We start from the raw sequence: 135392 nt of genomic DNA on the forward strand, positions 1-135392 counted from the left end.
CCTGCTGGTGCAATGTGAACCTGCAGCACATCCTGCTGGTGCAGTGTGAACCTGCAGCGCCTCCTGCTGGTGCAGTGTGAACCTGCAGCGCCTCCTGTTGGTGCAGTGTGAACCTGCAGCGCCTCCTGCTGGTGCAGTGTGAACGTGCGGCGCCTCCTGCTGGTGCAATGTGAACCTGCAGCACATCCTGCTGGTGCAGTGTGTTTCTGCAGCGCCTCCTGTTGGTGCAGTGTGTTTCTGCAGCGCCTCCTGTTGGTGCAGTGTGAACGTGCAGCGCCTCCTGCTGGTGCAATGTGAACCTGCAGCACATCCTGCTGGTGCAGTGTGTTTCTGCAGCGCCTCCTGTTGGTGCAGTGTGTTTCTGCAGCGCCTCCTGTTGGTGCAGTGTGAACCTGCAGCATCTCCTGCTGGTGCAGTGTGTTTCTGCAGCGCCTCCTGCTGGTGCAATATGAACCTGCAGCGCCTCGTGCTGGTGCAGTGTGTTTCTGCAGCGCCTCCTGTTGGTGCAGTGTGAACCTGCAGCATCTCCTGCTGGTGCAGTGTGTTTCTGCAGCGCCTCCTGCTGGTGCAATATGAACCTGCAGCGCCTCGTGCTGGTGCAGTGTGTTTCTGCAGCGCCTCCTGTTGGTGCAGTGTGAAGGTGCAGCGCCTCCTGTTGGTGCAGTGTGAAGGTGCAGCGCCTCCTGTTGGTGCAGTGTGAACCTGCAGCGCCTCCTGCTGGTGCAATGTGTACCTGCAGCGCCTCCTGCTGGTGCAATGTGAACCTGCAGCGCCTCCTGTTGGTGCAGTGTGAACGTGCGGCGCCTCCTGTTGGTGCAGTGTGTTTCTGCAGCGCCTCCTGTTGGTGCAGTGTGAACCTGCAGCGCCTCCTGTTGGTGCAGTGTGAACCTACAGCGCCTCCTGTTGGTGCAGTGTGAACCTGCAGCGCCTCCTGCTGGTGCAGTGTGAACCTGCAGCGCCTCCTGTTGGTGCAGTGTGAACCTGCAGCTCTGGGATCAGTTTCTCTCTCTCATTGAACAAGTTGTTGTGTGCGTCTCTTGTTGTCGCTGCAGAGTTTAAAGAGTGTTTCTCTCTGTACGACTGCCAGCGGAGAGGAAAGGTCAAAGGTCAGGAGCTGATCACAGTGATGCGATGTCTCGGCTCCAGCCCCACCCCCCCCGAGGTCCAACGGCACCTGCTGAGCCACAACATAGGTAAATCTGTCAGCTCACCACACCAATAAGGTTTTAAAACAAAGTAAATCAATAACCAAACACTTCATCAAAACGTCCCTGCTCGTTCTCCAGCAGCAACTGGGATGATTGTCATGAACCCAAAGTTTGATGAAAGTTGTCGTTAATAATTGTGTGTTTGCGGATTTGTTTGCTCGTCTCGTTATCTTTGTGTGATTCATGTTTAACGAAGTTTCATTAACTGCTCAGTTTATTTAACACGTGTAAACCGTCACCAGCTTTACAGCAGCTCCTCTCTTTACATTGTGTTTTATTGTTTTTCTGTTTGCACAACTTATTTCATATGATAGTACACCCCCCCCCCCCTGTTTCTGAACGTCTCCTCCTGCTGTGACCTCGTTTCTCCGGCGTCGATCAATAAACATCTTCATCTCTCTGCAGGTCGGGGGGGGGAGCTGGACTTCTCCACCTTCCTGAGCATCATGCACCGGCAGCTTCAGCAGGAGGCGCCGGAGCAGGAGATCCTGGAGGCCCTGAAGATGGCCGACAAAGATCACAAAGGCTTCGTCCTCGCCACCGAGCTGCGAGCGACACTCACCGGGAGCGGAGAGAAACTGACCCACAGAGAAGGTGAGAGATGAATCTGCCTCTTCACTCAAAATATCATCGCTCCACCATCGATCGTGTGTAATCCTCTGGTTTCATGGACCTCAGAGGTTCATTGTTCTACTTTCTACTGAAGCCACAATATTATCTTTCTTAAATAATTCGGTTCTGTTCATCATTTCCTAAACTTCGACTTGAACGTGTCACAGTTGTAGAAACAGAAATATGCATCATCGTCGTTTGGTTAGAAAAATGTTCACTGCTTCCTTAACGTCTTATTGCCTGAATTAATTTCCAATTATATAAACTAAATATTATTGGTGTTTTTGGCCTGTCATGCAGATGCTAAATTAAGTGGAGATTGTTAATTTCAATGTAGCATATACAATAGATATAAATTTAGGTATGAGGCAAATTAGCGACATTAGGCATAATGAGTTATAACCTTAATTTAACAAATTTTGGTATGTAGATTATTATATTGATGTTGCTTTTGCTTGAAATTGAATAACAACATATGTTTTCTGTACAATCATTGCTGTTCCATCATAACAGTATTTCAAATACAGCTTAATACCTCAAAATAACTTTGCTGGACAGTCCCAAGGGGCTTGTATGTATTTTCCACTCCGACCACTAGATGGCGGCAGAGTGCTTCCAATACCTTCCTTGGTATGTGTAGTATTTGCACCATCAGGCACAATCGTCACCTCGGGGGCATTAAGACCGGAATGGGGTTTGAGGCGTTCGTCTACTAGGGGTTAAAGCAGATGTTGATTGACAGCTGTGTCTGTGTTTTCAGTGGACGAGCTGCTGAAGGAGGCGGGTGTTGGGCCAGATGGGCGGGTCCATTGTGAACACTTTGCTAAAGCGGTGACGCGCTCGTCTGCAAAACGCTGAGGTCGCCGCCCACGTCATCGCTGCGGTGACGACCTTCTCCTTCTAGAGGTCACCTGTCATCAGACGTTCATCTGGTGCACGAGGATCCATCGAGTCAACGGTTTCAGTTTCTTCAGTTTGTTTGATCGTGCTCAGTGTAGGTTGAGAGTGAGCGCCCCCTCCTGGATCATAGGGCAAAGTATACACTTGTAGAGGTATATTTTTAATATGAACAAATATCTGTCAATTTAACGAATTAATAAAAGGGAGCTCCCCAGGTGTAATGTTTGAAAGACATGAAGAGTCGTCGTCCTTCTCCTGAGGTGAATCGTTTCTTTCCTCTGCTCACACAGTTAGGAACATGAAGGAGGATTTAAACCATCCTGTCGTTTCCTGTTAGCACAGCTTCATGCATGGAGCCACTGGGCCGTGGTGGGAACACTGGAACCTCCTGCTGTAATTCACTGGGACGTCTCTCTCCGCTGTTATGTCAGCGCTCAGAGAGAAAGTGGATTCACGTCTCATATTTCTGTTTGAACCTGTTTCTGAAGGACGTTCCGAAGAGGAGGCTGATCTCTTCTTCATGTGGAATCTGCTGCTTTAAGCCTCAGGATGAATCTCATGGTCCTGAGGAGGCGGCTCAGAGCCTCAGTGATGATCAGTCTCAGGCTTCAACACTCAGATCCCTGAGGAGTTCATTCACACCTTCAGTGGAAAACACAGATTCTGAGGTTAATCAATGAGGCACAGCCGATTCTTTACACCTGTCACATCAAACTACAGGAAGTATCTACTGAGTCTGTCTCCATGAAACTCTGAACCCAGACGTCTGCTGCAGATGAAGAGAGAGACGATGAGTTTCACTGGTAAATGAGCGAGTGAGTGAGTTGCTGTTTGTGGATCAACCACGTTAAGATCAGGAGCTGCAGCAGGAGGTTTGTACCCAGGATGCACTGCTGCAGCTCAGCCTCTCAGAGCCTCTCATCACTCACAGCCTGTAAGAGGCTGGAGAGATGAGACAAGGCCCGGAGGTCCACCTGAGTCTGTGTCTCACTCCCAGTCTGAGTTCATGACCTGAGGAAACCAACACAGCAGCAGGGGGCGCTCTCACAGAAGAGAAACACTGCTGCCGTCATTAGACACATTTCAACAGTAGATTGAAGATTCTGTTCAGGAACATTAAGAACAACCGAGACACAAAAGACAACTATTTAAAATCAGAAGGTTTGAAACCACTTCAGGATTAATAAGAGTTATTAAAATGAGAAGGATAAAAGAGGTGTGTGTGTGTGAGAGAGAGAGAGGGAGAGAGAGAGAGAGTGTGAGTGAGAGAGAGAGAATGTGAGTGAGTGAGAGAGAGAGAGAGTGTGAGTGAGAGAGAGAGAATGTGAGTGTGTGTTAGAGAGACAAAGAGAGAGAGAGTGTTTGTGTGTGTGTATCTGTGTATATGAGTGTGTGTATCTGTGTATATGAGTGTGTGTGTTTATCTGTGTATATGAGTGTGTGTGTGTGTATCTGTGTATATAAGTGTGTGTTTCTGTATATGTGTATGTATATCTGTGTATATGAGTGTGTGTGTGTATCTTTGTATATGAGTGTGTGTGTGTGTGTGTATCGGTGTATGAGTGTGTGTGTGCGTGTGTATCTGTGTATATGAGTGTTTGTGTATGTGTGTGTGTATCTGTGTAAATGAATGTGTGTGTGTGTGTATCGGTGTATATAAGTGTGTGTGTGTGTGTGTATCTGTGTATATGAATGTGTGTGTGTGTGTGTGTGTGTGTATCTGTGTATATGAGTGTGTGTGTGTGTGTGTGTGTGTATGTGTATCTATGTATCTGTGTATATGAGTGTGTGTATCAGTGTATATGAGTGTGTGTGTGTATCTGTGTATATGAGTGTGTGTATCTGTGTATATGAGTGTGTGTATATGAGTGTGTATTTGTGTGTGTGTGTGTGTGTGTGTGTGTGTGTGTGTGTGTTTATTTGTATGAGTGTGTGTTAATGGCCAGCTGGATCTTCACACACCAGGCGTTTCCTGTTTCTGGGCCTTTTGCACTTTAATGTGATGAGCGAGTGACGGAGCTGCGTCTCAGGTCAAAGTCCTCGTGTGAGTTCACAGAGGTTCTGCTGACATGTCAAGAAGCTGCTCTGGATCATGTGAAGAAGCTGCTCTGGATCATGTGAAGAAGCTGCTCTGGATCATGTGAAGAAGCTGCCCTGGATCATGTGAAGAAGCTGCTCTGGATCATGTGAAGAAGCTTCTCTGGACCATGTGAAGAAGCTGCTCTGGATCATGTGAAGAAGCTACTCTGGATCATGTGAAGAAGCTGCTCTGGATCATGTGAAGAAGCTGCTCTGGATCACGTGAAGAAGCTGCTCTGGATCGGAGTTCATGTTCTGATCCGGCCCCTTCGACCCTCTGAGCTCATCAGAATCATAAAGACGTAGAAAAACCTCCTCCGACGCTCAACCCCCCCCCCCCCTTTTTTTTGGTAACTGGATGAAATTTGGAAATGAATAAAACTCATCATCACTACACAAATGTTGTTGTTATGTCTCTGCTCTAAAATGTTTCTCTACTCAAAGTCTTTAAGTCTGAAAATCAACAGCAGGAGTTTTTACTTTCATGATAAAAACTTTGGGCTGTAAGTCAGATCAAGTTTTTCATTAATGGAAAGGCTGTTCCGTTTAATTACTTCAAATGAATTATAAATTAATATGTAAAGTACATGATTATTTAGAATTGATGTTTAACTGCATTTTGACCAATAACTGACATAATTCTAAATCATGTTCCTGCTTCATGTGGACAATGAGAGCAAGTTCTCGAAGGAGGCCTCGTGTTCTTCAGGTTTTATTTCAGGGAAGTGTTTTGGTAACATTCTCTTCAACACTAATTATCATGACAAGTTATGAGAGATGAAATAATGTCGGGAAATGTCCGAAAAGACGTCAGAACACTGGTATTGCTAATTGGTTGAATGGTGTTGCTAATTGGTTGACTGGTGTTGCTAATTGGTTGACTGGTGTTGCTGATTGGTTGACAGTGGCGTCTGATTTGAAACCATTGGATGAGTTTCTCTTTAGATGCTGCTGGAATGATTTGAACGAAGCAGAAGAAGGTGCAGCAGAGTGGAGGAGAAACTTTTCATTTTAAACTGAACTTCTCAAACGAGATGGAACCTTTAAAGAGTCTAAACCGACTTGGAGACGTTTACTTCTCCGCTTCTCCTCCATCTCTTCATCAGTGAGAGATGAACCCTCAGGAGACGGAACCTGTCACTCCACAGCACGCACACTGGAATCCACGTCGACACAAATTAAACATTTTATTCAACAAACATTGACATTAAGGTCGCATCGGCAGGTATTTTTTTTACATTCAGTTACTCAAGCTTGTACATTTTACACATCAACCACAACGAACGTCAATAACTCCACAGAAAGATGTTTGAAGCAGCAGCCGGATCCTCCTGGGGCGGACTGGGGCTCCTCTGCTCTTAAACCAGGAAATACATCAGCAGCAAGAAAATACTTTATTTCCCCCATAACCCAAAATCTGCTCCAGCATCGGTGTCACGTCACAGCGCAGTCAGACGCGGGGGCAGCGCAACGCAGCTGCTGGAGGATTTTACGCAACTGCGCCTTTTACGCACAGTCGTGGATAATCCCCGTTATTGTTTCACACCTTTAAATTGTGATAAAAAACATATTAAAATCCAGGACAGTCGCAGAGTGAAAGGTTTGAGTCCCTGTTCGTCGTCAGTGGCTCAGAAAGTGAAACCAGTTCCCTCTGAAGCTCTGTTCACCGCTGCAGCGCGTCCGTGTCGCACTGGTCCGTTACCACCGACAGTCGGCAGTTGTCCGTCTCCACGTTGTTCAGCGGGATGACGATCTGCGTGTCGTCCGGCTCCGCTCTCACGGTCCCGGAGAACGGTCGCATGTGACACGTGTTGGTCCCGGTGGGCGACGAAATCCTCCAGAACAGATCCTTCATCTTCTTCCTGAACTCCCGGCGCATCAGGCAGTACAGCACCGGGTTCAGGCAGCTGTTGGTGTGCGCCAGGCACACGGTCACCGGGTGCACGTACGTGTGCACCATGTAGTACGTCCGGTCCCAGTTGACCAGGTTGAACTTGACCAGCACGCCCCACAGGGTGATGGCGTGGTTGGGCATCCAGCAGATGAAGAAGGAGAGGACGACGATGGTGACGGAGCGCGTGACCCGGGACCTGCGCTTCACCTGGTTGTTGTTCATGCTGCGCAGGCGGACGAAGCGCAGCAGCAGCAGGTAGCACACGGTGACGATGAGCATGGGGAACACGAAGGCCACCAGGATCTTCTGCAGGTGGTACAGCGCCAGCCACGCCTGGCCGTCCGGGAAGCCCAGGAGGCACAGCCGCTCTCCGGCCACGCTCTTCACCGTGGAGAAGATCGCTGTGGGCAAAGAGGCCACGCTGGCGGAGACCCAGAGCCCGAAGATCACCCAGCGCACCGGGCACACCCGCCGACGGGTCCGGTCCTTCAGCGCCGAGGCCACCGACCAGTAGCGGGTGACGCTCATGGCGGTGAGGAAGAACACGCTGGCGTACATGTTCATCACGGTCACGGACAGGATGATCTTGCACATGGCGTTTCCAAAGGGCCAGCTGAAGTCCAGGGCCGTGTCCACAGCCCAGAAGGGCAGAGTGAGCACGAACTGGAAGTCCGTCACCGCCAGGTTGAGGATGAACAGGTTGATGCTGGAGCGCTTCTTCCGGCCCCGGCGCACCTTCATCAGGAAGAGCACCAGCAGGTTCCCGACCAGCCCGGCCGCGCACACCACCGAGTACACGATGGAGATGAGGATGCGCAGGGTCGGGGACCCGTCCGCCGGCAGGTCGATGTCATCCAGGCTGCTGAAGCGGTCCTGTCCCGCGGCGGAGCGGTTCCAAGAGGACGTGGAGTTGTGGTTCAGCAGCTCCGCCATCGTGTCCGCTGAACGAGCCGCGTCCCGCAGGGCGCATCACCTGCTCCCGCAGAGAAGAGGCTTCCAGCGCGGGCTCACGCCCCCCCCCACTGGGTCCGTCTCTCTGCTCGCACCGGGCGCGCGGGTCCAACCGGAGCTGCGCGCTGCTGCGGGTCACTGCTGAGCCCGGCGCGCGCATGGCTCACTTTATACTCTGCTGGTGCTCGAGGAGGCGCGTGCCCGACAGAGGAGGAGGCAGCAGGGCCACACAAAGAGATTCAGGGGCCCCAGAAAGTCCCCCCCCCCCCCCCCCCCCAGCCCCTCCACACACAGTTTGAATGAGCGAGACAAACTGCTCAGAGACAGAATCACAATTCTATTATAGATTATTATTTTCTTTTGATAAGACTCATCCTGGATCAATATTTGTCCTGTTTTCACAAACGTGTTCTTCAGAAACATTCTGACTATTGAAAAACATACGACTTTTAACTGTTGTGATGACAAATGATCCAAATGTTTAGTTTTTAATTTGTCTTCCGCTCGTTGCATCTTTGAGCTGTGACTCTAGTGTGTAAAGAGTTTGCGTGTGTGTGTGTGAGTGAGTGTATTTGTGTTTGTGTGTGTGTGTGAGTGAGTGTAGTTGTGTTTGTGTGTGTGAGTGAGTGTATTTGTGTTTGTGTGTGTGTGTGAGTGAGTGTAGTTGTGTTTGTGTGTGTGTGAGTGAGTGTATTTGTGTTTGTGTGTGTGTGAGTGAGTGTATTTGTGTTTGTGTTTGTGTGTGTGTGAGTGAGTGTATTTGTGTTTGTGTGTGTGTGTGAGTGAGTGTATTTGTGTTTGTGTGTTTGTGTGTTTGTGTGTGTGTGTGAGTGAGTGTATTTGTGTTTGTGTGTGAGTGAGTGTATTTGTGTTTGTGTGTTTGTGTGTGTGTGAGTGAGTGTATTTGTGTTTGTTTGTGTGTGTGTGAGTGAGTGTATTTGTGTTTGTGTGTGTGTGTGTGAGTGAGTGTATTTGTGTTTGTGTGTGCGTGTGTGTGTGTGTGTGTGTGAGTGAGTGTAGTTGTGTTTGTGTGTTTGTGTGTGTGTGTGAGTGAGTGTAGTTGTGTTTGTGTGTGTGTGTGTGTGTGTGTGTGTGTGTGAGTGAGTGTAGTTGTGTTTGTGTGTTTGTGTGTGTGTGTGAGTGAGTGTAGTTGTGTTTGTGTGTCTGTGTGTGAGTGAGTGTATTTGTGTGTGTGTGTGAGTGAGTGTATTTGTGTTTGTGTGTGTGTGTGAGTGAGTGTAGTTGTGTTTGTGTGTTTGTGTGAGTGAGTGTAGTTGTGTTTGTGTGTTTGTGTGTGAGTGAGTGTATTTGTGTTTGTTTGTGTGTGTGTGAGTGAGTGTAGTTGTGTTTGTGTGTGTGTGTGTGTGTGTTAGTGAGTGTATTTGTGTTTGTGTGTGTGTGAGTGAGTGTATTTGTGTTTGTTTGTGTGTGTGTGAGTGAGTGTAGTTGTGTTTGTGTGTGTGTGTGTGTGTGTGTGTGTTAGTGAGTGTATTTGTGTTTGTGTGTGTGTGAGTGAGTGTATTTGTGTTTGTTTGTGTGTGTGTGAGTGAGTGTAGTTGTGTTTGTGTGTGTGTGTGTGTGTGTGTGTTAGTGAGTGTATTTGTGTTTGTGTGTCTGTGTGTGAGTGAGTGTATTTGTGTGTGTGTGTTAGTGAGTGTATTTGTGTTTGTGTGTCTGTGTGTGAGTGAGTGTATTTGTGTGTGTGTGTGAGTGAGTGTATTTGTGTTTGTGTGTGAGTGAGTGTAGTTGTGTTTGTGTGTGTGTGTGTGTGTGTGTGAGTGAGTGTATTTGTGTTTGTTTGTGTGTGTGTGAGTGAGTGTAGTTGTGTTTGTGTGTGTGTGTGTGTGTGTTTGTGTGCGTGTGTGAGTGAGTGTAGTTGTGTTTGTGTGTGTGTGTGAGTGAGTGTATTTGTGTTTGTGTGTGTGTGTGAGTGAGTGTAGTTGTGTTTGTGTGTGTGTGTGAGTGAGTGTATTTGTGTTTGTGTGTGTGTGTGTGAGTGAGTGTAGTTGTGTTTGTGTGAGCCTTTCAGCACAGACACAGAGGAAGAGAGTCGGGGTTTGAATAAAAGAACGAATGCTCAGCTCTGAATGAAGATTTGATTCTTTGAAGAAAAGTCTCGATCATGATGTGATGATTCAATTCAGTTTTATTTGTAAAGTTCCAAATGATTTGATCCATAATCTGAAGAAACCAACAGTTCCCACCTGAGCAGCACTGAGAGAGAATCATCTCCTCATGAACTGGAGGAAATCTGTCACTTCCACAGATCAGTGTTGAAGCTGCTGCAGGTCAGAGACGTGTCCGTGTGAGAGAGAATCTATCACTGAATGAAAAGATAACATTTAATATAAAATATAATAACTGTTCCTGATCGTAGTTGAGTTGTGATACGTCCACAGTCACGTTAAACACATGTGACGCCACCAACAGGCCACCTCATGAAACGCTTTTGAAAATACAAAGTAAGAGCAACTCGCTGTTTATTATAAGGATCCTGTTTTTTATTATCTCACAGGTTGTTCACACTCAAGTCGTCTTTCTAACATTCACTGTGGTTTAGTTCAGATTTCCTCATTTAGAGCTTTATACTGAGGATTTAATATGTTCAATGTCCAACGTCCAGGTCATTTGTTGCTTTACTGACCCGCTTCTCCCTGAAGGGACCATTAAAGTCCTCCTTTATCTTATCTCCCATCACGCTGCTTCAGTCTGAGCCTCATTTAAAACCAGTGTCTCCACGGATCCACCGGTAAAGGTCTGAACATTCTGTCTCAGACTCTTCTCCTCCGGTGTGAGGACGGCAGATTAAAGACGGCGGCTTCACTTCTCTTCTCCGCCCTCGTGGAATCGTGTCTCTGTGCAGTTTGTGGGTTTTCTCTACCCTATAACCCTTTCTATAAACTTCTATAGAAACTACCAGTGGAGTCGCCCCCTGCTGGTCATTCCTATTAAAGAAACCAAAACACCTGGATCGCCCCCTGGTGGCCGACTGCAGTATAAATCATAAACCTCCTCCATGTTAGCAGAATACTCTTCATCCTGTTATTTTTTGTTTTGTTCGGGCCCAGGCTGGAAGCCTCTTTATTCCAGATCCCAGAGGAACCTCAGGTCTTATGTGAGGAGAAGCTTCCTGAAGCCCTCGAACAGGAAGTGACCTCCTGCAGCCGCCGCAGGGACGAGGACGCTGCTGCTTCTGTCTGTGGCAAAGTGTCACAGATTGGTCTCTGAGGGACTGAGGACGGTTCAAGGACGTTTAACACACATTCAACGAGACAGAACTGCTGACTGTGAATTAAGAGGACGACCCCATCTGCTAACATGGAGGAGGCCGCGCCCTCAGGACACGTTGGCCTCACTTTCAGGAGCTGTCACGTCTACTGAAAAACTGATTTTTCCCAAACTAAGAAAACTAAATAGCACTCAGTGTTGAGAGGTTTCCTCCTGTTAACGTGTCTGTACAGAATATGATCAGGTCCCGACATTAATCTGTTAATTGCCTCCAGATAAATTTCTGATTTGGCGCCAAACAAATAAAACTAAAGAGATTGAAGCGTTCAGGGCCAAAGCTGTGTGGAGCTTCACTGGTGTTTACACACTGGTCAATTAAATTGGTTTGAATTAGTTACTGCACAGACTCTTTTGCTAATGACGTCATCGCCACAAGATGGCAGCGTTTGTGTCGTCGTCTGTGATTCAGTCTGTGATTCAGTCTGTGATTCACTCTCAGAACGATCAGCCTAAACTCTGCAGCGTCTGAAGTGACAGAGTTTGATCTCGGTGTCATAACTTTGAATCATTTGTTCGAAACTCGTTTACAGAGCAAACAAAGATTTCAGAAGTTTCTGCTGAGTCACTCTAAACACACAGATCTCAGAGGATCCGGGTTCACGAGTCAGGTCATTTTCATCCGTCAGGACTCAGCTCGTTACCCAGAATCCCCGGCTGCTCTGCTCTCCTGTGGAAACTAACAGGCTCATAATGTTTAGTGCTCCCATAACAAGTCATTCAAGAAGTTTAGTAACAAAACTTCCAGTTTCTTTGTGTGTTGTTGTGGTTGTGAGGCTGTTTATCCTATGAACACAAACACTTCATTAAATCTTCCACCATTTGTCCAATGACGTTAATGTAAAGTTACATCTGTCGTGTGATTGGTTCAACTTTGACCTGGACAGTGGTGAAGTACTCAAATAAAAGTACAAATAAACAGACAAACGTACTCAAGTCAAAGTATTACATTGTACTTGAGTAAAAAAATAAGTACGTAGTTAATATACACACACTCACACACACACTCTCTCACACACACACACTCACAGACACTCTCTCTCACACACACACACACACACACACACACACACACACACACACACACACACACACACACACACACACCGAAACGAATCCACTCTTATTTCCAGTTATTTTTTGTCTTTCTGAGATGAAAGATCAAAGTTTTCTGTTGAGAGAATCGATGTTAGCTGAGAATAAATATTTGGACTAATGAGCGAAAGTGCAAACATTTACCATAATGGAATATTAATAAGCTTCTTGAAATTATGTTGTGTTACTAATTTATTCAGGAAGCACAGATTGGTGCATCTCCTGTTTGTCACTGGATCATTTGTTAATCTGAGCAGATCTACATTCTTTTCATAGCCACAAAAACAAACTCATTTTTTATTGACCCTTTTTTTTATTGTGTTGAAGAAACGAACACAGACCAACTCTGTTTGGTGTGTGTGAGTCACACACATCCACGCACAGCTGTGTGTGTGTGTGTGTGTGTGTCTGTGTGTGTTTGTGTGTGTGTGTGTGTGTGTGTGTGTGTGTGTGTCTGTGTGTGTGTGTGTGTGTGTGTGTGTGTGTCTGTGTGTGTTTGTGTGTGTGTGTGTGTGTGTTTGTGTGTGTGTGTGTGTGTGTGTGTGTGTGTGTGTGTGTGCCCGGCCCCCTGTGGAGGCTACGTGCTTCCCTACGACCTCCACGCTGAAGTAAGAATCAAACTTTACCTTCTGGCCAAATCGTCCACTGAGCGCTGAAGTTGTAATATTGAGAGATTACTTCTGAAGTATTACGAGAAAATAAGTTATAATTTTACATTAAAATTTTACGAGAAAAAGTTACAAAGTTGATTCTGACTTTTTCTCCTGTTTGTTTTTCTCCTGTGTCTGAAGGTGCGTCCACGACATCTGGACTTTGTTCCTCATCTCAGCTCCTGGAGAATCAGTTTCATGTTTGGTGTGAACAAAGCATGAGGCTCCAGAAAACCCATTTTCACTGCTTGTATTCGTGACCTTGTTCTTTTTTAGGTTTATGAGCATAAATACGAAGTTTGTAGCTCAGCTCCTTCTTCACCACGTTCTGCAACAACACCTGCTTCCGTGCTGAGGCTGCACTGATCCTTCTCACGCTCCTGAACCCTGACACACTTCACCTCCTGCTTCATCCTCCTGCTCACGGAGCCTGAGTGAGAGATCAGACAAGTCCATGAAAAGTCGGCAGCTCAGCGGATCCAGAGGACGGAGACGTCAGGTGCAATTAGTCCTCGACTGATCCGGCAGCTGACCGCTTTTATTTTTGGCCCCTGTTCAAAACCCAAAGTCTGTTTAAAGTCTTTTGTCTCTTTTCTCTCTCTGCACAGTGAAACTAATCAATAAGTCTGGAGCTTTTCCCACAGTTCCACTGGTTAGCGTCTGTTTTCATTCTCTCCTCTGTGTTATCAGAGCAGCGCAGAGGGAAACAAAGCAGCAGCTTCCTTCTCCAGCAGCACTCTCGCTGGCAGAGCCTAATTAGAAGAACACCAGTGGTTTGTGACTGGTTCTGTGAGGCTCAGCTGCCAAACAGGGGCTGAGCCACAGGGATGGAAGTGTTTCATCTCTTAGAGGAGGAGGAGGAGGAGGAGGAAGAGGAGGAGGAGGAGGAAGAAGAGGAGGAGGAGGACGAAGAGGAGGAGGAGGAGGAGGAGGAGGAGGAAGAGGAGGAAGAGGAGGAGGAGGACGAGGACATGTGACCTGTCTCCCGCTCTGCCTAATTCAACCACACCTTACAAAGACAATTAAAAAAGATAACCTGTTCTTTTCGGGTCTTTCTCCTCCCATCACATCACTGAAGTGGTCTTCAAGGTGATTTCTGGTATTTTCCACCTGGTGCTTTTCACAAAGATCCCTGTGTGTGTCTGTGTGTGTCTGTGTGTGTCTGTGTGTGTCTGTGTGTGTCTGTGTGTGTCTGTGTCACGTTAACTCGACACCTGCAGAGATTTAGTTTAACAACAACATACGTCAGGACGAGCCTGAGGGAACCGGCTGCATGAATTCAAATGAGCCATTTAATGGAAAGAGATGAACTCTGCCTCTGATGACAGTCAACATCTGGAGTCACAGCTGCCTCACTGGATAAGAACATCTGAAAGGTGCTGGAATGAGACGCTGTGCAGGTTGAACAGCTGATCTCCTCCAGCTGGATCCTCAGTGAACATGTGACACAGGTTTATCTGGATTAGAACTACTGCTGTTACTGTAATAACTTGTTAACGATAATGAAGCCACGGCACAGATGTGTTGTTACTGAGTCGCTCTTCCCTCTGGATCATAAATGGAGATTGTGTCTGATGTGGGTGAAGATTTCTGGAAAGATAAGATGGATGAAACTCTTTCAAAATTCATAATGAGAATAATACAGAATGATATTTCTTTCATATCCCTCAGAATGATTCAAACTCTTCTACAATATTCTATCACTTCTTATAGTTTGTGTGCAGAGAGAAGTTAGAAAACTTTGTGTTCATCCTGCCTGGTTTAAATGCACTGAGGATTTTAAACTGAATTTTTTCATCAAATCAAACTGAATTTTCTTTATGACCGTTCACATGTGTGGTTCATTTATAAGTTTGAATGATTTAGTGTCACGTTCATCAGATGCAGATGAAAGGATCACACAAAACAATGGAGGAGGGTTCAAAGTTCCAGGCTTTAGAGTCAAAAACAGGAAGATAGTGAAATGTGTATGGAGCTGGTTTACAGCCAGTGACACTCAGGTTTAAATACAGTTCTGTCTGATGATTGGAAACAGGTGAGCAGATGAAACTGAAGAGTAACAGGAAGTAGAATGAAGACTTCACACTAAACAGGAAATGAAGTGAAGCTCAGTCCATAATTTGAGATGTGACAGTTTCACACAGAATCATAAACTCTGACGTGATGTAATAACACATTCAAATATCTCCTGTCACACAAAGACAACAACTCAGAGTCAAACCAGTGATTCAGAAACACGTTAAAAACCAAAAGACTGAATGGTCTATGTGTTGTTTCCCAGTCGGAGATGGACGGGTCTATCACCTGGACCTGAGGGACTTCAGGATGAGCCCTGCGTCATTAACAAATAAAATAAAACCAGTTAAATGAATCAACTCTTCACCTTTAGTTCAACTATTTGATCAGTTTTACAAACTGCTGTAAATCTTCAGGAAAAGCTCCTAAAGAAATGGTTCTTTAGAGCGAGTGGGAGATCTGTATCCATGAGGACACTGGAAACATCAGACTCAAATCTGTGATTGGCTGATGGGTCCCTGGACATCTGGAGAGGAGGCGAGCTGTCGATTACTCCTCCTCATCCTCCTCTTGAATCAGTTGAGCCTCTTCATCGTGCTCCTCACGCAGCCGCAGACCAATAAACAAAGTGTCTCAGCTGGATCTGTTTGGTTTATTGTGTGAAGTCGACCCATCAGACCTCCTCCGCTGAGCTGAACCAGCAGATACAAGGAAAAACAAGTGAGTTATTGAAATGAATCACAGTTGATATGGGTTCTTTGGGTCGGTCAGTGTGAAGCAGTGGAGACATTAACATGCTGTTGTTTCCACCTTGTCGACCTGATGGAGGCGAAGCGCTCGGCTCGCCCACCTGACGGCCCGGGGGGGGGGGGGGGGGGGGGGTTCTCCTGCCTGAGAGGCGGAGGTGAGCGGAGGAGGCGATGGGGTAAACGTCCCGGTGGAGCTCCGGTGTCTCACTGCAAAACTCTTTCATTCAGAAAGTTCTCTGGACATCAGTGTATTTCCTGAGATCAAGTCAAAACATCTACTTCTACAGTGAACCAAAGAAAAGTCAAAGATAAGTCACCATTAGAGAAGAAGAGCATGTTCATGTTCTCAGTGAGGAACGTTCCTCTGGATGTGAAGCAGCAGGAGGCGTGGTCACCACCGGGTCAGTCTCTCATTGGATGAAGCTGTTCTATCAGACAGTCAAGTGGATAAACAAATCTAATGTTTTGTCAGGAAATTATTTTATTATCAATATTTTGCCACAGATTCTTTAGTAAACATTTCCTCATCGTGTTGTCAAATTGAATCTCATCATCTTTACATTCCCTTTAAATAGTAAATCAGATGATTGCATCATATTTGAGGAGGTTGATGCACTGAAGCGTTTGTTGGAACAGATTCATCAGATTTCTGCTCTGATGAATCACAACGTCTCTGAATCGGATTCATCTGGAAGAAAAGATGGGGATGTTCAGGGATTATTCAAGAACCAAACACCCTGAGATGTAAAGTGGAGAGATGTTAGAAAAGGATCTCTGGAGAACGAGGGGAGGAACTCTGGAGAAGGAGGGGAGGAACTCTGGAGAAGGAGAAGAGGAACTCTGGAGAACGACGGGAGGATCTCTGGAGAATCTGAAGAGGATCTCTGGAGAACCACAGGAGGATCTCTGGAGAACGACAGGAGGATCTCCGGAGAACGAGAGGAGGATCTCTGGAGAACGACGGGAGGATCTCTGGAGATCTCTGGAGAACGAGAGGTGGATCTCTGGAGAACGACGGGAGGATCTCTGAAGATCTCTGGAGAAGAGGATCTCTGGAGAACGAGGGGAGGAACTCTGGAGAACAAGGGGAGGAACTCTGGAGAACGACGGGAGGATCTCTGGAGAATCTGAAGAGGATCTCTGGAGAACCACAGGAGGATCTCTGGAGAACGACAGGAGGATCTCCGGAGAACGAGAGGAGGATCTCTGGAGAACGACGGGAGGATCTCTGGAGATCTCTGGAGAACGAGAGGAGGATCTCTGGAGAACGACGGGAGGATCTCTGAAGATCTCTGGAGAAGAGGATCTCTGGAGAAGGAGAGGAAGATCTCTGGAACAACGGCTTCAGATGTTCTGCAGCTCTGACCTTGTGACTGCAGCAGCTTCAGGTTCTTCACACAGAACATCTGAAGCTGTTGTTTGCTCTCAACACGTTTCAGCGTCACTTTGATGCAGCAGGTTTTCATCTCGAGCTCCGGAGGAAGAATGAGAGCAGAGACACGAGAGAGTTTCCTCCTGAGGTCTCACATCGAGCACAACTCAGCCGTCATGTCCAAAGCATCCCATAATTCAACTGGAGAAGCAGCTGACGATAACGACTCAAAACACACACACACACACACACACACACACACACACACACAGACACACACACACTCAGTTCTATCACATGTCTTTGTCACATTATTTTCAAGCATTAAATATATAATTAACTTCATGCATTTCAATCCCAAATTAATTTTCATGTAACTTTGTAACATAAGCTCAAAGTTAAGAGTCACGTTTAAAGTGTTTTCTGTCCAGTTGAGCGAATACATCAAATTAACTTGAGATGTTAAATATTTATTTGATTAATTAAATGATTCAGTTGTGTGTCTAATGTTTATTTATCAATATAAGTTTAACTTCATGTAATTAAATTACTCTTGAGTAATTAAATGTATTGTTATTAACTCAACATTATGGAAAACACCTCATTAAATGTGACCCTCATCATTGAGTCGTTTGTGGACTGAGAATCTGAACCTCAGCAAAATATGAACCACAGCGACACTGAGTCCACAGGGAGTTCTACACAACATGCACACAACACACAGACTCACTAATGTGACCCAGTTCCTGCTTGAGGAGGACGAGGGTGAGGAGGACGAGGGGGAGAGGAGACAAAGAAAAGAAAGAAGAGTGGACGTCTGTTTGTTCCCGTGACGTGATCATCAGGAGAGCTTGCTCGACTGTGAAGAAGAACTCGTTACATTTTAATTCAGATCCAAAGAGGAGGAGGAGGAGGAGGAGGAGGAGAAGAACAAGAAGAAGAAGAAGAAGAAGAAGAAGAAGAAGAAGAAGAAGAAGCAAATTCTTTGGAGTTGGATTAGAAAGAGACTAAGTCCTCGTTCCATCACTTTGAGAGCTGTTGGTTCTTCAGCACATCTCTCCACCTTAACTCCTCCCTCCCGTCTCTCACCCTCTCACTTTACCCCCCCCCCCCCCCCCCCCCGTTTCCATACACTTTGCTTCAGGTGGATTCAGCTGATTTGAGCTTCTGTGCTGAATACACAGAATTGAAGGAGGAGCTTCACAGAGCTGTGCTCCGTTGTCGTGAAATAAATCCAGGGATTTCGGCAGGGCCGTGCAGAGACCTTAAGAGGGGCAGGTGCTTCAGCCCCCCCCACCCCCCCCCTGCACATGCATGGTTTCAGACCCCACACGAGTCTGCTGCCCGTTGATTTATTGGAGGACGGAGGTGTTTCTGCTGGCTGGTGTGTTTTTGAATGTAGTAACCCACTTGTATCAGAGCCAGTGTATTTTTAACTATTCTCTCGACTCGGGCACATTTACAAATCGTGAGGTTCAGACCGAACATCTGTGCTGTTCACCACCACGTCAGCTGACTGGAGGGGGCGTGTCTGTGTTTGATTGACAGCTGCAGCTGCTCTCACGTTTAAAACACAGAGGTTGTAATTTACATATTTGTGTTTAAATGACAACTTTGACTTTGACTCTTTACAATATTAACATAATAATGACGATTAAGGAGAAGTTATTCTCAGCTCTGCAGGTTCACACTGGTGTGAGTCTTCTCTGTCAGAAGCAGCTTGAAGATTCTTTTAATTCTTAATTCACTTTGAGTGGTTGTTTCCATCAGCTGCTTTCTCAAAGCACGTTTTGTCTCCTGTCACTCGTCTGATACTGAGGAGCTCATCTCCCCCAGGACGTGAACCGGACTCTGGGTTTGCTGTGAGTCGTCTTTCCAAGGTTCAGCGGCTCAGTCGTGTGACAGAGGAGGTGAAGCCATCTTGTGTTCTCCTGTAGAAACACAGCTGAGGTGTGAGATCAGAGCAGCAGATGTTGAGAGAGCGACAGAGGCTCAGAGGACACAGAGGGACGACAGAGCGACACCAGGACGAGCTGCTCCTGTTCGACCCTCAAGTCTGTTAATCTGTTGGATCCAGTGGCGGCTCCTGACAAATTTCTCAGGGGGGGCAATTGTTGCGATGATGGCTAAGATCCACGGTACAATCAGATTGTTTTCTGCTTACCTCATCGAACAGCTAAATGGCAACACCAGACATCGACTGCATGTTCTATATGATTTTTTTGATACAGCTAAATCAAGTTCATAGTGAATGTTAACATGCTTTTGGCTGATGAATGAACTATCCCACTGTGGTCATCTAACGGTACATTTTCATCTACCATTTTGCCTCCTTAAATACCTCGGAAAGTTAAAAGAGACTGCTTTACAATAAATCACAATACTCTTTCTCCATCTGATAACATTTATTTTAAGTGCAGCAGTTGTGTTCTGATTTAACAAAAAAATGGATGTTAGCATAGCCTAGTAATTATAATATTTACAGTTCTCATCACACAACTTGATGACAGCATATATAAAAACTAGTGGCATAGCCTACTCATTGCAATATTTACAGTATTCCTAAAACAAGAATGATCCAAGGTGATAATCAAAACATTGGGTGCTATTTAACAAGAATTTACCCATAAGACACATGTACATTACAAAGCAAACAAAAAAATTGGCTAATGATATGCAATTAATACAGCTATTTCCAATTCAACATTTGAGGATTGCAACAACACAACAACATTAAAACAACATTTCTCACTTGTATTGAAATTTTGCTCGTCTCTCTTTCAAAGCAGCAAAGTGATCAATGACCCTCTCATTAAAATCAGGCATGTTCCTGACTAGTTCCCTCTCCATGGAAAGCATGGCCAGAGCATTGAGACGATCCTGTCCCATTGAGTTTCGCAGGAATGTCTTGATTCTCTTTAAGGTCGAGAAACACCTCTCAGCTTCAGCAGTTGTCATGGGAGTGGTTATGAGGATGTTCAACAGAGCCACAGTCTCAGATAGGGTCTCGTGGAGGTTGTTCCTCTGTAGAACCTGGTAGAGTGCCAATGCACCACTGCAGCCCTTGAAATCTGGACTCTCGTAGATAAGGGACAGTTCAGTCTTGAGCTTCGCCTTATTCAGCATGGGGTATGCCTTGGCAGTGGTGTTCAGAGCCTCATCAGGGAACACATGGCAGTACTGCTCAAACAGGTCTCCTTGTAGCAGCGTTGCACTCTCAAGGTGGCTTGTGAAAGAGAACCTCTCGTTTGCATGGCCCAAGATGGTGTCACAGACCTGTCAAAATAAAGAGAGTATATCACAAATTGGAAGTACACTATGAGTTAAAAACACTGCCACCATCCATCCTTGAATGTAACTGTAAATACAGAAGGGGTGATTTTTTAACACTAGGTTCCAGAGGCCTTAAAAAGGAGGTCTGCATGACTTTAGAATACAATACAGTAAGGTATGCAATGAAGTGAAGTGAGAGAAAAATAGAACAAAAAAAGAAAATAAACAAACAAAACTACAAAATCATCTACCTCCTTAGACAGCCTCTGCTTGTCTTGCTCTCCCAAGGCCCTCATTTTTCCTGTAGTTCCTGCTGCTACTTGCTGCTGCTCTGGAGATGAGCTCTGGTCCCTGAAACAGACAGACAAGGAGAGTGTGTGTTAGTATATGAACGTATACAGTATGTCAATGCAATTACCTACAGTTCCTGTCTTAGAAAACCAGTAATAATAGTATGTTCTGTCCTGTTTTAAGATATCCTATACGAGCCATTACAGAGCCTATATTAAAAGGCAGTTAGGAAAAAGGCAAATAATATAGTTTCCCTGAATATGAAACGCTGCCATCAGGCAGAAGAATGTGTATTAAGATGCAAATCAAATCGCTTAAAATGATCATTTGTTCTGGCCTCCATTAAGCTGATGCAATAGAACGTGCAATAGAATAATGTGCAATAAATAGGTAAGTACTTAACTTTAGCACTCATACTTTAGCACCTGCACCTTATTCCCAAGTTCTAGTGCAATAGTTATAGTTAATAGTTTTTAATGAATCAATCATTCACTGTGCCCAAGACAAATTTCCCCATGGTGACAATAAAGTGTAACTTATCTTACCGTATGGCTTGAACACTGCTTGTGAAGCTCTGCAGAGCACGTTTGATGAAGACTGCATCAATGTCCTTCTTCTGCAGCTGTTGGTACATAATGTCAACGTGAGGCATGATTTGATGAAATAGATGCAGGAAAAACTTGAAGTCATCGTCCTGCAGCATCCTCAGGTAGCCAGATGCCTCCCTCACTGTGGTGCAGTCAAATGAGCCGTCTGTGCTGATGGCTTCAAAACACTCTATGAGGTCATCTAGGTTCTCATAGACTGTGTTCACGACCCTGCTGTTGAAGTTCCATCTTGTGGCCGATGCTCTTGGCAGCCTCCGTGCAACAACCTGGTCGAGGATGGTGGTGCGTTTGGGTGACCGACTAAAAAAGCTAGAAATGCCATTCAGATCCGAGAAAAAAACCCTCACTGCTGGGACCTGAGAAGTGGCTTGCTGCATGATCAAATTCAGCTGGTGTGCATAGCAATGTAAATAATGTGCATTTTTGTAATGCTCTCGCACTTTTTGCTGCACACCAGCCTTCTCTCCTCTCATCACATTGGCCCCGTCATATGCTTGCGCGATGAGTTTACCCCTCTCTTCCTCGGTGAATAGACTGTTCAGTCTCTCCATAATAGCAGTGGCAATCGAGTCAGCCGTTGAAGACGAGAGGGGGACAAACTCAAAAAAACGCTCTTGAACAGCATGGCTCCCATCAATGTATCGCAATACCATGACCATCTGAGTCTGAGTCGAGACGTCCGTTGTTTCGTCAGCTTGTATCGCAACGAAGCTGGCCGACTTCACCTCCTCCGTAATGCGTGCCCTAATGACAGCTGCCATGCAGTCGAGCAGCTCATTTTGGACGGTCTTGGATGTGCCTTTAAAGACGGTGGCCGTTTTTAAATGCTCCTCAAAAACTTCATCTAGGGATGCAATTAACTGTACCAATCCTCGAATTCCGGGGTTGCTGGATCCCTCGCTCTCGTCTCGGCCTCGCAAGGCCAACTCGAATACACCGCAGAACTTAACACCGTCGATCAGGCGGCCCAGAATGTGGCGATTTTTTCCCACCTCATCATTGTGCCGACGCAGTGCTAGCCTGTAGCCATCGTCCAACTGCGTAGCAATGTTGACGCTCCCAAACGCTGACAGTTTTAAGCAGCTGTCAATGTGGATCCTCGATGTTTCATGCTTTTTTATTTTTTCGGACAGATGATGCATATCTTTGAAACCTGTTGTAGTCCAAGGTGTTTCCGTGGTGCAGCCATCAGGGTGGATGAGGACGCAGGGGTAGCAGAAGAGTCCGTTGGCTAGCTCGCATCCTGCTAGCCAGTTTTTCCTCTCGTACCAGCACCGCGAAAATCCCCTGGTGTACGACTTGCCTCCTTTCTTTGATATTTGTTTTATATTTAAATTTGGTCGGGGTGGTCCTAATTGTTTAACAGACAATTTTTCCTGATTGCTTCGACGACTAAATGGTAATTCTCTAAATGAAATGATGGAGTTGCTCTGAGCTGTAATATTCGCCATGACGATCGTGAATGTGACTGCGGCGGCAGCGAACGTGACGTGACGTGACAGTGAACGTGACGTTCACTGTCGTGTACGTATGATATGACGGAATCACGTTAGTGCAAGCACTCCCGGAACCCATAGAGAATGCATTGCAGGGCTTGCAGTTTGAAAAAAAAAGCTTTTACATGAAAGTCAATGAGAGCGCTGGGGGCGATTTCCAGCCAGGCTGAAATCGCCCATAGCGCTCGGTTGGTATGAAACACAACTGCTCAGAGGAAAACAGGCTATCTTAATTTTTTACAAAATGTATTGGTTAGCATCATTATCACTAAAAAATATATACATATGATATATTATTAAAAAAAAATATTAGGCATATTATCTTTTTTTTTTTTTTTTTTTTTTTTTTTGACTCAAGGAGGGCGGCGCCCTATCGCCCTCTATTGGCCGGCCGCCCCTGGTTGGATCAGTAACTGGAACCTCGTCTCCCTCAGCTCCTGCTGCACGTCTGAAATGTGTAGAACATCACGTCTCCTCCGTTAAACTAAGAAAAGATCCCGTGGAGAAGCTCCACGACAGTAAAGGACGATTCCACTGAAACCCACAGACTGAGGGACGACCACACACAGACGCTCTTGAGAAGAAGAGGAAGTAGCTGCAGTCTTCACCTCCGATAGAACATTTGAGGAGGATTCATGTGTGAACTAGTGTGGAGTCGTCTGGATGAATCCTCAGAATCAGACACTGGAGATTCAGGTGGAAGATTCTCTGAGTGGTTTTAACAGAAGCAGCCGCTTTGTGTCCGAGTACGAAAACTTCAAATGTTTACAGTAGAAAAGAGCCCCCTGCTGGACGTGTCAGGCAGCGCATGCAGCTCCTGAATCACTGAAGATTCTCATCACGTCTCCGCTCGGCTTCGATCTCAGGTTAATCTCATCAAGAGTCTCAGAGAATCTTAATTAATAATCAATCGTCCACTTCCTTCTGATTCATTATTCACCTGCTGCGGCTCCTTGTTGTGGCTCAGTGCTCGAGTGGATCTGGACCTTCATGACCAGGGAGAGTCACTGGTCATCTTCTCCGTGTTGTTTCTCCTCTGAGAAGAACAAGAAATACAAGCTGCCTCTCAAGGTGAGAATCTGTCTCTGGAGCAGGTCCTCATCATGTGCTCCACTCTTCTCTGGTAAGACTATTAATAAAATGATTGTAATTAATATACAAAAAGTCCAGCTGCTGCCTCTGGAGTCCAGGGAGTTGATCTGGAGCTCTGAGCCTCCTCCATGCCGGCAGTATCAGTATTACTAAGCACTTTGATATACTACTACAACTTCTACTAGTACTACTATTACCACTACTGCTACTACTACTACTACTACTACTACTACTAATACTAAAAACAATGATTATAAGAGCAGAAGCTAAAAAAAACACGGATCATATAAACACAATAAGACGTTAAAACAGTAAAATCTTAACAAAAGGTTCAAACGATGTTCAGATTAAGAGAATAACTGTGTTTCAGCTTCAGGGAACAAAGAGGAACAAAGTAAAGATGAAATGGTTCCAGGACCTTTCTGCTTTGAAGACAATATAATATTAAACATCTACCCTCAGTGTTACCAGCAGCCTGACAATAAAATTGGAGTGTAAATATTTAATACACAATTGTTTTTTTTACTTTTCTTTAAAAACAGAGGGAACAAGCAATAACATGTTGAGGAGTTAATCTTGTTACGTGAGATATAAAGAGCTTTGAGTAGGAAACGTGTGAAGTGACAGGAAGTGATGTCGGTGTTTTGTGATTAGACGCTGGCTCAGTGTGAAACAGGAGGAAATAAAAAGCTCCTCAGGCCGAACCCAGAGGAACGTGATCTGATTCCAGAGACCAGGTTCTAACCTCTCAGTTAATCAGCTTCTGAAACTCAGGCTCAAACAATCACACTCACTTACTCACAGTTTGACTTCATTGATGTGTAATCAGGCGCCTTCCTCCCCCTGATGAACTGGGAGCTCTTCAGTGTTAGTGGGCGCCTCTGGGCCGCGGCCCCCGAAGCCGAGTGCGGCTCGGTGACTTTGTTCTTTAACACCAGAGGATTCCACATCGACCCCACGGCCAATCGTCAGCCTGCTCACAGGAACAGGCAGGTTCTGGATCTCTGATCTGGGATCAGTTCAGTGCAAAGACAGGAACAAAAAGCACAGAGACAAATAACTTTAAAGGTTCAATCTGTAGATTCACTTCATTGAATCTAAATCAACCAGACCTGTGTTTTCTCTGTATGATACTTTCAATATGAATAAAACCAGCACGTGTATCAGTCGGGGGGGGGGGGGGGGGGGGGTCCTCTTAAATACACCACATCACACGTGTGTATGTGAGAGATGCATCAGAGTCAGTTTGAACAGAGCGTTTCTCTGAGGGTTGAATCCGCCCTTGAACTCGGCGACCTGCCACTTTCTGTTCAACAACCATGTGAACGTGTCGTCTCTGAACCTCGTGAAGCTTCTCAGCCGCTGCTCGTGGGCACGTGGGCAGGAGAAGCTGCTTCACACCTTCTAAACCTTCAGGCTCACTGCTCTGGCTTCTTACTTCAGCATAGAAGTGAGATTTGGCTCCGGTGCATTTTGCACAAAGCAGATTGAGCTTGGATGTCACAGAGCTGCGTTGAGCTCCAGAGGCTGTGCCAGTCTCTCAAGGTGCGAGCCGGCACAGGCTACATTATCAGGCACTGGTTTATTCCCAGCTTCCAGTCGGGGAAATGCAAAGTGACGGATGCAGATGGCTGAGTTGAGACTGGGATTCCGAGGCCATTCCTCACTCCAGCTCTCCGTCTCCTTGTTGTCAGGTTGCCAGGTTGGGGCTGCGTCCCGGCTGCTGCACCAGATGAAGAGGCCTGTGTCGGGATGCCAGGTTGGAGCAGAGCCCAGCCTGCCAGGCCCCTGGAGGGTTTCATCCTCCCACTCGGGGGTTCTCGCATTTCATCAAATCACAACAAGTCAAGGTGAGAAGCTCTGAATCCGAACAGCGTCATCGTTCACAGCTGGTGTGAGTCCAGGATCCCTGGCTCATCGGTAACACTCATCAAAAAGCTTTTGTGCCATTCGCTCATGAATCTGACTCTGAACCAGACGATGAATCACAGACTGTGAGATGAGAATATGTCCACACAGCCAATCCCCATAATCTCCGGTTTCTGTTAGAATCAAAGTGTGATTTTATCAGAGAAATATTCAACTCCAGTTTGAAACTTCACGTATAACTTTGGTCTGAAGATTCTCCAGAGTTATCTCGTCTGTGACACACACACAGTGTCCTGAGGCCAAGACCAGGCTGAGTGGGTTCAACCTGCTGGTGAGACAGTCGAGGAGACGTTCAGAGTGTGTGTCTGTGTGTGTGAGTGTGTGTGTGTGTGTGTGTGTGTGGGTCTGTGTGTGTGGGTCTGTGGGGGGGGGGGGGGGGAGGCTGAGGGACAGGAGAGGACAGAGGAGTTCTTTCGAAGTTTCGTTATATTTTTCAAGACGTCTAAACTGTTGACCCTACAAGGATCAAGACATAACACTCGGTGGCGTTATGATCAACACATAAACAACGAAGTATCATAAATGTGATATTAAAATGTGTTTTAAACAGTCAGATTATCTAAATCACAGCTCACAACACATTGAGGTGTTCAGTGTCTTTAAAAAGAAAACACTTGAGGCCAAAGACAATAATAATAAAAATCTAATTTCAAGTTTCTCTCCTGATGATTTTATCAGATGAGAGAATAACAAATGCTGAGTTGTCAAATAATCACCAGATTCCTCACAGGGTCACAAACATCCCGCTGCTACGGCAACGCTTCACCGCTTAATGTAACTTCCTGTGATGTCATTTCCTGGAGAATCTTCAAATACCTTTAAAAATCTGTTCAATCTGAGCTAAAAATCGAACCTTGTTGTTACTGTGGTTGTGTAATATTTTGTAGTTTGTGTGTTGTATGTTTGATACATACAACACACCAGCTGGGGCAGTCAGGTGACTGATGGTTGGCTCAGTGTCTGTTTGTGAGCAGAGGAGCAGAGGAATGGAACCTACAACCTGATGAGCGACTGAGCCGTCGGGCGATGAGACTTCTGTTCACGTCTTCTATCAGTTCTGTTGCTCGGTGAAGAAACAGCTGACGAGAGGGAAACTGGGTTTGTCATGGAAGCTCCAGGGCCGACCCGGTTCTGGTCCCGTCTCAGAGGACGAGCTCGACGACCACTTGGATTGATTTAAAACAGAAAACACATTCCACAGCGGCTGAATCCAAAGTCCAATAAATAATTAAGTGTTTGGCCTCATTGAAAATTTAGACCAGAGGAAGAGAAAAGTGCTGAGCTGGACTTTACAACTGTTCCACTGCTGAGTGTTACACAGGAAAGAATAACTAATTTCTTTTATCAGTAATTATTTAAAATTCACCTTAATTCACATTTAAATTCATTCTGTGACAGACGAACAAGGACAAATTTACTTTCCTGTTTATTCATCGTCTTTCCTCCTTATTGACGTGTTGTCTTATTTATTGTGAAGAACTTTATAACTGTGTTATTAAAAAGTTGCATTCAAATAAAGTTTACTATAATTATTATTATCATTAAAGATGTGCCAGATTTATCCAGGCAGCCTAATGTGGCCAGAGGTCAGAGGTCAGCTGTGAGAGAGATCTGAAGCCGTCCTGGCTACGAGGAGCACATGTGGACTAAAGAAATGTAATAATTAGTTAAAATTAATTAAAGGGCGGTTAAAAACACCACAAGTTGGAGTTGTTATAAAAAACTCTCCCGACTTCTAAGGCTGTTATGAAAGATGAGTCCTGTAAATATGACAATAAATCACCAAAACCCTCAGCGACAGTAAACGAGAGGAACAATAGACTCATGACCACTGGTATAAATCTGAGTTCCTCGGAGCGACCGGCTGTGCACCGGCCTCTGTGGGCGGTGAAGCCTCTGACCTGGGATCTGTGAGGACGACCCGGGAGACGGACCAAGGACACGCTGATGGATTACACAACACGTGCACACGTCCATAAAACATGACGTGTTGCCTCCAGGGAGACGGCAGAAGGAAAATGCGGAGGAGAGAAAACTATGAATCATGGGTAAAACGCACAAGTATGTTAATGAGGAAGTGGGCAGACACAGTAAAGAATGGTTGGATTAATATTCAGTTTTTAACGTGGCTCTTCTTCACTTCAGTGCGTGAGGCTGCTCTGATTATGTCCTTCACCCGGATGGGGGGGCGGTTCCTCTGCTCCTGAGGCTTCCAGCCGACCACAGGCCTGAAGTCATTGATGCAGATAAACAGTTTCTGCATCAAGTCTGAGATGAAGCAGGAGAATCTGCTCTCACAGGACAGAGCAACTTTCAGAAGAGCAGATCAGGCAATGCTTTGATAAGAGAGAATCGACTCCTCGAGCAACTGGAATTCATTAATGAGCATCTATACTTTAATCCTTCTGCTGCCTTCACTTCCCCTTTGATTTATGTGCCCCATGTTTTTATTCTTCCTGCTTTAAGAGCCAGGTGGAGAAATCCTGGACAGGGACCAGCATGCTTTGCAGTAGTGCCACCAATGGGCCGATCCATCTGCTTTATGGCTCTTTAACGTGCTGTCCTGCTCTGGGGGCTTGTGGGTAATTTGCAGTTGACCCTCGGCCTGGACGCGGTGGTTTATGGAGCTTTCAGTGTCAACTCCACTTATCTCTGCTCCGCTGCTCCGATCGGCCGCTCGCTCAAACACACGACTGATTGTGGCTTTTTCCGTTGGCCGAGTGTTAGCGGCGGCTCTCGCTCTTATCTGTGTTTGTTAATTAACTCGGACTTAAGTGAAAATAAGAAATAAAACAGATGAGTGTCGAGGGGGCGGGTCCTGGCTGCAGCTCCACAAATTGCTTTGCTTATCGTCGTGTGTTGACGCTGCTCATGACAGTTGTGTGTTTATTTTCTGTTTGTCCTGATGTTGTACGTGACGGTGACACAGGAAGTCATCAGCTCTCAGTGCGCCACTTTATTGTTTCCCCCCGTTTCCTCCTGCTTCACAGGAAATTAACCGCAGCCCCATGAAGTCCACTGTGTCCTGGGTCCACTCGTATGTTTAAACAGCTCATCGGTGAGGATTCTTCTTCTTGACTCTCAGCTGCTTATGTTGCTGATTCCTGATCTGAACCTTTCCACTGAGAAGCATCTGTGTGTTTCCTCTCTGTTTCAGGACTGACAGGTTTCTGGTGTGTGTGTGTGTGTGTGTGTGTGTGTGTGTGTGTGTGTGTGTGTGTGTGTATGTGTGCAGCACAGTTGTGTTTTCTTATCTTTTTCTCAGTGGTTATCGTGTTTTCCTCCGAGGTCGGACCGGTGTGAACAAACAGAACCAGGACTCAGTGAACATGAAGTCTTCACACTCTGGTTCAGACATGTTGTTGTGTAGATGTCAAACCTTCATGATGTTAAAGTTGTGTTGCTCCTCCATCATCACACACCTCAGGTTTCTAGAGTTTAATCCTAGAAGAGTTCATTCAAACTTCAACGTGTTTAATGAGCTGGAAAATGTATTATATGACATAACTCTGATGGAACAGAAAAGTTACATTAAAGGTTTTAATGTCACGTTTAATACCAATAAAATTATATATATATATAAATATATATAGTCATATGAAAAAGTTAACCCACCACCACCAGTTCCCACTTGTCACTGTGAATCTGTGAATCTGAGATCATTTTCAAATCTATGATCTTAAAACTTAACCTCTGTGTTTTTACCTGAAGTCTTTCTTCACCTTCTTCACAGATCAAACTGACTGAAACCTTTAGATAGGAACATGTCACTGTTTTATATTAACTGGAGCTGAGCAGAGAGTCTTCATGAAAACCTTCAGTTGTCTTCATCACATCTATTACAACACAATCTGAGAATTCACTTTGTCGACACTAAAATATAAAACATAAAGAACTCACAGATAAATACAAACTGAACTCGAGCTTTTTCCGACTCCAGCTCCAGGGATTAAGATTTAAAAGCAAACTTGGTCTACTGAGGATTTCTTCCAGCCGCCAGAGAGACGTGCTTCTCCCCAGAGACAGTTTCATTTTGGTTTATCTTCTGAGCCCAGCAGCACTCAGGGTTCAGTGCAGAGCTTGTAACTCAAACAGAGAAAAACACCTGGAATCAACCTTTTTACAGCCGTCAGCAAAACGAGGAGCAGGAGAGAACTGCGGATTCAACCAAGAATAAATCCATTTCTCAAGCTGCACAAGCACAAAATGATGTAATAATAAATAAATACAGTTTATTCTGCAGAATGTTACACCTGGAAAGACTGAGTGGGATTCTTCATGAGGTCGAAGGACAATCCATCAGAGCAGTGACGGGACAGACTAAGATATTAAATCATATGTGGGTCATATCCAAGAAAACAAAGATGTGTAAATACTTTCATAAAAACAAATATGAGCCAACGTTTAGACGGACGAGACACCTGCAAATACAACCACACTAAAAAACTTCAAGGACTTTAAACATTATACGTAACAATTTAGTGTTTAATTTAGTGATTCTAACTTTATTATACATTATTCTTCAGTCTGTGTAGTGTCCAGAGACAGATGGAGCCAGCGGTGATATAATCGTTATTTATGAAGCATTTTTCACAGAGGAAAACAAAGTGCTTTGGAGAGTAAAAACTCTAAAAAACAAAACAACACATAATAAGAGGAGCTGAGGAAACACTGTTTTCTGCCTCATTAATTTAAAATGAGGAAACAGAAAAGCAGATAAAATAACACAGAGATAAAAGTTGAGCATTAAAATGAATGTGACTTTATATGAGTCTGACAAACTTCTGTAAGTAGATTCAAACTTCAGTGGTGGGTGGAGTCAGACGATCACAGAAACTTGTACTTTTCAATAAGGATATTTCACAGTGTTTGTTCTGCTGCTGCTACACACGATGCTCATGGACAGTAGGGGGCAGTGTGGGCAGAGTTCTGCAGAGAGGGGACAAACTCATAGATCCAACTCTGTACGTCGCCATGTTTTTTATTTACATCAAGTATATCTAATAGTTATGTGAACTCTCTGGTGCCCTCTACAGGTGTCCTCCATATTAGAGCAAAGGTTATTGATGTGAACTCGTAGCTTAAGAGTCGCTGTTTTTCTCAAAACATTTAAAAACACCTGCTGGTTCACGTGGTAGCTCGGGCGGCGCATCCGGAGGTTTGATTCCTTTGCTCCGTGTCTTCATCACTTTCCTATTTCACGCCTGAACTGTCCTGTCAACGATAAATAAATAAATAAAGGAATTTAATAACCGAGCAAAACTCGAATATAACTTTAGGCTTATAAATAACTCAGGCCACAGGGGAAGGGAGGAGCTGGGTTACTGGGGTTCAAAGTGTAGATGGAGGTTAGATCATAATTCTTTCTAATTATTTGTGATGAATTTTGTCTAAATGTGTTGACTTGTACAAACCGATGTTCTTACTTTAGGTCCTGAATACACAGGTATAAGAATCATTATATCCATATGCTTATCTATCTATATTTATTTGTATTCCTTTATTCCATGTAAATATGTGAATCAAAAGTCATGTTCATAAGGTTTACTGGACAGGATAGATAAACTCTGTAATACCAAGGTATGTTGTGGCTCTTACAAATGAATTGTTACGTCCAAAATGATGAAAAACAATAACAACTTGGTCTCAAATTAGAAATGAGTGAACACAGAGATGAGCGGTGGTTCCTGCCGGCGGCTGCAGAGTCTCAGCTGCTCGGCCGACGTGTCTGTGATGGATTCATAGGATCTGGGGCGAGGGACGGAATCAGCTGCGGCACAGTAAATTGTGTTATTACTCTCGGCTGAGCAGGAAGGAGCAGGAGATAAAGCCCGAGAACCAAAGAGACGCAGACCGTTCACATTCTTCTTCTGTTTCCAAATGAAATCAAACCCATGTTCAAATCCCAGGGACGTATTTAAACGGGCTGTAAATCCGATGAAGGGATAATGCGTCCTGTTTACAGTCGGTGGTCAGAGAAGCTACAGCTTCTCCTCCTGTGTCTCACACTCATCTGTTAATCAACTGTAATCTCATTTCTCACATTAGTTATTAAAGCTGGAGCTTCTACATTTCTTCATAGGAAATAAAACCAAGAAATATGAAGCTGAGTTTGAACAGAACTACATTACTCCACAGAACTACAGTACTCCACAGAACTACAGTACTCCACAGTACTACATTACTCCACAGTATTACAGTACTCCACAGTACTACATTACTCCACAGTATTACAGTACTACATTATTCCACAGAACTACATTACTCCAGGGTACTTCAGTACTACATTATTCCACAGAACTACAGTACTCCACAGAACTACAGTACTCCACAGAACTGCAGTACTACATTATTCCACAGAACTACAGTACTCCACAGAACTACAGTACTCCACATAACTACAGTACTCCACAGAACTGCAGTACTACATTATTCCACAGAACTACAGTACTCCACAGAACTACAGTACTCCACAGAACTGCAGTACTATATTATTCCACAGAACTACAGTACTCCACAGTACTACAGTACTCCACAGTATTACAGTACTCCACAGTAGTACATTACTCCACAGTACTACAGAACTACATTACTCCACAGTACTACATAGCTAAATTACTCCACAGAACTACAGTACTCCGCAGAACTACAGTACTCCACAGTACTACATTACTCCACAGTATTACAGTACTCCACAGTACTACATTACTCCACAGTATTACAGTACTCCACAGTAGTACATTACTCTACAGTAGTACATTACTCCACAGTACTACAGAACTAAATTACTCCACAGTACTAGATTACTCCACAGTACTACATTACTCCACAGTATTACAGTACTCCACAGTAGTACATCACTCCACAGTACTACATTACTCCACAGTATTACAGTACTCCACAGTAGTACATTACTCCACAGTACTACATAACTACATTACTCCACAGTACATAACTACATTACTCCACAGTACTACTCTTCTGGTCTGAGGAACCTTTCACACCTGATCTATGTCTTTTACAGTTATCAGAACCAGAATCAGAAGTACTTCATTGATCCGGGGGGGAAGTTGTGTACCAGGTACAAAGGATCGTTGAAATTCAGGAGAACTCACTCAAAGAGGTGATGGGTTTCTTTCCCATCGTTTCCAGTCGAGCAGCTTTTCATTTTTTCCCAGTGCTTCATGTTTGACGTCACTAATGCACCTTAACGATCTCTCACCTCTCTGCCCGTTCCCCCGGACGTCTCATCTGCAACACTGCCAATAAAAACCTGTGTCAACAGTCATGTGACCTGAGAGTGAATCACGGTTGTTCCCAGTGAGTTGGGACCAGTGGAGAAGAGGATTGAAATGTCTGAAAGTCGCTCTGGACCAAAGAAGCTGGTGTGAAAGCCTTTCTTCATCAATGTGGAAGAAATACAAAGGTCACATTTCTGGCTGTGTCCCTTTGTCCAGATGTCAACATGTCCAGATGTCAACATGTCCAGGTGTCTTTTAAGACCCAACGTACCAGGCTGAACACAGGACCCCCCTCTGTGAAAGATAACAGGCTGTGATCATCACACACACACACACACACACACACACACACACACACACACACACACTGGGATCAGGCTGATCCCAGCACATGGACTGGTCCTCTGGTCTCAGTGCAGGTCCGTGTGTCCTCAACATTCGGCCGACGAGTCTCGAGGAAACTGAAACGATTTCCAAGCCGTCAGGAGAAGAAGGAGCTTTCATCTCACACACTCATTACAGCCCAGGAGGGCTCCACAGGAAACATCCTCCAGCAGCATGGTTAACAGGTGGAGGTCTCACACACACACACACACACACACACACACACACACACACACACACACACACAAACACACACACACACAGGGTGGAGGAGCTGGTTAATGAGTCTGATTTACTGAATCACCACAGACACAAGGATTCTTCAGTCCTGATGATCGAGTCTGAACATCATGATGGTTTCTGATCTCTCTCACCGTCTCCTCCCGTTGACTTTGCTTCTAGGAGATTTATTTCCGCTCCCTTCCTGTGATTTGACATGTCACACCACAGGAGTTAAAGCCCTATGAGACAAATTGTGATTTGTGAATATGGGCTATTACAAATAGAATTTGTTTGATTGATTGAAGAGTTTTTGTCTGATTTGCAAGTTGCAGACAAAGATCGACGGTCACCGATTCAAAGAAGAGATAAGAGAGTTTGTGTGTGCGTCTGTGTGTGCGTCTGTGTGTGTCTGTGTGTGTGTCTGTGTGTGTGTCTGTGTGTGTGTCTGTGATGGACTGGAGGGATTCACCCTCACACTAACTGAACCGGTGAAAATCCTCTGAAGCTTCATCACATTTAACTTTAAATCTGAAGCAGCTGAACGAAGACAAGTGAGTGGAAAACCTTTTCTGTATTCAGCTGTAATGAAAGGAGGGGCAGGAGGAGCAGGAGGAGCAGGAGGAGCAGGAGGAGAGGTAATGAAAGGAAGAGCATGGGAGCAGGAGGAGCAGGTAATGAAAGGAGGAGCAGGAGGAGCAGGAAGAGAGGTAATGAAAGGAGGAGCAGGAGGAGAGGCAATGAAAGGAGGAGCAGGAGTAGCAGGAGGAGCAGGAGGAGCAGGAGGGGCAGGAGGAGCAGGAGGAGCAGGAGGAGCAGGAGGAGAGGTAATGAAAGGAGGAGCAGGAGGAGCAGGAGGAGCAGGAGGAGAGGCAATGAAAGGAGGAGCAGGAGGAGCAGGAGGAGCAGGAGGAGAGGTAATGAAAGGAGGAGCTGGAGGAGCAGGTAATGAAAGGAGGAGCAGGAGCAGCAGTTATTTATAGCGTATACAGAGCGTGGAGATGTTGTGTGACACTAATCCTGCAGAATCAGGGATTCTTTTGTGGCTCAGAGCAGTCGACTGGGTTTTGCATTAGTAGTTCACTCTGGTGAGGAGCAGGAGGAGCAGGAGCAGTGGGAGCAGTAGGAGCAGTAGGAGCAGGAGGAGCAGCAGGAGCAGGAGGAGCAGGAGGAGCAGCAGGAGCAGGAGGAGCAGGAGGAGCAGCAGGAGCAGGAGGAGCAGCAGGAGCAGGAGGAGCAGGAGGAGCAGGAGGAGCAGGAGGAGCAGGAGGAGCAGCAGGAGCAGGAGGAGCAGGAGGAGCAGGAGGAGCAGGAGGAGCAGGAGGAGGAGCCAGGCTGCAACTGACCCAAAGACACTGAAGGTTCCTAATCGTCATGATTCTGTAAATCACGTTTGAAATGTTCACTGCAGCAGAACATAGATTGTGTTCACTCCCCCGATGTGATCACACAGATATAATGGGAGTGATATAAATGTTGATGACTCCTACAGGTGGAGGCTGGAGGTGGAGGAGCTCAGTCAGTAAGGAGTGTGTGTGTCACAGAGGAGTCAGATCATGTGATGCAGCTGAACAAGCATCGCTCCATTCGGAACCTCTTACAGAGCCGATAACGATATTACACAGAATTCCAGATCAGCTGAGATATGAACATTATTTGATCTGACAATGATTCTTCAGATGTGATCAAACCTTCACCACTGCCACTCCCCCGATTTCCCATGAGGCACTGCTTTGCTGTTACTTGTGTCCAGATGAACTTTGTTGTTTTTGGCGGTCGTTGTTATTTTTGTGTTGTTTCACAGTTTAATTGTCGAGGGGACGTTTCTTCACTCGAGCTGAATAATTTACGATCGTTTATTTTAAAGTACGCGTCCCTGTTTGGAGTCAATAAAGAGATAATTGGACATAAACAAACCACCCAGCGATACATCATATTTTAGAAAGGGTCTTTTCAGTTTCATCCTCAATCCCTCGAGTTCGGCTGAGGAGGGAAAGTTCTTTCTTCTTCTTTAGTTTTGAACGTGGAGCTCGTTATGTGTGTTTTAAGACACAGAGCTCAGTGGAGACTCCTCCAGCTTCTCTGCACTTTATGCTGATTCCTGTTATGTGCTTTTTGGCTTTAATCTTAAAACTGGAGTCCACTTCACGAGACTCGAATAACTCTCCAGTCTGCTCGTTATCCTGAAGCAGCTGAATATGTTCCTGCTTTTTACTTCTTCTAATGTGCACGATGAAAAACTGAAGATTTGTGGAGAAGAGTTGGAGCAAGACAGAGTGAGGAGGAAGAGGAGGGGGTGAGAGAGAAGAGAGAGGAAGGACGGAGGTGAGGAGGAAAAGAACGTTTTATACGTGAGTAGTAGAAGAGGAAATGATTAGGTACAAATCAGGAGAAGGTAGAGAAGAGAAGGAGGGAAATAGGAGAAAAGGATTAACGACGAATGACAAGGAGAGGAAGAGACCAAGTGAGTGAACACACACAAAACACACACACACACACACACACACACACACACACACACAAATGTGCAGATTTATTTCACGGGACAGGCGCTCGGACCTTCGTCCCCGACTTCCTCAGGCTTGAATCTGCTGAAGAGAAATTACATTAAAATCAATGGGCGACTTTCAAATGAGGCTGAGATGAAAGTGTGTGTGTGTATTTGTGTGTGTGTGTGTGACAGTGTGTGATAGTGTGTTCAAACCTGACTGTGTGTCACATCACGTCTTTTCGAGGCTCAAATTAAACTTTCACCTCAAATCAGACGACGGCTGTTGACGAGTGTGTTTGTGTGTTCCTGTACTTACAGCTTCGTGAGGAGCCTTTTAAAGCACAGACCTACACAGAGGACAGTGGGGACATTTGACCGGTCCCCACTTCTTCAGTGTCTAATGGTTAAGACTTGTTTTGGGGTTAGAATGAGGTCTAGGTCTAGGTTAGTCATTCCATTTGGATGGTTAGGCACCAGGTCAATGAGTGTCCTCACTAAGACAGAAGTGCAGACGTGTGTGTTTTCGTGCTTCGTCTCAATCGGCTTCTTTTCAGAGTTTTGTTTTCTCAAATGTCAGAAGATAAGAGCAGTTGATTTAATTAAAGGGAGGTTTTATTCTGCAGTCTCCTACGGGGGGGGGGGGGGGGGGGGGGGGACGTCTGTGATACAATACAAACAGGAAAAGTTCCACACAGATAAAAGCTTTTTGTATCTGCAGGTTATGACTGTTTGGTTCAGATTAAATCAGATGTAGATGAATATAATCTGCGTGATATTCATCTTGGTGAAGTCCATCATCACTTTCCACACTCTTCTTATTTCAGATGTCATTCTGATCTTATCTGGTTGAATATAAACGTTTGTTAGATTCTTTCCCTCGTCACCTTTGTGATGAATAACATCCTGCATCAGTTCCCCGATGGTTCAGACTCACAGCTGCTTCTGTGTCCATCTGATACATCATCAGCAGAACCCGAGGACACCTCCAGAATATGTTCAGCACAATTTCAGTCCAGAGAGAATGAATCTGGCTTGTGACGGACATTTGAACAATATTAACCTTTTGTAACACACAGACTTTGCTATATGGAAATCAAAGTGAGTGTTCAGCTCTGTGGCTGCAGCTCAGCTCATGTTTTCATCGTCCCTGTGAAAAAGGACACAAAGCTGATCTCATCGGACAGAGACATAATTATATGAAAGCTGTTGTCCTCCCCTGAGGGCGGGGCTAGACCACGGGAACAGAACTAGAAAGAGGAAGTGAGGCGGCTGTCGCTGTGCATCGTGGGTCGGGCCACATCGCCGTCCATCATGCTGACCACTGGGGAGTTATGAGAGGGCAGAAGAAACCTTGTGTTGTGTCTCTGGATCGCCCCCTGGTGGCTGGCTGCAGTACATGTCATACACCTCCATGTGAGCAGATCTCAGGTTGTTCTTATCACACTGAGGTTTGTTCATGATATAAAACAGGCTGAGACGTCATGATTGACAGTTGAGACTGACTGCTGATTGGTCGATATATATACATTATATATTATCATGTATATGGGAGTCATTACTGTGTATGTGATCACTGGAGAAATGTTCCTGCAGCAGCAGAAGCTCGACATGTTTGGCTGTTTGGTTTCTGGAAGTGGAACAAATGTGAAAGTGGAGCAGGGAACAGTTATAATCTCAGATTAGCAGCCGTTTAAAATGTTGCTGCTTTTCCCCCGTGACAAAATAAAGGGTTTAATTATCACCCGAGATGGAGATGGCATAATTACATTTACATAACACTGTGTTCCTGGATGTTTCTGGCCCAGACCAGCTTCCTGCTGTCGTATCTGCTGGAAACCTCTGAGGACAAGAAGGACACGAGGTTTGGGACCGTCAGTCATTTCCCTTAAAAAACCAAGGGCCAGAAATACTCTCTAAGCCACCATGGAGGACGAGATCCACAGAGACAAAGTCCCCCATGGTCCATGGAGGAAGAGATCCACAGAGACAAAGTCCCGAGGTCTCTGGATCATGGAGACCTCGGCTCCATTCGGGTGATGTGGCCGCTGAACCAGGAAAAGCTTGTGTTAGTTAACAGAGACAATAAGAAGGAGGTGGTCCAGCACTTTGTTGGTATTCACAGACAACACTGGGAGCGGAGGCTTCTAATCACTCGTCCACTTCTACTGACAAAGTGCGTCTGACACTGGAACACAGCGGTGACCATGCATCCCCCCCCCCCCCCCCCCCCCCCACATCGATGAGTCACCGAGGACGACTGCGCTCAACTGTCACAGAGAATTATTCAGCTGTGCAGGTGAATGAAACAGGAGAGTAAGTCAGGCAGAGACTCATGTATTGAAAATAAATTAAACCTATATTTTGTTATTGTTTTTGCGCAGCTAGGATTAGCACTAATGAAGTGTTCTCAACTCAAATCTTTGCTTTCCTTTGACAACATGTTATATTGTTTGATAGATCATATTTTGGCCTTCATGGTCTCAACGTGATCAGCTTATGTTTAACGATGAGCTGGACGATAGCATTTCATCGTCCAGCCGCTCTGTGAATTATGACGCAGCTCCACCAGATGCAGTTGTTCAGAAATGGAAGAAGCAGTAAAGTGTGACCTCACAGTGAGAGGGCAGATCCGCTTCCTGACTCGAGTCCTCTCGTCCTCAGACGCCCGTCACCGCCCTCATCACCTGGAATCACCTATCATTCAGATAAGCACCTCCAGGCCCGACCTTTCAGAGAATATCGCTCGCCAGGAAAACGATTCCTGGCGAGCGCTGAAGATGATGAAAGTTCTTGGAACAGTTTGAGAGAGAGAGGACTTTCACCTCGGGGGAGAGGGCGAGGTGACAGAGCTGTGGTCAGAGTCCGATTCAGGACAGTTCACGTCTGAGTGGCTGATCACAGGTCATCTGTTAACGGGCGGGTTCCGATTTCACCGACTCCTTACGAAGCTCTGAGGGTTTGGAAAAATGGACCCGAGCAGTTTCCCTCTGATTCCACTCATCTGGCTTCAGACGCTATTAAACACATCTGATATTAAATGATTTTAGTCTGAAGGCTATAGTGCATGAAAACACCATTTCTATCAAGAACCGTTGATGGACACACACACACACATAGACACACACACACACACACACACACACAAACACACAAACACCCACACACAAACACACAAACACACACACACTGCCCCCCCACTGGAAATCACAGTCGCCCTGAAACCAACGACACAAAATCGATGTGTAGCAAATGGACGATAATGACAGGAGGCAGGTCAGAGACAGATGACTAATTACGACCCCCCCCCCCCAGTCCATCACAGTCAGATTCATTACAGACCAATTATCCTTAAGTGTTGTTAGAAAGACCCCCCCCACCCCGCCCGACGGTAAACAGGTCACCGTGTGGAGAAGGTGAAGTCAGTGTTGTGTTTTCCTGACAGGCGCCTTGACGGTGAGCGATGAAACTATCTGAGTGTTAAATCCGACTTAATGACAGATAATGTTATATTTACTTTTCAACTTAAAAAAGGTCGGAACTCTGTTTCTGTTTCATAGTTTTTATTATTTTGATCACAGCATTAAAATCACATCACTCGGCTGCTGTTGAATAAACACTTTTACAGACAGAATCATTTTGGCTTCATCACATCAAACAGACAAATGTTCATATATGTTGGATTATTTCATATGTGAACAGACTTTATGTGATTAAACATGAATCATGTCTCATGTGTGACTTTGAATAAAGTTGGTTGAATGTGAACAATGATCAGCTGTTATTGATAAATGTGTTTTTATGTGGATCTTCATCAGTTTGCTCGACTTCATGGATCCACACAAAATCTAAATGATAGAAAACATTTTCCAAGAAAGTAAAAAACAAACCAAAGACAAAGATCAGAAAATAATCAAATCTTTTTACACACGTGGAAAAGTCGACAGGAGAAATAAAAATGAGTGAGAAGTAAAAGGAGAAATAAACAAAGCTTTAGAATAACGAGTTTAACTTTTAAATTCAGCAGATTTCTCTTGAAGAAATAAACATGATGAATAAAATCTCTGTCTCTAACTACTCTGATCCAGAGTCACAGAAACTTTCACAGGTAACAGCTCCAAGGGATCTCCAGTGCTAAAGCATGGAAACATCTTCTGAGTGAAAGTGTGTGTAAAGGTGTGAATGTGTTTGTTAGTATCAAGATCTGAGAACGACAGTTCTCCTCTGTTCCAGTCCAGTTCCACTCTGGATCTTCTGGATCTTCTGCACAGAGAGGCCCGAAAAATAACCGTCCGAGCACATGCTTTGGTAACGATTTGAGCATGATCTTTACAAAAATCGTAGCCCAGGTGTATCGTGACCAGTCATACAAAAAAGTTCCAAGCAGCGTTATGAATAACGCAACAGGAAGCTCGCCATTTTGCATTTAGTGGCCATTTTGGCCATTTTTCACACTTATACTTTGAGGTACTTGTTCCAGGGCTTTCATCAGATCAACTTCAGATTGAGATGAGTGTCATCACAACAAGATGGAGATAAAAACTACCTTGGTATATATGTTTTCATCACACAGTGTGACCGCGGTGTGGCATTAAAGTTTGATGAGTCAATTCAAGATGGTTGAGCTGCACTTGCAGTATTGGTCACTAGAGGGCAGTGTAGGACCATAGTTTGCCCAAGGCACAAATCTTCTTCCCCAGGGCTGAAGAGTTCGTTCACAATGATTTACACTTTGTTGTTATGTTGGAAACTCTATAAAACTCACGGACGTGTGTCAATTAATGTTGAGACACAACTTTAGTTCATGATTAAGAGTAAAATGAGAATTTTAAAAGTTTGTGTTACATGGTGTGACCGTGGCATGGCGCAGAATTGTAATGATTATAACTCCTCTGTGCATTGTTCTATCAGCCTCAAACCTCATTCCTACATTCACAGTCCCGCCCTGATCACATCCATGTGTTGATATTGACTCACTGTCAAAGCTCTCTCCACCGACCGTGACAGGTCAGGAGTTGAGTGAGCTCGTTCAGTGCTACAACGTAACCCTAGTTTATCATATAGCTGCAGAATTGATTGACATATTTAATATATAAATATACATTGAAACATCTTCCAACTTTCCATGTAACTCAATTTAAAACCTGAAACCATCTGAGTGTTAAATCCGACTTAATGACAGATAATGTTATATTTACTTTTCAACTTAAAAAAGGTCAGAACTCTGTTTCAGTTTCATAGTTTTTAGTATTTTTTATCACAATATTAAAATCACATCTCTAGGCTGCTGTTGAATAAACACTTTTACAGACAGAATCATTTTGGCTTCATTACATCAAACAGACAAATGTTCATATATGTGAACAGACTTTATGTGATTAAACATGAATCATGTCTCATATGTGAGTTTTAATAAAGTTAGTTGAATGTGAACAATGATCAGCTGTTATTGATAAATGTGTTTTTATGTGGATCTTCATCATTTAGCTCGAGTTCATGGAAAAAAACAACGAAAGATAAAGATCAGAAATAATCAAATCTTTTTATACACGTGGAAAAGTGGTCAGGAGAAATTAAAATGATTGAGAAGTAAAAGGAGAAATAAACAAAGCTTTAGAATAACGAGTTTAACTTTAAATTCAGCAGATTTCTCTTGAAGAAATAAACATGATGAATAAAATCTTTATGTCTAACGGCTCTGATCCAGCGTCACAGAGACCTTCACAGGTAACAGCTTCAAGTGATCTGCAGTGTAAAAGTATGGAAACATCTTCTGAGTGAAAGTGTGTGTGAAGGTGTGAATGTGTTTGTTAGTATCAAGATCAGAGAACGACAGTTCTCCTCTGTTCCAGTCCAGTTTCACTCTGATCCTCTGGATCTTGTGCAGAGTGAGATCAGATGATCCTGATGGTGACAGTGCTGAGTATTTACCCCCCCGTAACACTATTCTCCATGCTCTAGACTGTTTGTCTCCCTTTCTATGGACAGACTCTGCTCTTACACCCAGTAACCAGCGTGTATTGTCTCCAACCAGGACGTCCCAGCTGTGAGTCCCTGAGTTAAATCCCTCAGATCCTAGGACTGAGACATAATAATCAAACCTCTCTGGATTGTCAGGAAGCTTCTGTTTCTTTCCTCGTCTCAAACTGGTCAGATCTTCAGACAGGACGAGTTCTGGATGAGCAGAGTTTGGGTCCAGAACCACAGGACTGTAGGAGACCACGTCCTTCATCTTGTTCCAGATGTTGAAGCTCAGGTTGCCCAGATGTTTGGTCTTGTCTATCAGAGCTCCTGAGGCCAGCTGTGGATCCTCCAGCAGGGGGCGCTGCTGGACTCGTTCCACTGCAGCCTTGTAGTTGAGCAGGAACGAGACGTCTTCAGCTCTCAGCTCGTCCTCTGTGGTTCTGATTGTGTCTGAAAGAGACGTCATGTCTCTGCTCAGAGACTCAATCTTCTTCTTCATCATGTGACTCTTCTGCTCCTCTTCCTCCCTCAGTGCAGTCGTCCTGGCCTCCTCTTCCTCCTCCAGAAACTGATGAAGCTTTTTAAACTGCTCCTTGATCTGCGTCTCTGTGAGTCCGGCCTGGACCTTAATGTGTTCTGCTGTTTGTTCAAACTCTACTTTAACACGTTCAAAACTCTGTAACTTCTTCTTCAAGGGCTCCAGAGTTTCCTGAAGCTGCTTCTTGTGTTGTTGTGCAGCTTCATCGATGGGTCTGAATCTGTGGCCGGTGTGTTTTTTTGAATCTCTGCAGACGAGACACACTGGCTGCTGATGGTCCAGACAGAAGAGTCTGAGTTTCTCTGAGTGCAGACTGCAGAGAGCAGGTGAAGAGCTCTGATCTCTCTCCTGTAAGAAGGTCTCACACACGTTTTTTAACGCCAGGTTAGTCGGTTCCAACATTGAAGATCTTCTCTTACAAACTGGACACTCTTTTACTTTTTTGTCTTTCCACCAGGTCTTCAGACAGTCTCTACAGAAGCTGTGGCTACATGACAGAATGAGAGGATCTCTGAAGACATCTTTGCAGACGGGACAGCAGAGATCCTCTTCTAATCTGGAAGCCATTGAGTCTCCAGGTGAAGCTGAAAACAGACAGTCAGTCAGTCACAGCTCCATGAACTTCACTGAGGTTCACTTCCCCTCTGAGTCGAGGTGTTTGTTAAACTCACGGTCAGTGTGTGGAGCGTCGGCAGGTTGTAGTTTGACTCTTCTCTCCTGTAGCTGGACTCACTCAGGACGTTTGGTCTGGTTTGGTTCAGTTTGGTTTGGAAGGTGAATGTGATCGTCTGGTTTTCAGCCTGCGTCTCTTCAGGGAGGAACAGATGCTTCCTGGTTTCTCTGGTGTGTCAGGACACGACTGTAAAAAATGATTCAAGCCTTGGATTTGATAACCGGTCCAAAGTCATTTGGCTGCAACAAGTTCACACAGATAAGAGACCTGGTTGTAAAATAGCTGCTTGAATATCATCGTTATCTGATCAGTGTTCAATGTTCAGAGGAAGTTTCTGCAAAAGTTAAATATTATCAGAAAGTGAGAGCTGAAGTCTTATTAAAGAGAACCTCGTGTTTTGATGACGTGTAATCAAAACTTGATGCCACGCCACGGTCACTCTGTGTGACGAAAAATCAATCTTTGAGGTCTCCGTTTTTATCTCCATCTTCTTTAGATGACACTCATCTCAATTTGAAGTTGATCTGATGAAAGCCCTGGGACCAGTTCGGCTAAGTAACATTTTTACAAATGGCCACTAAATGCAAAATGGTGGGCTTCCTGTTGCGTTTTTCAAAATGCTCCTTTAGACTTTTTGTTTGTCGGGTCATGATACACCTGTGTTTCCATTTTTGTGAAGATTGGTCAATGTGAACTCATGGGCTAGATTCCAGGGGGCGCTGTTGAGTTCAAAATGGCTCGACAGCGCCACCGGGCTCAGGAAGTGAAAACACAGAATCGTGGGGTGCTCGGGCCCGTCAGTGATACACCGTGACCCTAGGTCAACTTATTTTCTTCTATCACCGAGAAACTAAAACGTACAGAATGCAACTTCAGCCACTAGGGGTCTCTCATTCAAAACATAAAAGACACATTTGTGACGTTGTGGGGTCACGATCACTGATGAGGTCTTGTATGAAAGTTTTATTCACTTTACGCAGTCACGAATAAAATCCAGCAGAGACCAACACGAACTTCTGACTGGCCAACTGGGGTTTTCCTTCGTCACATCAGAGGCTGTGATGCAAATTAAACGTGGGTTTGAACAAATCTGGAAACATCATTGGATCATATAAGTTCACAAGTCAACACATTACATAGGAATCACTAGTCCTGTGTTGTGTGTTCGAAAGTTTGTACGAGATCCTCTGTGTTGTCTCTAAATGTTTCCTATGACAAATTCCGTTTCTAGGCTTCGAGCTGGATGACGTCTCTCAGTCGCCCCCTGGTGTCTGGCTGCAGTAAAGGTCATATACCTCCTCCTAGCCGGTGAGATGGAGGCTTCACCTCGAAACCTTCAGCTGTTTGAACCAGTTCCTTATCAGAGTTTCTCTCCAGCAACGAGGCGTCTGAGTTATTGATTCTCACATCTGACTCTACACCAGCAGCAGCTGAGCCTTGTGGGTGTTATATTATCTAGAGCCAGAACCAGAACCAGAACCAGAACCAGAGCCAGAGCCAGAGCCAGAGCCAGAACCAGAACCAGAACCAGAACCAGAGCCAGAACCAGAGCCAGAGCCAGAGCCAGAGCCAGAACCAGAACCAGACTGATGAGCGACACAATGTGTCCTGGGCTCAAACGCTCCCTGACATTGGAGCTTTAAACTCGTCCTTATGGAGGAAATCAGGTTGAGACACATGTTATAAAAATGAAATACACTCAATGTTACAATCTATTATCTTTGTCATAGAATACGTTTAAATTGAATCATTTTATGATCTTATTGTATTGAATAACTTAACAATGACAAACACGTCATCTTCAGTTGATGTGAAACCAAAGAGCTGCTGCTGCATCTGTACTTCTTAATAAAAAGTTAATATACACGTCACAGCTGATTGGACAACACCTCTGACACACCCACCAACCAGAGGACAGCGACCTGGAAGCTCGATGCTGCTTCACACAGAAGCTGCAGCAGAGCGTTGTGTGTTCAACGTGTTCCTGTGTGTGTTAAAGCTGCAGCAGAGCGTTGTGTGTTCAACATGTTCCTGTGTGTGTTAAAGCTGCAGCAGAGTGTTGTGTGTTCAACGTGTTCCTGTGTGTGTTAAAGCTGCAGCAGTGTTGTGTGTTCAACGTATTCCAGTGTGTGTTAAAGCTGCAGCAGAGTGTTGTGTGTTCAACGTGTTCCTGTGTGTGTTAAAGCTGCAGCAGAGTGTTGTGTGTTCAACGTGTTCCTGTGTGTGTTAAAGCTGCAGCAGAGTGTCGTGTGTTCAACGTGTTCCTGTGTGTGTTAAAGCTGCTTGTTAGAAACCAGCGAGCGTTCACTTCATCCACGCGTCTGAGGAACGAATCCAGTTCTGAACCAGAAGCACAATCTGGATTAATCTGGGCCAATTAGGTTTACAAGGGATTTGTGTGTTTGTGCTTAGATATTCAAATCGTTAGGAGGTTAGGGTTAACTAACATACACACATACTGAATACATAAATACATACATTCATACATACATGCATAAATACATACATAAATACATACATACAGAACTTAACAGTAATTTTCTTTGATTTCTTGTTATCATGCTAATAACATAGAAGAACACTGAGGAAACATGGTAAATGTATCAAAACAGAGTTTAACCCATTCAAACCCACCACTGTTAACATTTAAATAAATGTTTTGCTATGTTTCCTCCAAGCTGGAAAAAAGAAGTAGAGGAGGAGGAGGAGGAGGAGGAGGAGGAGGAGGAGGAGGAGGGGGAGGAGGGGGAGGAGGAGGAGAAAGATTAAGATAGTGGAAGCACTAATGAGAGGAAATAATGAGAGAAGGAAGGAGGTGAGAGGAGGAGAGAAAGTGGGTTAAAAGTAGAGGAGAGGAGAAGGACTGGAGGAGATGTGGGGGGAGGTGCTAAGAGGAAACGAGGTCAGAGGAGGAGTAAAACAAAGGGAGGAGAGGAGGAGGAGAGGAGGAGAGGAGGAGGAGAGGAGGAGAGGACAGATTCATGTGTCAGACGACTGTTGATGATCACATTTTTACAGGCTCCCTCCAACTCTCACCCCCACTGTGTCAAACATGAGTGATGTCAAAGTGCCCCCCCCCCCCCCCCCCCCCCGCAGCCCCACACAGGAAGTGATCCGTCTTCTTCGTCTCCTGTGAAAACTGAACCAGTGACAAACAGAAACAATGGAATATATTTGAATTAAATAGAGACAGGAATTAAACTGGATGTCGGACAAATGCAAATGTATGTGATTTTAAATGTGTGCCGACACTAATCTCTGTCCACACACACACACACACACACACACACACACACACACACACACAGATGGTTCACACTGTGCACGTCTGCTTAAAAAACAACTTTGTTTGTATGTCCTCGTTTAACATCCAGTAACTTTTGCTGCTTTGAGATTGAAAGTTTTATTTCTCTCATTAAACTGAGTCTGGAAACTTTTTGAAGATTCTCACATGTTGGAATTATTTATTTATCAATTCTTTAATCTGAAGACAAAGATGGACGACACATCTCTGCTTCCTGAAGCCAAAATATATCTCAGATACAAATGCTGCCATCTTTAATATTTTCTCACTAGTAATGGTGAGGTGAAGCCACAGTGTTTCCGCCCATACACCTGCTCAGCCAATCATGACTCAGTCTCATCTGTCAATCATTACGATGCAGTATTAGGGCCACGTTAGAGGAAACAGATCTGATTTTAGGAACAAAGAAGAATAAATACGAGAAAGAGTAATTTTACAAAAATGATAAGTTATAAATTCCGTGTGTGTCGTGTTAGATGATGAATATTAGAAGGTCAGTGTGTCTCTGTGTTAAAATGAAGAATGTGGAACATCTTGTTCTGTTAAACTCTCATAAAAACTAAATCCTTAGTTTCATCAGCTCCTCATGATCACAACCAAACTCTTCATTTACAGACTGATGTGTTCACTTATATTTCTACTTGATAATGTTCAGATCTTTTAAAGGAGACACATTCTGCTCATATTCATGTCGATTATTTAATCAGTGTTATGGCTGTAACATGTTTTCATGTCCTCAGACTGTCCATCGCTGCAGCTCCTCTCTTCAGCCTCTGCCTCAAACCCTTGGTTTAAGCTCCTGTTTCTTTAAGACCCCCCCCCCAGGCCCTGATGTCCCTTGAGACCCTGAAACTCTTCTATTAAATTTTTCTGCATAATGAATCATCTTGCACGTTGTCTCTAATTGAAAGTGGAGGGTTCCCCCCCCCCCCCCCCTCGTTCTAACTGCTGAAGCTGCAAAAGTTATCGATCCTTGAGCTCCACTAATTTTCTGCTCAAAACGTTCAGCCCCGACTGCAGTTGGTTTTATTTTTAATTATTTTCATTCGATAAAATTGATTGAAGTGTCAAATGAACTCGTGTGTGGACTTTGTCTCTGGAGCCGCTGAGCTGTGAATGTTTCTCCTCTGGACTCAACCTGTTTCCATGAAGATCTCCAGGGACACCATCAATCATCACAGACGTGTTAATGGGATGTGACTGAAGCCAGATGTGAAGACGCTCAGTGGCAGATGTTTGTTTTGATAATGGAGTTTGATCGTGTGTTCTCTGATTCTGTTGAATGGACACGGTTCATTCACAGCTTCACACACACACGATGGGTTCAGGGGATATGTCTTCAGACAGGTGGATTCAATCAGCTGATGGAGATATGGATTAGAGCAGCATTAGAAGGATTCATCCAGTGCCTGCAGGAATATTTAACATTAAAATCCAAAACTAATTAAGTCTGATTAAAGGTTTTTCTGTATAAAAAGATCTATAACCTCATGAAAGATGAAACACTTTGCTGCTGCTCATTAAAAAAGGTGAACTCTGAATATGTAAATATTGATGTTGTTAAAGACGGCAGAGATTTAATCTGTCGCTGTCATACTGGACCCTGATTGGCTGCATACGAGCTGTGATGTCATGAATCCTCCAGGGACGCGCAGGTCAAGGGTCAACACACTGTGACCTCATCCGTTGGTTGTGAGCTGCTGCTTCAGAAACTCAGTTTGACGTTTTGCACCATTCGTTTTTTTGACATCATATTTATACCCCCCCCTCCCCACACACACACACACACACACACACACACACGCACACACACTCCACAGAATGACCTTCCACAGTTAAAGAACGTTTTGATGAATATTTCCCAGCTGACAGGAGGACGTCTCAGGAGCAGGACGAGGAGGAATAAACAGTTTATTATTATTTACACTGTTTACAGGATGTGAATCTGAAGAAGCTCCAAGGTGAAAATAAAGACTCTTTATTCTGCTCAGGTTTTTGTTGTTTTTGTTCATTTTAAGTCGGTGCACAACCTGAATATGTGACAGGTTCAGAATAACAATGTGTTCACAGCCACACTGACACAATTACAGAGTCCAACTCACAACGTGTGAAGGATTGAAGGCGAGTGTGTGAACTGTGTTTATCTACAAACACATGATGCGTTTACTGGTTACTGTCCAGCTCTGAGACTCTTTCACTGAGCGGCTGATTTCTGATCTGCTGCTTCGTTCAGATCCATCAGGGGTCAAAGGTCGTCTCAGACACTTTCTGTCCCCGGAGGCCGAGTTCACTCCTCACTCCATTTATCTGTAAAATGCTTTTTAAAGAGAGAGCGTCTGAGTCCGCGGGGCTCCATGGTGATGAATGGATCTTTGTAAATCTCTCGCTTTCAGAATGATTGTCTGATTCTCTCCAGGTCGTCCCTCCTCCTGGATGTGAGTCCTCGCCGCTCAGCTGCTCCCACTCAACCACCGGAGACACAAGTCAGGTGGACAACTTCACATGGTCACTTCTCTCTCTATGAACGTGGTGCTGCAGAGCTGCAGAGCTGCAGAGCTGCAGGTGAACGACTCCTCAGATGAGTCCGATAATGTGTTTTCTAGAAGAGCTGACGTTGATCTATTGACTTCATGATGTGTGATCAGCAGCAGTTTGAGGGATTCTCGGTTCTTCTCGCCGCTACACAACTGACACCACACAGAGAAGTTCCTCTGTGAGATGTTAGAATCATGTGTCTGACCCATCGTCTCCATTCAAACCAGAGAGAGAGAGAGAGAGAGAGAGAGAGAGAGAGAGATAGATAGATAGATAAAGTGAGAGATAGATAGATAGATAGATAGATAGATAGAGAGAGAGAGAGAGATAGATAGATAGATAGATAGATAGATAGATAGATAGATAGATAGATAGATAGATAGATAGATAGATAGATAGATAGATAGAGAGATAGATAGATAGATAGATAGATAGATAGATAAAGTGAGAGATAGATAGATAGATAGATAGATAGATAGATAGAGAGAGAGAGAGAGAGAGAGAGACAGATAGATAGATAGATAGATAGATAGATAGATAGATAGATAGATAGATAGATAGATAGATAGATAGATAGATAGATAGATAGATAGAGAGAGAGAGAGATAGAGAGGTAGATAGATAGATAGATAGATAGATAGATAGATAGATAGATAGATAGATAGATAGATAGATAGCTAGATAGATAGATAGATAGATAGATAGATAGATAGATAGATAGATGGATGGATGGGTAGATAGAGTGAGATAGATAGATAGATAGATAGATAGATAGATAGATAGAGAGGTAGATAGATAGATAGATAGATAGATAGATAGATAGATAGATAGATAGATAGAGAGATGGATGGATGATGGATGGATGGATAGATAGATAGATAGATAGAGAGATGGATAGATGGATGGATGGATGATGGATGGATGGTTTTCCTCTCAGCTCTGGCAGAAGCAGTTTTTATTTTATTAATAACAACAGGAGTTTTACCCTCAATGTGTCAGAGATCTTCTCTGTTCACTCGTCCTCAGATAGAACCCGTTGCTCTGACGTTTCCTCTTCACACATGAGAAGAAGAAATAAAGTAGTTTCCTGTTAAAATGTCTGTGACCCCCCCCCCCCCCCGCCCGATAGAACAGGTGTCAGTTAACTGAGGAAGCAGCAACAGACGTGTCAGTGGTTCAGCTTCTCCACAGTGTGCGAGATGTGAGGCTGTTCTACAGCAGCAGAGGGGGGGGGGGGGGGGGGGGTGAGTGAGAATAGACACAGCTTTAACACAAGGGATTATACAGATAGAAAATAATATATAGAATGTGAATGCAGTGTGACAGTGACTCTGTATTATCCTCTATGATCAGGTTGATAGGACGCGAAGCTGATTAAAGATTCTATAATTAAAACGTATCATGTGATGTTTAAATCCTTCATTCAGCTCCACTGTCGTTAATAAAACATCAGAGGTGGAAATTAACTCAATTACTGTATTTGAGTACAACTCACAGTCAAAGGAAACACACTCTGTTCATCCTCAGATTGATATTTGATAAAGCTGCAGAACCGTGTGAGCATCACTCTAACATCTGTTGGGTGTTTGCATCAGGACTAAATCTTCAACGTGTCCAGAAGGAAAATGTAAATTGATGAATAAAATGTACAGAATCATTATATTTGTGCTGATAAACGTGGATCCTGCAGTTTGTGTTGGAAACAGAATGAGACACAAAGCTAAAGGAAAACACAAACACACACTGCGCTGACAGATCAGCTCCTCCTGCAGCAGCGTCTCCTCCTATTTTCTATGAGTTTTCTTTCTCTCCTCACTCAGTTGAACTTCAGGTGTTTATCTCCTGAAGCTCGATTGACGATGGGATGTTTCCTCAGCAGCATCGTTTCCCACTCGGCTCTGATCACCATTCATTCTAATGGACGTGTAGCTCAGGACGACGGCGCCCCCAGCAGGTGAAGCCGGGTCATTACAACAGAGCTGTGGCCCCTGGTTCTGTCTCAGCTCATCTCTCTCTGGCTCCTGAACTTCAATGAAGAGTCGATAATCATTTAAAAATCCTAAAATTCATGTGACTGAATTCAAAACGAGGCTGAAGAGTCAGAGAACATTCATCATCTAAATCAAGTTATTCTTCATTTTAACATAAAACCTAAATATTGTTTTCATTTTCCAGTTTAGGATTTTCAGTTAGAACGAGTGATTCACGGATTCTGAAGAGACATCAAAAATAAAAGTGCAATTAGAAAACGTTGGATCTAAATCCTACTGTTTGATCGCAGGCTTTTATTGTAGAGGGAGACAGGAAGAGCACTCGTGTGTGACAGTGAATGAGAGATTAAAGTCTTATCGTTATGAACATCTCGAGGGAATTCCTTCAAACTTGGTACAAGCGTTCACTTGGACTCAAGGACGAACCCATTAGGATTTTGTGATCAAAGGTAACTTCAGCTAACTTCAGACTCATGTTAATTTTCCTTCTCAACACAAGATCAGTCACCAAAGTCTTCAGCTCTAGATCTAGATATTTGTCTTCTCACGTTGTGTAGCAGCAGCTCTGCTTCACAGAGCGAACAGACTGATCGGTGCCTCACAATCAAATCTCTCCTGATGGGAAATCATGATTCAATCAAACACGACTCAGAAGATTTTAACAACTGATTTTATTCTTCATCAGATCTGTTCTTTAAAAAAACAATCACATGTAAAGAATCATATTCCTGCTCTGACTGAATCACTGAGTATATTTCTGAAAGTCTAAAACCACATGAAACGACATTTCATTCTTCTTCACCTCTGAGAAAACCTGTTTCCCCTCTGGATGGAACGATGGAGCAGAAGCGAAGTTGAGGAGGAGGAGGAGGAGGAGGAGGAGGAGGAGGAATGGGAAAAGGACGGGAGGTGTTTCCTGTTTCAACTCGTCCGTCCTGAACTTTGTTTCATTCATTCACTGTTCAACCATTTCACTGGAGGAAAACAATCTGAGTCGCCTCGGAGTCGACACAAGAAGAGGAACACACACACACACACACACACACACACGCACACGCACACGCACACGCACACGCACACGCACACGCACACACACACACACGCACACGCACACACGCGCACACGCACACACGCGCACACACGCACACGCGCGCACGCACGCACGCACACACACACACACGCACACACGCACACACACGCACACACAGACGCACACACACACTCCTCAGTCGTCTGGTTCGATGACACACTGCTCCACAATCTCTCTCAGGTTGGGGTTTTCCATGGCGGCCGCCACTCGCTCCTTATCGTTGATCTGTTTGTTAACTGACACACAAACAGATCATTACACACTTTAACAACACACTGTGTGAACGAGACAATCTCCTGCTGCTTCAGAGGTTAAAGACAAATGTCCGAACTCCCTTTTCAATTCTTCTCTTTAAAGTTTCCTTCGTTTGAATCTCATTTATGCAGCGGACATTTTGTCCTGAGTCGGCAGCAGATGAACTTCAATATTAAGTCAAAATTGAGCCAACATCTGACCTGAAGATGCTCCAAACAAAAGGTCACATAAATGATGAGGATGAATTATGGATGACAGGATTCTAGAGTGTTTGACTTTGACTTGTGGAGAAAAGTTTAGCGTGAGCACTTTTAATTGCTGAGTTTGCAGTTTGCTGAGTCTGGAAACACCTTGAGGCTGATGCTCACAGGAGGAAACACGAGTCGGGGTTTTGTTTTGTTCACATTTCGAGGACTCTGCGTCTCACATGATTTGGAAAATTGTCTCAGCAGGAGGTCATTCAATCGTAAGAAGCCAATTTCTCTCTTTAATGACAAAAGCAGACTTACTATCTTCCTCGGTAGAATGAGTTCCTTCTGAAATGTAAATTTCCAGCTGAGGAGACAAAGAAAAAACTGCTGATGTTAAACGTTCCTTTTACAAAGTGAGGTGTGTTTTAAAAGCCTGAGAATAAAAGAGACTCAGTGGAAACACAGAAACAAGTTTAGGATTAACAAATACTAAATTACAGCAAAGTTCAAATGTAAAACTGAACGAACAAACAGAAGAAAGACAGAATATTAATTAATAAACTGTAAATACATCACAAAAGTGTGTGTGAACAAAATTATATATTAATAACAGAGTTTAGTTTCATTAAGATGAGAAATACAAACTTTGACAAACATATATCAGATACACATATATCATGAGTGTCATGTCGTCCGTCTTCATCTACAGTCTATGATCAGTGAAATATGAGAACATGTAAATGCACGTGGTCGCTGGTGAATGATGTGGTCGCTGCTCGAGTCCAGATGAGTCACGAGTCCTGGACTCACTGTGTGTGGTTAAACACCGGTCAGGGGAAAAGAGAGCCGGTGTTTTATAAACCAGCCGCTACTCACCTTGTGTTTAAAAGGCAAACATCTCTGCAGCTTCACTTGTAAACACAAACCTGCAGACACACACAACATGGCCGTCAGACATCAGCACAAAACATTCAGGTCAGGAGCAGTGACAAGACTGAAAACACAAAGCTGGTCTGAAGTCAGCGGTTCAGAGATTCTTCTATTAATGATCCCAGCACAGGAGTCAAAGCCAAGAGGAGATCCTGTTGGCCTCAGGTGTGAAGAACCAGCTCCTCTGGGAGCGTCAAAGCAAAACAGAGCGTGAGCCGAGTGATTTTACATTCAGTCAAACTAGGAACGATCCTCATGTTTAAATCAGTGTGAGAAAGACAGGTCTGATGGACGTGGTCCAGGTATCAGCAGGTTAAGACCCTGTTGGCCCCTCCCCTCAGACTAACTGATGAGCAGGTTACTAACAGTGAGTGACAGCGTGAGCATCGAACCTGAGTGACATGAGAATAACTCATCAAACACAAACAACAGTGATTAAAGCTGAGTCACTGCTGGACAGCTGCCAACAGATTCCCCCTGACGGACCCATGAACCCGACTCACTGGTCCAAAACAACCACGGCTACGTTTTACACTGAAGTTCCCCACATGTGCTTTACACTTATCATCAGAGGAAAACACACACACACACGGGACTATATGAGCAGTAAAGATGTATTGTGTTTACAGATGTATCACACTAGCTGGTTTTCTACAAACTGAACATAGAGATTATTCTTCTGTCGTGGCACTCTCTCTCACCGACTCCTGTGAACAACAGATTAGAAAGATCTCCTCCAGCAGCAGGAGGACGAGGGGTTAAACTGTCAGTTACACCAACTGTAGTGATACAGTGCCTTGCATAAGTATTCACCCCCCTTGGACTTTTTCCCATTATGTACTGTTACTAACTGGAATTCAAATAGACTTAAATAAACTTTTTCCCGTTTGATCAACAAAACATGCATAGTACTTTGGAGGTGCAAAATACATTTTATTATGACACAAACAATAATGAGAACAAAAAAGTTGACATCTGTTGGGTGCATAAGTATTCACCCCCCTGTGTCAATACTTGGTAGAACCCCCTTTCGCTGCAATTACAGCTGCAAGTCTTTTGGGGTATGTCTCTAGCAGCTCTGCACATCTAGAGATGGAAAGGTTTGTCCATTCTTCTTGGCAAAAAAGATGAAGCTCAGTCAGATTGGATGGAGACCGTCTGTGAACCGCAATCTTCAAGTCTTGCCATAGATTCTCTATTGGATTGAGGTCTGGGCTTTGACTGGGCCATTTTAAGACATTAACATTCTTTAATCCAAACCATTCCTTTGTAGCTCTGGCTGTATGTTTAGGGTCATTGTCCTGCTGGAAGATGAACCTCCGCCCCAGTCTCAAGTCTTTTGCAGACTGCATCAGATTTTCTTCAAGGATTTCCCTGTATTTGGCTCCATCCATCTTTCCCTCTATTCTGACCAGTTTCCCTGTACCTGCTGAAGAGAAGCATCCCCACAGCATGATGCTACCACCACCATGTTTCACTGTTGGGATGGTGTGCTCAGGGTGATGGGCAGTGTTGGGTTTTCGCCACACATAGCGTTTTGCATTGAGGCCAAACAGTTCAGTTTGGTCTCATCTGACCAGAGCACCTTCTTCCACATGTTTGCTGTGTCTCCCACATGGCTTCTGGCAAACTCCAAACGGGATTTTTTATGGATCCCTTTCAACAATGGCTTTCTTCTTGCCACTCTTCCATAAAGGCCAGATTTGTGGAGTAGACGACTAATAGTTGTCCTGTGGACAGATTCTCCCACCTCAGCTGTGGATCTCTGCAACTCCTCCAGAGTAACCATGGGCCTCCTGGTTGCTTCTCTGATTAATTTTCTCCTTGTCCGACTCTTCAGTTTGGGTGGACGGCCTCCTCTTGGTAGGTTTGCGGTTGTGCCATATTCTTTCCATTTTCTTATGATGGATTTTATGGTGCTCAGAGAGATGTTCAAAGCTCTGGATATTTTTTTATAACCTAACCCTGCTTCATATTTCTCCACAACTTTATCCCTGACCTGTTTGGTGAGCTCCTTGGTCTTCATGATGCTGTTTGTTCAGTAATGATCTCCAACAAACTCTGAGTCCGTCACAGAACAGGTGTATTTATACTGAGATTAAATTGCAGACAGGTGGACCCTATTTACTAATTATGTGACTTGCAAATGTGACTTGTGAATGCAATTGGTCGCACCAGATCTTTGTTAGGGGTTTCACAGTAAAGGGGGTGAATACTTATGCACTCAACACTTTTCAGATTTTTATTTGTAAATAATTGTGAAATCCATGTAATATTTCCCCCCACTTCCAAATGATGCACTATTTTGTGTTGGTCCATTACATAAACTCACGATGAAATAAATTTTAATCTGTGGTTATACCATGACAAAATGTAGAAAAGTCCAAAGGGGGTGAATACTTATGCAAGGCACTGTAACAGGGACCAGCTGCTCGGACCCGACTCCTGGTCTCCACTGGGTTTTCAGAAGCTGACAAACTGGGAGCAGCAGAAAGGGAATCAGGCCACATTTATCAAATATAATAAATATCTACTCATTGAACGGGATGTAGACTCTGGGTGAAGCCCATGTGGAAGTGCCTGCAACATGTGTTCTGTGTAACGAGCAGCAGAGGGCGACTCTACACCTGGTCTTGGCCAATCAGGAGTCAGTGTCAGCTGTCAATCATCACGTCTCAGCCTGTTCTTATAACTGATTCAAACCAAACTGATCAGAGACAAGGTTTAATGACCTATACTGCAGCCAGCCACCAGGGGGCGATGAAATGCTTTGGCTTCACTTCTGGGAGCGGTGGTGTCGTCCATCTTTATTTACAGTGAATGATTCACTCGTTCACTGTTCACCAACACCTCACTGTAGAATTAGCGCCACCAAGTGGTCACCTACATGAACAAGCTCCTGGTGTTCATGTAAGTGGATAGAAACTTTTACAGTAAATACACAAATATTATGTGTACATTGTAACATCTGGATTAAAACTGGGTTTGGTTTGTTTACATGTTTACAGGTCTCTGGTCACCTGGACCTAGAAGAACCTGACAGAGGAAACAGGGATGACCTTGAAAACCTACTGAAAAGAAAAGTTTTAACCTTCTTTCAAGTTTCCGTCTGTTAACTTCAGATCAGCTCCTGCAGCGTCTGTGGTTGTGGTCAGTGACTCACCGATCAGAGTGGCCAGGGAGCAGTGAGGGACGGTCGGGGAGAACTTGATGATGATCAGGTACTCGTCTTCTCCGAGCTCCTGGACCTCCACGCATTTCTCCGTCACCACATCCAGCTCCTCCAGGGTGTTCGGCTTCTCCGGGTCCCGGATCGACCGGATCACATCTGCAGGGGGGGGGGGAACCAGATGTGACACAGTATTCGACAGAGAGTCCAACAGTATACTAATACTAACAGTACTACACAGTGACAGTACTACAATCTAACAGTACTACACACTGACATTATAACACACTCACAGTACTATACACTCACAGTACTACACACTCACAGTATTACACATTCACAGTACTACACACTCACAGTACTACATATTCACAGTACTACACACTCACAGTACTACACACTCACAGTACTACATATTCACAGTACCACACATTAACAGTACCACAATCTAACAGTACTACACACTGACAGTATAACACACTCACAGTACTACACACTCACAGTACAACACACGCATAGTACCAAACACTCACAGTACCACACACTGACAGTACTATACACTCACAGTACTACACACTCACAGTACTACACACTCACAGTACCACACTCTAACAGTACTACACACTCACATGCTAGATGCTACACACTCATAGTACTACACACTGACAGTATAACACACTCAAGGTACCACACACTCTTACAGTACTACACACTCACAGTACCACACACTCTTACAGTACTACACACTCACAGTACCACACACTCTTACAGTACTACACACTCACAGTACCACACACTCTTACAGTACTACACACTCACCATAAACCTCTAACGCTTTCTCCTCCATCTTCTCGCTCCCCCGCTGGTTCCAGTTTCCCGGTGGGATCGTGTTGATCGTTACCGTCACTGAGACTCGAGCTTCCTCCGGTTAACCGACGCCATGTTGACGGAACAGTGACCGGAAACAGAGAAGAGGCGGAGCTTCAGCTCATCTCCACCTTCATCTCGACTTGTAAACTTCCGGGTCAGGTGCTTAGAGATCTGCGGTTTCTGCCACAGCCAATCAGCGGCTCTGGGTTCCTGTCACTTCCTGTGTTTTGGTTTCAGGGAAAAGCAGCTCATGACCTATCTGATTTAATCTGATTGTAGCTGCCGGGCTCCTATTGGTCCGACAGTGTCAGCTGACGGGAAGCAGCGGGTCATGTGACAGCTGACATGTGACCAGCTGTTTACCAGACAGGCAACAAGATGCTGGAGGCTCCGCGGCCGGAGACCAGCCCCATCGCGGTGGCTGTGATCCCCGAAACCCGCGAGGAGGTGGCGGACATCCGCGGAGCGCAGCTCGCTCCGGGAGGCTCCTTGATCGGCTGCCTGCTGCCGGGGGCCCCGGGCCTCCCGCTGCCGGGGGCCCCGGGCCGACTGCTGCTGTGGGACCCTGCGGACAGAGGCGCTCCTCCGGCGGCTGTGGACGCTTCCTGCACCGAGTGAGTCCCCGGTTCACTTCTCAGTTACAATAACCTTAACGTTACATGATGGGACGTTACTGAAGTCAAGTCATCTACATCAAGGACTTCTTATAATATATATAAAATATTATGATACACAGAGTTGTTAAAGTAAAGTCACATGTTTGTGATCACGTCCTGTTTTAGACATATCACTCGACAAAGTGAAAAGTACAAATACACACAGAGAAAAAGAAAAGACTGCATGAGGGAGATGTTTACAGTGAGATATGACGTAATTTCACTGAATATTTTGTGTTTAATGGCTTTTGTGTGATGATATTTTACAAATGGAGTCATAGCGATGTTCTGACAATTTAAAATACTTCATCGTCCCCATGGGGAAGTTTGTCACGGGCCAAAGTGCTGCAGCAGTTTAACAGGAAATAATCTGAAGTTTCTTCAAGTCCACACTGTCATTGTGATGTCACTTCAACTGACATCAACCTTACTTCACTCTGATTATTAAAATGAAGTCTTGATAATAAATACAAAGACTTGTAGGAGAAGCTGACCCCCGTCGTGGTTCTCAGGTTCTCCTGGGAGGAGCAGAGCGTCCACAGTCGGGGCGTCAGCAGACTCCTGGCTGTGGGACCTCAGTGTGACCTGAAGCTGCTGGAGGTGGAGGTCGAACCATCAGCCGCCCTCGCTCTGCTCTGCGTCTCTGGATGTGCTGCGGACCTCCTGCTGCAGGCTGTGAGACAGCAGGACCACAGTGAGTCCCGCCCCCGTCCTCAGGGTTAGGGTTACCTCCTCACTTCCTCCCGTTACACAGTTATACTAATATCCAGGATATGAGTGTTGCCATCTTGAGTTTGTGACGTCCAACACAAGAAGAAGCCAAAAACCAGCTTTGAGAAACTTTTATTATGACCTATATGTTTTGAGCCACCAGGGGTCAATCAAGATGCTGTCATGTCGTCCATCTTTAGATCTTTAGAATAGTCAGTAATTAGTATTAATGTGTAAATATTACTTAATAAAACTTTGCCTTCAGGTGTGGTCCAGCTGCAGTCGCTGCGTCTGTTGTCGTTCGCCGCCGGCCGCAGCTGCGTGTTGCTGAATGATGATTGGCTGCTGCAGCTGCAGTGGCTGCAGGCGGAGGCGGAGCCACAGATATTAACCTGCTGCAGCATCCAGCCGCCTGAAGGCGACAGACACTCAGCTGTCAGTCACTGTGTCTGTAGAGACACACTGTTCACCCTCAGCGCCGCTGGAATCATCTGTATCCTCAGAGCCCAGATCTGCAGCTCCATCCAGAAAGCAAGTCTGTGATTGGACCAGACTAGAACTAACAAACTAGTGATAGAAACTCTCAAACTAAAGTAACTACGTCTAAGCTAACCACATGAAATATCATCATAATGAAATCCTTGTATTTTTTGGTCTCGGCCTTTATCCCTGCTCTCAATTTCCCAGCCGTGTTTTCTTGAACCCTCCTCCAGCTGTGTTCAGGATCTCTGACGGCCTCCTGCTGGCCAGCGTTGATATCCCTCTGTACCTGAGCTCCGACCTGGAGGAGGACGAGGTTGTCTCCTCCTCTCCAGCCTCCTCCTCCTCCTCCTCCTCCTCCTTCTGCCTCCTCCAGGTGTCGGCTGACCTCAGCACAGCCGTCGCCGTCACTCAGTCTCACGCTGCCGTCGGCGTGGACCTCGACCACTACTTCAGGTGCACCCCCCCCCCCCCCCCACCCCCCTCCTTTGGGGATATTACATTTAATAGAGATAAGAGATGATACCAGTTAACAGGTGGTGGTAGATCAGGAAGAGAAAAGACACACTGACTCCTCAGGTGACAGGTCTCAAATATGAAAGATTCTAAATGTGGGAGAATCATCATATTTCCCTGTAAAATCATTTATTTGAATTAGTAACCTGTATTTTCTGTTTTCCAAAAAAAGACCAAGAAATTAGAAATTACAGATAATTATTCAGGATTCATTTAAACTTTGTATCGTATGAATCGATTTTTTTCTATCTTTTCCCATAAATACAGATGCATAAATGCTCCTTCTTGAAATTTGAGTTAACAAATGTCTCACATCATCAGTGGAGTCAGACAAAAAAAATACTTCTGTTTTGATAAATACAGTCGAAGCACATTCACTTAATCAGATCCCAAACCGGAGCCTGATTGGACGGAGCGCTGCAGACAGGTTTCTCTGAGCTGTCATCAAGCATCGACTGATCTGAGGCAGATTAAAGCTGAATTCTAAACAGAACAAACTTCATTCTGATGTCTCTGTCCTCAGGATGTGTCCAGACCACCTGATCTGTGCCGTTCCGCCGGCTCGCCCCGACCTCGGGCCAATGAGAGACCAGGACGGTCTGTCGAGCTGCCGCCTCGCCGCCCTCGGATCGACCTTCAGTACTGACCGGTACTTAGAGTTCTGGATTATAACACTGAATGATTTCTCACACTGCTCAGCTCTCAGTAACGATGGCGTCCGTGTTGCATCGTTCTGTTCTGAGATGAATCCACATTTCAGAGACTCAGAAATTAAAGACTGAACTGATTCTTCACTTTTCTCTCTAACTTGTATTCGTCTGACTTCACCTCTAGTTCCTGGGAAGCTCATCTGGCCTCCATGTACAGCAGAGCTCAGCAGGCTCCACCTCCCTCCACCTCCTCCACCTCCTCCCAGCCTGCCGGGATGCCCTGGTCCTCCTCCCTCCCTCACCTGGAGTCCCACCAGGCTCCGTCCTCGGCCCACAGCCGAGTCCCTTGCGGCGGAGCAACCGTCAGCTTCTCCGTCCCTGAGTCCTCCGCCCCGTGTCTGCTCTCTGTCTCCGGGTTCTCTGCCCTGCTGACCTTTGTCTGCCCCGGAAACAGGCGGACCACAGTAGCCTCCTGGGATTTTGCCTCCGGGAGTGTGAGCCTCCACCAGGAGGAGGAGGAGGAGGCGGCTCCTCTCCTGCGCTGTGGAGAGAGACAGCACAGACTCCTGCTGAAGAGTAAGTCCGACTCAGAGTGGAGTCACTCCAGTGGAGGCAGGGATGTGAATGAATGGAGCTTAGCAGTAGACACACAGGGGCGGTTCTAACTTGTGAGGCGCCCCGGGAGAATTCATATGAAAAACAATAATATATACCAACATTTAAATACAATCATAATAACCACCAATTTAAAAAAACAGCACAAATACACAGTAACAACACACTTACAAAGAAGAAAACCTAATTATTACACTTTCACTTCCGACATCTGAATCCGACCTTCTCGTCTCCAGAGGCCGGCGTGTTCCAGGTCTTGTTCTCTGTTTCCCAGCAGGACCTGCTCAGCAGCTTGATGCTGTTTGGAAGTGCAGCAACAGTAGATGCAGTGTGTCACCTGAACAGCTGGGGGCGCTGCTCCATCCCCATCCACGCCCTGCAGGTAGGAGGCAACGCCCACCTTCACAGGCATCACCTGCTGATGACCTCTCCAGTCGGCCGCTGTGTTTTAAAGTTGAGTTTCTCTTCAGGCCGGACTGAAGAACCGTCAGCTGGACACGGTGGACTTCTACCTGAAGAGCAAAGAGAACCTTCTGAACCCGTCAGCAGATCAGCTGACGGCCTCCACGCCGAGCCTGACCCACTGTACGTATACACCTCAGCTTCAGGTAGTCCACTATCACGATGACTTTGTGTTGCTCAGGTGTGCGTGTCTCCTTGTGTGTCTCTTTGTGTGCGCAGGTGTCCAGGAGTTGTGTCCTGCGTTGGACCTGCTGTGTTCGGCCGTCAGAGACTCGAACAGTGAAGCTCAGAGTCGACAGTTTTCAGAACAGTTGCTCAACTTCACCTTGAACTTTGTCAACACACAGATCCGCTCTGTGCTGTCCAGCTCCCACTGTACGAACACACACACACACACACCCACACACACACACACACACACACACACCTGTCCAACATAAGTAACACAATGCTCTGTTGTGTCAGCAGACGAGGACGCAGGTGTGCGGAGCTGCGTGGACGTGCTGGACCGCTACGTCACTGAGCTGAGGAGCTACATGAAGAGATATCCCTGGCCAGCAGGGGGCGACGTCTCCTGCACCGACTCTGCTGCTCCAGCCCAGGAGGAGGCGCTGGAGGACGAATGGGAGCAGCTCCCGACAGAGGTGACGTCTTAGTACCGAGAATAAAAAAGAGTTTCCTGTTGTGTCAAACTTTTGCGTTTAGTTAGATTTTTCTGTGTGTGTGTGTTTTGCAGGAACTGGTCCAGCGATCCATCCTGACCAATCAGATCCCCAGAGCTCAGGCCATCCTGAGGAGGCGGAGCCGCCCGGAGCAGCACCTGTGGGCTCTGAGGAGGGAGGGGCTGCGGCAGGTCTTCTCCCGCCTGCAGCAGCGAGACGTGGAGACGGCCACCGCCCTCCTCGTCAACATGGTCAGGACATGTCTCCGCCCTCTTTGTGTTGCGTGTGTCACGGATGTGTGGATGGAAGACACCGACGCACAAGTGGGTTTGAAACTGATGAAAGGTTTTTGTTTGCAGGGTTTCAGTGTGAAGAAGCAGCTCCACAGTTTCTGTCTCTACACGGACGACAAACACCTGAGGGAGTTTGTGGTGAGTCTGTGATCTTCATATTTTCATCTCATATTTAAGAATGAGGGCCGTGTTGACATTACCAAAATAAAGTCGTAACATTAGAACTTCTCAGGTTCTCCCTCTAACAAAAGCTTTAAATTATGACTTTATTCTTGTAACATTAGAACTTTATTCTGGAAATCTCTGTTCACTGTAGACGGATGTTTGGCTCAGATTTTCTTTTTCCTGGTCCATCATGGATCCAACACATATTCCATCTGCAGATTTAGTCATAATAAGTTACATATGGTGATTTAGTAATTTCCAAATGCTTTTCTCCACTTAACAAGAGAGTTTTCACAAAACATTTAAAAACCGTTTGGCTCTAGTTCATCACTTCAGGACAGAAGATTGAAAACCATAATGTTGCTGATAAGACAATAGAGTTCAACTCTGATGACCTTCGACCTGAGATATTTGCTTCACATCTGCATATGTGTGACAGTGTCCTTACAAGTCCCTGTGGACTCTGATTGGTCCCTCGCAGGTGGAGGAGCTGTCAAGGCGGAGTTATTTAGCAGAGGAGGAGATGCAGAGTGTGATGTTCATCAGGCAGATGGAGAAGCTGGGATCAGTGTTTCCATCTCGCTGCCCTGCAGACTCCACAGGGCTCAGGTGCAGATTCATCTCATCTCCTCTCACATGCATTCAGCTCCTTCATGACCCACGAGGAAACCAGTCTCTGTCTCGACTCCTCTTCTCTCCAGGGTCGTTCAGATGGTTCCCAGGGAGCCGGGAGGCGGGGCCGAGGAGGTCCTGGAGGAGCTGGTGGGACAGAGGCGGTCTGAGGAGGAAGCAGGGCTCTGGCAGAACGTCCGATTGGACTGGGTGAGGAACTGGGACCAGAGCTGTCAGACCGGCGTCCTCCTGTCCCGACTGCAGCACACAGGTGAGAACCCGACACCAGCGAGCGACTCGTGGGAATGACATCACTGTTGAGTTCTCCTGGTGTTCTTGGATCTTCAGAGTTGAGCTCCTGTGACCCCGCCGTGCTGTGGCGTTACCTCACCGCCCTCCACGACCAGCACCGGGTGTTGGACTGGATCCAGAACCAAGAGACCGCTGGCGCCTCCCTGTGGCCAGAGTTGGTTCCAGAGCTGGTGAACAACAACACACTGTGCAGCACGTACATGAGGGAGCAGATCCTGGACCTGCTGGCCAGGTGCAGATGAGAGCTTGTTAGATCCAGTCGCTGTGTAAACGTTTAACAGGAAGCGTCTGTTTTACATTGTTGGATTGAACTTCCTGTTTGTTGTCCCTCCAGACGAGGCCGCTTCATCCCGGAGGAGCTGGAGGATCTGGAGAAGCTGCTGTGGCGGCTGGCTCAGGGCGGGGGGGCGATGGCTTCGTCTCCTCCCGTCCCTCAGTACCGCTCGGCGCTCGGCCTCGACCTCCACGGCCTCGTCATCACCTTCTGTCTGGACCACGGCCTGAAGTACCTGCTCTACACCTACCTGGAGCACTACAGGTGTGTGTTCCCCGGGCCAGTGCCCTCCAGTGGCCGGAGGGGGTCAGTTCTCATGAACATGATATCTGAAGAACGCCCAGAAGCACTTTCTTCAAATGTTCAGTTTGACTGAAGGATGAACTGATAACATTTTGGTGGTGAAAGGTCAAAGGTCGTAACGTATCCATGTTTGCTCGCCACAGGTTGACTCCCAGGAACTGCCCCGTCCTGACCAATCAGAGCCTGTCTGAGAGTCAGCCCTGGTTCGAGATGATGGTGAAGATCCAGGAGATCACCAGGGATCTGTCAGGTAGCCGACTGTCTCCTTCAGATCAATCACGTTTAATAAAACACACTAATCAACAAAAGTCAAGGAAATTGGAATTTTTCTGTATCTATATATTATCATATTTAACATTTTACCAAATGATTAATTGATATGAAATTATGTTTTTTAACCCAATTCCCCTCGGGCATCAATAGGGTTAGGGTTAGGGTTATTTCTGAATGTGATTCAGGGCCTTTGTTTATCAGTTGATTGACAATACTTTAATTTAGTTTTAATTACCCAGATTAGTAATCTGGAACGAATCATAAACAGTTAAAATGAATTAGTTAGATTAGTTTATTTGTTTTATTTCAGCCGAGTGTCATTAACATACTCTGGGATTATTTTCTTACTTCATGTACTTGTGTTAAGTTTAATTCACTTTATCAAGCGTCCACTCGACATTAGGAAGTGGGACACTAACACGTGTCCTCTGTGTCCGTCCCGGCCTCCAGACCCTCGCCTGCTCTTCCAGGCCTGTTTGACCAGCGCTCAGGTTCTGCTGCCGGGCAGTCAGGCGTCTCTCAGCAGCCTCCTGCTGGAGGGACACAGTCTGCTGGCGCTGGCTGCCATCACCTTCGCCCCCGGAGGAATCGACCAGGTGAACGTTCAAACCATGATCGTCTGAAATGTCCTCATGTGATTCTGCCTCTGCTGAGATGTTTGGTTTTTAAAGCCCTGAGGAGCAAAGAAGTGATGGAAGTTGGTTCAGACGACTTCCTGTGATCAGGATTCTTGTTCCTGGCTCAAAACAAATTCAAGAGTAGAAAAGAAAATCATAGAGCAAATGTTTCATGTGCAGCTGGAGCTTATTACATCTAGAAGCGGTGCAGTGAGTGAACCTGGTCCCTGTGCTTCCTGTGCTCAGGTGGTGGTCCAGGGGTCAGAAGGCTCAGGGAGGACAGTCGACCCTCAGCTCCTGAAGATGGCGCTGGCCCCCCACTCCAAGCTGAAGGCCGCCCTGTTCCCCCCCGGGCCCCGGGGACACAGCCTGTCCTCGGACATCTCTGTTTACCATCTGCTGCAGGTACCTTCACACCTTCAGCCCCGGCCCTCACTGTCCTCACTGTGTGTCAACCTCATCCTGTGTTGAAGCGCTGTCCCCTCTGACTGTCTGAACCTTCCTACTGGTTCCAGTAAACGTACTGAGCTGTTGTGTTTTCCAGTCGCTCCATCCTCTGGACCCGTCCAGGCTGTTTGGCTGGCAGGCGGCCAACACCCTCAACTCCACCGGTGAGCTCCACACAGCAGAGATCAGCAGGACGCTGCTGTTACCCGATGATAGAAAGATCCTCTAACACCAGAACCCTTCATTTCAAGGGTTCAGAGGAGAGTGCAGCTGATCATCAGAGTTCTACACACGTTAGCTCAGCTCATGAACTCGTACATCACCACGTGTCATAGTGCAACGTACAGTTATGAAACAGAAAGGTTATTGGTGAGAGAGGCCGGCCCCATTCACATATTCATAGATCCGCAAATATTAAATCAGACAAAGACCTGAAATACGAGTTTTCACAGAAAGGAGGTAGAAACAAAGATGTGAGGCTGAGTGAGGCTGTGTGTAACTCCTGTTCTGGTGTCCTCCTCCACAGAGACGTCTGAGCTGCCTCACTTCTCCAGCCCTCACCTGGTCAACAGGTTCGCTCTGGTGGAGAACCTGGACTTCCTGTACTACCTCCGTCACGGCCGGCCGTCCTTCGCCTTCGCCACGTTCCTCGTCCAGCAGCTGAGCAGCTGCAGCGACTCCACGCTACTGTGAGTTACGACCCGCCTCTCGAGTCAGTCTGGAAATAAGCATTGTTGAGCTGTATAACATTAGTTGTGTGTGTGTCTGTGTGTGTGTGTTGCAGCTGGCAGCAGGCCCGGCAGCAGGTGTACCGGTTTGCTCTGCAGTGTTTCAACGTCCCGTCGGTGACGTCTGCAGCCGTTTGTTTCTGTGAGCTGCTCGGAGTCTGCAGCCTGCGCCTGAGAGTCGACCTCAGAGCCATGAACTCCATCCTGCAGCACTGGAGCCAACACAACACACACACTGCCCCCACACAGAGGCTGCACACTCTGGGTAAACACAACACAACACAACACAACACACACACTGCCCCCACACAGAGGCTGCACACTCTGGGTAAACACAACACAACACACACTCTGCACCCACACAGAGGCTGCACACTCTGGGTAAACACAACACAACACACACTCTGCACCCACACAGAGGCTGCACACTCTGGGTAAACACAACACAACACAAAACACACACTGCCCCCACACAGAGGCTGCACACTCTGGGTAAACACAACACAACACACACTCTGCCCCTACACAGAGGCTGCACACTCTGGGTAAACACAACACAACACAACACAACACACACTCTGCACCCACACAGAGGCTGCACACTCTGGGTAAACACAATACAACACACACTCTGCTCCCACACAGAGGCTTCACACTCTGGGTAAACACAACACAACACACAGAACAAACACACACACATACACACACACACACACACTCTTGGTCAACACAACACAACATGCATACATACACACACCATCCAAACACTCTGGGTAAACACAACACAACACAACACAACACATACACACACACACACACACTCTCTACACACAATGATCTGTTTTGTTTTGGTGTCTAAAGGAGTGAAGTTGGCAGAGGCGGAGCCTGGCGCAGCGGAGCAGCTGATTGGTTACCTGGAGGCTGCAGTGGCGGACAGCGTGGAGCAGAGGGGCGTGGCCAGGTCGGTGGATGGTGTTCACTGATTTAAAACATTAACATGAATCAACAAGTGTTTTCAGATTCAGTTAAACTCTTTAAAAACCTTCTGTTCAAACTAACTTTCAATTCACTTCTGTTTCTCTGTTTGATACAAATATTGATTTATTTGTTTCTGCTCTTTTGACTGTTGATGGTTTGTTGTGTGATGATTTTATGATTTATTGCTGTTGGTGTTATCTGATGTTAGGTGGCATTAATCAAATTATTATGATGTTTCCATGAGTAAAGCTACAGTTTATATTTGTTTACATTTTGCAAAATTATTTCTAGATTAAATACTAACAGCTTATTTGTTCCTGTTCTAATTGTGTGTGTGTGTGTGTGTGTGTGTGTGTGTGTGTGTGTGTGTGTGTGTGTGTGTGTGTGTGTGTGTGTGTGTGTGTGTGTGTGTGTGTGTGTGTGTGTGTGTGTGTGTGTGTGTGTGTGTGTGTGTGTGTGTCAGGTCGTCATACGAGGCGTCTCAGGAGTGGGCGGTGCCAGTTCAGTTCTGTCAGCTTCACAGTCTGGAGCTCAGCTCTGTTTACCCCGCCCACTGCGCCGATGACGGACAGTTTGTCCACTTCCTGTTGTTTGTTGAGCTGCACAGTTTCCCGCCCCAGCAGGTGAACACACAACTCCTCACATTAACATGTCAGTGTAGAAACCCTCACCATCAAACTGGTGTAATGTCTCGTGTCATGTGACCTCCGTTTGACCCTCCTCCTCCAGGTGAGGTCACTGGTGGCTCGGTTTGGCCCCGCCCTCCAGGCTCACCTGAGCCTGGCGTTCCAGGAGCTGCAGCTGCACCGTCAGAGGAGGAGCAGTGGATCTGAGGAGCAGCCGCAGTGTGGGAGCACAGAGAAGGCCTCTGGGGGTCCGGAGCCCCTCAGGGAGCTGTTCCAGGTCCTGCTGCAGAGCCAGGAGGAGGCGTCGCCCTGCAGGTTCCTGCTGCACGAGGCGCTGGTGCAACGCTGCCCCACACTGGCTGTGCTGGCTGCCTGTCAACAGGTAAATAACAACAATCCAATAGTTCAATCACTGTGATGTTTGTTAAAGAAATGTCACTGGTGTACACTGTTTGATTGACAGGGGGCGGAGCTGCTGCCCTGCCTGTGTGCGTGGGTGTTGACCTCTGTGAATGATGTCACACTGAGTGAAGCCACCGCCCACCTGCTCGAAGCTCCACAGCACCACGAGTGGACCCTGCACGACCTGTCAATCATCTGGAGGACGCTGCTGGGGCGGGGCCACGTCAGGCCCCTCCTACGAGGCTTCGCTCTGTTCCAGAGGGTAAAAAACTGCACACGCCACAACACAGAGACACAATCACAACACACAGGACAACGGATGTTGACTGAAACAAGGGACTGTGGGTCTGCAGATTGAAATGTGATGCTTGTCTGCTTGAGGTATTACGGTACAGATGCTTGAAACACCCCAATAAGAAGAATGCACCTGTACTGTAACACCTCTAATAGACGGGCATCACATTTTAAGGCTGACTCGACTTCAGTAACTGTGCTTGTTTCATTGTCAAGTTCCATCATCTTCTGTTGTGTTTGTGTGTCTGTTGTGGTCGTTTATAGTTGTGCATGTGAAACCAGACGAGTGCAGCAGTTTATTACTATATTTTTTCATCCAGCGGAGGTTTCTAAAAAAGCATCATATTATTGAATTTGGGGATAAAAGTTTTTCCATTTCCTTCTTGACTCGACCTTCAGGGATTTGACTGTTTTTCTTTTAATCACTCGAATGTTTACGTACAAATTTATTCTCTTTTATCCGATTTCATAACTTTCATACTTGACTCTTATTCATCTTGATTGTCAGATGATTATTAGATCGAATGAACCTGATAATGGTCATTAACGTTCATCTCTCAGGACTGCCCCCTGGTGCTGGTGCTCAGGATGTTCGAGCTGTGTTGTGACTACAGGAACTTCTCCGAGGCCAAAGTGAAGCTGCTGGATTTCCAGAGGACGCTGATCACTGTGAGTTCCACCATCGAGCTGAGGAGACTAACACCATCAGCTCATCACCAGGGTTATTCACAGAATACATTTAGGCTTCAAATCATCATTTTTATTTGATCAAAAACACTGACACAGAATCAGTTTGGTCATGGATGCAGCTTCAGTGCAGATCAACCAGGTAGGATGAACACAAAGAACGAGGACGACTCACTGATGCAGAAGAAGAATTCTAAAGCATCAACACATGACGAGAGAACACAACATTACAAACACACACGTTCACAACAGACACTGAACTATTCCTTCTTCATCTGTTGCTTTTCCTTTGCCGGTGCAGCTGAGAAACCGTGGGCCGGTGCCCCCTGGTGGACTCCCCCTGCAGTGGGTGGAGAGCCAGGCCTCGGTGCTGCTCCTCACGATGCTGCAGCGCTGCTCCTCCCAGTACGACCTCCACCGCCTGCTGCAGCTCCTGGCCGACGTGGACAAGCTCCTCAAGTCCAACGGTGAGTTTAGAACATGTGAGAATCTCTTAGATCAGGAGACGTTTGAATCCACAGTGAATCCCCCCCTCAGCAAAGTGGTTTCCTCCAGCTGGTGAGAAGTTCTGAACTCTGATTGGTCGATTAACTCAGGACGCCTCACAGTAAATTTTATTTTTTTGCTGTAGTCTAGAAACACATCCCTGTTTCAATGGATTTGTTTTGTCCTGGTTGTGTGTTTGTGTCTCCGGTGTGTGTCTGTGTCTCCGGTGTGTGTCTGTGTGTAGGTCCAGACTTCAGGAAGCTGTCGCGGCTCAGTCAGTTGCTGCAGGGCTCAGACGTCAGCTTGTCTCCCAGGCTGCTTCAGTGCAGTTCACCCTCTGTCCAGCAGGAGGAGTTCCAGGCTGCTGTGGACGCTCTGCAGGCCAGGGGGCGCTACACTCAGGCCAGGAAGGTGGCGCTGCTGGCCGACCTGCCCGTCCACCACCTGCTGCTCAGCCAGGTCTGATGACATCATCGTAATTCACAGACATCTTGTATTTTTATCATCATGATTGACAAGAAACATTTAGATTTGACTTTATACTTCTTAGATTTCCTGAACTTTTACTCCAGATCCACCGTCAGCTCTAAACCACAGACTGTAAATTAGGATGGACGACATGTCAGCTCCCAAAAGTGAACCCAAGACAGCTCGTACGCCCCCTGGTGGCTGGCTGTTAACCCTGATACATAACGTTTGTTTCATCACATTTCTCTCTCTGACTCAGCTCCTTCAGGAAATGAACTCCCAGAAGTCCAAGACAACGTGGAGGAGGTTGGAGACCCGGGTCAGTTTCTGGAGGAGTTGTCAGGAGCAGCTGAAGAGCGACAGCACTGATCCAGGATCAGCCTCCTGTTTCTTCTTGTCGCAGGCTGAAGCCTCAGATTCCTCAGCAGCTGCAGACGTTCAGACGGAGCTGCTGGACGTCCAGGAGCGCTGCCTCCTGCTGGGCCTCGCTGCTCACTGGCTCTCCCAGCTCAGCCCGACTCCCATCGACCAGCTGGAGAGCATGGAGAAGAAGCTTTGGATCAGCCGGGTGCGGCAACACGTCCTCGCCGTGGCCATGGAGCAGGAGAGCGTCTTCAACCTGCCACCGCCCGCCGTCGCACCGGAAATGAACAAGTATGAAGTTCTCATGAAGGAGTTCTCCTTCTCCAACATATCAGCTCTGAACACGGAGACCTGCCTCCGTCTGGACGGACTGCCGGGTCGCTCCGAGGAGCAGGAGGAGCAGGAGGAGGAGGAGCAGGAGGAGCAGCAGGAGCAGCAGGAGGTGCAGGAGCAGCAGGAGGAGGAGCAGGAGGAGCAGGACATCAACTCCGAGGAGAGGAGAGTTCTGGCTTCACTGATTGGTCAGCTATTAGATGACGGCAGTATCCATGAAGCCAGCCGAGTCTGCCGCTACTTCTGTCTGCACCACCCAGACGTGTGGGTGGTGCTGCGCTGCCGAGGGCTGGCGTCCGGAGAACTGAGCCCCGCCCCAAAGGAGGAGGAGTCAGAGGCGCCGCCGAGGAGGAGCATCACCCCCTGTACGCCTCATTCATTATTCATGAGTTTCTTCATAAAGAACAACACATCCTGCAGCTGGTTCCTTTGAACTAACTTTATAGAACATTGGGTAGTTTACAATATTCTGTGTCAATTAACAGAATCTGCAAAGTAACTAGTAACTAAATATTCAATATAAATGTTTTGAATGAATAAATATAGTATAAAGTAGAAGTATAAAGAAGCATAAAAGGGAAATGCATAAGTTAAATGTTTAGTTTCTTGTACCTTACTTTATGTAGTACTTGATCAAATGTACTTAGTTACTTTCCCTCCACGGCTCCTCTCAATGACTCGTTGTATTTCTCTGTAGCTGTTTACAAAGTATTCTAAATACTTACATTTAAAGATTTTAAGAATATCACGGTTTAGTAAAAACAGGAAGTGATGCGTCTCCTCTCTGATCCAGCGTCATCGTTCGGCAGCCTGTCGCTCGCCATGACTCCGCCCCCTGAAGACGAGGTCGCCGCCCAGCTGCAGCGACTGGTGGATCAGTGCTGCCATGGCAACAACTACTGCAAACAGGTCCTGAGCCTCTACCAGCTCTCCAAGGTATAAGTACACACATTCAAAGGTATAAGTACACACATTCATACGGGTCCTCTTTACGTTAGGAGCCATGTGGGGTTCAGTGTCTTGCCCGAGGACACTACGGAAAGAAGGAGAAACGGAGGATAGATGGATAGATAGATAGATAGATAGATGGATGGATGGATGGATGGATAGATAGATGATAGATGGATGGATGGATAGATAGATAGATGGATAGATGGATAGATGGATAGATGGATAGATGGATAGATAGATAGATGGATAGATGGATACTTTATTAATCCCGTGGGGAATTCAGATCATCCAGTAGCTTATAAACTTAAACACATCACTGACATACAAACATAAATCACATACGGAGAACATATTTACAGATACAGGAATGCAATGATGTGATTGTGTCAGTGTCCAGTAGGAAAGTGTTCTTGTGCTGCTGGAATATAAAATATGTATGTAAATATATAAATATATAAGAATATGTAGTGGTAAAGCCGGGAATTGAACCGTCAGCCTTCTGAGCCACAGTCGCCCGTTGATGCGCTCTGCCATGTTTTCATGTCTTCTAGTTTTTGTACATCATCTCAATGTCCCAGTCTTTTGTCCACCACTAGAAAGTGTCTTAACATCTTGTACTCACGTGTTGTTGATGTGATTTCATTGCATCTGGATCCAAATGGTTGACTTCAGATGAACTGAGTGTGTGAGTCTCTGTGGTGTGCAGGAGCTGCAGAGCTCGTTCAGTCACATCTGCCTCCAGGAGCCGCGCTCGGTGCTGGAGCTGCTGCTGCAGTCGGATCAGCCCGAGCGCTTCAGGAAGGCTCAGGCCTTCATCCGGGCCCAGGGCCTCTCCACAGACACGGTGGCCGAGCTGGTCTCCTCCGCCGTGGCCCAGGCGCTGCTGGCCTCCGCCCACGACCTCCACCCGGGTGAGAGCAGGGTCTGAACATCGGGGGGGGGGGGGGGGGGGGGGGGAGTCTCAGTGTGGAGAAACGTCCTCATAGTTCATCACAACATTACAACTTAGTCACTGAATCCTCTGGTGTGTTAGAATACAGACGTGTTCAGGTGGTGTTCTGACAGGTGTGTGTGTGTGTGTGTGTGTGTGTGTGTGTGTGTGTGTGTGTGTGTGTGTGTGTGTGTGTGTGTGTTGGTGTGTTGGTGTGTTGGTGTGTTGGTGTGTGTGTGTGTGTGTGTGTGTGTGTGTGTGTGCACGTGACCCAGTAGAGAAGCAGGTATTCCGGCCGTCGGAGGGGCGGGACTCGCTGCTTCAGCTGATCAAACTATGTGATGACCCGAATCTGGTGGGAATCAAACTGCTGGAAAACGTCAACGTGGTTCAACTGAGAGACCTGAGCTGCAGTACGACACACACACACACACACACACACACACACACACACACACACACAGGCAGACAGACACACACCGACTAAAGGACTTGATGTTAATATCATGTTATTATTACAGAGATTCAGTCTTTATTCATTATGAGACATTAGTTTTGATTTGAGTCGAAGTTAAAACTCGTTTGTTGTCTCAGTCGTGGATCTGCTGATCGCTGCTCACGACTGTTTCAGTCTCACCTGTAACATGGAGGGAATCGTCCGGGTGCTGCAGGCCGCCCGTCACCTCAGCCACACCTACCTGGCCCCGGGGGAGCACTACGGCCTGCTGGTAAGCCCCGCCCACTCCCCCACAGGCCAGGAAACACGCCTCTGTCACACGTGTGTCAGTCGCTCTGAAGCTGATGTGTGTGTCTGTGTGTGTGTCTGTGTGCGTGTGCAGGTGCGTCTGCTGACAGGCATCGGCAGATATGATGAGATGACGTACGTCTTCGACCTGCTGCATCAGAACCATCGCTTCGAGATGCTGCTGAGGAAGAAGGTGGACATGGACCGAGGACAGGTGGACACACACACACACACACACACACACACACACACACACACACACACACACACACACACACACACACACACACACTCTCCTGTTGGAGGAGGAGCAGGTAGATGAACTGTGTGTCCCCCTGCAGAGCTCCAGTCTGAAGACGGCCCTGCTGGACTACATCAGGCGCTGCCTCCCTGCAGACAGCGAGAAGCACAACATGGTGGCGCTGTGCTTCAGCATGAGGAGGGAGATCGGAGAGAACCACGAGATGGCTGCCAGGACGCAGCTGAAGATCATCGAGTCTCAGGAGTGGGGTGAGGATTCACCGTCAGTGAACGTCTGAGTCAGGGTTCCTCCTCGTGTCATGTGACCATGAGTTTCACCGACTTGTCTCCAAACAGTCGTCACGCCGGATCTGAAGAGCTCATTGGTCAAAGTGTTGGGTCTGTTGAAGGACGCAGCTGAGAGCTTCTCCAAGGTACCTGAGCTCCTCCAGCTTCCTGTAACACTCACTGAAGAGAGTTATTAACTGTGTCTGTCTGTCTGTCTGTCTGTCTGTCTGTCTGTCTGTCTGTCTGTCTGTCTGTCTGTCTGTCTGTCTGTCTGTCTGTCTGTCTGTCTGTCTGTCTGTCTGTCTGTCTGTCTGTCTGTGTGTGTGTGTGTGTGTGTGTGTGTGTGTGTGTGTGTGTGTGTGTGTGTGTGTGTGTGTGTGTGTGTGTGTGTTTCTAGGACTCGTGTGTGCGTCAGGCGACTCGCTGTGTCCTCACAGCTAAGCTAGTCGCTCTTCAGCTCCACTTCCTGAACCAGGGCTCAGACGTACGTGTCATCAACCTGCGACCTGCGGTGCTGCTGAACACGCTGGTCCAGCTGCCGCGATGCTACCAGGTCACTTCCTGTTCCTGCTTCACTGAAACACTTTCACAACCTTCAGTCTGTTGATGTTTAGAAAACACATTGTGTGAGTGTGGTGATGTGGTGACGCAGCGTGGAGTCTTCTGACCGTTAGAAGACTCTTGAGAAGTAAAGTGCACGATGTGGAAGGAGCCGCAGCTCCAACAGAAGTTGTGTGTTTTGTGCGGCAGGTGTTTGTGGTGTCGGAGGCGTACGGCGTCAGTCCCGACTGGGCCGAGGTTCTGTTCCAGAAGGTGATTCTGAAAGGAGACTTCGTTTACCTGGAGGAGCTGAAACGCCACCGCCCGCTGACCTCCAGCCTGTTCGAGGACATTTTCAAGAAGTGAGACGCCGACCTGGTCCTTCATGAGACGACCTTCTGACCTCAGCTCACGTTGTGTGTCTTTGTGGTTTCAGACTGGAGGGCGCTCCCAGCAGCGTCACTGTGCACGTGAAGCGCCTGCTGACGCACTGCGAGGACGTGTACAGCCGCTACAGACTGGCCTACCAGCAGAAACTGGACCACGTCACCAAAACCATGCTGCAGGACGCAAAGACGTCCAACTACCTGAACGACAGACTGGCCAGCTGATCCGCTGAGCCACTGGTCTGTCAAAGAAGAACTTTACAAAACTTATTGAGCAAATAGAAGTTTGTTCTCTTATCTTCTGTGGAGATTAAAATCTGATGCTCTCAGCGAAACATCCCTGTTAGTTAATATGAAAAAGATGAAATGTTACAAGCTGAGAATCAACAGAAAACCTTCATGAAAACTTCTGTGAACATGTAAATTAAAGAGACTTTTTAAACGGCTCTGAATCGAACCTGTTCTTTGACGTCCAGCAGCTTCATGTCCACTGTCCACTTGTATTTGGTTTGTTTGGTTTTTATTAAACTGACTCGTGGACCCGTCGTCTCCAGACGTGAACGGTTCAGGTTGAACGAGGCCGAGCAGGAAGTCCTCCGTCAACTTCATCAACTTGGGATCAGAGCGATCGTCCTGTTTGGAGAAGATGTGGACATCACTACGATAGCTCTCTCTCTCTCTCTCTCTCTCTGTCTCTCTCTCTCTCTCTCTCTCTCTCTCTCTGTCTCTCTCTCTCTCTCTCTCTCTCTCTCTCTCTCTCTCTCTCCCCCCCTCTCTCGCTCTCTGTCTCTGTCTCTCTCTCTCTCTCTCTCTCTGTCTCTCTCTCCCCCCTCTCTCTCTTTCTCTCTCTCTCTCTCTCTTCCCCCCCCTCTCTCTCTCTCTCTCTCTCTCTCTCTGCCTCATGTAAACTTGTAGTTGTTCTACATGTATTTATGTATTGCTGATCTACACTGATGAGATCTAGACCTCATACTTATTACAGTGGGTGGATTTGCTTGTAAATACCTGGTTTGTGCATCTTATCAGTTCTGACATGTAACTAATAATTAATATTCACGATGATGTATAAATGTGACCTGACGTGGCAGAGTTCTGCAGATGGAGTCACACATTCCGCTCCAACACCAAATATGACAACCTTCAAATCACAGGAGGAAACATGGGTTAGGGTTAGCTTCATGTGAACACAACACACACACACACACACACACACACACACACAGTCACACCCAGAGTCAAGTGTATTCATTCAATTTTCAAGAGTGAACTGGTTCAGCAGGTCAGACTCCATTTTTACCTTGACGAGCAGAAGGAAGGAATGTGAGCAGGTGAGTGTGAACACAACACACATACACACACACACACACACACACACACACACACAGTCACACCCAGAGTCATGTGATTTCCAGTACCTGCAGAGAGGGGGAGGAGCCTCCAGTGAAAGTGTTCAGACTGGTTCTAACTTCAAGGAGCAGACGGAGGAGACGTGAAGTCTGAGGCTGGTGAGTGTTCTGCTACATTTATATTATTCATTCATATTATTTCAGTGTCACTGACTCTGGGTCAGTTTTCTACTTGTGGACTTTAGAGAGAAGAAGATTCAGGATGAACTTCTGTCAGTCAATCAACAGTTTGACTCAACGCTGTGATTGGTTGAGTCCAACACATTAAACCTTCAACTGTCTCAGGTTAAAGAAACACTGAGTTTACTACCTGGCTTCATTGTGTGTGTTTGAGCTCACAGTGTTTTTCCTCTCAGACTGAAGATGAGTGTTTATGAGGAGGAAGAGGACAGAGCAGAGTCTCCAGAGTTCAGCTGTCTGTCTCTGAAGAGTGACCGGTCCATGAATCATCCTCCACTCTTCAGTAAAGAACCTGGACCCTCAACCACAAAGTAAGAGACCTGCTACAAACATGTGAAGCTCCAAACTGAATCCTCACAGAATGAACCAGTGAATGATGTGTTCTGAATAAAAACATGTTGTGTTTGCAGAGGTCAGGACCAGAGACTGAGAGCAGAGTCTCCAGGGTCCAGCTGTCTGTCTCTGAAGAGTGACTGGTCCATGAGAGAACCTCTATGCTTCAGTAATGAACCTGGACCCTCACCCACAGAGTAAGAGACTGTTTCTACTGGGACCTGCTCTGAAGAGGATCTAGTTTCCTCTAGTGTGGTCCCTGCATTAGGACACAGCTTCATTGAAGTTGGTGACTAATCTCTCAGAATCACTCAAAGAGCTCAGACCTCCACCAAGAACCAACACGCTCCTTATGAAACCACTTTGAAATCCACTAGAGACTCATTTTGATTTGGATCTGCACCAAATTCCACACACTGGTAAACATCAGTCCTCTGAACATGTCTGTGATAGAGGACCCCCCCCCCCCCTGATCTGGTTCACAGACCACAACCTTCCACCAAGTTTACTGGTAATCTGTTGTTTTTTATAATCCCACTAACGAACCCACCAACACACAAACATACTGGGTGAAAACAAAACCTCCTTGACAGAAGTGATGACAACCTGTGACTGTGACATGTGAGTTATCAGGACATGTCTTCACAGGGAGAGGAAGAGGAGTCATGTTTCTGAGGAGGAGCAGTCGTCCTGCTGTGCTTCGTGTCAGGACGTCCTGAAGGATCCAGTCTCCACCAGCTGTGGACACTGGTTCTGCAGACAGTGCATCACCTCATACTGGGACCAGTCTGGTTCTTCAGGAGACTCCTCCTGTCCCCAGTGTGGACAAAGATCCAGAACAGGAGCTGGAGGTCAGACAGCCGGTCAGAGCAGCACTGTACATGTGTCTGCTGATGTCTTCACTTCTGACAACAGCACATGTGGTTTTATTTTGTTCCTTCATACAGCATCAACATTTAACATCGTTAGAAAAGCACAAAGTTAAAAAGCTTTTATTTTCTGTAGTTTTTCTGTATCTGATGAAAACAATCAGCAGATTCTCAGATTCTCTGTCTCTCACATTGTTTCTTGTCTTTCAGCAGATCGTGGTCTGCAGGAGGTTTCAGATGAACATAAGCTCAGTGTGAGGAGGAGATGTGAACATGTGACTGAAGGAAGTGATGAAACAGGAAGTAGAACCCTCCTCAACAGGATCTACACTGAGCTCTACATCACAGAGGGACAGAGTGAAGAGGTTAATACTCAACATGAGGTGAGGCAGCTTGAGACGGCTTCCAAGAAGAAGATCCTCCAGGACACTCCCATCAAGGTCCACGACATCTTTAAAGCCTCCACTGACCAGCAGAGCAGCATCAGAGTCGTCCTGACCAACGGCGTCGCTGGCGTTGGAAAAACCTTCTCGGTGCAGAAGTTCACTCTGGACTGGGCAGAGGGTTTAGAGAACCAGGATGTGGGTCTGCTGGCTGTGCTTTCGTTCAGGGAGCTGAACCTGGTGAAGGACCAGCAGCACAGTCTTCTCACGCTGCTCCATGTTTTCCATCCAGCGTTACAGAAGCTCACGGCAGAGACGCTCGCTGTCTGTAAACCTTTGTTCATCTTTGACGGCCTGGATGAAAGCAGACCTTCTCTGGACTTCAACCACAGGGAGCTTGTGTCTGAGGTCACACAGAGGTCATCAGTCAACGTGCTGCTGACAAACCTCATCCGGGGGAATCTGCTTCCCTCGGCTCTCGTCTGGATAACCTCCAGACCTGCGGCGGCCAATCAGATCCCTCCTTCATGTGTTGACAGGGTCACAGAAGTACGAGGCTTCACTGAGGCCCAGAAGGAGGAGTACTTCAGGAGGAGGTTCAGTGATGAAGAGCTGTGCAGCAGAATCATCTCACACATCAAGACGTCCAGGAGCCTCCACATCATGTGTCAAATCCCAGTCTTCTGCTGGATCAGTGCTACAGTTCTGGAGCACATGTTGACCACAGACCAGAGAGGAGAGCTGCCCAAGACCCTGACTGACCTGTACTCACACTTCCTGCTGGTTCAGACAAAGAGGAAGAACAACAAGTACGGTGAGGGACATGAGACGAGTCCACAGCAGCTGACGGAGGCTGACAGGGACGTTCTCCTGAAGCTGGGGAGGCTGGCACTTAAACATCTGGAGGAAGGAAACATCATGTTCTACCAAGAAGACCTGGAGCGGTGTGGTCTTAATGTCACAGAGGCCTCTGTGTACTCAGGAGTTTGTACTGAGATCTTCAGAAGAGAGTGTGTGATCTTCCAGAAATCAGTCTACTGCTTTGTTCATCTGAGCGTTCAGGAGTTTCTGGCTGCAGTCTACATGTTCCACTGTTACACCAAGAGGAACACAGAAGAACTCAAGAACTTCTTGGGAACAAATGGGAACACAGACACCTTCTCCCTGGATGACCTCCTGAAGAGAACCATGGAGAAATCCCTCACCAGTACAAATGGTCATCTGGACCTGTTTGTTCGCTTCCTTCACGGCCTCAGTCTGGAGTCCAACCAGAGAGTCTTAGGAGGCCTGCTGGATCGGACAGGGAACAATCCAAAGATCATCCAGAGAGTCTCAGGATGGCTGCTGGGTCGGACAGGGAACAATCCAAAGATCATCCAGAGAGTCTTAAGAGGCCTGCTGGGTCAGACAGAGATCATCCAGAGAGTCATCAACAACCTGAAGGAGATGAAGAGTGATGACATTTCTCCTGACAGAAGCATCAACATCTTCCACTGTCTGACTGAGATGAACGACCACTCAGTTCATAAGCAGATGAAACAGTTCCTGACGTCAGAGAACAAATCAAAGAAACTCTCTGAGATCCACTGCTCAGCTCTGGCCTACATGCTGCAGATGTCAGAGGAGGTTCTGGATGAGTTGGACCTGAGGGAGTTCAACACAACAGACCAGGGTCGACGGAGACTGATCCCAGCTGTGAGGAACTGCAGGAAGGCTGAGTGAGTCCAGACATGATCAATAACATGTTCAATCAGTGGAGATGAGTCGTTCTTCAAATACACACATACGACCATGTGGGGTGCAAGGGAGATTATTGTACATTCTGTGTATATATATCTATATAGATATAGATATCTATATAGATATATAGATATCTATATCTATCTGAGCAAGTAGCTAGCACAGTGTGAGGAGACGATCACTGAATCAGTGTTTGTCCTCCACCACCAACCAGTGCAGTGTCCGTCCCTCCAGGTTCCTGACATGTTGACTTAACAACAATATGAGGTCACTGTGACCTTTGACCTTTGACCACTGAAATCTAATCAGTTTGTCTTTGAGTTAAATGTAAAGAAATCCCCTGAAGACAGACTTGAGGTATCATGTTCAAAAGGTCATGAACATGTTCTGTGACCTTGACCTTTGACCTCTGACCACCTGATTCTAATGAGTTCCTCTGTTAGTCTGAATGAACGCTTGAACCAAATCTGAAAGGATTCTCTTGAGGAGTTTTTAACAAAGAGGGGATTTACCAGGGTGAGGGTCACATGATCACGTTTTGTATGAATGTTGTGTTTTCTGATTTAATTCTCACAGATTTGATATTTTCTTTAATTACAGACTCAGTGATTGTGAACTCTCAGAGACTTACTGTGAAGTCGTGGCCTCAGCTCTGAAGTCAGACCCCTCACATCTGAGAGAACTGGATCTGAGCTTCAACAAGCTGCAGGATTCAGGAGTGAAGGAGCTGTGTTCTGGACTGGAGAGTCCAAACTGTCGACTGGAGACTCTGAGGTCCTTAAATCCTTCTTCACTTTTCAGACTTTCTTTCTTATTGGGTCATTATTTATTTAAATTGTCTCAGTTCTGCTCTGCTCACTGTCCCTCAGTCATCTGTCACTCACCCAGCCTGTCAGTCACGTCCACCTCATCAACTCCATTCACCTGCACTCACCTGCTCCTGATCACTAAGAAAGTGTCAGTAAATAACATGTGGACTGAGGCCGAGCACTCGTCCTCCTCAGGTTTTCAAAATAAGACACATTCTTATTGAAACACGTTGGACAGTTGATAAGTATAGAAACAAACAGGAAGTGACATCAGGAGCCATCCCTACTTTAAACAGTGTTTAATTACACAAACCTGCTCAGTGACCAACACACAGAGAAGAAGCTGATGAATGAAACAATGGTCCAACATGTCTGATCTGATATTTATCTTCAGGTCACAGACTGGACTGAGGTCAGCAGCATGTTGAGAGTCTGTGTTGACATGATGACGATCCACAACAACAGGAGGACACATTCTAATATTCATATTTCTTTATCCAGGTTGATGGGCTGCAGGCTGTCAGAGATCAGCTGTTCTTCTCTGGCTTCAGCTCTGAGGTCAAACCCCTCTCATCTGAGACAACTGGATCTGAGCTTCAACAACCTGAAGAACTCAGGAGTGAAGGAGCTGCTTGATCTAAAGAAGAGTCCAACCTGTCGACTGGAGACTCTGAGGTCAGTAGATGGTTGGAGTCAGTCCACGCTGCTTTCATCAGTATGTTACTAAACACAGTCAGTATCACAGATCCAGGGTCTGTGCTACCAAGCAGGATTTGTGGTCATCAGGTTAACTTCAGGTTTAGTTTTTTCAGTTCTACGAAGCTCGTCCACTTCTTAACCAGGTCAATCACCATGGTAACTTCTGATGAACAGCTAACCTGCTCCAGGTTAAGTTGGAGATCAACCCGTATAGAAGCTCCGCCCACTGACCACAGTGACTCTACACTGTTGTGTGGTGCACACTCTCCTTAAAGGGACGGATAAGGGAAGTTTAAATCAACGTCTGGTTGGTTCAGTTGATCTCTAACTCACCCAGAACATCTCAATGTCTCCAGACTCATCCTGTCACCAAAACAGCAGGGGTCTGATTTATAAAGGGCTGCGTAGGATTTCTAAAAGTGTGCGTACGCAAAAGCTAATTCCGATTCATAAAACTGTGCGCACTCACACCTGAACGCAATTAAATGATGCTCCTGACCAATGGGTTTCCACCGTGAGTCCTGATGGAGGCACGGCATCAAGAGATGTGAAGAGGAAGTGAAACTTTCTGACACTGACATCGAGGTGTTCGTTAGTGAGGTGAAGAGCGACTTTATGGAACAGCAGTGATGTCACTAATAAAGAAAACACACTGACACTCTGCCGCTGCTGTGGATAACACAATGTGTGGATAACACAATGTGTGGATAACACAATGTGTGAGATCAGAAATCACTGAACCCTCTCTTCCTCCTCGTCCTTCATTCACATGCACACATCACACTGAACCCTGCACCACTGTCAGAACAGTATTTATTTATTTTGAGCATCGGACCGACTCCCTCACATCAGTGGATCCTCACCTCCACTGGGACATTATTTGGAAAATGTCTTCACTTCTTATAAGTGATCTCCTGTGCGCTCTGTGGCACGGTCATGTTCACTGCAGTGATCTGATGAGACACACACAGTGTTAGAAGATATAATTAAAAACTATTAATGACTCGGTTCTGTAACTCTGCGAGCAAAACTAAGCTGTTGGTTTTAATGTAAATGATGAAGTGGATCAATAATCTGCTTCAGGTCACCACCTCATGTCTGCGTCGCCACTTTCCCGTCAAGTTCGTTTTTATGAATTTGGCGTGAGAAGTGAGGTACGCACGTTTCAGACCCTGATAACCTCAGTTAGCTTCCTGAAGACAGGTCCATGTGTGTGTCCTCAGAGTCATTGAGACAGTGTGTGTCCTCAGAGACAGTGAGACAGTGTGTGTCCTCAGAGTCATTGAGACAGTGTGTGTCCTCAGAGACAGTGAGACAGTGTTTGTCCTATGAGACAGTGAGACAGTGTGTGTCCTCAGAGACAGTGAGACAGTGTGTGTCCTCAGAGTCATTGAGACAGTGTGTGTCCTCAGAGACAGTGAGACAGTGTGTGTCCTCAGAGTCATTGAGACAGTGTGTGTCCTCAGAGACAGTGAGTTAGTGTGTGTCCTCAGAGACAGTGAGTTAGTGTGTGTACTCAGAGTCAGTGAGACAGTGTGTGTCCTCAGAGACAGTGAGACAGTGTGTGTCTTTTTCTCTTCCACTCGTCTTGTTAGTAAACAACAGATTCAGATCTCGTGGCCTCGAGTTATTTATCTCGTTCACACGTTATTATGTCGTGGTCACGTAATATATTTTGACCAGATGCCACCAGGGGGCGCTGTAACTTACACAAGCTGGACCACAGCTGACAGCCTCACACGAGGGACAGAGACGGTGTCGTCATCTGATCTGAGACAGTTTGTCCTCTCACTTCATCAGTGAAGAACTGATCAGGTGGATCTTTGTCACAGCTCTGAGATCAGTGGGACTGAAGCCTCTCCTCATCACATGGTAACCAGGAGCTCTTTATACAGAGCAGAACCTCTGCTGAGGTCCATCTGTCTCCTCTGGTCCCAGTTTGTCAGAAGCAGATGTTCATCAACACACAGTGAAACATGGCTTCACCTGTAACAGCAGTAAATCCACCTCTCAGGTGTCCACTCTGCACTTTGACATGCAGAGGACACACACTGAGCTCTTAGCGTGTTCATTCCAACACGTGAACATGAAGCAGAGAGGAAGCTGCTCCACCTCTGAACAGGACTGAAGTCCCTGCTGCTCTTTCTACTGGATGAGCTGCATCACTGACTCACAGCTGATGAAGTGAGTCTCTGTGACACTGATGTCTTCTTCTCTCAACAGGTGGGAGGGGGAGTCTTTGTGGAGCTGAGTGTGAAGAGGACAGTGTGAAGAGGACAGTGTGTGTGGACGGAGGCTGAGCTGTGTCCTGAGGATCCAGAGGCTGAAGCAGCAGCAGCTTGTGTGTAGTCTCCAATCTACACAACCCCTAATCTGCATGTGTTTGTGAGATGAAGCCGGAGCACCTGGAGAAAACACGGGGAGAACATGCAGACTCCACACAGGAAGACCCATCTGAACCGGATTCAAACCAGCAACCTTCCTGCCCCGATTGTGTTTATTCACATGAAGAATGTGTTTATTGAAATGACACAACACAAGCAGAATATATAAACCCTCTATAAAGAGTCACATCCAGTGTGTTTAAGTTTGTCTTTATTATTGTCCACCTTTGTCCCTCAGTGTGTCTCCATGTGTGTAGAACCACATTCTGTGTAGATGTTTGTTTATGATCTTAAAGTTCCTGGATTCACGTCACAAATTGATTTAGTTCAACACAAAGTTAAACACATTGAAATAAATATATTGTATATAAAGATAATCAGTGACTGTATATAAAGACTGGGAGAAGAGAGAGGGGTTTTTAATGGGTCAGTGGAGCTCAGGGACTGAGCCTGGTCTTCCTGCAAATCTCTGGTCTGTACAGGTTCTATGTTCAATAGAAGAGGACGGTTCACTGGTCCTTCATTTTTAAATTCCATGTGTGTGTGTGACATGTAGTTTTCTTTTGTAAAATATGATCAAAGTGTTATTTAGTACTTTTATTTCATGAAACGATCTTAATAAAAGTTAACTTAAAAAAGTCTCTCTCTCTCCAACACACTTACACTCACACACACACTCTCTCTCCCTCTCTCTCACACACACACACATACACACACACTCTCTCTCTCTCTCTCTCTCTCACACAAACATACACTCTCTCTCTCACACACACACACACACACACACAGACACAAACACACTCTCCCTCTCTTTTTCTCTCTCTGACACACACACACACTCTCTCTCTCTCCCAAACATACACACAAAATCTCTCTCTCTCACACACACACACACACACACACGCTCTCTCTCTCTCCCACACACACACACACACACAGAGTCTGTCTCTCTCACACACACACACACACTCTCTCTCTCTCGGTGCATGCTGGGAGTGTGGTGCGTGAGCGAGTGTTGGAGCGAGTGCGATTTTCGTTTCTCACTTTCTATTTGTTTATAGTTAATGTTATATTTTTTTCATTCACATAACACATTAGAGTCACAGTAGTTTATTTTCTGGTGGTTTGGGCTGTGGGTGTTTTTCACTTCACCAGCGTCTTGCTGGTGTCGTGGCAGCGGCCATGGCCGGCTGTAATTTTAAATCACTTACACGTAAGCACGGGGTTAGGGTATGTGTGAGTTTCCCCTGCAGCGTGGAGAGCATCGGTCTCGCTGTGGGGGAGAAGGTCGGTCACAGCTGCGTGGTGTCGGCCGCTCGGATGAACAGCGCCGTGGTCGTGTTCCTGGACCGCGTGGAGAAGGTGAACTCTGTGGTCGAGACAGGTATCACCGTGAACGGTTGTTTTGTACAGGTACTGCCTTTGTCCCAACCCGCTACCAAGGTGGTCCTGTCCAATGTCCCTCCGTTCATCACCGATGAGTTCCTCAGTAGAGAGCTGTCCAGACATGGGAAGGTAGCGTCCCCCATACGGAAGTTGTTGTCTGGATGTAAGTCTCCGTTACTGAAACACGTAGTGTCCCACCGCAGACAGCTCTACATGATACTGAACAACCGGGACGAGGAGCTCAACCTCCGCTTCCATGTTAAAGTAGATGATTACGACTACGTGATTTTCGCCACTTCATCGGTGATGAAGTGTTTCGGGTGCGGAGAGGAGGGACACACGGTGAGAGCCTGTCCGAAGCGGAGTGACCCGGCTCCGCCCGGTCCTGATGCGGCTACGAGCGCTGGGGCGGTGGCCCCCGAAGCTCCTCCGGTACCGGAGCGGCGGGGACCCGCTGCCTGGCGGTCCGTCACATCAGAGCGCCCGGTTGCTGTGCCACGGGTTTCTCCTCCAACATCTCCACGGAGAGGCGAGGCTGTGACCGAGCCATCACAAGGGGTGAGTTTTGTTAATACACCGGGTGTTGGGGGGGATGTGGTGGGTGAGGTAGAGGAAAAGGAGGTGGGAGATAAAGGGGAGGAAGAGGGTGGTGTAGGTAAACAGGTGGAGGAGGTGACGGGTGAAGAAAAAAGTGTTGAGCAGGAGGGAGGGGACAGTGGAAGGAGAGGAGGAGAAGCAGCTGAGGGCAGGATGGTGTGGAGTGAGCAGGTGGAGGAGGAGGAGATGGAGGAAGAAACAGTAAAGGAAAGGAAAACAGTAAAACGTAGGAGGTCAGCTAGGACAGTTTTAAATGAGGCAAAGACGAGTAAAGTGCAAATGGACAGTGATGTGAGTGAGTGTGAGGGTGTGTCTGACAGCAGCGACTTTCCGCCTTTTAACAGCAGTCAGAAGAAGAAAATCCTTACTGTAGATAAATTTAAATCATTTTTACACCAAACAAAGAATCAACAACTCAAACTTGAGGAGCACTTCCCAGATCTCGGTCTTTTTATTTCCTCGGCCAGACTCCACGTCAGCCAGAGGGAGGAGTCTGGCCTCACAGACCAGGAAGTTTTTAGAATAAAAAACTGGTGCTCAGAGCAAAGAGACAACTGAGCAGTGATGGAAAGGACAGCAATGGTTGTATTAATTCATTTATTGTTTTCTGTTTTTGTCTCTAACATTTTAAACAACATGGATGTTTTTAAAGTTGGGGTTTTAAATGTGAACGGTGCAAGAGATCAAAAGAAAAGAACCTGTATTTATGAAACTATGAAAATGAAAAAAATTGATGTCATGTTTTTACAAGAGACGCATAGTGATTTTAATAATGAGTCTGACTGGAGGAGGGAGTGGGGAGGGGAGGCCATTTTAAGTCACAACACTTCCCTGAGCGCAGGAGTGGGCTTCCTCTTCTCCACGGCTTTTAAACCGAACTCGCTGGAGGTCAAACATGTGATCCAGGGGAGGCTTCTTTTAGCCAAAGCTCAGTTCCACCATTTTACTGCTGTTTTTATTAACGTCTCTGCTCCAGCAACCGGTGCAGAGAGGAAGCAGCTTTTACTGAAAATAAGTGAAGTTATTAATGATTGTGCCATGGAGGATTTTTTATTCTTGGGGGGGGATTTTAACTGCACTGAAGATGCGGTTTTAGACCTTAACCACGCAGAGCCTCATCCAGCCTCTCAGCACGCCTTAAAGCAGCTGGTCCGCTCTCACGGCCTGGTGGACGTGTGGAGGAGGATGCACCCAGACTGCAGACAGTACACCTGGTCCCACATCAGAGAGAGTAGGATCTCCTCAGCCAGGTTAGACAGGATTTATTGTTTTAAACATCCCTTTAACATTTTTAAAAGCTGTGCCATCATGCCGGCTGGTTTTAGTGATCATTCCCTGCTTTTATGTCATGTTTTTATCAGGAATGTTTTACCCAAGAGCCCCTATTGGCATTTTAATTCTGTTTTAACATTCGATAAGAATTTTAAAGATGTTTTTATGTATTTCTGGGGTGTTTTTAGACAGAGGAAGGGCGAGTTTAGTAATCTTAGGCAGTGGTGGGACCACGGTAAGACTCAAATACGCTTATTGTGTCAACAACACACCCTCAATGTCACAAGAGACGCCACCCGATCTATGAAAGATCTAGAGACCGACATAGTGGAACTAGAACATTTAAGTGAGTCCACCGGAAATCGAGGTTATATTGAAAACCTCAAAGAAAAAAAAATGTCTTTAGCCGACCTGTTAGAACGTAAAGTACAGGGCGCGTTAGTCAGGTCTCGGTTCCTGAACATCAGTGAAATGGATGCTCCAACTAGCTACTTCTTCAGTCTGGAGAAAAAGAACGGGCAGAGGAGAGTAATCCACACCCTGCTCTCAGACACAGGGGAAGAGCTGATGGAGCCAGATCAGAGAGCGGGCTGTGAGTTTTTATGAAGCACTGTACTCTTCTGAGGAAGAACACACAGGCAGGGAGGAGTTCTGTGAAGAACTACCTCAGATCTCAGAAGAGTCCAACTCACAGCTCGCTGCCCCCCTCCGGATGCAGGAGCTGCTGACCGCCCTGCAGGGCATGCAGGGACGGCGGGCTCCTGGCATTGACGGACTGACACCGGAGTTTTATAAAGCTTACTGGGGCATTTTATCACACGATCTTTTACAGGTTTTTAATGAGTGTCTGGCGTCTGGCTCCATGCCAGTGTCCTGCAGGAGGGCGGTCCTCACACTGCTCCTGAAGAAGGGGAACCTGCAGGACATCAAGAACTGGCGCCCTGTGTCATTGCTCTGTGTGGATTACAAACTTCTGTCCAAAGCACTGGCCTCCAGGCTGGGGAAGGCTATGGAGCAGGTCATTCACAGGGACCAGACCTACTGCGTGCCCGGCAGGTCCATGGTGGACAATGTCCACCTCATTCGAGACCTTTTGGATGTCTCCAGTTCATTAGATGTAGATATAGGCTTGATTTCCCTAGACCAAGAAAAAGCTTTTGACCGCGTTGAACACAGCTTCCTGTGGCAAGTGATGGGGAAGTTTGGGTTCAGCGCTGGCTTCATAGCTAAGATCAAGGTGCTGTACAGTGACGTTGAGAGCGTGTTAAAGATCAACGGCAGTCTGAGTGCTCCTTTCAGGGTGGGTAGAGGTGTCAGGCAGGGCTGTGCTCTGTCGGGGATGCTCTACGCACTCTCCCTGGAACCTCTCCTCCGCAGAATAAGATCTAGCATGCAAGGTGTGTTTTATCCTGGTTTTAGTGGCAACATGATTTTATCAGCTTACGCCGACGATCTTATTGTTTTTATTAAAGACCAGACGGATGTGGATATTTAAGCCAAAATCTTAAATGATTTTAGCGTGGCATCGGCCGCGAGGGTCAATTGGAAAAAAAGCGAAGCCCTCGCGGTCGGGGAGTGGCCTGGAGGTCTCCCAGTTCTCCCCCAAAACCTGAAATGGAAGAGGGAGGGCATGAAGTACCTCGGGGTGTTTTTAGGAAACGAAGATATACGTAAGAAGAACTGGGAGAACGGGGGGGTCTACACTGGGGGCCACAGGGGGTGCTGTTTTTAGCCAGGGAGGAGGGGGGACAGGGCCTCGTCCACCTGGCCAGCCGGACTGCAACTTTTAGACTTCAATTCATTAAAAAGTACCTCACAGGTCCAGCAGATCTGGTGTGGAGAGATGTGGCCAGCAGCATCCTTAGGCGTGCCAATAACCTGGGGTTGGATGATGCTCTGTTTTTAACAGATTCTAAATTATTAAAGTTAAGTGGGTTGCCTCCTTTTTATCAAGGTGTTTTTAAATCATGGGCCCTTTTTAACAAAACAAGGTGTCAAAAAGCAGCCTCTCTGTACTGGTTGTTGAGAGAACCACTCGTGAATGGAGCCAGACTGGACGTCAGCGGCACAACAACACCCGGCCTTATGGCGGCGCTGACCCGGTCTGGAACAGTGACCTTACAGCAGCTGGTGGATGCAGTGGGGACGGCACTCAACAACACCCAGGCCCTGGGCTCCCTGCTGGGGCTGCAGTCTACCCGGATGGCCCAGAGGATCCTGGAGCTCTGGACCCAGAGGCTCTCCATACCTGAAAAGGACCTCCTGAGGGTCTACCAGAGGGGGGAAACCACACCAGAGGCTGCAGACCCCTACCCGGAAATTATCCTGAGCCCAGGCCTGGGAGAAAAGACCGGCCCCCTACTAACTGAAATAAACAAACACAAACTAACATTACACAGAGCGGACAAAGAGACACTAAACAGGAACTGTGTAAAAAGCATCCACCAGACCGGACTGAGCAACAGACCCCCCCCACTGTGTGGTCACGGAGGTGGGGGGAGCATGGACCCAGCCCACAGTGGAGGATTTTATACAAACCTCCCCTCAAGAAAAGAACAGCGACCTCCAGTGGAGAATTTTACACGGCGCCGTCACTTCCAACGCTTTTATTTCTATTCTTAATCCCACCGTTTTTAACAAGTGTCCATTTTGTGACCTGCGTGAAACAATTCATCACGTTTTTACTGAGTGCAAGAGACTGACAAGTTTCTTCACTCTTTTAACTGAGAAGGTTTTTAGTGATTTTAACGTCACTTTTACTGAGAAGGTTTTTATCATGGGAGCTGCCTACAACAAAACAGATAAAGATAAGTGGCAGCTCCTGAACCACCTCTCAGGTGAGGCCAAGATGGACATTTACATTAGTAGAAAGAACAGGGTAGAGAACAGAGACGGGCAGGAAGCGGGGGGGGGGGGGGGGGGTAAACCTCTAAAGACTCCGACTCGAGTTCAGTTTTTACACAATGGTATCTGATCTCGAGTCTTTTAAAATAATTTGGTGTTTTAATGACATCCTCTGCACCGTCACCAACAATGAGCTGTCCTCTACACACTCTTTAACAGACTGAGGTTTTTTAACAGCAGCATTTTTGTTTATTTATTTGAATAATAAGTGTTTTTTTTAAAATGAAGAAAATTTCACAAGCACTTAATTTGTAAATAAAGTGCTTGTGAAAAATCAAAAATCTCCAAAACATACACACACTCTCTCACACACACACACACACACACACACACACACACACACACACAAGCAGTGAATTCTGAGCTTGTTGTAAATATTAGATTTTGACATTAAATGTAAAGTTTCCCTCTTCTTCATTTCTTGTGTTTTCTCATGCATGATGATTGATTTTTTTGTCTCTGTGCATGGTGTGTGTGTCTGTGTGTGTCTGTGTGTGTGGTCCTCGGTTCAGGAATCTACCTCGTGCCATCTACATTTCCATTTCTTTGGTGACCTTTGTGTACACGCTCACCAACATCGCCTACTTCTCCTCCATGTCGCCCGAGGAGCTGCGACATGGAACACAGGTTGTGTTTCTCCGGAGCCAGAGAGGGTCACCTGCCGAGCCTGCTGGCCATGATCCACTATAAGTACTGCACGCCCATCCCCGCCCTGCTGTGCTGTGTACGTACAGGCTCCGCCCCCTGCTCCCTGTGTCTTTGTGCAGTTTGTTCCTTTGTCGCCTGTTTTCTCTCTCGTTCGTGTGAAAGTGGTTTCGAAACACGTGGATGAATTTAGGACCGAGGTGCCTGACGTCTGTGTGGACTGTGTTTGCAGTGCACTGCCACCATCGTTATTCTCTGCATCGGAGAAACACACAACCTCATCAACTACGTGTCCTTCATCAACTACCTGTCGTACGGCGTCACCATCGCAGGCCTGCTGTACTACCGCTGGAAGAAGCCCAACCTCTACCGACCAATCAAGGTGCAGAGCTACTGTGAGAGGTGACACATCGCCCACTGCGCCTGGCCACCGGTGAATAAATATCTGTGTGTGTCTGTGTGTGTGTGTGTGTTGTCTCCAGGTGAACCTGCTGGTTCCTGTGTGTTACCTGATGTTCTGGGCCCTGCTGCTGGGATTCAGTCTCTACTCGGAGCCGGTGGTTTGTGGCGTCGGCCTCGTCATCATGCTCACCGGCGTCCCCGTCTACTTCCTGGGTGTTCACTGGAGAGAAAAACCAAAGTGTATCTACAACTTCATCGGTGAGTTTCTCAAACACTGAGGACTGGCTGCAGTGTTGGTCCTTAACCCCCCCTCCTCCATGTTAGCTGATGGGACTTGAACCAAGTTTCTTGAAGTGAATTCAGTTTCTTTAAGGACGGTCCAGTCTCAGTTTGGATTCTCTCAGTGTCCCTCACGTGTCTGATCAGTAACTTGAGACTTGTCTCTTCCTGCAGAGAGGGCGACCTACGTGGGCCAGAGGTTGTGCTTCGTGGTCTTTCCTCAGATCGACCCCATCGAGAACGCCGACCCCTCAGAATGGACTGACCGCTCGTCACGCAGGAGCAGTTTGTCCTAAAACTCTTTTCTGAATACATGAAGATGTTTCCAGTCCAGACACCGGCTCCTGCTCTGGGATCTGCCGGTTTGACCTTTCACCTTCTGAGACTCTTTATTTGTGCTCGGGCCGCCTGCACTTTTTATTTCTTTTCCTCTTTTTTTACTAAGTCGACAAACACAAAAATCTAATGTCGACAGAGCGACACTGTGAAAATGACTTTAATTCCCATTTGGGAGGAATTTGTTCCTCTTGTGTAACACGACTGGACGACGTGTTTTGTGCCTTTAGACCTTTTCACACCAAGTCCACACAGATCCAGAGTCAGGAATCTGAATACAGTCAGAAAACACACGTGTGCATCAGCTCTGGTACAAAATATCCACATGTTTCTAAACCGTGATAAGTTTGATCTACATCTTCTCTTCTGTGTTTCTGACTGAGGGACCAGAGGGAAATGATCTTCTTCAGGATAATGTTTCTAAACGTTTGATTATTTTATTTTCATTTAAAGCTGCTTTCAAACTGACATGTTCCTGAAATGTTCTGGAGGAACAGACACGTCTGAGTCAGTGTCTCTGGACATGTTCTGGATCTTCTCCTGCAGCCTCCTGGTAACATGTGTGTAACATGTCAGAGTGAGTCCATGTGAGGAACCAGCAGGACAATGTGTGGAAGCTTCCCAGTGAGCGAGTGGACGTGTTGATGAGGTTTCTAACACGTGACGTGAAACTGAAGAACACAAACATCTCAGGATGAAGAAGAGGAGCCGGACACGTAGAAGATGAAGACGTCCACTTGGAAACACGAGGAGGTTCCAGATCTTCTGGTGATGAGGGCCGACTCCGGTGTGGACGAGCTGTAAACAACAACACTGATCTTTCCACAGCAGAGTTTAAACGTCATGTCCCGCCTCCTGCTGCTCTACAGGCTCCGCCTCCTGCTGCTCTACAGGCTCCGCCCCTCGCCTGGATGTTCCCACATGTTCCTGTTTGAACGAGTCGGACCCGACAACCTGCTGCTGCTCTTCAAACACTAACTACAGAGAAAGTCCAGACAACATTTACACAGTGCTGGTTTGAAGCAGTCACATGTGATTATTAATATTTTCACACACGTAGTTGTTGTGTGTGGATAAACAGCACAACTTCCTTTACACTTGTGTCCAATGTGTCCCAACATGTCTCTGAACAGTGTCCCGATGTGGTTCCATCACATTTCGCCCTCAGTGCGTCTGATCATGTTTAAATGAAGCTGTGAACTTCTGCTGAGTTCTGCTGCAGTTTGAATTACTCATAACGATTTTCCTCCAAAAGTTAATTCTGTATTTTGAATTCCAGTCTTTAACAGACCTGGAGTCAGTGTAAGGATCTGAGAGCTGCAGTGATATCATTTACCTTCTCAGTGTCAGTGACAACTTGACAACAGAACATTCGGCTGAAGATAAATGGAAGTTTTTCCAAATCCTGCAGAGACATGAATCCTTAATAACGGACATGTTCTGTAGTGATGATCTGACTTTGTCTCCCCCGTCTTCAAAAACTTCAGATTCATCTTAATGAAGAAAATCCCGACGCGTCCAATCACTGATTTAAAAGTATTTTCATCGTCTTATCTCCTAGAACCTGGTTCAATAATCCAGAACAAGGATCTGAACCTATGGAGGAATGAACCGTCCTCAGAATCTAAAGTGTCCGATCCTGTGTGTCATGTGACTCCTGGGGATGATGTCATCAGGGGCTCAGTCCAGTTTTAACTGGCTCAGGATGAAGCTACTGGAACAATATGTGTAAAGTGACTTGGTGTGAAAAGGCCTTTACTGGGGGAAATGTATATTTAATATTGTTTATTAACTGATTCACCATATTAGACTTTAATATATGTTGCGAGTGCCTTTTGTTGTGTGTTTTGCATTTTGCACTTTGGTCTTCTACACAAGTTGCTCTGGTCAGTAAACAGCCAGGGGGCGCTGTGTGCCCGAGATGGAGTGTGTTAACCGTTAACCCAGTAGCTGTGTGTTCACCTCACCTTCATCTGATCTACTGACTGTGAACACACCTAGACACTTTCTCACAGGTCGTGTTTTTACAAAATAAAAGTCTAATGTTATTAAAGTATGTGACTGAGAGAGAAGCGTCCACGTCCTGAATCTCTCTGACCTCTGACCTGTGATTTAACAGACGTGTCACATGACACATGTTGTTTCTAACTGAGCCTGAACACGAGCCCGTCGTCTTAGTCCAGTAATTATTTTAGACTTTTACACTGATCTGATAAATAAAAACGAGGATATGTTAAAACAGATTTGTGTGAGACACGTGTTTCAAACCATAGCAGTGGATGTTGCTGCTCAGATGTTTGTGTTTGATTGGAAAACAGGTTTATTGTGAAAGAGTTAAAATCCAAACTCACTTGTTTCAGCACAAAACGTCTCTGGTGTTAATTTGTTCTTCTGATTCGAGCAGTTGAATAAAATCTGTGTCTCAAAACCACGAAGCATTCGAACTGTGTGTAAATCAAAAGTGATTAAAGATGGATGACATGAGGACTCCCAGGACTGAAGCCAGTCGCCCCCTGGTGGCAGACTGCAGGATAGGTCATACACCCCACCTCCTCCATGTTAGCAGATGGGACACGGGCTAAACAAAAACAAAAGAATCTAAATCTGAGTAGAAGTTAAATAAATGTTTGTAAAGATGTTTCAGTCCTTTGTTCAAGTTTCTGATCAGTTTGGTTTGAATCAGTTATTGATGAAAACAAGTGTAGACGTGATGATTGACAGATGAGACTGACTCCTGTTGGAGACGCTCCCAGTCAGGACTCAGTGTGAAAGTGAAGATCTGGATTCATGATCCCACACCGTCCATTATTAACTAAATACATGATCATAAGTTTGTTATCTACATCATAACATCACAATAAAACATGAACTGTGAACCAGTTCATCTTCATGGGTATGAACTGGACTTTGAACTGGGTGGAATCAAGAGTGAACTGGTTCCACAGGGAGGAGGAGCCTGAGAACAGGGAGCGGTCAGACTCCATTTTCACCTGGACGAGCAGAAGGAAGGAAAGTGAGCAGGTGAGTGTGAACACAACTTTCTGAAAGTTTCACTGTCTCACTCTCACACCTGCTGTTAACATCCGTCTGCTGATCACATGACTCTAAGTCTGTCAGTTCACACCTGGTGACAGACGTCATGTGATCGGATCCCAGAGACAGATGTGAACAGCAGGTCTGGATCAAAGAGCCTTCAAAGGACTAATTAACAGAGTTAACTCACAGTTTCACTTTTTATCTTCATCTGTTCATCAAGTGTTTAATAACACAACGTGTTTTCACAATCATACGTTACAGCAGTGGTCACCAACCAGTCCAGAGTCTTCACTGTGGATCCCAGTAAAGCTCTGGACTCACTGGCTGAGGTGTGAGGAACATCGACCTGCAGAAGTACACACACACACACACACACACACACACACACACACACACACACACACACACACACACACACATATAACTTCAAACTGGTTTTGTGTGAGTTTTAAAGTGAATATAAAGTTGAAGAGCTTGTGTTTGACCTTCATTTGGACACAAAGCCATAGAACTGAGTGGAGATACAGAGGCTGCTTCAAGCTGTGACTGATGTGCTCTCAGTGTTACTGTCTATAAAGTTCTGTGATTCATTTCCAGCCTTTATGACGTGAACATGATACTAGATGTTGAGTTTCTTCTCTTAGTGGCCGGGGGTTGAAGGTCACATGAACTTTTACAAGCTTGTATTAATTAACTTTAACGTAGTTGATTGGTTTGAGTGGAGATCAGGAAATGCTCAAGAGAGAGAGAGAGAGAGAGAGAGAGAGAGAGAGAGAGAGAGAGAGAGAGAGAGAGAGAGAGACTATTGTCCTTCCTGAGGTTTCTGATGTGATCACTGTGTTTCCTTGTATATAAGTACTCCTGTGTACTCAAATAAATACCAGTTCTACAAACTATGAAGCTCTGCATCTATTTCACAATAAAACATTTAAAAAATAAATGAATTGAATCAGTCGACAGAAACGCTGGAGTGCTTTTATTTTGAAATGGGTGGGCTACAGGAAGTGTTGCAAATATTTGTGTTTGTGACGTTTTCAACAGATAAACATTGAAACTGGTGTGAAAGATCATTTCACTGTGTTCTGCTGTAAACTGAGCGCAGAACCAGAAGAAATAGACCAGACCTTGAATATCTAGAAGAGCAGCGTGGCCTGAACCACAACTGAGCCGCAGCCGGTGCAACATGGACGAGGACACTTCAGAGCAAGTTGGACCCTCAACCACAAAGTAAGAGACCTGCTACAAACATGTGAAGCTCCAAACTGAATCCTCACAGAATGAACCAGTGAATGATGCGTTCTGAATAAAAACATGTTTGTGTTTGCAGAGGTCAGGACCACAGACTGAGAGCAGAGTCTCCAGGGTCCAGCTGTCTGTCTCTGAAGAGTGACTGGTCCATGCATCATCCTGACAACTTCAGTAATGAACCTGGACCCTCACACACAGAGTAAGAGACTGTTTCTACTGGGACCTGCTCTGAAGAGGATCTAGTTTCCTCTAGTGTGGCCCCTGCATTAGGACACAGCTTCATTGAAGTTGGTGACTAATCTCTCAGAATCACTCAAAGAGCTCAGACCTCCACCAAGAACCAACACGCTCCTTATGAAACCACTTTGAAATCCACTAGAGACTCATTTTGATTTGGATCTGCACCAAATTCCACACACTGGTAAACATCAGTCCTCTGAACATGTCTGTGATAGAGGACCCCCCCCCCCCCTGATCTGGTTCACAGACCACAACCTTCCACCAAGTTTACTGGTAATCTGTTGTTTTTTATAATCCCACTAACGAACCCACCAACACACAAACATACTGGGTGAAAACAAAACCTCCTTGACAGAAGTGATGACAACCTGTGACTGTGACATGTGAGTTATCAGGACATGTCTTCACAGGGAGAGGAAGAGGAGTCATGTTTCTGAGGAGGAGCAGTCGTCCTGCTGTGCTTCGTGTCAGGACGTCCTGAAGGATCCAGTCTCCACCAGCTGTGGACACTGGTTCTGCAGACAGTGCATCACCTCATACTGGGACCAGTCTGGTTCTTCAGGAGACTCCTTATGTCCCCAGTGTGGACAAAGATCCAGAACAGGAGCTGGAGGTCAGACAGCCGGTCAGAGCAGCACTGTACATGTGTCTGCTGATGTCTTCACTTCTGACAACAGCACATGTGGTTTTATTTTGTTCCTTCATACAGCATCAACATTTAACATCGTTAGAAAAGCACAAAGTTAAAAAGCTTTTAATTTCTGTAGTTTTTCTGTATCTGATGAAAACAATCAGCAGATTCTCAGATTCTCTGTCTCTCACATTGTTTCTTGTCTTTCAGCAGATCGTGGTCTGCAGGAGGTTTCAGATGAACATAAGCTCAGTGTGAGGAGGAGATGTGAACATGTGACTGAAGGAAGTGATGAAACAGGAAGTAGAACCCTCCTCAACAGGATCTACACTGAGCTCTACATCACAGAGGGACAGAGTGAAGAGGTTAATACTCAACATGAGGTGAGGCAGCTTGAGACGGCTTCCAAGAAGAAGATCCTCCAGGACACTCCCATCAAGGTCCAGGACATCTTTAAAGCCTCCACTGACCAGCAGAGCAGCATCAGAGTCGTCCTGACCAACGGAGTCGCTGGCGTTGGAAAAACCTTCTCGGTGCAGAAGTTCACTCTGGACTGGGCAGAGGGTTCAGAGAACCAGGATGTGGGTCTGCTGGCTGTGCTTTCGTTCAGGGAGCTGAACCTGGTGAAGGACCAGCAGCACAGTCTTCTCACGCTGCTCCATGTTTTCCATCCAGCGTTACAGAAGCTCACGGCAGAGACGCTCGCTGTCTGTAAACCTTTGTTCATCTTTGACGGCCTGGATGAAAGCAGACCTTCTCTGGACTTCAACCACAGGGAGCTTGTGTCTGAGGTCACACAGAGGTCATCAGTCAACGTGCTGCTGACAAACCTCATCCGGGGGAATCTGCTTCCCTCGGCTCTCGTCTGGATAACCTCCAGACCTGCGGCGGCCAATCAGATCCCTCCTACATGTGTTGACAGGGTCACAGAAGTACGAGGCTTCACTGACGCCCAGAAGGAGGAGTACTTCAGGAGGAGATTCAGTGATGAAGAGCTGTGCAGCAGAATCATCTCACACATCAAGACGTCCAGGAGCCTCCACATCATGTGTCAAATCCCAGTCTTCTGCTGGATCAGTGCTACAGTTCTGGAGCACATGTTGACCACAGACCAGAGAGGAGAGCTGCCCAAGACCCTGACTGACCTTTACTCACACTTCCTGCTGGTTCAGACAAAGAGGAAGAACAACAAGTACGGTGAGGGACATGAGACGACTCCACAGCAGCTGACGGAGGCTGACAGGGACGTTCTCCTGAAGCTGAGGAGGCTGGCACTTAAACATCTGGAGGAAGGAAACATCATGTTCTACCAAGAAGACCTGGAGCGGTGTGGTCTTAATGTCACAGAGGCCTCGGTGTACTCAGGAGTTTGTACTGAGATCTTCAGAAGAGAGTGTGAGATCTTCCAGAAATCAGTCTACTGCTTTGTTCATCTGAGCGTTCAGGAGTTTCTGGCTGCAGTCTACATGTTCCACTGTTACACCGAGAGGAACACAGAAGAACTCAACAACTTCTTGGGAACATATGGGAACACAGACACCTTCTCCCTGGATGACCTCCTGAAGAGAACCATGGAGAAATCCCTCACCAGAACAAATGGTCATCTGGACCTGTTTGTTCGCTTCCTTCACGGCCTCAGTCTGAAGTCCAACCAGAGAGTCTTAAGATGGCTGCTGGGTCGGACAGGGAACAATCCAGATATCATCCAGAGAGTCTCTGGATGGCTGCTGGGTCGGACAGGGAACAATCCAGATATCATCCAGAGAGTCTTAGGAGGCCTGCTGGGTCGGACAGGGAACAATCCAGAGATCATCCACAGAGTCATCAACAACCTGAAGGAGATGAGGAGTGATGACATTTCTCCTGACAGAAGCATCAACATCTTCCACTGTCTGACTGAGATGAACGACCACTCAGTTCATCAGCAGATGAAACAGTTCCTGAAGTCAGAGAACAGATCAGAGGAGAAACTCTCTGAGATCCACTGCTCAGCTCTGGCCTACATGCTGCAGATGTCAGAGGAGGTTCTGGATGAGTTGAACCTGAAGAAGTTCAACACATCAGACCAGGGTCGACGGAGACTGATCCCAGCTGTGAGGAACTGCAGGAAGGCTCGGTGAGTCCAGACATGATCAATAACATGTTCAATCAGTGTAAGTAAATAACTACAGACCCGTCTCTCTCCTTCCCTTTGTTTCCAAAACTCTTAACGCGCTATCTTTAATCAAATCTCCTCCTATCTTAACCACATTAATCTTCTTGACCCTCACCAGTCTGGTTTCAAGGTCACTCAACTGGGACTGTCCTCCTTGCTGTCTCTGAGCAGCCTCTCTCTCCTCTGTCCTCATCCTTCTAGACCTCTCTGCTGCATTTGACACAGTGAACCACCAGATCCTTATTTCCTCCCTTCAGGACCTGGGTGTCTCAGGCTCTGCTCTCTCCCTGCTCTCTTCCTACCTCAATGAACGCACTGACAGGGTAACTTGGCGAGGATCTGTGTCTGAACCTTGTCCTCTCACTACCGGGGTCCCTCAAGGTTCCGTTCTGGGTCCTCTCCTCTTCTCTTTGTACACCAACTCTCTCGGCTCTGTCATTCACCCACATGGCTTTTCCTTCCATAGCTATGCTGATGACACCCAACTAATCCTGTCTTTTCCCCGATCGGAAACACAGGTAGCAGCACGAATCTCTGTCTGTCTGACCGACATCTCTCAGTGGATGTCTGCACACCATCTAAAGATTAACCTTGACAAGACTGACCTACTTTTCCTTCCAGGGAAAGACTCTCCCACCCACGACCTGACTATTAACTTTGACAACTCTGTGTTAACCCCCAATCAGACTGCTAGGAACCTGGGTGTGACACTCGACAGCCAACTCTCCCTCACTGCCAACATTACTGCAACAACACGGTCCTGTAGATTCATGCTGTACAACATCAGGAGGACACGCCCCCTTCTCACTCAGAAGGCAGTGCAGGTTCTGGTCCAGGCTCTGGTCATCTCACTCCTAGATTACTGTAACTCCCTCCTGGCAGGTCTACCTGCTACTGCCATCCGACCTTTGCAGCTCATCCAGAAACCAGCAGCTCGACTGGTTTTTAACCTAAATTCACTCACACTCCTCCGCTCCCTTAACTGGTTACCAGTGGCTGCTCGCATCCGGTTCAAAACATTAGTACTTGGTACCATGCTGTGAACGGATCAGGTCCAGTCTACATCCAGGACCTGGTCAAACCTCACACCCCAGCTCGCTCACTCCGCTCTGCTTCGGCCAATCAACTCGTTGCTCCCTCACTGTTAAACACTCATCACCATCAGGACTGTTTTCTGTCCTGGTTCCTAAACAGTGGAATGAGCTCCCCATCGACATCCGGACATCAGAGAGTTTACACATCTTCCACCAAAAACTAAAAACATACCTCTTCCGACTCTACCTTGAATTAAAAAAATTTAAAAAAAACACTAACAATTTTTTTAAACTAACACTTTAGAAGCACTTAAATGGCACTTCCTTATAGCACTTTGCAGATTAGCTTTATTTTGAAGAAATTGTACTTTCTTGATTCTCGTTGTTCTTGGTTTGTACCCTCAGGGTTTTATGCACTTATTGTAAGTGTCAGGCGTGTTGGTTTATCCTAAATAAGAAAGAGCCGGACTGGTCCAATTTAAATATTTATTGAGATGCAATGAAAGTTGAACAACATAACTATGGACAATTATCACAGCCTAGGTTAATTAAGTTAGCAATAGGTAGTTAATAATGGCCCCGAACAAAAGGGGTTTGATATAGTTATAACAGTAGATTTAATATGATTGGTTATGAAAGATTGAAGGGGAGTCACCGCAAATCAATTTGGTTCTCCCTTGTTGGTGCACAGGCATGTCCACGCCTCTTGGCACAGAAATCCAGGAAGTGACAAGAAACCGCTCTCTGTGACGCTCCTACTACTCTGATAAGCAAAATGTTCTCTTCATGAAAGGCCTTGACACAGCTGATGCCATGTGGGCCATTGGAGAAAGGAATATGATGTTCCTGTTATATCCAAACAATGTCCTGTTGATGTAAACATTAGGATCCTCGAAACCAAAACAACGAGACAAAACAATGTCACTCTGTCCGACCTCCAGAACTTTATCAGACAGCTGCTTGAAATATATATGTGAATGACTCTGAGGGAATAATGGTTTAACAATTATAAGATTCATTATTAACAATTTGCAGCAAGGGTTATTTATAAATCATTTGAATAAAGGCCTTATATATGGCCCAACTGCTCATGCTTCCCCCCCCCTTTAGTTGCATATAGTTTCAGTCAGACCCAAATACCAGCTAGAATTTAAATTCCTAACATAAGTCGCTTTGGATAAAAGCGTCAGCTAAATGAAATGTAATGTATGTAATGTAAAGATGAGTCGTTCTTCAAATACACTCAGTGTGTGTGTGATAAAGTTATTATTATTATGTACATAGACATAGACATTGTTCTCATGTACATGTAACCGATGTGGACACGTGATTCAGGACTTTGTTTGAGGTTCTTTATTCACCTGCTGAAACCTGCAGAAACCAACAAAATTCGCTGTGAAAACATTTTTCTCAGTTCAAAAATCGACAAAATAGAATAAATTTACTTCAAAGGCTGCCAAAATAATTGGCGCGTAAACAAAATGGCGGCCGCATTACATCTCTGTGAAATCTAATCAGTTTATCTTTGAGTCAAAATGTGAAGAAATCCTCTAAAGACAGACTTGAGATATCATGTTAAAGAGGCCATGAAAATATTCTGTGACCTTTGACCTCTGACCACCTGAATCTAATGAGTTCCTCTGTTAGTCTGAATGAACGCTTGAACCAAATCTGAAAGGATTCTCTTGAGGAGTTTTTAACAAAAAGGGGATTTACCAGGGTGAGGGTCACATGAACACGTTTTGTTTTCTGATTTAATTCTCACAGATTTGATATTTTCTTTAATTACAGACTCGGTGGTTGTCGACTCTCAGAGACTCACTATGAAGTCGTGGCCTCAGCTCTGAAGTCAGACCCCTCACATCTGAGAGAACTGGATCTGAGTAGAAACAAGCTGCAGGATTCAGGAGTGAAGCTGCTGTGTTCTGGACTGGAGAGTCCAAACTGTCGACTGGAGACTCTGAGGTCCTTAAATCCTTCTTCACTTTTCAGACTTTCTTTCTTATTGGGTCATTATTTATTTAAATTGTCTCAGTTCTGCTCTGCTCACTGTCCCTCAGTCATCTGTCCCTCACCCAGCCTGTCAGTCACGTCCACCTCATCAACTCCATTCACCTGCACTCACCTGCTCCTGATCACTAAGAAAGTGTCAGTAAATAACATGTGGACTGAGGCCGAGCACTCGTCCTCCTCAGGTTTTCAAAATAAGACACATTCTTATTGAAACACGTTGGACAGTTGATAAGTATAGAAACAAACAGGAAGTGACATCAGGAGCCATCCCTACTTTAAACAGTGTTTAATTACACAAACCTGCTCAGTGACCAACACACAGAGAAGAAGCTGATGAATGAAACAATGGTCCAACATGTCTGATCTGATATTTATCTTCAGGTCACAGACTGGACTGAGGTCAGCAGCATGTTGAGAGTCTGTGTTGACATGATGAAGATCAACAACAACAGGAGGACACATTCTAATATTCATATTTCTTTATCCAGGTTGTGGAACTGCAGTCTGACAGAGATCAGCTGTTCTTCTCTGGCTTCAGCTCTGAGGTCAAACCCCTCTCATCTGAGAGAACTGGATCTGAGAGGAAACAACCTGAAGGACTCAGCAGTGAAGGAGCTGTGTGGTTTTCTACAGAGTCCAACCTGTCGACTGGAGACTCTGAGGTCAGTTCACTGACTGACTTTTAAATTAACTGACTTTTAGATCTCATATCTATAAAAACGCATTTATACATAATTTATCATTTCATTCTAATTAAACATAATTCCTCTTCATACATAACTTGAATCCATTCATTAATCAATATGTGACATTTTAAATATTCAGCCACTTGTTAAAACACTAAGTTTAGTTCTGGATTTCCTAAACTGATCTGCAGGACAGAGACCGGGTCCAAATAATCTATTTGTACTGAATCAGGACTCGTTTTTAGTCCAACATGTCTGATTTCATATTTATCTTTTATGTTATGAGTCTGTGCTGACATGAATATGTGTCTGTTATTTTCACACATGAACTCAGTTTAATTTACAGTTAAGTTTTATTCTTTATCCAGGTTGAGGTACTGCAGACTGTCAGACATCAGCTGTTGTGGACACGTGATTCAGGACTTTGTTTGAGGTTCTTTATTCACCTGCAGAAACCAACAAAATTCGCTGTGAAAACCTTTTTCTCCGTTCAAAAATCCTCAGTGAGACGAAAATTCACTGCTTACTTTTCTTACAGTACATAAAACACAGTATACACACCCTTATCAATTACATAAACTACACACACCAGTAACATATTGTTGGGCAATCAGTTATTAAATCAAAAAGGAAACCCACATACCTGCAGAAACCAACAAAATTCGCTGTGAAAATCTTTTTCTCAGTTCAAAAATCGACAAAATAGAATAAATTTACTTCAAAGGCTGCCAAAATAATTGGCGCGAAAACGAATTGGCGGCCGCATTACATCTCTGTGGACGTTAAATTACGTTAATTTACAGCATTTGGCAAAAAATATAAACACTCAAAACAACAGCGCAATGTACTTATATATACAACATGAAATTTACACCGGTCATTTATCAAAGAAAACCATAAAACAGCACAGAGCTTATCCACAGGTGACTTTACCCTCAGGGAGACAAAAATATACTGAGGGAAAGAAGAGCCGACAGGAAGTAAGAATTTTGGGGAGCACAAAAGGTGGTGCACAGCAACATCACTTCCGCAGGTAGTGTTAACAAAATAAAATAATAACAAAATAAAATTCACAAATACAAATTATAAATAAAAATAAATACAGTACATTCTTAACTCTGTCACATATATATGAGAACAACTAGATCAGATATAGAGTCATAGGTCACTGTGACCTTTGACCTTTGACCACTGAAATCTAATCAGTTTCTCTTTGAGTCAAAATGTGAAGAAATCCCCTGAAGACAGACTTGAGATATCATGTTCAAGAGGCCATGAACATGTTCTGGGACCTTGACCTTTGACCTCTGACCACCTGAATCTAATGAGTTCCTCTGTTAGTCTGAATGAACACTTGAACCAAATCTGAAAGGATTCTCTTGAGGAGTTTTTAACAAAGAGGGGATTTACCAGGGTGAGGGTCACATGATCACGTTTTGTATGAATGTTGTGTTTTCTGATTTAATTCTCACAGATTTGATATTTTCTTTAATTACAGACTTGGTCATTGTGGACTCTCAAAGACTCACTGTGAAGTCGTGGCCTCAGCTCTGAAGTCAGACCCCTCACATCTGAGAGAACTGAATCTGAGTGACAACAAGCTGCAGGACTCAGGAGTGAAGCTGCTGTGTTCTGGACTGGAGAGTCCAAACTGTCGACTGGAGACTCTGAGGTCCTTAAATCCTTCTTCACTTTTCAGACTTTCTTTCTTATTGGGTCATTATTTATTTAACTTGTCTCAGTTCTGCTCTGCTCACTGTCCCTCAGTCATCTGTCACTCACCCAGCCTGTCAGTCACGTCCACCTCATCAACTCCATTCACCTGCACTCACCTGCTCCTGATCACTAAGAAAGTGTCAGTAAATAACATGTGGACTGAGGCAGAGCACTCGTCCTCCTCAGGTTTTCAAAATAAGACACATTGTTATTGAAACACGTTGGACAGTTGATAAGTATAGAAACAAACAGGAAGTGACATCAGGAGCCGTCCCTACTTTAAACAGTGTTTAATTACACAAACCTGCTCAGTGACCAACACACAGAGAAGAAGCTGATGAATGAAACAATGGTCCAACATGTCTGATCTGATGTTTATCTTCAGGTCACAGACTGGACTGAGGTCAGCTGCATGTTGAGAGTCTGTGTTGACATGATGACGATCCACAACAACAGGAGGACACATTCTAATATTCATATTTCTTTATCCAGGTTGTTGAACTGCAGTCTGACAGAGATCAGCTGTTCTTCTCTGGCTTCAGCTCTGAGGTCAAACCCCTCTCATCTGAGAGAACTGGATCTGAGGAACAACAACCTGAAGATCTCAGGAGTGAAGGAGCTTCTTGATCTACAGCAGAGTCCAACCTGTCGACTGAAGTATCTGAGGTCAGTAGATGGTTGGAGTCAGTCCACGCTGCTTTCATCAGTATGTTACTAAACACAGTCAGTATCACAGATCCAGGGTCTGTGCTACCAAGCAGGATTTGTGGTTATCAGGTTAACTTCAGTTTAGTTTTTTCAGTTCTACGAAGCTCGTCCACTTCTTAACCAGGTCAATCACCATGGTAACTTCTGATGACAGCTAACCTGCTCCAGGTTAAGTTGGAGATCAACCCGTATAGAAGCTCCGCCCACTGACCACAGTGACTCTACACTGTTGTGTGGTGCACACTCTCCTTAAAGGGACGGATAAGGGAAGTTTAAATCAACGTCTGGTTGGTTCAGTTGATCTCTAACTCACCCAGAACATCTCAATGTCTCCAGACTCATCCTGTCCCCAAAACAGCAGGGGTCTGATTTATAAAGGGCTGCGTAGGATTTCTAAAAGTGTGCGTACGCAAAAGCTAATTCCGATTCATAAAACTGTGCGCACTCACACCTGAACGCAATTAAATGATGCTCCTGACCAATGGGTTTCCACCGTGAGTCCTGATGGAGGCACGGCATCAAGAGATGTGAAGAGGAAGTGAAACTTTCTGACACTGACATCGAGGTGTTCGTTAGTGAGGTGAAGAGCGACTTTATGGAACAGCAGTGATGTCACTAATAAAGAAAACACACTGACACTCTGCCGCTGCTGTGGATAACACAATGTGTGGATAACACAATGTGTGAGATCAGAAATCACTGAACCCTCTCTTCCTCCTCGTCCTTCATTCACATGCACACATCACACTGAACCCTGCACCACTGTCAGAACAGTATTTATTTATTTTGAGCATCGGACCGACTCCCTCACATCAGTGGATCCTCACCTCCACTGGGACATTATTTGGAAAATGTCTTCACTTCTTATAAGTGATCTCCTGTGCGCTCTGTGGCACGGTCATGTTCACTGCAGTGATCTGATGAGACACACACAGTGTTAGAAGATATAATTAAAAACTATTAATGACTCGGTTCTGTAACTCCGCGAGCAAAACTAAGCTGTTGGTTTTAATGTAAATGATGAAGTGGATCAATAATCTGCTTCAGGTCAACACCTCATGTCTGCGTCGCCACTTTCCCGTCTCACGCATGAGTCAGAGTTTGCTTAGAAATACACACATTTTCCCGTCAAGTTCGTTTTTATGAATCCCAATTTTGGCGTGAGAAGTGAGGTACGCACGTTTCAGACCCTGATAACCTCAGTCAGCTTCCTGAAGACAGGTCCATGTGTGTGTCCTCAGAGACAGTGAGACAGTGTGTGTCCTCAGAGTCAGTGTGTGTCCTCAGAGTCATTGAGACAGTGTGTATCCTCAGAGTCATTGTGTGTCCTCAGAGACAGTGAGACAGTGTGTGTCCTCAGAGTCAGTGTGTGTCCTCAGAGACAGTGAGACAGTGTGTGTCCTCAGAGACAGTGTGTGTCCTCAGAGTCAGTGAGACAGTGTGTGTCCTCAGAGACAGTGTGTCTTCTTGTCTTCCACTCGTCTTGTTAGTAAACAACAGATTCAGATCTCGTGACCTCGAGACGGTGTCGTCTTCATCTGATCTGAGACAGTTTGTCCTCTCACTTCATCAGTGAAGAACTGATCAGGTGGATCTTTGTCACAGCTCTGAGATCAGTGGGACTGAAGCCTCTCCTCATCACATGGTAACCAGGAGCTCTTTATACAGAGCAGAACCTCTGCTGAGGTCCATCTGTCTCCTCTGGTCCCAGTTTGTCAGAAGCAGATGTTCATCAACACACAGTGAAACATGGCTTCACCTGTAACAGCAGTAAATCCATCTCTCAGGTGTCCACTCTGCACTTTGACATGCAGAGGACACACACTGAGCTCTTAGCGTGTTCATTCCAACACGTGAACATGAAGCAGAGAGGAAGCTGCTCCACCTCTGAACAGGACTGAAGTCCCTGCTGCTCTTTCTACTGGATGAGCTGCATCACTGACTCACAGCTGATGAAGTGAGTCTCTGTGACACTGATGTCTTCTTCTCTCAACAGGTGGTGGTCTTAGTGGAGGTGAGTGTGAAGAGGACAGTGTGTGTGGACGGAGGCTGAGCTGTGTCCTGAGGATCCAGAGGCTGAAGCAGCAGCAGCTTGTGTGTAGTCTCCAATCTACACAACCCCTAATCTGCATGTGTTTGTGAGATGAAGCCGGAGCACCTGGAGAAAACACGGGGAGAACATGCAGACTCCACACAGGAAGACCCCATCTGAACCGGATTCAAACCAGCAACCTTCCTGCCCCGATTGTGTTTATTCAAATGAAGAATGTGTTTATTGAAATGACACAACACAAGCAGAATATATAAACCCTCTATAAAGAGTCACATACAGTGTGTTTAAGTTTGTCTTTATTATTGTCCACCTTTGTCCCTCAGTGTGTCTCCATGTGTGTAGAACCACATTCTGTGTATATGTTTGTTTATGATCTTAAAGTTCCTGGATTCACGTCACAAATTGATTTAGTTCAACACAAAGTTAAACACATTGAAATCACTTTGAGTTTAAAATCAGAGTTTTGTCTTTGACACAAAAGATCAAAACTCTGGACTTAAAAATGGGACGTTTTCATTTCTGCATCAGGTGCAGAGCGGTGGTGGCTTTTCTACTTTTGACCCACAGGTGGCGCTGCAGTATAACAGCAGCACATCCCAGTCAAAGCCTTTATATTCAGTCTATGAGTCAAACACATGGATCATTTCCTCTGTGACAAACCAGATGTAACGAGAAGAAAAACATCTCAGAGAGAAAAGTTCTGTTTCTACTTGTCTCTGCTTTAATGCTCAATAAACATCCTTCCACCGACTTCACTGGAATCATGACTCAGCTTTTCTTTCCTCTTCAAACAAACTGGTGGAAACATCTCGTCCTTGGTGCAGGTAAAAGAACAAAATCACCAGTTTGACATAATGGAAACCAGCAGAAGAAAAGTGAATGAGACATTTACAGAATGAAGAAGAGTCGATGAAGAGCAGAGCATCTTTAAGTCTCTGAGGAAACTGTTTAATAAACATTTTACCATATTTAATAGAAAACTGACCTGAGGACGTTTCATACAAACCCTAACCCACTAATAAGGAAAAGTTTGTGCTCATAATGAGATTCTACATCTGATCAATGTGTCTCAATATAAACAGCCTGACAGCTGATCAATACATTTATTATGGATTATTTATCAGTGGATTTCATTCATTCACCATCACATCCAGTTGATGCACATTCCTCAACCTCTGCTCTGGTTTCAGGTTCGAGAGGATTTGTGGGAAAAGTCTCTGAAGTTCAGATGAAGATGATATTTATGTTTAGTAGAAGCAGTTTGAGATGAGATGGTGAAAGATCTTCGGTCCAGAAGGAGAAGAGCTCCAGACAGAACCACTTCTCCTCCCGGGGTTTATTCTCATTATATGAACGTTTTCTTCAACGTGGAACAAATCTAAATCCTCCTGTTGTTCTCCTCTCTGACTCAACGTGGAGGATTTGTCTTCACTTTGTGCTGCGTGACTTTAAATGGAATATTAAAATAAAATGTCCCTTTCATTGAACATATTGAAAATATATAGAACAGAACTCCATGTGTTTATCTGTTCATTGTTTCAGATTTTCATCAAACTGACCCTGGACCAGTTTTCAACCTCACGGTTTATTACACAGAATCATATTCATCTCTTTTAGTTTGGTTCTGAATTCTCGTTTGTAAACAGACAAACTTACTGGTTCCACTGGTCCCAGTATTATTTGTACTGGAAGTAATAAAGTTCTTCTGATGACGATCATCCTCTTTATTGACTGAATGAACATTTGTGTGAAGTAAAGTGTTGAAGTTCACGTTCCGGCTGCGTCGGGTCAGTTTGTCTTTTCACAAAGTGCGAGTGAAGAAGAGTCCAGAAGAAAAGAGGAAGACGTCTTCACTCCGCTGTCTGTCCCTCGTCCTAGCTTCTCTTCTTCAGCAGCTGGTTGAGGACGCTGGTCTGTCTCAGGGCTCTGAGGTTGGACACGTCCTCTGCGATCACCGGGACGTCCTCGCCGTGACTCGTCTCCTCACTTTCAGCCTCGTCACTGTCAGATAACGAACACAAGAGGGCGTCGTTCTCATACGTGGGGAAGTAATACCTGAGGAGAGAAGGACCACAGAGACGTTCACTCCTGAGTTCATAAGGATGAAGGAGCAGTGACCCCCCCCCCCCCCCCCCACTGGGAAACAACTGAACCATGAAGACATGAACTGGTGTTGGACGCACTGCGGCTGGTCCCAGGTGGACACGTCTGGCAGCTTCATCACGTGACCTGCAGCCGCGATGTGGCGCAGCACGTCGGCTCTGGAGAGGAACTTCCCCTCGCAGCCGTAGCAGCGGCTCTGGTGGATCTGCCTCCGGATGAAGTTCACCAGTTTGACCTGCTGGTAGAACCTGAGGTCTGAGAGGAGCAGACAGCGAGAGGTGAACACAGAGCGTCTCATCAATATTCAAACGTCTGCATTTCAATCTGCATCGTCTGTGAATCTGTGAATCAAGACTCGAGTTCTGATCCGAGTCTGAAGCTTCACGTGTTTCTCTTCAGTTTCTGTGGATCTGGTTGGTTTTGGTTTCACATTGTGATTTAGGGACTGAAGAGTTTCGTGTCCTGCTTCTCTTCTGACTACACACTGTTGTTGCTTCTCTTGTGTAGAAGAACAAACAGTTGTGTAATCTGTTGAACTGCCTGAAGACAAAGATCTCATGTCACAGATGATGCAGGTTCTGGAGGTTGCTGATGTTTCACTCACTGAGTTCTGTCCTCAGCTTGTGAAGATCGAAGTCGTGTGAGTCCTGAAACAAACAACACAATAACAAAACCCCACAAAGCTTCAGTTGTTGTAAAGCTCACTACACAACAGGAAATCAAATGAAGACCGAGGTGAGGATTTGAGATTCTGATAACAAAACAAACCAAGGTCTCAGTTTCCTTTGAGGTGCGACACATCAAGTCGTGAACAGAATTCAAACCTGCTTCATAATATTCACACATATTTAAGTCCTGGACCCGTCGGTGGACTCGGAGCAGAGCGGTTCTGGTTCTGCAGGTGGTTCAGGTTCAGCTCCTCCTGATTTACCTTCATGTGTGTGTAGATCTGCTCCATCGTCTCCGACTGATCATCACAGAACAGACACACAGCCGACGGGGGGTGAGCCTGCCAGTCCGACCAATCACTGAGGACGACACAGACACAGACTGAAGTGTGTCGCACTCCTCCTCGGAATCTGCTCGTCTTTCTTTTCTACGTGTTCTAACTCTGCCTCCTGATGAAGATACTCACTCGTCATCATCGTTGTCGACCAGTTCGCGGTCGTCCTCGCTCTGCACCTCCTCCCACGTCTTCCCCAGCTCCTGACACCAGAGGGAACAATCAGAATGTATCTGGTGCTGTGATCAACAGATAACAACTGACACTGATCAAGTGAGAATGTGTCTGTAGCTTTGTGATGATTGAAGATGTGTCTGATTGAAGCAACACAAAGAGACGACAAGGTGCCACAGTGTGAGTTTAACAGAGGAAGAGGACTCTGAGCCTCAGACTGATTCACCAGGTAGTTGATGATGTAGAAGCGGTCGTACTCGCTGTTGCTGGCGTTGATGCGACGATGAGCTTTCTTCCTCATGTGATCTTTCAATGTGGTTTTATCTCTGAACGTCTTCTCACAGTACAAACACTGCAGACTGAGCAGAGGAAGCACAACACAACATTAACACACAAGAAGACAACACTTGATTAAATCTGTTCTAAACTTAACACAATGACCTGACATCTGCAGAGCATCAGCTGTCATTCATGATGTGATCAGTTTCTGATATTGAACAGATGATGAATCAATAATCAAACCCATTAGAACGTGTCTGATTCCTACTTGTCCAGTTTGTTCTGCAGCGTGTCCAGGAACTCGTTGCAGAACACGATGTTGTCCGGGAGTCCGATGCTGAAGGAATGTTCTCGGGCCATGTGGTTCAGCAGAGATGACCTGGAGATGATCAATAAATATAACTGACAGTATATTTATTTAAAATATCTATTTCTTGATTATTTTAATATATTCATGTAACATCGGTTCTGCTCTGATGGAAAAAGTAGATTCTGGATTTCTTTCCCCTGATTTTCAGAGTGAATCCTGAAATATAACCAATATATTTCATGTTTCATTTGTATTTCTGGTTCATGTTCCATCAGGAGGTGTTTTTATTTAAAGCTTCATGTGAAGAACCTGTTTCCAGCGAACTCGTCGCTGCAGAACATGCAGAGACGCTGGAAGCTGCCGTCGTCTCTCTCCTGCTGCTGCTGCTCCAGCACCTCCTCCTGCCAAGAGAAACCACACTGAGGAAACACCACAGAAGAAGAAGAAGAAGTCCTCCTCCTAAACCAAACCCCGAGGACAGGGAGTGTGTGTTTATCCACAGAATCTGATTGGTTGGACTCACCAGTCGTTTCTGTTGGAGCCTCTCTCGGAGGAGTCGGTCTTCTGGAAGAACGTCACACAGCAGGAAGTAGTTCTCTTGTTTCTCTGGAAGAACAAATTGTTTTCAGAGTCGTTTGAAGACAAAGTTTCAGTTAAATTCCAGATTGAGTAAGTACAAATTCTACTTTCCAGTAGAACAAGTACCTGAGAGAGGAGAGGAGCTGAGTCAGCAGCATGAAGCCGTCTCCACTGACTCTCACCAGAGGAACCTCACTGGGTTCTACTTTGATTTAGCTTGTTCTCTCTCGCTCACGTTTCCACCTTTGTCTCCATGAAACAACCAAAGTCTCACAAGACTCATGAGTGAGACGTCTCCTTGAATAATGTGTGATGTTACCAGACTCTTAGCAAAGACCCAGAATAACAGTTTGAGCCTTTTATTGGTGATTAATATATATTAAGTTATCAGAAAACCAGCTTAACTTACTAGCATTGCTAGAAGAGAGCCTGTGACTCAAGCATTTCACTGCCAGCGACTGCTTAATTTTATTGTTGTGCATTTGATAATAAAAATCTTGAATCTAACAATATGATTTATGATATTTAGGACCAGTATGAACAGTTATCCTGTTACAAACCATCTGAGCTGCACAGAGAAGATTCCATGTGATCTACTGGTGTGTCCCTCTGCTCCCGACTGGTTTGAATTTGTCTCGTTCTACACGATTAACAGAAGTCGTTAATTAACCCGTTCACGCTCAGAGTGGGGTGAGAGAAGGGGAAGAAGAGGGTGGTGTAGGTAGCAAACAGGTGGAGGAGAAGACAGGTGGGGAAAAAAGCGTTGAGCAGGATGGAGGGGACAGTCTAAGAAAAGGAGGAGAAGCAGTTGAGGGCAGGATGGTGTGGAGTGAACAGGTGGAGGAGGAGGAGATGGAGGAAGAAACAGTAAAATCAAAACACACAGTAAAACGCAGGAGGTCAACCAGGACAGTTTTAAATGAAGCAAAGAACAGTAAAGTACAAATGGAGAGTGATGTGAGTGAGTGTGAGTGTGTGTCTGACAGCAGCGACTTTCCAGCTTTTAACAGCAGTCAAGAAAGAAAATCCTTACTGTAGATAAATTTAAATCATTTTTACACCAAACAAAGAATCAACAACTCAAACTTGAGGAGCACTTCCCAGATCTCGGTCTTTTTATTTCCTCGGCCAGACTCCACGTCAGCCAGAGGGAGGAGTCTGGCCTCACAGACCAGGAAGTTTTTAGAATAAAAAACTGGTGCTCAGAGCAAAGAGACAACTGAGCAGTGATGGAAAGGACAGCAATGGTTGTATTAATTAATTTAATGTTTTCTGTTTTTGTTTCTAACATTTTAAACAACATGGATGTTTTTAAAGTTGGGGTTTTAAACGTGAACGGTGCAAGAGATCAAAAGAAAAGAACCTGTATTTATGAAACTATGAAAATGAAAAAAATTGATGTCATGTTTTTACAAGAAACTCATAGTGATTTTAATAATGAGACTGACTGGAGGAGGGAGTGGGGAGGGGAGGCCATTTTAAGTCACAACACTTCCCTGAGCGCAGGAGTGGGCTTCCTCTTCTCCACGGCTTTTAAACCGAACTCGCTGGAGGTCAAACATGTGATCCAGGGGAGGCTTCTTTTAGCCAAAGCTCATTTCCACCATTTCACTGCTGTTTTTATTAACGTCTCTGCTCCAGCAACCGGTGCAGAGAGGAAGCAGCTTTTTACTGAAAAGAAGTGAAGTTATTAATGATGGTGCCATGGAGGATTTTTTTTTCTTCGGGGGGGATTTTAACTGCACTGAAGATGCGGTTTTAGACCTTAACCACGCAGAGCCTCATCCAGCCTCTCAGCACGCCTTAAAGCAGCTGGTCCGCTCTCACGGCCTGGTGGACGTGTGGAGGAGGATGCACCCAGACTGCAGACAGTACACCTGGTCCCACATCAGAGAGAGTAGGATCTCCTCAGCCAGGTTAGACAGGATGTATTGTTTTAAACATCATTTTAACATTTTTAAAAGCTGCGCCATCATGCCGGCTGGTTTTAGTGATCATTCCCTGCTTTTATGTCATGTTTTTATCAGGAATGTTTTACCCAAGAGCGCCTATTGGCATTTTAATTCATTTTAATTCTGTTTTAACATTCGATAAGAGTTTTACAGATGTTTTTATGTATTTCTGGGGTGTTTTTAGACAGAGGAAGGGCGAGTTTAGTAATCTTAGGCAGTGGTGGGACCACGGTAAGACTCAAATACGCTTATTGTGTCAACAACACACCCTCAATGTCACAAGGGACGCCACCCGATCTATGAAAGATCTAGAGACCGACATAGTGGAACTAGAACATTTAAGTGAGTCCACCGGAAATCGAGGTTATATTGAAAACCTCAAAGAAAAAAAAATGGCTTTAGCCGACCTGTTAGAACGTAAAGTACAGGGCGCGTTAGTCAGGTCTCGGTTCCTGAACATCAGTGAAATGGATGCTCCAACTAGCTACTTCTTCAGTCTGGAGAAAAAGAACGGGCAGAGGAGAGTAATCCACACCCTGCTCTCAGACACAGGGGAAGAGCTGATGGAGCCAGATCAGAGAGCGGGCTGTGAGTTTTTATGAAGCACTGTACTCTTCTGAGGAAGAACACACAGGCAGGGAGGAGTTCTGTGAAGAACTACCTCAGATCTCAGAAGAGTCCAACTCACAGCTCCTGCCCCCCTCCGGATGCAGGAGCTGCTGACCGCCCTGCAAGGCATGCAGGGACGGCGGGCTCCTGGCATTGACGGACTGACACCGGAGTTTTATAAAGCTTACTGGGGCATTTTATCACACGATCTTTTACAGGTTTTTAATGAGTGTCTGGCGGCTGGCTCCATGCCAGTGTCCTGCAGGAGGGCGGTCCTCACACTGCTCCCAAAAAAAGGTAACCTGCAGGACATCAAGAACTGGCGCCCTGTGTCATTGCTCTGTGTGGATTACAAACTTCTGTCCAAAGCACTGGCCTCCAGGCTGGGGAAGGCTATGGAGCAGGTCATTCACAGGGACCAGACCTACTGCGTGGCCGGCAGGTCCATGGTGGACAATGTCCACCTCATTCGAGACCTTTTGGATGTCTCCAGTTCATTTGATGTAGATATAGGCTTGATTTCCCTAAACCAAGAAAAAGCTTTTGACCGCGTTGAACACAGCTTCCTGTGGAAAGTGATGGGGAAGTTTGGGTTCAGCGCTGGCTTCATAGCTAAGATCAAGGTGCTGTACAGTGACGTTGAGAGCGTGTTAAAGGTCAACGGCAGTCTGAGTGCTCCTTTCAGGGTGGGTAGAGGTGTCAGGCAGGGCTGTGCTCTGTCGGGGATGCTCTACGCACTCTCCTTGGAACCTCTCCTCCGCAGAATAAGATCTAGCATGCAAGGTGTGTTTTAAACTGGTTTTGGTGGCAACATGATTTTATCAGCTTACGCCGACGATCTTATTGTTTTTATTAAAGACCAGACGGATGTGGATATTTTAGCCAAAATCTTAAATGATTTTAGCGTGGCATCGGCCGCGAGGGTCAATTGGAACAAAAGCGAAGCCCTCGCGGTCGGGGAGTGGCCTGGAGGTCTCCCAGTTCTCCCCCAAAACCTGAAATGGAAGAGGGAGGGCATAAAGTACCTCGGGGTGTTTTTAGGAAACGAAGATATACGTAAGAAGAACTGGGAGAACGTCACAGAAAAAATAGAAAACAAACTGTTAAAATGGAAATGGCTGCTCCCAAAAATGTCTCTTAGAGGGAGGGTACTGGTTTTAAATAATCTTGTGGCATCCCAATTGTGGCACCACCTAATGTGTGTAGAACCCCCCCCTGGCTTGCTTTCCACTTTACAGAAGAAAATGGTGGATTTTTTCTGGGGGGGTCTACACTGGGTGCCACAGGAGGTGCTGTTTTTAGCCAGGGAGGAGGGGGGACAGGGCCTCGTCCACCTGGCCAGCCGGACTGCAACTTTTAGAATTCAATTCATTAAAAAGTTCCTCACAGGTCCAGCAGATCTGGTGTGGAGAGATGTGGCCAGCAGCATCCTTAGGCGTGCCAATAACCTGGGGTTGGATGATGCTCTGTTTTTAACAGATTCTAAATTATTAAAATTAAGTGGGTTGCCTCCTTTTTATCAAGGTGTTTTTAAATCATGGGCCCTTTTTAACAAAACAAGGTGTCTGAAAGCAGCCTCTCTGTACTGGTTGTTGAGAGAACCACTCGTGAATGGAGCCAGACTGGACGTCAGCGGCACATCAACACCCGGCCTTATGGCGGCGCTGACCCGGTCTGGAACAGTGACCTTACAGCAGCTGGTGGATGCAGTGGGGCCGGCACTCAACAACACCCAGGCCCTGGGCTCCCTGCTGGGGCTGCAGTCTACCCGGATGGCCCAGAGGATCCTGGAGCTCTGGACCCAGAGGCTCTCCATCCGGGAAAAGGACCTCCTGAGGGTCTACCAGAGGGGGGAGACCGCACCAGAGGCTGCAGACCCCTATCCAGATATTATCCTGAGCCCAGGCCTGGGAGAAAAGACCGGCCCCCTACTAACTGAGATAAACAAACACAAACTGACAATTCACAGAGCGGACAAAGAGACGCTGTACAGAAACTGTGTGAAAAGCATCCACCAGACCGGACTGAGCAACAGACCCCCCACTGTGTGGTCACGGAGGTGGGGGGAGCATGGACCCAGCCCACAGTGGAGGATTTTATACAAACCTCCCCTCAAGAAAAGAACAGCGACCTCCAGTGGAGAATTTTACACGGCGCCGTCGCTTCCAACGCTTTTATTTCTATTCTTAATCCCACCGTTCTTAACAAGTGTCCATTTTGTGACCTGCGTGAGACTATTTATCACGTTTTTACTGAGTGCAAGAGACTGACAAGTTTCTTCACTCTTTTAACTGAGAAGGTTTTTAGTGATTTTAACGTCACTTTTACTGAGAAGGTTTTTATCATGGGAGCTGCCTACAACAAAACAGATAAAGATAAGTGGCAGCTCCTGAACCACCTCTCAGGTGAGGCCAAGATGGACATTTACATTAGTAGGAAGAACAGGGTCGAGAACAGAGACGGGCAGGAAGCGGGGGGGGGTAAACCTCTAAAGACTCCGACTCGAGTTCAGTTTTTACACAATGATATCTGATCTCGAGTCTTTTAAAAAAATTTGGTGTTTTAATGACATCCTCTGCACCGTCACCAACAATGAGCTGTCCTCTACACACTCTTTAACAGACTGAGGTTTTTTTAACAGCAGCACTTTTGTTTATTTATTTGAATAATAAGTGTTTTTTGTAAAATGAAGAAAATTTCACAAGCACTCAATTTGTAAATAAACATACACACACACTCTCTCTCTCTCTCTCTCTCTCTTTCTCTCTCACACACAAGCAGTGAATTCTGAGCTTGTTGTAAATATTAGATTTTGACATTAAATGTAAAGTTTCCCTCGTCTTCATTTCTTGTGTTTTCTCATGCATGATGATTGATTTTTTTGTCTCTGTGCATGGTGTGTGTGTCTGTGTGTGTGTGTGTGTGTGGTCCTCGGTTCAGGAATCGACCTCGTGCCATCTACATTTCCATTTCTTTGGTGACCTTTGTGTACACGCTCACCAACATCGCCTACTTCTCCTCCATGTCGCCCGAGGAGCTGCGACATGGAACACAGGTTGTGTTTCTCCGGAGCCAGAGAGGGTCACCTGCCGAGCCTGCTGGCCATGATCCACTATAAGTACTGCACGCCCATCCCCGCCCTGCTGTGCTGTGTACGTACAGGCTCCGCCCCCTGCTCCCTGTGTCTTTGTGCAGTTTGTTCCTTTGTCGCCTGTTTTCTCTCTCGTTCGTGTAAAAGTCGTTTCGAAACACGTGGATGAATTTAGGACCGAGGTGCCTGACGTCTGTGTGGACTGTGTTTGCAGTGCACTGCCACCATCGTTATTCTCTGCATCGGAGAAACACACAACCTCATCAACTACGTGTCCTTCATCAACTACCTGTCGTACGGCGTCACCATCGCAGGCCTGCTGTACTACCGCTGGAAGAAGCCCAACCTCTACCGACCAATCAAGGTGCAGAGCTACTGTGAGAGGTGACACATCGCCCACTGCGCCTGGCCACCGGTGAATGAATATCTGTGTGTGTCTGTGTGTGTGTTGTCTCCAGGTGAACCTGCTGGTTCCTGTGTGTTACCTGATGTTCTGGGCCCTGCTGCTGGGATTCAGTCTCTACTCGGAGCCGGTGGTTTGTGGCGTCGGCCTCGTCATCATGCTCACCGGCGTCCCCGTCTACTTCCTGGGTGTTCACTGGAGAGAAAAACCAAAGTGTATCTACAACTTCATCGGTGAGTTTCTCAAACACTGGGGACTGGCTGCAGTGTTGGTCATTAACCCCCCCTCCTTCATGTTAGCTGATGGGACTTGACCCTAATAAAGAAAATCAAAGAAGACCTTAAATAAATGGTTTCATGAAGTGAATTCAGTTTCTTTAAGGACCGGTCCAGTCTCAGTTTGGATTCTCTCAGTCTCCCTCACGTGTCTGATCAGTAACTTGAGACTTGTCTCTTCCTGCAGAGAGGGCGACCTACGTGGGCCAGAGGTTGTGCTTCGTGGTCTTTCCTCAGATCGACCCCATCGAGAACGCCGACCCCTCAGAATGGACTGACCGCTCGTCACGCAGGAGCAGTTTGTCCTAAAACTCTTTTCTGAATACATGAAGATGTTTCCAGTCCAGACACCGGCTCCTGCTCTGGGATCTGCCGGTTTGACCTTTCACCTTCTGAGACTCTTTATTTGTGCTCGGGCCGCCTGCACTTTTTATTTCTTTTCCTCTTTTTTTACTAAGTCGACAAACACAAAAATCTAATGTCGACAGAGCGACACTGTGAAAATGACTTTAATTCCCATTTTGGAGGAATTTGTTCCTCTTGTGTAACACGACTGGACGACGTGTTTTGTGCCTTTAGACCTTTTCACACCAAGTCCACACAGATCCAGAGTCAGGAATCTGAATACAGTCAGAAAACAAACGTGTGCATCAGCTCTGGTACAAAATATCCACATGTTTCTAAACCGTGATAAGTTTGATCTACATCTTCTCTTCTGTGTTTCTGACTGAGGAACCAGAGGGAAATGATCTTCTTCAGGATAATGTTTCTAAACGTTTGATTATTTTATTTTCATTTAAAGCTGCTTTCAAACTGACATGTTCCTGAAATGTTCTGGAGGAACAGACACGTCTGAGTCAGTGTCTCTGGACATGTTCTGGATCTTCTCCTGCAGCCTCCTGGTAACATGTGTGTAACATGTCAGAGTGAGTCCATGTGAGGAACCAGCAGGACAATGTGTGGAAGCTTCCCAGTGAGCGAGTGGACGTGTTGATGAGGTTTCTAACACGTGACGTGAAACTGAAGAACACAAACATCTCAGGATGAAGAAGAGGAGCCGGACACGTAGAAGACGAAGACGTCCACTTGGAAACACGAGGAGATTCCAGATCTTCTGGTGATGAGGGCCGACTCCGGTGTGGACGAGCTGTAAACAACAACACTGATCTTTCCACAGCAGAGTTTATACGTCATGTCCGGCCTCCTGCTGCTCTACAGGCTCCGCCTCCTGCTGCTCTACAGGCTCCGCCCCTCGCCTGGATGTTCCCACATGTTCCTGTTTGAACGAGTCGGACCCGACAACCTGCTGCTGCTCTTCAAACACTAACTACACAGAAAGTCCAGACAACATTTACACAGTGCTGGTTTGAAGCAGTCACATGTGATTATTAATATTTTCACACACGTAGTTGTTGTGTGTGGATAAACAGCACAACTTCCTTTACACTTGTGTCCAATGTGTCCCAACATGTCTCTGAACAGTGTCCCGATGTGGTTCCATCACGTTTCGCCCTCAGTTCGTCTGATCATGTTTAAATGAAGTTGTGAACTTCTGCTGAGTTCTGCTGCAGTTTGAATTACTCATAACGATTTTCCTCCAAAAGGAAAGTTTGCAAAGTTAATTCTGTATTTTGAATTCCAGTCTTTAACAGACCTGGAGTCAGTGTAAGGATCTGAGAACTGCAGTGATATCATTTACCTTCTCAGTGTCAGTGACAACTTGACAACAGAACATTCGGCTGAAGATAAATGGAAGTTTTTCCAAATCCTGCAGAGACATGAATCCTTAATAACGGACATGTTCTGTAGTGATGATCTGACTTTGTCTCCCCCGTCTTCAAAAACTTCAGATTCATCTTAATGAAGAAAATCCCGACGCGTCCAATCACTGATTTAAAAAGTATTTTCATCGTCTTATCTCCTAGAACCTGGTTCAATAATCCAGAACAAGGATCTGAACCTATGGAGGAATGAACCGTCCTCAGAATCTAAAGTGTCCGATCCTGTGTGTCATGTGACTCCTGGGGATGATGTCATCAGGGGCTCAGTCCAGTTTTAACTGGCTCAGGATGAAGCTACTGGAACAATATGTGTAAAGTGACTTGGTGTGAAAAGGCCTTTACTGGGGGAAATGTATATTTAATATTGTTTATTAACTGATTCACCATATTAGACTTTAATATATGTTGCGAGTGCCTTTTGTTGTGTGTTTTGCATTTTGCACTTTGGTCTTCTACACAAGTTGCTCTGGTCAGTAAACAGCCAGGGGGCGCTGTGTGCCCGAGATGGAGTGTGTTAACCGTTAACCCAGTAGCTGTGTGTTCACCTCACCTTCATCTGATCTACTGACTGTGAACACACCTAGACACTTTCTCACAGGTCGTGTTTTTACAAAATAAAAGTCTAATGTTATTAAAGTATGTGACTGAGAGAGAAGCGTCCACGTCCTGAATCTCTCTGACCTCTGACCTGTGATTTAACAGACGTGTCACATGACACATGTTGTTTCTAACTGAGCTTGAACACGAGCCCGTCGTCTTAGTCCAGTAATTATTTTAGACTTTTACACTGATCTGATAAATAAAAACGAGGATATGTTAAAACAGATTTGTGTGAGACACGTGTTTCAAACCATAGCAGTGGATGTTCCTGCTCAGATGTTTGTGTTTGAATGGAAAACAGGTTTATTGTGAAAGAGTTAAAATCCAAACTCACTTGTTTCAGCACAAAACGTCTCTGGTGTTAATTTGTTCTTCTGATTTGAGCAGTTGAATAAAATCTGTGTCTCAAAACCACGAAGCATTCGAACTGTGTGTAAATCAAAAGTGATTAAAGATGGATGACATGAGGACTCCCAGGACTGAGGCCAGTCGCCCCCTGGTGGCAGACTGCAGGATAGGTCATACACCCCACCTCCTCCATGTTAGCAGATGGGACACGGGCTAAACAAAAACAAAAGAAACTAAATCTGAGTAGAAGTTAAATAAATGTTTGTAAAGATGTTTCAGTCGTTTGTTCAAGTTTCTGATCAGTTTGGTTTGAATCAGTTATTGATGAAAACAAGTGTAGAGGTGATGATTGACAGATGAGACTGACTCCTGTTGGAGACGCTCCCAGTCAGGACTCAGTGTGAAAGTGAAGATCTGGATTCATGATCCCACACCGTCCATTATTAACTAAATACATGATCCTAAGTTTGTTATCCACATCATAACATCACGATAAAACATGAACTGTGAACCAGTTCATCTTCATGGGTATGAACTGGACTTTGAACTGGGTGGAATCAAGAGTGAACTGGTTCAACAGGGTGGAGGAGCATGAGAACAGGGAGCGGTCAGACTCCATTTTCACCTGGACGAGCAGAAGGAAGGAAAGTGAGCAGGTGAGTGTGAACACAACTTTCTGAAAGTTTCACTGTCTCACTCTCACACCTGCTGTTAACATCCGTCTGCTGATCACATGACTCTAAGTTTGTCATTTCACACCTGGTGACAGACGTCATGTGATCGGATCCCAGAGACAGATGTGAACAGCAGGTCTGGATCAAAGAGCCTTCAAAGGACTAATTAACAGAGTTAACTCACAACTTCACTTTTTATCTTCATCTGTTCATCAAGTGTTTAATAACACAACGTGTTTTCACAATCATACGTTACAGCAGTGGTCACCAACCAGTGGAGAGTCTTCACTGTGGATCCCAGTAAAGCTCTGGACTCACTGGCTGAGGTGTGAGGAACATCGACCTGCAGATCAAGGTACACACACACACACACACACACACACACACACAGACACACACACACACACGTATAACTTCATACTGGTTTTGTGTGAGTTTTGAAGTGAATATAAAGTTGAAGAGCTTGTGTTTGACCTTCATTTGGGCACAAAGCCATAGAACTGAGTGGAGACACAGAGGCTGCTTCAAGCTGTGACTGATGTGCTCTCAGTGTTACTGTCTATAAAGTTCTGTAATTCATTTCCAGCCTTTATGACGTGAACATGATACTAGATGTTGAGTTTCTTCTCTTAGTGGCCGGGGGTTGAAGGTCACATGAACTTTTACAAGCTTGTATTGATTAACTTTAATGTAGTTGATTGGTCTGAGTGTAGATCAGGAAATGCTCAAGAGAGAGAGAGAGAGAGAGAGAGAGAGAGAGATTTTTGAAAACAACTTTATTAGATACTATTGGTTGACACAACACATTGAAACACCTAATAAGTTATTTTAAAATACACGTTTAGCTATGAATAAATAAATAAAATCACACAAGATAATCAGCATAAACAAGTTCTCGATCTGTCACAGAACATAAAACATCTTGAAAACACCACAGATCATTAAAAGAGTCCAGGTCACCTGCTGCTTTATAAAAAATAAAATCAACCAATATTCTTGATTTGATCATGTTGACACAGACAGGGACCGACTCAATGTGGACGTCTTGCTCCACCTTCATCTTTCTGGTTATATACACGGCCATCTTAGCCTGCCCTAAAACAAAGTTTAAAAGCTGGCTTTTGTGTTTTTGTTTGCGAGTGTATTTAAAACCATAAATAAAACCCTGCTTGTTAAAAACCTCTTTAAAACTGGTAAAAACAGAAACAAATCAGAGAGACGGTGACACTCATTAAAACAGTGAAAGAGAGTTTCTGTTACATTACAAAATGGGCATTTATCTTCCACCGAGTTCTTAATTATTGATGAAAAAGCGTTCACCACTATGATGCCGTGGAGCAACCTCCACTGGAGGTCTCCATGTCTCTTACTCAGTGGAGGTTTGTACAGCGACCTCCACTGAGGTCCGGTTTCTTCTTCTGCGGCAAAATAGCTCCTCCAAGGAGTGTCTCTCCGCCCGTTCAGTTTTTGAATGTTCAGTGTTTTTACCATTAGTCGGTATAGATTCTTCCCTGAAGCTCCCTCCAGGGAGACCGGGCGAGCAGGCTGCACCAGAGGTCCAGAACAGTCCTTAAAATCCAGTGCCAGGAAAGTGGCGGGGAAAGGGTCCTCAGCATTGGGGGAAATGGACCCATCCTTAAAAGAGTTTAAAAGCAAGATGTCCTGATCAGTGAGTCTTGTCCTCCAGTGGCCAAGCACCCTCTCCATTGTCCGTTCTGACCTGATGCCAAGTTTGCTAGCCAGCCCTGTGGGGTCTTCTAATCCAGGATCGGCTAGCTCCACCACCTGACCCAGCGTAGAGACCCCTGCAGCCTGCAGCAGTCTGGAGAGGGTGCCTTGTGCCCAGCGGGGGGGATCTAGAATGGTCCCGTACAGGCTCTTGCAGCAGCCAGTGCAGGGAGTCCCCCTGTAGCCTTCGCTCTTTTTTTAACAGGTACCACACTTTAAAAACACTCTTATAAAAACCAGGCAGAGATGGTGAGACTATCTTGTTATCATTCATTAAAAACAGGCTAAAATCCAGACCCAGGCTGTTAGAATGTTGCAGGATGCACCGGGACAGAGGTCTCCACAGAGTGTCCCTTGGCCCGGTCAGCAATCTCTGTAAGAACTGAAGGCGGAAGGCAGCGCCCCTGCTGGCCAGATGGACCAGGCCCTGCCCCCCCTCCTCTGTAGGAAGGAAAAGGACACTCTGTGGGATCCAGTGCATCCTGCCCCAAAAGAAATCTATTAAAACCCGTTGTACCTCTGCCAGGAGAGAAGGTGGAGGATCGACACAGGCCAGCCGGTGCCACAGGGTAGATGAGACCAGGTTGTTTATTATTAATGTCCGGCCTCTGTATGACATTTTGGGCAACAGCCACTTCCATTTTGTAAGTCTGCCTTTGACATTTTGTAGGACATAATTCCAATTTTTCTTGATGTGGGTCTCATCTCCCAGGAAAACACCGAGGTATTGGAGTCCTCCTTTCTTCCAGGCCAGACCTCCAGGCAGCCTGAGCCGATCCCCCAGCTTCTCTCCAACCATCAGAGCCTCGCTCTTCCCCCAGTTCACCTTTGCAGAAGAGATAAAACCAAAATCATTTACAGTATCAGATAAAAGATCAATGTCTTTTTATGTGTTCACAAGTATAATAAGATCACATACCTTTTAAAACCTTCCTTAGCTTATGGAGCAGAGGCTCGATGGCCAGAGAGTACAACATCCCAGAGAGAGAGCAGCCCTGCCTCACCCCTCTCTTAATGTTAAAAGGAGCACTCAGCCCACCATTTATTTTAAGAACACTCGCAATGTCTGTATAGAAAACCCGGATCATGGCTATAAAACCTGGGTTGAACCCAAAAGCAGCCAGAGTCTGCCATAAGTACTGGTGTTCAACCCGGTCAAAAGCCTTTTCCTGGTCTATGGAAATAAGACCAGTCTCTATTGCCAATGAACTGGAGAGGTCCAAAACATCTGGAATCAAAGTGACATTGTCACTTATGAGCCGGGCACACAGTAAGTTTGGTCAGGGTGGATGACGGACACCATCACCTCCCTCAGTCTGAGGGCCAGAGCTTTGGACAGGATTTTGTAAACCGTGCACAACAGAGAGACCGGCCTCCAGTTCTTTAACTCTTGAAGGTCTCCCTTCTTTGGCAGCAGGGTGATGACGGCCCTCCTGCAGCTCAGAGGTAGCCTTCCATTCTGTAAACTGTTGTTGACTACCTCGAGCAGATCCTGTCCTAAGATGTCCCAGAAGGACTTAAAGAAATCAGCAGGAAGGCCGTCTATCCCTGGAGCTTTGCCGCTCTGCAGGCTCATGGTGGCTCTGTGCAGCTCTTCTTTCGTAATGTCTGCAGCTAGCTCCGTGTTGCTGTTCCTGCTAACCTGAGGGAGACCATCCAGAAAACTGCTGTGCACATCTGGATTACTTGACCACTCACTCTTAAAGAGGTCTGTATAGAAACCGATAGCACACTTCCTGATCTCAGACGAGTCTGAGACTTCAGAGCCGCTACCCGTTCGTAAACAGTGAATGGTCTTCCTTTGTCCATTTTTCTGCTCCAACCCAAAGAAGAACTGGGAGGGGGCATCCATCTGCGAGATGTTCATAAACCGGGACCTGACCAGAGCCCCCTGTGCTGAGACCCCCAGCAGGTTGGCTATAGCCGACTGTTTGGTCTTGAGGGAATCTAAATGCCCTCGATTTCCTGTAGAAGCTACTAAAGACTGTAATTCTTCTACCTGTCTCTCCAGATCCCTCATTGTCCGGGTTAAATCTCTGCTGACATTGCGAGTGAACTGCTGGCAAAGTTGTTTTGTTTGCGTTTTTCCCAAAGTCCCACAACTGCTGAATGCTGCTGAAGGCAGACCTGCTCTCTCTGTGGGAAAAACAACTTAAAAGCATTTCTAAAAGCCTGGTCGTTTAAAAGAGCTGTGTTAAAATGCCAGTAGGCGCTCTTTAAACTAACATTCCTAATAAAAACAGAGCAAGAGACTAAACAATGATCAGTAAAACCCACCGGCTGAATAAAACACCTTTTAAAAATATTTAAATGGTGTTTAAAACAATAGAGTCGATCTAGCCAGGGATAAAACATTGTCTCTGGCATGGCTCCAGGTGTATTGTCTGTGATTACTGTTAAAAACCCTCCACACATCAGACAGCTCATTGTCTTCTGTGCTGTGGGTTTCTTGTAAAAACATAATATCTATTTTGTTAATATCCATGATTTTAAAAACAGCCGCTCTTTTAAAATCAGCTCTGGCTCCGTTCACATTTAAAGTGCTGATTTTAAAATCACACATGGATAAAAGAAAAAGAAGAGCAGTCAGAAAACAGGTCAGTAAAAGAGAAGAGTAAAAGGACTTTTTAGAACTCCTCATCATCAGGGATCATTTGGCCTTTTACTCTCAACATGAGTTTCCTGAGTCTATAAATCTGTTGGTCTGTTAAAAACTCATCGCTGCCTGTTTTTCTGGTGAGCGGTTTGGAGGACTTTAAAAACAGTTTGAGGTCAGGGAAGTGATCCTCCACCGAGGGCAGCCTCTGGCCTTTAGTGGTTTCAAGGAAGGTTCTTATGTCAGAGGGGGGGGGGGGGGGGGGGGGGGTAGAGGCCGTCCTCGTCCTCCTGAGAGGAGGGAGCGCTCCCCTGGCTGGACCTCACCCCACGGCTTGCCTTGCAGGCTTTGGCATTGCTGTGCCCAGAGCCTGAACTCTTCCTCTTCTGTGTTAATTTAAACATTTCATCATCACTGATGCCTTCCTCCATCTCCTCACACAGCATTTCAGCGCTGCTCCCTTTCCCCTCAGTTTCATCTATTACAATAGACTCTGGCTGGCTGTCAGTTTTTTTGTTTCCCTGCTCAGAGACTTCGTTTACAGGGGGGCTTCCCCCCTGGACTCCCACCTCCGGGAGCGGACTCTCCGGAGCTTCGGAGGCTGCCGCAGTGCCTCTGCGCTCCACCCTTCCCCGGGCAGGTGCGGGCCAGGTGCCCCTCCTCCCCGCACTCAAAACACTTCATCGCCTCGGATGAAACCAAAACCACATAATTAAACCCCTCAATTTTAAAGGAAAAAGACATGTTCAGCTCCTTAGTATAGTCCCTGAGGACCATGAACACCTGCCTCCGGTGACTCACTACGTGCCTGAGTTTTGGGGATTTACTCCCAAGAGACACCATTTTTATTTGGGACACAATCTGCCCGTACCGGGACAGTTCTTTGGCCAGAGTGTTGTTATTAATAAAACGGGGTGCATTAGATATTATCACCCGCGTGGCTGGGTTGACGAGTGGGAGAACAGGGTTAAACGTGTCGTGGATCACCACTCCTGTCTCCACCACCTCGCTCACCTTCACCGTGCTATCTAAAAACATGATGATAGCTCCGTTCATCCTGGAGGCCGACTTGACCGAGTCACAGCCGACCACCTCTCCCACAGCCAGCGGCCTCTGCCACACTGCATGCTACTGCGGGGATCAGCTTGATGGCATGCCGGCGAGTCAGACTCTCAAAGTCTGCTGCCGCTGCCGCTGCCACAGGCGTGCTGCCTGTTAGCACACACACTCACACACTCACTCAGCAAACTATTATAAACAGAAAAAACAACTATACAACTAAAAACGAACAAATAAACATGCACCTAAATGATGAAACTCAGCAAAGTAAGTCTTTAAACCCACTATACCTTTCACCCTCACACACAGCTCTCAGCCCCACGCACACTCCGCCATGACAGAGAGAGAGAGAGAGAGAGAGAGAGAGAGAGAGAGAGAGAGGGAGAGAGAGAGAGAGAGAGAGAGGGAGACTATCGTCTGTTGACAAGTAGGCTACAGTCAGGTAACAGAGAGAAAGAGGGTGGTAACATCCCCCTTATAAAGTAGTGATGTCATCAGTCACAGGTGACTCCATATCATATGAGGCGCAACAGCGACTGCTCCTGAACAAATACAGTTGCATTCATACATACACTTATTCACTCTCAACATTGTCCTTCATCTGAAGTTTTTTACTTTTAATGTAACTCCAGCCTTCCTGAGGTTTCTGATGTGATCACTATATTTCCTTGTATATAAGTACTCCTGTGTACTCATATAAATACCAATACTTCAAACTATGAAGCCCTGCATATATTTCACAATAAAACATTTATAAAATAATGAATTGATTCAGTCGACAGAAACGCTGGAGTGCTTTTATTTTGAAATGGGTAGGCTACAGGAAGTGTTGCAAATATTTGTGTTTGTGACGTTTTCAACAGATAAACATTGAAACTGGTGTGAAAGATCATTTCACTGAGTTCTGCTGTAAACTGAGCGCAGAACCAGAGGAAATAGACCAGACCTTGAATATCTAGAAGAGCAGCGTGGCCTGAACCACAACTGAGCCGCAGCCGGTGCAACATGGACGAGGACACTTCAGAGCAAGTTGGACCCTCAACCACAAAGTAAGAGACCTGCTACAAACATGTGAAGCTCCAAACTGAATCCTCACAGAATGAACCAGTGAATGATGTGTTCTGAATAAAAACATGTTTGTGTTTGCAGAGGTCAGGACCACAGACTGAGAGCAGAGTCTCCAGGGTCCAGCTGTCTGTCTCTGAAGAGTGACTGGTCCATGAGTCAGCCTCCACTCTTCAGTAATGAACCTGGACCCTCACACACAGAGTAAGAGACTGTTTCTACTGGGACCTGCTCTGAAGAGGATCTAGTTTCCTCTAGTGTGGCCCCTGCATTAGGACACAGCTTCATTGAAGTTGGTGACTAATCTCTCAGAATCACTCAAAGAGCTCAGACCTCCACCAAGAACCAACACGCTCCTTATGAAACCACTTTGAAATCCACTAGAGACTCATTTTGATTTGGATCTGCACCAAATTCCACACACTGGTAAACATCAGTCCTCTGAACATGTCTGTGAAAGAGGACCCCCCCCCCCCCCGCCCCCGATCTGGTTCACAGACCACAACCTTCCACCAAGTTTACTGGTAATCTGTTTCTTTTTATAATCCCACTAACGAACCAACCAACACACAAACATACTGGGTGAAAACAAAACCTCCTTGACAGAAGTGATGACAACCTGTGACTGTGACATGTGAGTTATCAGGACATGTCTTCACAGGGAGAGGAAGAGGAGTCATGTTTCTGAGGAGGAGCAGTCGTCCTGCTGTGCTTCGTGTCAGGACGTCCTGAAGGATCCAGTCTCCACCAGCTGTGGACACTGGTTCTGCAGACAGTGCATCACCTCATACTGGGACCAGTCTGGTTCTTCAGGAGACTCCTCCTGTCCCCAGTGTGGACAAAGATCCAGAACAGGAGCTGGAGGTCAGACAGCCGGTCAGAGCAGCACTGTACATGTGTCTGCTGATGTCTTCACTTCTGACAACAGCACATGTGGTTTTATTTTGTTCCTTCATACAGCATCAACATTTAACATCGTTAGAAAAGCACAAAGTTAAAAAGATTTTATTTTCTGTAGTTTTTCTGTATCTGATGAAAACAATCAGCAGATTCTCAGATTCTCTGTCTCTCACATTGTTTCTTGTCTTTCAGCAGATCGTGGTCTGCAGGAGGTTTCAGATGAACATAAGCTCAGTGTGAGGAGGAGATGTGAACATGTGACTGAAGGAGCTGATGAAACAAAAAGTAGAACCCTCCTCAACAGGATCTACACTGAGCTCTACATCACAGAGGGACAGAGTGAAGAGGTTAATACTCAACATGAGGTGAGGCAGCTTGAGACGGCTTCCAAGATGAAGATCCTCCAGGACACTCCCATCAAGGTCCAGGACATCTTTAAAGCCTCCACTGACCAGCAGAGCAGCATCAGAGTCGTCCTGACCAACGGCGTCGCTGGAGTTGGAAAAACCTTCTCGGTGCAGAAGTTCACTCTGGACTGGGCAGAGGGTTTAGAGAACCAGGATGTGGGTCTGCTGGCTGTGCTTTCGTTCAGGGAGCTGAACCTGGTGAAGGACCAGCAGCACAGTCTTCTCACGCTGCTCCATGTTTTCCATCCAGCGTTACAGAAGCTCACTGCAGAGACGCTCGCTGTCTGTAAACCTTTGTTCATCTTTGACGGCCTGGATGAAAGCAGACCTTCTCTGGACTTCAACCACAGGGAGCTTGTGTCTGAGGTCACACAGAGGTCATCAGTCAACGTGCTGCTGACAAACCTCATCCGGGGGAATCTGCTTCCCTCGGCTCTCGTCTGGATAACCTCCAGACCTGCGGCGGCCAATCAGATCCCTCCTGCATGTGTTGACAGGGTCACAGAAGTACGAGGCTTCACTGAGGCCCAGAAGGAGGAGTACTTCAGGAGGAGGTTCAGTGATGAAGAGCTGTGCAGCAGAATCATCTCACACATCAAGACGTCCAGGAGCCTCCACATCATGTGTCAAATCCCAGTCTTCTGCTGGATCAGTGCTACAGTTCTGGAGCACATGTTGACCACAGACCAGAGAGGAGAGCTGCCCAAGACCCTGACTGACCTGTACTCACACTTCCTGCTGGTTCAGACCAAGAGAAAGAACAACAAGTACGGTGAGGGACATGAGACGAGTCCACAGCAGCTGACGGAGGCTGACAGGGACGTTCTCCTGAAGCTGGGGAGGCTGGCACTTAAACATCTGGAGGAAGGAAACATCATGTTCTACCAAGAAGACCTGGAGCAGTGTGGTCTTAATGTCACAGAGGCCTCGGTGTACTCAGGAGTTTGTACTGAGATCTTCAGAAGAGAGTGTGAGATCTTCCAGAAATCAGTCTACTGCTTTGTTCATCTGAGCGTTCAGGAGTTTCTGGCTGCAGTCTACATGTTCCACTGTTACACCGAGAGGAACAGAAAAGAACTCAAACACTTCTTAGGACCATATGGGAACACATGGGGTACCACCTCCCTGGATGACCTCCTGAAGAGAACCATGGAGAAATCCCTCACCAGTACAAATGGTCATCTGGACCTGTTTGTTCGCTTCCTTCACGGCCTCAGTCTGGAGTCCAACCAGAGAGTCTTAGGAGGCCTGCTGGGTCGGACAGAGAACAATCCAAAGATCATCCAGAGAGTCTCAGGATGGCTGCTGGGTCGGACAGGGAACAATCCAGAGATCATCCAGAGAGTCATCAACAACCTGAAGAAGATGAAGAGTGATGACATTTCTCCTGACAGAAGCATCAACATCTTCCACTGTCTGACTGAGATGAACGACCACTCAGTTCATCAGCAGATGAAACAGTTCTTGACGTCAAAGAACAGATCAAAGGAGGAACTCTCTGAGATCCACTGCTCAGCTCTGGCCTACATGCTGCAGATGTCAGAGGAGGTTCTGGATGAGTTGAACCTGTCAGAGTTCAACACATCAGACCAGGGTCGACTGAGACTGATCCCAGCTGTGAGGAACTGCAGGAAGGCTGAGTGAGTCCAGACATGATCAATAACATGTTCAATCAGTGGAGATGAGTCGTTCTTCAAATACACACATACGACCATGTGGTGTGCAAGGGAGGTTATTGTTTATACTGTATATATATTTATATATATAGATATACATGATCACACAAACACTCTTCGAAATCACTGTCCGTACATCAGAAAGTTTACACATCTCCTGCCCGAAAACTAAAAACACACCTCCTCCGACTATACCTACAAAAAAAAAGAGGTTAATGTATATACTGTATATATTTTTATTTATTTATACACAAAATATACACTTTATATATACATGATCAAACAGGAAGGCTCGGTGAGTCCAGACATGATCAATAACAATCAGTGGAGATGAGTCGTTCTTCAAATACACTCAGTGTGTGTGTGTGTGATAAAGTTATTATTACTATGTACACGTACATTCTCATTGTTCTCATGTACATATGAGAACAACTAGATAGGTCACTGTGACCTTTGACCTCTGACCTCCTGAATCTAATGAGTTCCTCTGTTAGTCTGAATGAACGCTTGAACCAAATCTGAAAGGATTCTCTTGAGGAGTTTTTAACAAAGAGGGGATTTACCAGGGTGAGGGTCACATGATCACGTTTTGTATGAATGTTGTGTTTTCTGATTTAATTCTCACAGATTTGATATTTTCTTTAATTACAGACTCTGTGGTTGTCGACTCTCAGAGACTCACTGTGAAGTCGTGGCCTCAGCTCTGAAGTCAGACCCCTCACATCTGAGAGAACTGGATCTGAGCTCCAACAACCTGCAGGATTCAGGAGTGAAGCTGCTGTGTTCTGGACTGGAGAGTCCAAACTGTCGACTGGAGACTCTGAGGTCCTTAAATCCTTCTTCACTTTTCAGACTTTCTTTCTTATTGGGTCATTATTTATTTAAATTGTCTCAGTTCTGCTCTGCTCACTGTCCCTCAGTCATCTGTCACTCACCCAGCCTGTCAGTCACGTCCACCTCATCAACTCCATTCACCTGCACTCACCTGCTCCTGATCACTAAGAAAGTGTCAGTAAATAACATGTGGACTGAGGCCGAGCACTCGTCCTCCTCAGGTTTTCAAAATAAGACACATTCTTATTGAAACACGTTGGACAGTTGATAAGTATAGAAACAAACAGGAAGTGACATCAGGAGCCGTCCCTACTTTAAACAGTGTATAATTACACAAACCTGCTCAGTGACCAACACACAGAGAAGAAGCTGATGAATGAAACAATGGTCCAACATGTCTGATCTGATATTTATCTTCAGGTCACAGACTGGACTGAGGTCAGCAGCATGTTGAGAGTCTGTGTTGACATGATGACGATCCACAACAACAGGAGGACACATTCTAATATTCATATTTCTTTATCCAGGTTGAGGTACTGCAGACTGTCAGACATCAGCTGTTGTGGACACATGATTCAGGACTTTGTTTGAGGTTCTTTATTCACCTGCAGAAACCAACAAAATTCGCTGTGAAAACCTTTTTCTCCGTTCAAAAATCCTCAGTGAGACGAAAATTCACTGCTTACTTTTCTTACAGTACATAAAACACAGTATACACACCCTTATCAATTACATAAACTACACACACCAGTAACATATTGTTGGGCAATCAGTTATTAAATCAAAAAGGAAACCCACATACCTGCAGAAACCAACAAAATTCGCTGTGAAAATCTTTTTCTCAGTTCAAAAATCGACAAAATAGAATAAATTTACTTCAAAGGCTGCCAAAATAATTGGCGCGAGAACGAATTGGCGGCCGCATTACATCTCTGTGGACGTTAAATTACGTTAATTTACAGCATTTGGCAAAAAATATAAACACTCAAAACAACAGCGCAATGTACTTATATATACAACATGAAATTTACACCGGTCATTTATCAAAGAAAACCATAAAACAGCACGGAGCTTATTCACAGGTGACTTACCCTCAGGGAGACAAAAATATACTGAGGGAAAGAAGAGCCGACAGGAAGTAAGAACTTCGGGGAGCACAAAAGGTGGTGCACAGCAACATCACTTCCGCAGGTAGTGTTAACAAAATAAAATAATAACAAAATAAAATTCACAAATACAAATTATAAATAAAAATAAATACAGTACATTCTTAACTCTGTCACATATATATGAGAACAACTAGATCAGATATAGAGTCAAAGGTCACTGTGACCTTTGACCTTTGACCACTGAAATCTAATCAGTTTCTCTTTGAGTCAAAATGTGAAGAAATCCCCTGAAGACAGACTTGAGATATCATGTTCAAGAGGCAATGAACATGTTCTGGGACCTTGACCTTTGACCTCTGACCACCTGAATCTAATGAGTTCCTCTGTTAGTCTGAATGAACGCTTGAACCAAATCTGAAAGGATTCTCTTGAGGAGTTTTTAACAAAGAGGGGATTTACCAGGGTGAGGGTCACATGATCACGTTTTGTATGAATGTTGTGTTTTCTGATTTAATTCTCACAGATTTGATATTTTCTTTAATTACAGACTCTATGGTTGTGGACTCTCAAAGACTCACTGTGAAGTCGTGGCCTCAGCTCTGAAGTCAGACCCCTCACATCTGAGAGAACTGGATCTGAGTGAGAACGACCTGCAGGATTCAGGAGTAAAGCTGCTGTGTTCTGGACTGGAGAGTCCAAACTGTCGACTGGAGACTCTGAGGTCCTTAAATCCTTCTTCACTTTTCAGACTTTCTTTCTCATTGGGTCATTATTTATTTAAATTGTCTCAGTTCTGCTCTGCTCACTGTCCCTCAGTCATCTGTCACTCACCCAGCCTGTCAGTCACGTCCACCTCATCAACTCCATTCACCTGCACTCACCTGCTCCTGATCACTAAGAAAGTGTCAGTAAATAACATGTGGACTGAGGCCGAGCACTCGTCCTCCTCAGGTTTTCAAAATAAGACACATTCTTATTGAAACACGTTGGACAGTTGATAAGTATAGAAACAAACAGGAAGTGACATCAGGAGCCATCCCTACTTTAAACAGTGTTTAATTACACAAACCTGCTCAGTGACCAACACACAGAGAAGAAGCTGATGAATGAAACAATGGTCCAACATGTCTGATCTGATATTTATCTTCAGGTCACAGACTGGACTGAGGTCAGCAGCATGTTGAGAGTCTGTGTTGACATGATGACGATCCACAACAACAGGAGGACACATTCTAATATTCATATTTCTTTATCCAGGTTGTGGAACTGCAGTCTGTCAGAGATCAGCTGTTCTTCTCTGGCTTCAGCTCTGAGGTCAAACCCCTCTCATCTGAGAGAACTGGATCTGAGGAACAACAACCTGAAGATCTCAGGAGTGAAGGAGCTTCTTGATCTACAGAAGAGTCCAACCTGTCGACTGGAGACTCTGAGGTCAGTAGATGGTTGGAGTCAGTCCACGCTGCTTTCACCAGTATGTTACTAAACACAGTCAGTATCACAGATCCAGGGTCTGTGCTACCAAGCAGGATTTGTGGTTATCAGGTTCACTTCAGGTTTAGTTTTTTCAGTTCTACGAAGCTCGTCCACTTCTTAACCAGGTTAATCACCATGGTAACTTCTGATGGACAGCTAACCTGCTCCAGGTTAAGTTGGAGATCAACCCGTATAGAAGCTCCGCCCACTGACCACAGTGACTCTACACTGTTGTGTGGTGCACACTCTCCTTAAAGGGACGGATAAGGGAAGTTTAAATCAACGTCTGGTTGGTTCAGTTGATCTCTAACTCACCCAGAACATCTCAATGTCTCCAGACTCATCCTGTCCCCAAAACAGCAGGGGTCTGATTTATAAAGGATTGCGTAGGATTTCTAAAAGTGTGCGTACGCAAAAGCTAATTCCGATTCATAAAACTGTGCGCACTCACACCTGAACGCAATTAAATGATGCTCCTGACCAATGGGTTTCCACCGTGAGTCCTGATGGAGGCACGGCATCAAGAGATGTGAAGAGGAAGTGAAACTTTCTGACACTGACATCGAGGTGTTCGTTAGTGAGGTGAAGAGCGACTTTATGGAACAGCAGTGATGTCACTAATAAAGAAAACACACTGACACTCTGCCGCTGCTGTGGATAACACAATGTGTGGATAACACAATGTGTGAGATCAGAAATCACTGAACCCTCTCTTCCTCCTCGTCCTTCATTCACATGCACACATCACACTGAACCCTGCACCACTGTCAGAACAGTATTTATTTATTTTGAGCATCGGACCGACTCCCTCACATCAGTGGATCCTCACCTCCACTGGGACATTATTTGGAAAATGTCTTCACTTCTTATAAGTGATCTCCTGTGCGCTCTGTGGCACGGTCATGTTCACTGCAGTGATCTGATGAGACACACACAGTGTTAGAAGATATAATTAAAAACTATTAATGACTCGGTTCTGTAACTCCGCGAGCAAAACTAAGCTGTTGGTTTTAATGTAAATGATGAAGTGGATCAATAATCTGCTTCAGGTCACCACCTCATGTCTGCGTCGCCACTTTCCCGTCTCACGCATGAGTCAGAGTTTGCTTAGAAATACACACATTTTCCCGTCAAGTTCGTTTTTATGAATTTGGTGTGAGAAGTGAGGTACGCACGTTTCAGACCCTGATAACCTCAGTCAGCTTCCTGAAGACAGGTCCATGTGTGTGTCCTCAGAGACAGTGAGACAGTGTGTGTCCTCAGAGTCATTGAGACAGTGTGTGTCCTCAGAGACAGTGTGTGTCCTCAGAGACAGTGAGTTAGTGTGTGTCCTCAGAGACAGTGAGTTAGTGTGTGTCCTCAGAGACAGTGAGTTAGTGTTTGT

At 45.7% G+C, this 135392-nt stretch overlaps 10 protein-coding genes, 1 long non-coding RNA gene and 1 pseudogene across 15 annotated transcripts in view; 7 read left to right on the forward strand and 5 right to left on the reverse strand.

Annotated features, from left to right (window-relative positions):
- Nucleotides 1-2678, forward strand: part of calml4b (calmodulin-like 4b) — a 6946-nt gene extending 4268 nt beyond the window's left edge. The window contains exons 3-5 of the mRNA XM_053426320.1: nucleotides 1053-1193; nucleotides 1614-1802; nucleotides 2581-2678. Of these exons, the coding sequence (XP_053282295.1) occupies nucleotides 1053-1193; nucleotides 1614-1802; nucleotides 2581-2678 (428 nt within the window). The remainder of the gene's footprint in view (nucleotides 1-1052; nucleotides 1194-1613; nucleotides 1803-2580) is intronic.
- Nucleotides 2679-5967: 3289 nt separating this feature from the next.
- rxfp3.3b (relaxin family peptide receptor 3.3b) lies at nucleotides 5968-7626 on the reverse strand. The gene has a single exon (XM_053427221.1). The coding sequence runs from the start codon at nucleotides 7624-7626 to the stop codon at nucleotides 6463-6465; it is 1164 nt and encodes a 387-aa protein (XP_053283196.1). The 3' UTR covers nucleotides 5968-6462.
- An 11912-nt stretch (nucleotides 7627-19538) lies between these two features.
- On the reverse strand, nucleotides 19539-21788 carry LOC128444284 (zinc finger MYM-type protein 1-like). The gene is made up of 3 exons (XM_053426679.1): nucleotides 20921-21788; nucleotides 20336-20435; nucleotides 19539-20087 (listed from the first exon to the last, which is right to left on the reverse strand). Exons 1-3 carry the CDS (start codon nucleotides 21742-21744, stop codon nucleotides 19560-19562), a joined length of 1452 nt encoding a protein of 483 aa, XP_053282654.1. The 5' UTR covers nucleotides 21745-21788; the 3' UTR covers nucleotides 19539-19559.
- A 19308-nt stretch (nucleotides 21789-41096) lies between these two features.
- LOC128444286 (nuclear factor 7, ovary-like) lies at nucleotides 41097-43300 on the reverse strand. The gene is made up of 2 exons (XM_053426681.1): nucleotides 43006-43300; nucleotides 41097-42918 (listed from the first exon to the last, which is right to left on the reverse strand). The coding sequence occupies exon 2, from the start codon at nucleotides 42899-42901 to the stop codon at nucleotides 41522-41524; it is 1380 nt and encodes a 459-aa protein (XP_053282656.1). The 5' UTR covers nucleotides 42902-42918; nucleotides 43006-43300; the 3' UTR covers nucleotides 41097-41521.
- Nucleotides 43301-52000: 8700 nt separating this feature from the next.
- On the reverse strand, nucleotides 52001-57576 carry ciao2a (cytosolic iron-sulfur assembly component 2A). Its single transcript, XM_053426709.1, has 5 exons — nucleotides 57292-57576; nucleotides 56467-56631; nucleotides 53250-53299; nucleotides 52692-52737; nucleotides 52001-52163 (listed from the first exon to the last, which is right to left on the reverse strand). The coding sequence occupies exons 1-5, from the start codon at nucleotides 57317-57319 to the stop codon at nucleotides 52063-52065; spliced, it is 390 nt and encodes a 129-aa protein (XP_053282684.1). The 5' UTR covers nucleotides 57320-57576; the 3' UTR covers nucleotides 52001-52062.
- Nucleotides 57577-57720: 144 nt separating this feature from the next.
- spg11 (SPG11 vesicle trafficking associated, spatacsin) lies at nucleotides 57721-75282 on the forward strand. The gene is made up of 40 exons (XM_053426321.1): nucleotides 57721-57956; nucleotides 58511-58692; nucleotides 58975-59202; nucleotides 59423-59645; nucleotides 60229-60354; nucleotides 60540-60931; nucleotides 61207-61352; nucleotides 61441-61555; nucleotides 61652-61807; nucleotides 61901-62076; nucleotides 62169-62345; nucleotides 62454-62525; nucleotides 63034-63161; nucleotides 63254-63435; nucleotides 63513-63708; nucleotides 63811-64014; nucleotides 64197-64303; nucleotides 64777-64922; nucleotides 65190-65348; nucleotides 65488-65554; nucleotides 65917-66079; nucleotides 66175-66383; nucleotides 66980-67079; nucleotides 67560-67719; nucleotides 67826-68104; nucleotides 68186-68386; nucleotides 68980-69087; nucleotides 69407-69572; nucleotides 69836-70050; nucleotides 70319-71120; nucleotides 71549-71691; nucleotides 72413-72617; nucleotides 72916-73050; nucleotides 73232-73365; nucleotides 73477-73596; nucleotides 73724-73892; nucleotides 73980-74056; nucleotides 74308-74463; nucleotides 74661-74812; nucleotides 74887-75282. Exons 1-40 carry the CDS (start codon nucleotides 57721-57723, stop codon nucleotides 75059-75061), a joined length of 7287 nt encoding a protein of 2428 aa, XP_053282296.1. The 3' UTR covers nucleotides 75062-75282.
- A 698-nt stretch (nucleotides 75283-75980) lies between these two features.
- Nucleotides 75981-76738, forward strand: LOC128444310 (uncharacterized). Of its 2 annotated transcripts, none has more exons than XR_008339129.1 (3): nucleotides 75981-75999; nucleotides 76249-76341; nucleotides 76599-76738. It is a non-coding gene; the product is annotated as an uncharacterized LOC128444310 (long non-coding RNA). The 2 variants fall into 2 exon arrangements; XR_008339128.1 differs by lacking the exon at nucleotides 75981-75999 and adding an exon at nucleotides 76112-76164.
- Nucleotides 76739-76838: 100 nt separating this feature from the next.
- On the forward strand, nucleotides 76839-83826 carry LOC128444280 (NLR family CARD domain-containing protein 3-like). The gene is made up of 6 exons (XM_053426676.1): nucleotides 76839-76952; nucleotides 77404-77618; nucleotides 77835-79725; nucleotides 80348-80521; nucleotides 81058-81231; nucleotides 83479-83826. The coding sequence occupies exons 1-6, from the start codon at nucleotides 76903-76905 to the stop codon at nucleotides 83504-83506; spliced, it is 2532 nt and encodes an 843-aa protein (XP_053282651.1). The 5' UTR covers nucleotides 76839-76902; the 3' UTR covers nucleotides 83507-83826.
- Nucleotides 83827-94438: 10612 nt separating this feature from the next.
- On the forward strand, nucleotides 94439-107730 carry LOC128444278 (NLR family CARD domain-containing protein 3-like). Its single transcript, XM_053426670.1, has 8 exons — nucleotides 94439-94481; nucleotides 95538-95723; nucleotides 95824-95943; nucleotides 96395-96666; nucleotides 96829-98731; nucleotides 104002-104175; nucleotides 104712-104885; nucleotides 106924-107730. Exons 2-8 carry the CDS (start codon nucleotides 95680-95682, stop codon nucleotides 106934-106936), a joined length of 2700 nt encoding a protein of 899 aa, XP_053282645.1. The 5' UTR covers nucleotides 94439-94481; nucleotides 95538-95679; the 3' UTR covers nucleotides 106937-107730.
- A 955-nt stretch (nucleotides 107731-108685) lies between these two features.
- Nucleotides 108686-112016, reverse strand: LOC128444034 (zinc finger protein 277). Its single transcript, XM_053426325.1, has 10 exons — nucleotides 111989-112016; nucleotides 111373-111455; nucleotides 111159-111250; nucleotides 110808-110918; nucleotides 110487-110619; nucleotides 110219-110289; nucleotides 110015-110111; nucleotides 109688-109730; nucleotides 109164-109338; nucleotides 108686-109035 (listed from the first exon to the last, which is right to left on the reverse strand). Exons 1-10 carry the CDS (start codon nucleotides 112014-112016, stop codon nucleotides 108855-108857), a joined length of 1014 nt encoding a protein of 337 aa, XP_053282300.1. The 3' UTR covers nucleotides 108686-108854.
- Nucleotides 112017-114087: 2071 nt separating this feature from the next.
- On the forward strand, nucleotides 114088-120553 carry LOC128444035 (asc-type amino acid transporter 1-like; annotated as a pseudogene).
- Nucleotides 120554-127332: 6779 nt separating this feature from the next.
- On the forward strand, nucleotides 127333-133930 carry LOC128444279 (NLR family CARD domain-containing protein 3-like). Of its 4 annotated transcripts, none has more exons than XM_053426671.1 (6): nucleotides 127333-127593; nucleotides 127694-127813; nucleotides 128271-128485; nucleotides 128702-130556; nucleotides 131244-133256; nucleotides 133793-133930. In XM_053426671.1, exons 1-5 carry the CDS (start codon nucleotides 127550-127552, stop codon nucleotides 131674-131676), a joined length of 2667 nt encoding a protein of 888 aa, XP_053282646.1. In that variant the 5' UTR covers nucleotides 127333-127549; the 3' UTR covers nucleotides 131677-133256; nucleotides 133793-133930. The 4 variants fall into 4 exon arrangements, with proteins under 4 accessions (XP_053282646.1, XP_053282647.1, XP_053282648.1 ...); XM_053426672.1 differs by having other exon boundaries at nucleotides 128705-130556; XM_053426673.1 differs by having other exon boundaries at nucleotides 128271-128473.
- The last annotated feature ends 1462 nt before the right edge of the window (nucleotides 133931-135392 follow it).

This window comes from Pleuronectes platessa, chromosome 7 (genome assembly GCF_947347685.1).
Source record: "Pleuronectes platessa chromosome 7, fPlePla1.1, whole genome shotgun sequence".
NCBI lineage: Eukaryota > Metazoa > Chordata > Actinopteri > Pleuronectiformes > Pleuronectidae > Pleuronectes > Pleuronectes platessa.

Excerpts from the sequence above, each read along its gene's own strand:
- LOC128444286 (XM_053426681.1), bottom strand. The coding sequence starts at position 42,901 with ATGGCTTCCAGATTAGAAGAGGATCTCTGCTGTCCCGTCTGCAAAGAT.
- rxfp3.3b (XM_053427221.1), bottom strand. The coding sequence starts at position 7,626 with ATGGCGGAGCTGCTGAACCACAACTCCACGTCCTCTTGGAACCGCTCC.
- ciao2a (XM_053426709.1), bottom strand. The coding sequence starts at position 57,319 with ATGGAGGAGAAAGCGTTAGAGGTTTATG. Across the intron at positions 56,632-57,291 it reads GAAAGCGTTAGAGGTTTATG|ATGTGATCCGGTCGATCCGG; the intron begins GTGAGTGTGTAG and ends CCCCCCCTGCAG. Across the intron at positions 52,164-52,691 it reads TCATTCTACCGAGGAAGATA|TTAACAAACAGATCAACGAT; the intron begins GTAAGTCTGCTT and ends TTTGTGTGTCAG.
- LOC128444279 (XM_053426671.1), top strand. The coding sequence starts at position 127,550 with ATGGACGAGGACACTTCAGAGCAAGTTGGACCCTCAACCACAAA. Across the intron at positions 127,594-127,693 it reads GTTGGACCCTCAACCACAAA|AGGTCAGGACCACAGACTGA; the intron begins GTAAGAGACCTG and ends TTGTGTTTGCAG. Across the intron at positions 128,486-128,701 it reads AGCTGGAGGTCAGACAGCCG|CAGATCGTGGTCTGCAGGAG; the intron begins GTCAGAGCAGCA and ends CTTGTCTTTCAG.
- LOC128444034 (XM_053426325.1), bottom strand. The coding sequence starts at position 112,016 with ATGGAATCTTCTCTGTGCAGCTCAGATG. Across the intron at positions 110,620-110,807 it reads CTGCAGAACAAACTGGACAA|TCTGCAGTGTTTGTACTGTG; the intron begins GTAGGAATCAGA and ends TCCTCTGCTCAG. Across the intron at positions 109,036-109,163 it reads TCCACCTGGGACCAGCCGCA|GTATTACTTCCCCACGTATG; the intron begins GTGCGTCCAACA and ends TTCTCTCCTCAG.
- LOC128444280 (XM_053426676.1), top strand. The coding sequence starts at position 76,903 with ATGAGAGAACCTCTATGCTTCAGTAATGAACCTGGACCCTCACCCACA. Across the intron at positions 79,726-80,347 it reads AGGAACTGCAGGAAGGCTGA|ACTCAGTGATTGTGAACTCT; the intron begins GTGAGTCCAGAC and ends CTTTAATTACAG. Across the intron at positions 81,232-83,478 it reads TGTCGACTGGAGACTCTGAG|GTGGGAGGGGGAGTCTTTGT; the intron begins GTCAGTAGATGG and ends TTCTCTCAACAG.
- spg11 (XM_053426321.1), top strand. The coding sequence starts at position 57,721 with ATGCTGGAGGCTCCGCGGCCGGAGACCAGCCCCATCGCGGTGGCTGTG. Across the intron at positions 60,932-61,206 it reads GCACAGACTCCTGCTGAAGA|AGGCCGGCGTGTTCCAGGTC; the intron begins GTAAGTCCGACT and ends TCTCGTCTCCAG. Across the intron at positions 68,387-68,979 it reads GCTTCGCTCTGTTCCAGAGG|GACTGCCCCCTGGTGCTGGT; the intron begins GTAAAAAACTGC and ends TTCATCTCTCAG.
- LOC128444284 (XM_053426679.1), bottom strand. The coding sequence starts at position 21,744 with ATGGCAGCTGTCATTAGGGCACGCATTACGGAGGAGGTGAAGTCGGCC. Across the intron at positions 20,436-20,920 it reads AGCAGTGTTCAAGCCATACG|GGACCAGAGCTCATCTCCAG; the intron begins GTAAGATAAGTT and ends TGTCTGTTTCAG. Across the intron at positions 20,088-20,335 it reads AGCAGAGGCTGTCTAAGGAG|GTCTGTGACACCATCTTGGG; the intron begins GTAGATGATTTT and ends TTATTTTGACAG.
- LOC128444278 (XM_053426670.1), top strand. The coding sequence starts at position 95,680 with ATGGACGAGGACACTTCAGAGCAAGTTGGACCCTCAACCACAAA. Across the intron at positions 96,667-96,828 it reads CACTTCTGACAACAGCACAT|ATCGTGGTCTGCAGGAGGTT; the intron begins GTGGTTTTATTT and ends GTCTTTCAGCAG. Across the intron at positions 104,176-104,711 it reads TGTCGACTGGAGACTCTGAG|GTTGTTGAACTGCAGTCTGA; the intron begins GTCCTTAAATCC and ends TTCTTTATCCAG.